This window comes from Oryzias latipes, chromosome 9 (genome assembly GCF_002234675.1).
Source record: "Oryzias latipes chromosome 9, ASM223467v1".
Taxonomy (NCBI): domain Eukaryota; kingdom Metazoa; phylum Chordata; class Actinopteri; order Beloniformes; family Adrianichthyidae; genus Oryzias; species Oryzias latipes.
In genome coordinates, this window is record NC_019867.2 from 21,236,249 (window position 1) to 21,372,932 (window position 136,684).

A 136,684-nucleotide genomic window follows, 5' to 3' on the forward strand; every position below is an offset into this window, starting at 1 on the left:
GGTAGGGAAACTGGCAGAGGTCTGCTGATTTGCCGACCCAGGAGTTGATGTGTGTCTGTTCCAACCTTGCCAGACTCTCATTGCTGCAGTAGTGAGAGCAACAGGTCTTGGGTTGTTCAGCGTTGCGACGAGGACCAGTGCGATCACAGAGGACTTGAAGATTCGAACTTGTTGAACTCATTAGAAAGGGAGCTGGTGATGGGGAGCCGCATGCCTCCCACTCATAGTGTCTATAATAATAAATGCTGAACTATTTTGAAGAAAAACAAAGAATGTGTATGTAGATGTGTGTCCAGGCTGTATGAGCAGACCGTATGGAGCATCTCTTAGGCTTTTTCTTCTCTAATTAAAGTTGTAAAGACAGCATAAGAGCTTACCTCATTAGGAATTTGAAGGTGGACACATTGATAAGTACAGCTTGGTACTCTCAGCTATACAGCTGAGTACTTCTTGTTTCAAAAAGTACTTGTCTTCTTGTACAACACTTGGTATTTTTTGTTGCAAATCTTTTGGGATTGTATCATATTTTCTGTCTTTTCTATCAAACGCACATACAGTAGAGTTGCCATTTTTAGCCCAGTTGACCTCAAATCAGTTACATTCAGTTTGTTTCATACCAGCTTAGTTTATGGGAATTGAATATGTTTCAAACTATTTTAGTTCAGTTAAAATTAGGTTAAATTTTGCATATTTATATACATACACATACGTTTTCAATTCAAATTGAGGTAATCTGAAGGTTGAAAAACTGTAAACAAAAAGCATCAAACAGAATGGAAAAAACTAATGTCATTAAAACAATACAAGTAAATAAGAATAATTTAGCATTTTTGTTTGGTTTTTCTGATTTATTCATATTTCTTAAATAACAACCTAAGTATCACTTTTAAATATCTATGATAAGAGAAATATGACAACTCCTTGGATTAGAACCCAATGTTGTGTGATTGGATTAGAAAAAAAAACATCCCAGCCAAAGTTTTCACTTCACTACTGAAAGATTCGGGTGATTTCATGTTTTTATGTAAACATTAAATGTGCTGTGGTGACTTGGAAAATGCAGTTTGACACTTAGTTTTTATGCTGTGCCATTCCCTGAGATTTCCCTGTCCAGCTGTAGATGAAAGCCTCCTTTTTATGAATATTTGAAGCAAACCACTCCTTTCATCTTCCCAATTTAGAGTTAGGGTACCCTTATGCAGCAGGTACATAAGGCGTTTCTGGCCCTTACTTCTATTTGTATGCTTCTTTTTCATGTGCAATATCTTTAACATTGTTTCAGAGATATATGTTCAGTTCCTTGTATTTTTTATGCTTTGACAGGATCTGGGGTTGGAAGGCACATCCCTGAATGACATCCTGTACAAAAACGCTGCCTTCCTAAATCTAGTGGACCCGATCTCACACGAACTTCTGGTCGGCTTAGCTCGAGAGATGCAGTGTCCGAAAAAGGTCAGTTATGACAACCACAAAAAAGTTTAAAAAAAATCTATTTAAATTTGATCCATTTAAAACATGTTTAGTTTGGGATCTAGTACAGATTGCAGAATTTTGTGAAAAAAATGATTCACAAAAAATGGAAGAACAAAATATCTCCAAAGCAAAAATGAGAATGTATCAACAGCTTATGTGGTGATGTTTGTAAAAGAGCAGTGACGGAGCTTCAGCAACATAGTTAATAAAGTGATTTAGCAGTGTCTACTTGTGACTGTGTTGAATCTCGCCTTCCCTGGCTGCTTCCTGCCCTCCACCCCCCTACATCCCATTATGTACTCGCATGTGATTAGATTTTCTTGCTCCAACAAGGAAACGAAATTGAGTTTTGCTCAGGACCAGATCTGGGTTTCAGTAGCACAATGAGACAATGTTTATTGTTCATATAAAACACATTAAAAGTTATGTTTGAGATTAATTAAAAAATGTTTTTAATCACTGATGTAAAGCACCCAAGCAGAAAAATTCACACTTAAAACTGTTGTGTGAAGAGTAGAGACATTGGCTCTTCTCTATGACTTATAGTGAATACTCTCTGTTTTCTTCTTCAGGACGCAGACATTATAAAGTCTGCTGATAAGATTTGTAGACAGTTGATCTACCACCTGACCCCTCATTCAAAGTGGCTGAGGCAGAGCATGTCCAGACGGAAATCCCAGGCCTGGTAAGTTCTTCTTTCCAGGTATCCTCTGTAATAAATTTGCAGCATAGAACAACAGAGAGCAGTGCTCAGCTCCCTGACAAGCATGAAAGATTTTCATCTTTGTAGCTGACATTGAAATAGGACAGAGCTGGCTGGGCGCATGCCTGACAAGAATGACACGGCAGCCCGAACTGTGAATAAATTTCCAGATTGTGTGTTTCTCACTTCTAAATCTTTAAAGAAAACACATAGTTTGACTTTTTTTGTAAATGAAAGAACAAAATAATTGAATTGTGCAAGGCATGCTTGCAGTTTTTATAGGAACAAAAAGATTTTCTGCACCTCCTTTTTTAACAGACAAATTATTATACGCTTGTTCTATCTAACTGGTTATTCTTTAGTTGAATAGACGCTAAAAACTCTGCACACTTCTCTGGAGATATATGAGGGAGTTGAGCTATCAGCACACAAAAGAAAAGGCTGAAACATTTGGCTCTGTCAGAATTAGACACTGAGCTGTCGACCTGCATGAATCAGGCTTTGTTATGCTTATAGTTAATTAGACAGAGAAGAGAAAGGATATGGAATCCATCAGGCATGCAGCATCTCAGAGACTCTGAAAGTGCATTAGACTAAAAAAAACCTGAAGACTTTACATACTCTGCATGTCGCTAGCTATAATCAAGTAATTAGGGAGGCTTTGTTGCTGGCTGAGTCAGCATAAATCATCAACATAAATTCACTTTAGCACAGAATATTAATACAAATATATACAGCATTTGTATACAGCACATTCCATGTGATATGGAGTAAGATAACTGTCAATAAGAAACATGCGTAAATGCAAAATCTCCGAGTTAGCTTAGCTGTTTTTGTTTTGTTATCCTCTTCTCTTAATATCATCATGACAGACATACACCTTTTTTTCCCACCACTTCTGGGTCTGAAACTATCTGCTTATGCATTGTTTACATGTTCAGCTGCTGTCGCCCCACCGACAAACTGCGGCCAGAGATCGCTGTATTATGATCTGTTTTATTCCATCTTCTACAGCGCTATGGCTATCAAGATAATTTCCCCATTATGGGATCAATAACATTCTAAAAAGATCTATTTTATTTTAGTAGAATAAATAAACTTCAATATGCATATGCAAACTTGAACAATCTATGGCTATGTCCGCATTCATTCACTAGTCACTACATAGTGCACTATGTAGTGGTTCGGCATTTTGCAGTGCTGTCCGAATCTACAATTCCAAAATCAAGTGTCCTATAAATTTTCTAGAAGTCTCTACAAAAAAACACTGTGCATCGATGCTCACTATATTGGCAAATATAGATCAGAATGCATTGCTTTTTAACAATTTTTGCAAAGAAGAGCTTTTCCTGGGGCAGCTGCCCCCCTTGCTCACCTGTAGCTCTGTCCCTGACTTTAGGCTAAACACAATAAATTTATCTAAACTCTTAAATGCTGTGGTTATACACATGTATATGCCCTGAGAAGTGAACCCAGGTTCCCCGTGTGACAGTCCTACACAAAACCAACTTCAAATCTTAATGTTGTTTTTGTGGATTTTGTTCTCTTTGTTACCAAGTGTCTTAAATTCTGCTCTTATCACTTTTGTAAAATCTTTCCGCTACTCTGAGTTTTTAATTGTTTTTTTTATTCCATCATACTCTAGCATTGGCTATGCCCACAGATTTCTGTAAACACAGTATGTAACACTTTTTTTAAAATGCCACATTCAACTATCCATCCACAGAACCTGCTCAATGCCTTTTGGAGTCACCGAGTTGCTGGAGCCTATCCCAGCTACTGTTTTGTAAACGTAGGGTACACTCTGGACAGGTTGCCAGTCTGTCGTAGGGCCAAAATGCCACACTGATTCTAAATGAGAACCTCTTCTATCCTGCTAATCTAATTTAGATTTTGATCTTTCTTTTTTAATTTTTACATGCCTAAATGCTTGACATTGAGTCTGGTGTAAGCCATGACTCAGACATGCTCTTGTTTCCTTTGTAAAGCTCAAGGTCAACCCTGAGGGCATAATCATCTCTTAATTTTCAGACAGTCGTCTCTGTTCCATTAACCTAATTTCCACTTTCTTTCCCTTTGTCCTTAAATAATCACAAGCAAATAAAATGTCTTTATCTCCCATTGGTTCAGCTGCAAAGATTACACTGTGTAATTTCATTGAATCATAGGAGAATCAAAACGGTTGTTACTAGACAAAAGAGATGCTATCAAATTTCACAAAAAAGGAGGTTAACAAAACATGAACTCTTGTAAAATTTGGGCGTCCACGAACAAAACTTTAACAAACTGCAGACATCAAAGCACCTGATTCAATCTGCCTTCCTGAGTTTTTTATTTCAATTAAGCTTCTTTATCTGTGTTTAAGTGAAACATGCAAACATCCCTACTTCTTAAGAGATCTGTATTTTTTATGCATGAATAATCTTGAAGGAGGGTAGGAAATTGTTTTAAATAGTGTTTCAGACAAACAGTTTTTTGTCATTTTAAAGGTCAGACAGGTTCAGACTATTTAAAATGAGAGACTTATGCATTGATAGCCACTACCAATGCAGTCTATCATGGTCATAAGAAGTTTTACGGAATATGACGATTTTGTCAAATATAAGTGATAATAATAACAGCAGTGATAATCATTTTTTTTTAAAAAGGACAGATTTTTTTTACAAATTATTTTTAGATAAAAAGTTTTTTCTCAGTCGCATTAGTAAACTTGATTGCTCATCAACTCAGCACCAGCCATTAAAAAAGCGGCACATCATTTTTTTTAGCAAAAAGTATACCTCAAAGCATCACAAGTGACAGGTACTGCATTGGATGTCACTGTAAGTTATAAAGCACCAGAGGATGCTTCAATTTACTGAGACACCACATCAACATTGCAGGTCATTTCAGGAACAGCCCTAGTTAAATGCACAACGTCCTCATGGGTGGGCAGAGATAGGCACAGGCAAATGGAACTGACTGAGAAAACAGGGTCAACAGAGAGTATAAATAATGTATTTATTCTCCTCTGAAATGTGAAGCAACTGTTGCTTCTGAGAAAGATCCCTTCTGTGCACTCTACTTTTAATATTTCCTGAAGGACTTTTAAAGAGATTCAAAGGCTTGCAATATAATAGACAGATGGCAGACTTGCACTTTATCCATTGTGCTATCCTAGGCACTTTAACATTGGGAGTTGGGTCATCCAGACCCACTAGACAGTGCTCTGAACCTTTTTTCTTCAATGATTTGTGATCTTCACTGGTGTCCATGGATTACATGAAATCTTTCCACCTTTATCCACCTTTGTCATGGTAGGGAGAACACGACAATGTAAGCGTGGGGTCATCTAAGATAGCACAAGGGTTAAACTGCATACTCCCAGGGAGAAAAAAATGCACATAGACCAAGAACAGTAGAACTAGAACAGCACAACACGTCTCTGTACAAATTACTTTCCTCAATTTGAACTTATTTTTGAAAATCTGACAAATAATGACAATTGTTTAAAGAAATTGAATGTGTAACTCACTGTATATGAGATATTGTTTGGACCATTTCCCTCTTAATCATTTCTTATGTAATTTGTTGTAATTGCCCGTTTTGCATCTCAGTGTATGGCCCAATTTAAAACTGAAAATTACCCCACTCTTACAAAAGTTGTTGCATGACCCATTCAACCACTGAAGGAGGATATAATCTCTAAAGGCGAGAGCTGACGAGGAGTTACACGGTCACTGCTTCAGGCTATTTTTGTCTGACTGAAGATTACCGGATCAAAGTGTCGAACACTTTCAGATGTCCGCATTACTAAAAGAAAACTTATGTATTTTAATGTTGCAAAATGTTTAATTTCCCCAATTAAACATTTTGCTGCCATTCTGAGTGATGTTTATATTCTGCGTGTTACCCAGAATAGTTCATATTCCTTGCAAGATGCTTTGTTTTCTCCAAGCGTGACATTGAGCATTATAATAAACAACCACACTTTGGTCTCATCTGTCTTGTTGAGGAAGTATTTATATTTATTCAGATGCATATTCAAACTTCAGTCCTGCTTCCATAGTCTGGTAAAATGGAAGATTGTTTTTTTCCAAACATGTACATGTTCAGGTTTTGCCTTTTGTTCTTCTCTTACAGTTTAAGATCTACAAATTCTCAGATCCAGCTGTTGTTTACTTTTTTGCTTTAATCCGAGGACATATTTGCTAGAATTACTACACCCGGGAAGACTCTCAGCATTATAAAGTACTTTCTAATTGGAGTTAAGTTTTACCACAGTTGGATCTTGAGCTGTAGTTTGCTTGGATGGTCCTTTACAATAAAAATATAAAAGTAGCATTCCCTCCGCCAATGTTTTTTTATGACGGTCAGTAGAGTAAATTATTAAACTGATGATCGTAGTAATGTCTTATTTTTGTTTTAAAATTCTTTTTTAGTTATTTTCTGATGCTGTATTTGTGTAAAAATAGGATATTTTGCAATCAGATAAATTAAGTTAAGATAAAAATATTTTCTTAGGATTGAAGCATCACATGTTGCGTATGAAAACTAACTCTAACAATAAAGTTTCTGTTAACTTGCGTTGTGTTCAAAGGAGTCATTGAAGTAACTTTTCTTTGCATGTTTCCCAACAGTCTCAAGACGACCCTACAGAAGAAACTGTCCAGTGACACTGTAGACTTGTCTGGAATCCCTCTGTCCCCTCGTGATGTCCGGCAAGTTGCTTTTTACCTCCAAAACAACAGAGACAGTGTGATGGCTGTGGACATCAGCTTTACAGACCTTCAGGATGAGAGCCTGAGGCTGCTCCTGCCGCTTCTGGCCTCGCTGCCCAAACTCAGCACCCTGGCTCTTAACGGTAACCGCCTCACGCTGGGTATTCTTAAAGATCTGACGGAGTTGCTCAAAGACCCCCAGAAATTCTCCAGTTTGGCGTGGATTGACCTGGGCAACAATGTGGACATTTTCACCATGCCTCAACCGCTTCTGGTCGCTCTACGCCGACGCTGCAGCCTGAAGAGCAGCCTCCCAACCATCTATGAGTACACAGAAGGTCAGCCCTACTGCTACCACATGGAGACTTCTATCGAGGAGCCCAGCCACTATGAGGAGGAAGAGGAAGAGGACGATGAGCTAGAGAATAAATTTGAGTTGGAGCCGTGGGGTTTGGGAGAAAAGCAACTCTCCAAAGACTTCACATTCCACTATTGTGAGAGGTGATGGAGTGTTTTTTTCTCTGGGCTTATCCGGCTGTGATTAAAATGTCTCACAGCACTCTCTTATGTCCTTCACCTTTACGACCTCACACCACGAGCCCAGTCACGAGGGAGACCAGTGCCCACATTGTAAACTTCTCGTCCTGACACAGCTACCAAGCTACTCCTAACCATCTCTGAGTTACCCACACAAGATAGTTACATTGCTGTGGATGGTGGACTTACTGTGTTGGTGCTCTTGGAAACAAGATGTGGTTTCATTGGAGGGTGGGCTGGAGAAGTTAGAGAACAAGCTTTCCCTCCCTCTGTTTCTCCCCCTCTGTTGTTCTTTCTCTGGGACAGTGGCAGCCGAGGAGCCAGTCTCAAGCAGATGTGATTTAGTTGGTCAGTTGAATCAGCAGCATCCCCGCGGCAGCTGAAGTGGGACTTGTGTTGGTCTGGAAACCGTGTTTCTGGGTTCTCTACTAGGGCTGAGGCTGTCTCTGGCAGGCAGGGCCTAGCTCTGCATTGTGTGTTCTCTGTTAATCTCTCAACAAAAGCTATGACACAAGTTCAACAGACTATACAGCCGACAACCCATCACGTGACACCTGGAAAACTGCTAGGTCGACTTTTTGCCTTTTCCCCCCCTTTCCAAATGTCCACTTGTGAATGCCCCAGCACCCCCTTGTGTCGTTGTAAACAAGGACACAAAACACCGCTCTGTTGTGTTTCCATTGGCTATTTTGTGAACTTTGGTGAACAAAGAAATCTTAGAAGAAAACAGGTAGGACTCATCAATGAATAGCTGTCAGTGTTTTTGTACTGGCCTAAGAGCCTGATATCCACCTTTGTAATTACTGAGCTGCTCTAATCACCACAGTGTTTCAGTGCATTTGTGAGACAACAGACAGATGTTAATCTGGGCTGCTGAGCTGTGCCCAAAATCCTACTGCTGTTTGTCTCCACACGTTTGTCGACCTTTCCATGTGTTATTGCAGTGGTCCTGACACACATCTGTGAGAGCTGGCTTTCTGTTATAGTCTGTCTGCAGTAGCAAAACACTCCAATGCACTTTAAAGCACTATTTTGTTCAAAATATTTAAATGGCTGAGATTTGCAAAAGCAGATTTTGAAAGTATACCTCCTCGAAGTGACATGATGACGTTATGACTGCTAAATGTAAGAAGGAACATGGACATTACCTAATATATAATAAATGTTTTCTTGCATTATACCTGTTTGTAACCGTCCAATTGCGTCTGTAATTGTCTTATTGCTGCGTGTTTTGTCTGTCATTTCTGTAATTGTAATGACTTTGAGTACTATGAAATCCAGCGGACCCCCTGCCCATGTAAGCCTGAGTGGTAGACAAAGAAGACGTGATGGATGAGAATTCACAAGAAACTAATTTGTTTATGAATTTTGCTCCCATGCGGAAGTAGCACCATTTACATGGAATGTGTTAGATGAATGTTTTTTTGAACTCTGCACACTTGTGTCCACTGGGTTTAAAGTTTTTGTTTTGTGTGTCAGTGTTGAACTTTTCCCTGCGTGTACTTGTCTCAAAATATGACTGCCAATAAAAGGACTGATCCAACCTGAGCTCTTTGCTTTTATTTCAGTTTTGACAAAAAGAGCCCACTGATCTGCCGAAATAGCGGTGTTATCAGGAAGAGCTGCAGCTTCACACAGGCACAAAGGCTGTATTTCTTTGCACAAATTGTCTCCAAAGACAGTCATAAAATGAAACCAGCTCAGACCGTGCTGTTTGGGATTAGTAGTTGGAGTGCTGCGCTTGTTTATGAACCACCGGTGGATCATCTATGCTGCAATGTGCTATCAGAGAAAAGCCTGAGCTGCCATCAGTTTGCCAGGGAAGGGTCGAGTGGTCGCATGAGCCCCTGCCCTTGATCCTCTCCTGGCAACCTTTTGCTCATGCTGCCAGACATGGTAATATGGCATTTGCAACAGGTGGTTCCTAGAAGGTCGGGGCACAGTGTGAGTGTCACACCCCTGTGGTCCAAATACCACGTGACAGGACAATGCAGCCCACCTCAAAAACACCAGGAAGTCAACTCCTGACCTTTTCTTTTCAGAACTGATTTAATCCTTCACATTGCCAAACAATATCAGTTTGCTCTACATCGCTGCTGGAACTGACAGCATTCAAAAACCAGTCATAAGAATGTATATAAATTCTCAGAATATGATTTATATTTGATTGTGATCACTCAACATTTTTTTAGGAAGTCACATACAACACTGGAGAGCACTGGTCTTCAGATTAAGTCCCAGCCTGTTGGGGAACCTTAATTCTAGGATAGAAATTTTGTTTTTGTCGCTAAAGCTAAAACAAAATTAAAGAAGTGTTTAGTTATGTTAAAATATAATTGTCTTAATAAATAACTATGAAGTTCACCAAGAATCTCTCCATTCCTATATCCTTGCACTTTTTACAGCATCCCATTAACTTTACTTGTTTTTCATGTTGTTTGTAGCTCCACCAACATTTTCACTGTTTGCTGTTCATCAGTCCCCATTTATCTCTCTATGATACTTCTGCTAAAGGTCTCTTTCTGGCATTCTTCTCTGAATCTATTCAAGATTGTTGGCAGTAACTCTACAAGATTATGTCACTTCCGATTACTACACTGACTGCCCCAATGTGCTTTGCATAGAGTTTTGCTGCCATTTCCTCCAGCTCCTCCAGATGAATACAGAAGCATTTCCAGGCCAGCCAAGAGACTTGTCCAGCGTGCCCAGGGTCTTCCCCAGGGTCTTCACTCGGTGAGACATTGCTAGAACACCTCCCCAGCAAGGTTTCCAAGAGGCATCTCGACCAGATGCACAAGCCACCTCAGCTGGCTCGTCTTGATGTGTAATATCAGCAGCTGCATGTATCCAAGACCTTGTTCTTTCAGTCATGACCCAGAACTCATGACTATAGGTGAATATTGGAACAAGATCGACAGATAAATTGAGAGCTTCTCTATCTGACTCAGTTCCCTCTTCTCCCTCTCCTGCCACAATAACATCAAACACCACAACAACTTCTCGATTTCATGCTCTGATTTTCCCTCACTTTTGAAAAAGACGCTAAGATCCTTAAGCACCACCTTGGACATGAGCTCTCTTTATCCCATTGAGAAACATGGCCTCAGACCAGGCGATACTGTCCCTCATCCGAGAGACTTCACGTTCAACTGTGAGCTAAATGTGAAGGGACTGATGGCCCACTTCACATGCTGAATGTCCTGGTTTGATGTTGCCAACAAAACAGCATCATCTGCAAGAAATGTCAATTTGTTTCCATGAAATACTTTATTTAAGGGAACAATGTATTCAGTACTAGTAGTTCATAGTACACTAAAGAAGAAATGGTGATGCCAGGCATGGAGGAATAGAGTCTTTCAGGTAGACTGTATGTGCTGGTGAGCATCAGCACGGGTGTTGTAACATAAAATCAACTTGGCCCTGAAAGGAAAAAACAAAAAATACACAAAAGACCACAAGGAGGCAGAACTGGGGGGTATTCCAGAAAGCAAGACTAAACTGCCCTGACTTTGACCCTGAACTGGCTGAAACCCGCCTGAACTTGCTTACTCTGGGTAAATATATATACAACTTATAAAACTCAAATGAATTGATTCAATTGGCAACAAGTGATTGAGTTAAATGTATTCAACCTAATTTCTTATGTCTATCCAACTCAATAGTTTTTTATACTACTCAAATGTACATATTTATCTAACTAAATGTCATATTACGGCAATTCAATTAAATGTTTTTCCATATTCAATCAATCAATCAAAACTTGATTTGTATAGCAGTTTAACATCCACCAGAGATCCAAAGTTCTGCACAGGTAAGATAAAATACAATTACAAGCAGAAAAAATAAAATATAACAGTAGCAGTAAAATAAACATTAATAAAAACACTAAAAGAGCTGGCCTAATTGTCATCTACTCTGGTGTTAAAAGTACGGTGGCCCTGAAGTGCAAAGCATTCAACAAATCACTCGATACAAAAACATTTTTAAGATCACAACAACAATTAAAAAAAAAAAAAATAAAGTTAAAAAGCAGTATTACATTTAGAAAACAAAAAAAAAATTCAGAAACCCAAACTTAAAAAAAAACATTAAAAAAAGAAAAAAAAAATCAGAAAACAAAATTAATTTCCAGGAAAAAAAAGAAATATTAAAAAATGAAAACATTTCAGAAAACAAAATTAATTTACAGAAAAAAAAATGAAATATTAAAAAATGAAAAACATTTCAGAAAAAAAATGAAATCTTCAAAAATGAAAAACATTTCCAAACCGGAAGAGGCAGGTACTATGGGACAACGCTGATTGGATGATGATTTTTGTCAATCAGTTGAACTGAAAAGTATTTTAAATGAAGCGATGCTGGATTTTATCGTCCAAACAACAATGTACTATAAAAATCCACGTATTTCCCATTTATATAAAAAAATAAAAATTGCAGCAAACTGTTAATGAACTTTTAAATTATTTCTTTAATATTTCGCCTGACACACGATCACCCGGAAGTAGTTTGTGAGCACTTTTACTTTGAACGCTGTGCGCTAATGTCTACGGCTGCGAGGTTCACGCTGTCAATCATCTTCAGGTAAGAATCAAGTCTGTGATCTTTTCTTTTGTCAGTCACATGTCTCTAAGGATGTTAATTTTAGGATATTAATTAAAGTGCTGCTTTGAAAAGATAATTTATTTTTATCTTGCGCATGCGCAAAAGGAACCCGATGAGACGAACCGTTTTCACATGATAGCCGTTCCCGTTTTCGGTGACAACATGAGAGAAAAAGCTCCGAGCCAGCCTGATTCTGTGATTTATACAGTAATTATATGGCATCAGTGTTGCTAAAAATCGACTTTAAGACTGAAATCAGTAAACAAGTTCTTATGGGAAATAATATTAAAGTGCATTGTATATTTTTGAACCATGCATGTACATATACTGACACTTAAAAATAAATTTTAAAAGTTTATAAAATACTTAATTGAATTAACATGTGATATTTCTGCAGGTGAAGTTACTCAAAGCGAAGTTCCAGAAAGGTTTGTGCTGCAGAAGAACAGATGGCAGCTCTACATGGGAATACAAGAAGACTAAAGTCATTCATATCATTGTGCAGTGTACAGGCAAGTCACCATGATTTATGTGCAATGTAATCAATAAATATTATTTTACCTTAATATCTAATTTTTTTTTTTAAGTTGCAGGTCCTTTAAAAAAAGTCTTTAACCTGCTGCATACGCCTGATTAGTTGTAAATGATGCAGTGGGGAGTGAAAAACGAAGCACAATTCCTGGCTTTAGCGTCGGGCTGATGATCTGGAAATCACATCTATGAGGAATCGCATCAAACACTTGTACAACTCCAAACAACTTAATGTTCCTTTAAGCAAAACTCCAGTTTAAAATGTTCATATTAGACTTGCTTCATTTAGGAGTTTTTCCATGTTTACCATTTTAGGTTTTAAAGCTTTATTAACAAAGTTGATGTTTGATTTTCAAAGCTGTTGTTTATAAATGTTTCTTTGTCAATGAAAAAACTGAATGCTGACGTGAGGATTGTAATAATGGATATAAAAATAAACAAATTTGTTTAATAGCAATGCAGTATATTTATTGAAAACTTAACATGAATACGTTATTCAGTAACAGAAACAAAGAAACAGTTGTGGATTTTCCTTTATGGGCTTCTTCATGCAGTCAATCAAATGTTACGTTTACATTCAGCATTTACTCAGCGTACCTGTCAGTCACATTTATTAGAGGAAAAAATGCATCTGGGAAAGTCTGTTTGTGCTTAACAACTATATCAAAAAGAGTCATGTCAGGGAAGGTTTGTCCACATTGCTGCTCAGCATCACATCCAGAGGAAGATGCACAGGTAAGGGACCCCAGTTCCTGCTCGTACATGCTTGCAGCTTCCTCTGCACTGGACTCCAGCTCCATTGAAATCCCTGACAGAAATAAATTAATTAAAAATCCCTGACAGAAAAACATCAGCTGCCGTTCATCTTTCATTCAGGAAAAAGTTGAGTTCATCAAAATGAGGAGAAAATGGGTTAAACCAGAAATTCATTAGGGAGGGGGTCAAAACACCAAACTCAGAATAAAATACATTATTTCAGTCTTATAAAAATACATTCTAAAACAATTTGGTATTCCTCCTCTGCCTGAAAGACTAAAATGGTTTTTTTTAAAGATTTTTTTTACCATACAGACTTTGCCACCTTTAGTTACACACCTGTACATGTCTGATGATGTGCACATCCAGTCATTTACTGTCATGTTTCTGTGCACTGACACACTCTAAAGTCACAGATCTTAATAGTGTGAATAAGAAGCATTCATAAATGTTATTCTGAGACACAAACTGCTGCAGTTTACCTGACAGCTTTGCTGGTTCACCTGTCTGAGAATCCTGCCCACGTGACCCCCTCTCCAGCTGATGAGGTAACCTGTCATTAACGTATGACTGAAGGATCTTGGATCTGTCTGTAAACACCCACCTAGAAATCACGTTTAACGCTGAATTTATTAGATCAAACAAATGTGCCTCCATACCTTATCTGTGGATGGCGGGACTGCATTTCCTGATGTGCGCCGTCTTTAACACCCGTTTCTTCGCAACTGCTGCTTCAGACAGAATCCTCCCACAGAAATTTCGAAACATTTGTAAACCTGGTTGGTGTTGACATTTCTGCGTGCGTTCTGTCATCACATCCGCTAAATATGCAAAGATTAAAGTTTAAGTTAACGTTTTATCGTCCTTTCCTTTCATTGTTTACCTGCGGAACGGACGTCAGCCACACAAACTACTTCCGGGTGACCGTTCTGCTTCATACGAAATATTCAAAAAATAATTTAAACCTTCATTATCTGTTTGCTGCATTTTTGATTTAATATATAAATGGGAAATACGTGGATTATTATGGTACATTGTTGTTTGGACGATTTTTAGTTCAAATGATTGACAAACATCATCATCCAATCAGCGTTGTCCCATAGTACCTGCTTCTTCCGGTTTGGAAATGTTTTTCATTTTTGAAGATTTCGTTTTGTTTTCTGGAAATTCATTCTGTGTTCTGAAATGTTTTTCATTTTTTTCTGAAATTTTTTCATTTTTTAATATTTCATTTTTTTCTGAAATGTTTTTCATTTTTTAATATTTCATTTTTTTCTGAAATTTTTTCATTTTTTAATATTTCTTTTTTTTTCGGGAAATTAATTTTGTTTTCTGAAATGTTTTCATTTTTTAATTTTTTTTTTTTTTTTTCTGGAAATGAATTTTGTTTTCTGAAATGTTTTTTTCTTTTTTCTTTTTTATGTTTTGGTTTCTGAAATTTTGTTTTGTTTTTCTAAAATGTAATACTGCTTTTTAAATAGTTGCTGTGATCTTAAAAATGTTTTTGTATCGAGTGATTTGTTAAATGGTTTGCACTTCAGGGCCACCGTATAAAAGCCAATGAAAAAAGATGAGTTTTTAGGAAAGATTTAAAATCATATAAGGACCTGGAAGACCTCACAGACACAGGGAGAGAATTCCAGAGTTTAGGGGCAGCCACCGAAAAGGCTCTGTCACCCTTAGTCACAAGTCGAGTTCTGGGAACCACCAGGAGCATCTGATCTGCGGATCGCAAAGCTCTACAAGGGTGATGGTGCTGCAGGAGCTCAGTGAGATAAACAGGTGCTAAACCATGTAAACACTTAAAAGTCAGAAGTAACATTTTAAAATCAATTCTAAAAGATACCACCAACCAGTGTAGAGAGCGTAGTATTGGAGTAATGTGATCACGCCATCTGGTCCCCGTTAGTACACGGGCAGCTGAATTTTGGACCAGCTGAAGAGGGCGTAGGAGGGACTGCTCCATTCCAGAATAAAGGGAATTACAGTAGTCCAGTCTAAAAGAATTAAGGCATGAACAACCCTTTCCAGGGTGTCATGTGGAAGATATGGCTTTACTGTGGTAATTAATCGGAGATGAAAAAAAGAAGACTGGTCTACTGCACAAACTTGTCGATCAAATTTAAAACTACTGTCTAAAATGACCCCAAGATTTCTGCTAGAAGACAGGTTAGAGTTCAATGATCCAATGGCGCTGCTGGATTCTGTCAGAAGATCAGTTTTCCCAAACAGAGGTAATTCGGTTTTCTTTTCATTTAACCCTAGTGCTATCCTAGGCACTTTAACGTTGGGAGTTGGGTCATCTAGATCCACTAGATAGTGCGCTGAACCTTTTTTCTTCAATGATTTGTGATCTTCACTGGTGTCCGTGGATTACATGAAATCTTTCAACTTTCATCCACCTTTGTCATGGTAGGAATAACACGTCAATGTAAGTGTGGGGTCATCTAAGATAGCACAAGGGTTACGCAGAGGAAATTTGAGTTCATCCAAGTTTTAACATCCTCTAAACACTTCTGTAGGTTCTCTACACACTAGGCCCCACCAGATTTTAATGGTAGATAAATCTGGATATCATCTGCATAACAGTGATAGGCCACATTATCCCTTGTGCTATCCTACGGGGTTAAGATGACCATTGACGAGTTATTCCTACCATGACAAAGGTGGATAAAGGTGGAAAGATTTCATTTAATCCATAGACACCAGTGAAGATCACAAATCATTGAAGAAAAAGGGGTCAGCGCACTGTCTAGTGGGTCTAGATGACCCAATTCCCAATGTTAAAGTGCCCAGGATAGCACAAGGGTTACGTGCTGTGCCTCTCACGCCAACAGACTGCTCTAATCGAGAAAGTAAAATATCATGGTCCACTGTGTCAAACGCTGCAGTGAGATCAAGAAGGATTAAAACGGCAGAAGCTCCAGAATCAACAATTAAAAGCAAATCGTTACATACTCTGAGTAGAGCTGTTTCCGTACTGTGACATGATCTAAAACCAGACTGGAATTTGTCAAAAATGCCACAAAGCTCTAAATGGTCCTGTAGCTGAAGATATACCACCTTCTCTGGGATTTTGAAAGAAAAGGCAGCTTTGATATTTGGCCTGAAGTTAGACAAAACAGTAGGATCCAAGCTGTTCTTTTTAAGAAGTGGTTGCACCACAGCATGTTTAAAAGCAGCTGGGACACTACCTAGAGAAAGAGGTAATTTATTGTAATTTATTGTACTTCTTGAACTCAAATATGTTTAAGTTAGAGGCTGCAGATTTTCTCATTTTTATAAAAATAAAATAAATGACACTTTGCAGATTTACAATAAATAAATTTAAATTAATTAGTATGGCTCTGACTGTAACTTCAGTTCTAACACCAGAATTATGCACTAAGGGTGCTAAATAACCTCATCATCCTCTCCCTCCCTCTCACTCATGGTGCAGAAAGAATTAAACATAACAGGGCAAAAAAACTCGGCAAAACACAGTAAAACAGCTACAACTAAACATATTTAGACAAAAACCTACACTTGTACCCAAATCTGTCCAGAGAGGCAAAGGGAATGGTATCCCACATTTTCTTGAGCTGCCGATCTAACAGCAGCACCAAAGTTACACCTACTTCATTGAATTAATTTGAATAAAAGTAAAATAAATTTCTGAAAACTACGTGTTATTTTTAAGTGGACTGAACTAAAAAATAATTATTTATCTTAACTGAAGCGAATAATTAAGTTAGATCAATGCAAAAAAGTTTATCTTTACAACATCCATACATGTCTTATTACCCTCTCATGGTGGGAAAAGTATTATCTGAGCTTCTTCATCCCCTAAATCAACTTCAAATGGACACGCCATGCTCCTTCACCTCTCTGAAAACACACTAACCTTCAACTAAACCTGCTCCAGACCAGGTTATGTTCAGAGCATAAGGTGCTATGGGAACTAAGCATACCCTTAAACATACCTCCATTTTTGGAACCGAAAGCTGAGGTTATCCGCTTCCTTAGCCTCAAACTTACCGTGGTAACTCACATAACCTGTTTTTTAATACCCCCCAGAAGCTCAGCTGTAGGCCGTCAAACTAACTGTCAAAGGTCTGTGAAGACTTCACCTAAGAGTAATATATGACAAAAAATATATATATATGTTATATATTTCAGTCAGGAAGCATTTCCATCCTTTTTAAATGCATAAGTTAGGGAAGTACTTTGTTCATTTGTTTTAATTTACATTGCAAAAACAAAAGTAGCCCAGTGAAAGACTGGCGACCTGTCCAGGATGTCCCTTGCCTTCGCCCAAAAGTGGCCATGATAGGCTCCGGAAGCCCAGTGACCCTGAAAGGGACAAAACGGTTTTAGAAGATGTATAAATGACTGAACAAAAAACACAAGTAAAGCCAGAAAACAAATGATTATCTCCCATTTGACGGGCCAGTTTCAAAAATGGTTATAATAATAAGTTGAATGACTTATATAAATTCTTTGATGTGAATATCTTGATTTGCTTTGTGATTGTTTATCTCTAATGAACCTTCCAAAAAGATGACAGACTGTCAGTTTCAAATAAGTGGACAAACCTAAAAATTCTGTCAAGGAGTCAAATACCAATTTCCTCCACTGTATAACAGCAATACATGTAGATACAAAGCAGGGTGGATTGTTTGAAAGAGTGCAGTAAGGCGTTGCAACTTCTCCTTGGTTTTGGTCGGGGAAAATAGAACTGAACTGTTATCTCTTTTCTTCCTGTTTTACCCCATTGTGACGCAGATTTCAAATGTGTGTGATACATTTTGACAATTTCAACTTGGAAGGAAGTCAAATGTCATTTAGTGTATTTTCTTGTTTCTGTTTGTCTTTGATGTTTAAAAAAACAAATGTTTAAGATTTTTGTCCTTTAAAGTTTTTAAAGTCTATTTAGTTTGTCATTTCTCTATGGAAGGATAAAAAAGGTCTGTCTTCTTATGAGTTAATGGGATGAGATGAGCTTTCCTGAATTTCATAGAACTCTGCAGCTCAGAGAGCTTAACATTTGGATTAAACATCTTTCTTTTTTTGTCCCACATGGTGAAAGTCTATTGCCAAATGGCTTGGTGTTTGGTTAGGTTCAATTTTTGATTTGGTTTATGTTCTTAATTCTTCTGTTCTATTCAGATTTTAAGGTCCAGCCTTTGACATTTTAGTCAAAAAGCCAACACTGCCCTCATCTGACACTTTAAAGGAACACCAAAGAGTGGACTTCTGTTTTTTTCTCAGGTACCAGAGGTTACCTCGCCTACAACATGTCTAGTCACTTAGGCTGTTACTATTGCCATGACAACATCACTTTTAAAATGAAATGATAAACATTTGTTATACTTGATGAAGGACTTGGATTTCCAGGATATTTTCCCCTAGAAACAACAAACCTTTTTTTTTACATTTTTAGTTTTCACATCGTTCTGGTGTGAAGACATCCACTGTATATTTTCTTCGGCTCATGTTCTTGTAAATGATTGATTTAATTGTCATCAAGATGGGAAAAATGGCAACTCAGGACGAAGGCGCATCATTTTATATACCATCATCTTCACCATTTCCAGTCATGCCAGCACACTGGAAATAGAAATTGCAGATATCTAGCCTGAAGGTGGGTGCTTTCCCTTTGGTCCACTTACTACTGTCATCTCTTCCAGAGAAACTCCAAGTTTGTCACTGCATCTTCGGGTGAGGGACACAAAACCTTTTCTTTATTTTATACTTTTATTGTTTATGTGAGTAAAAAATGTAGAGTTCCAATATTCTCAGTTTCTGTAACTATGGGCATGCTTACCTTTAGACATTTTTTTTATTAGTGACAAGAAGTGATGTATGTTTCATTTGCAGCCATTTTATAAATAACAAAACAGTTCTCACTTTGCGACAAAGAGGAAGAATGTATGATGCCAAATGAAACCAATTTATAGAGCTTGAAACATTCTTTTTGACCTGGATGCAATTACTATAACCAGAATCACCTACACAGAAAGATGGAGATGTTGAATGTTTGAAGTAATGAAATTAATGTTAAACATTACAAAATCAAACAAGGTAAAACATTCGATAAAGAGGAATTGCTTTATTGTATAAGGTCAAAAACTGTTTTAAAAAAGGTTGTATAAAATAGCTATTTGTTGATATTATCAATGTGAGTTCAGTTGGTGGAACCCTTCTGCACTGTTTTTTTCAGATATACAGTACAGACAAAAAGTTTAGACACACCTTCCCATTCATTTGAATGAGAAGGTGTGTCCAAACTTTTGGTCTGTACTGTACACATTCTGCAGTTTTTTCTTTGTTTTCACATTTCCAAAATTATTTTAGTGACAATCATCTTATTTGAGCTTAGTAACCATCTGGCTCTCCCTTTTTTCTGACATCAGACACAGCCAAGATGCAGCCATCCTCTTTCTCCACAGCGTTAACAACGTTGTAAAATCTTGTGGTCGTTGCAAGGCTGTGTCCCAGTGCTTTAAGACCCTCAATCACATCCTGAGGAGCAAAAAGAAGAAATAATTCAGATAGAGCAAAGGCATTACATTATGTTAACAAAAAAAAGCTTTTTACCTTGTCAAAATCAGGTTCAAACTTCACTGCATTTGTATTATCCACAAAAACCACAGACGTATTAATAGCGTCCTCAAGACTTTTTCCTAACCATAGATGGTTAATGAGAGCCTTGAAAACAAAAACATTGTTTTTTTCATATATTAATAAATGGTTGTTGTGATTTAAATCTGATAATCAACATCCAAAATATAGATATAAAGACAGCTTTTTTATTAGAATTGAAAGCTCTAAATCTTTTCTGCATTTAGAGTGACAACTATAGACACATACCGATGCCATTGCTGTCGTAATCATACTCCCACCAGATCCTCCAATCACTAGTGTCTTTGATTTAGACCTCAGCACAACGGGGGACATGGATGAGGGGGGACGCTCTCCTGTTAACAGAACTTCTAGTTGTGATTATGTGTTACAAGGTTAGTAATAAGAAGAGTTTAAATGTTAAAAAGTTGCCTCTTTTCTTCCTGCTCTTTTTCAGTTGGACAGTGAGACCAAAAAAAACTATGTTATTACCATCAAGTATCTAAAATAACTACATTCTAGTTTTTCTTAAAGAAGCTAAGACAAAAATTAAATGATGCTCATCAGATTACCAGGTAAGATACTGTCCGCTCTCCCGCAAAAGTCTTTCAACTCGTTATTCAGGATGATGCCTGTTTTTGGAGACACAACCATGGACCCAAAACTTTAAGAAGAAAAAACAAAGAAAAAGCATTTCAACATAAAGTCATTTCTCACACATGTAAGCTCACTACACATGCTGTTATAAAATAGTTTTGTTTGGAACGACTTTCTTCTTTATAAACATAATCTTTTTAAACCTCTTCAATCTTTTCATTCTGATACAAACACAACTACTTCTTTGTTTCATCTGTTATCGATTGGTATTGTTTTTTAATTCTCTCAGCTGTGAAGCAGATCTTTTGGGTCACTGACATGGTGTTTATGGTGCTGGTGACAGCAACGGCAGATCCATCTTCATGTAGCACCGACACATGCGTGGTGCCAATGCTGTCCAGGTGTGGAGTAACGTTGTAAAACTGGAGGTCATGCGTCTTGTCATCTGTGATCAAGCTTCGTATGTGGTCAGCAAAGCTTTCTTCTGTGAATTGCTTTGCCCTCTGTGAGAAATATAGAAACAAATAAGAAATTTTAAAGACCCACTCTGATGAAAATTGTGTTTTTGGTACAATGGGAATATTAACTGAAAACCCATGAAAACCATGAAAATCTTCAGAAAAAAAGAGAATAAAGAATCTGAATTCTTTGTGGCTCAAAAAATATAAATACTTCATAAAGAGTTGCGCAGTGCAGGAGATAGAAATGTGCAAATGTGGCAAAGAAGTTGACATTAGCAACAATGCTATGGGATTGTTCATAATTGTAATACAGGTCTGCCAAATGGGACACCACTTGGAAGATCACATGATTGAGACTTGTTTAAAACTTGTTGCAAGGCACAAAGGAAAGTATGGTACACCAATACAGCAGACACTGCAAGGGGGAACATGGCACAAATTACAATCATTAGGCTTAAATATTCTGGTACATAACCTTAAAAAAGGCTAAAATAAGAAAACAAACAAAAAGGATAATTTAGTCTGCTCCTACAGAATCGTCATCTATTCCAAGCAAGTTTTTTTTATGTGGAGTGGGCCAAAGAAGAAAACTAATAACCCAACAATTAAGCAAAACAAGAAAGTTGTAGAGCAACCACATGTATTGTCAAAGCGCAACTGCCAGTCTGTAAATCCTCAGCAAAAAACTTTTAGAATTTGTTGTGGCCCAAAACCCCTTTACTAGTCCAGCAAACTAAATCATCCCAGAGACCCACACTGTCAGTCAAAGGAAACTGGCATCTGTAGATCACTCAGCCGGCTTCCCATTTATGTTCTTGAGCTATGGAGAACAGTGACGCCTTCCATTAACCCTTGTGCTATCTTATGGGGTCCAGATGACCCCACTCCTAATGTTAAAGTGCCTTGGATAGCACAAGGGTTACAAAAGTAAGGTTGAAATTTCCTCAATTCGCTAGAACATCAACAGAAATACTAACTAACACGACAAAAATAAAATTAAAGTGTGTGGGTCTACAAAGATAAATGCATGTATGCATGTGTGCATGTATGTAGGAGACCTGTGCTGTAGATAGAGCAGAAAAATATTTATAGCCACAAGAAATCAAAATGTTCCCTTCTCTTTTTTAAAAATAACTAACAAATTCAGCTAAAATCTTGTGGCTGACAACAAAATACTTTAGAAGAGCTTTGCAGAACTAACCTTTTCCGAAGTGAACCTTGGATCTCGAATGTATTTCTTCAGTCCATTTGCAAACTTGAAAGATTCAATGTAACGATGATAAAATAGTGTCTTTTTTTCCCCAGTCAGACCTTCTGGATTTAACTGATAACCTACAAAGAAACACACATAGAAGCATAATACTTGAAAATACTAATCAGTTGAAGCAATTCCTTAAATTAAGCTTCATAATTTTGTTTCACATGTGTGACTGTGAGAAATGACAGCTCTGCCAATGGGAACCTCTCATGATGTTGAGGATGAGGGTGAGGAGGCTTCCTCCTGCAGGCGGTGGGGGGAAGTACATCTGATACTCCCACATAGACACATTCCAGGCGTCAGTCAAGGTAGCATTGTATGATGCCAGGTCCTGAAGCTCAAGTGTTCCTCCTGAGCAAAGCCAATGAAACAAATGCTGTCTGATCACCAAAAGCAAACTCAAACCTATTAATGGCTGCATAAATTAAGATTGAACTCTCTGAAAACTGTCTGACCATACCTGCTGCCTTCACATCCTGGACTAAATCTTTTGCTATTTTTCCAGTATAAAAGACATCTGCTCCTTGGTTTGCAATCATCTCCAGAGTGTCTGCCAGTTTTTCAAACTTTACAAAGTCTCCAGCTTTAAGAAAGTTATTGTTGTCGTCTGTAAATAATTTTCTTCAAAGCAGAAAAGAAATAAAAATGAACGAAAGATCAGTTTAAAATGCTATTGTAACATTTTTTGGAACATCTTGTTATTCTTTTGTCCATACCGTAAAGACTGGGTCTCATTTGAATTTGGGATTTGCTTAATGTATGAATGTAGGATATCAGAGATGGGCATTCCCTTTCTTGCCAGCTTGATGGTGGGCTGAAAGAGATCAGCCCAGGGCAACTTTCCATACAGCTTGTGAGCCGCTTCATATCCACGAATTTCTCCTGGAACTCCAATCCATTTTACACCTGATAAATGGAAATATGGAAAAAGATTAATTTTAGCTCATCACACATTTCCTTCATTCACTTCAGAAATCTCCTAAAGTCTAAAATAAGGTAGGTTCCTCTGACGATTGACCATAATATTTAATGCACATGTTAGTTCATAGAAAGAAACCAAATGTCAACACACATGCAAAGAGAATATGTGAGATCCAAAAAAACTAGTTTAAGTTCATTTGAACAGTATAGATAAATTGCATGATTTGCATTTCTTGAGATTTAGTTTTATTTTATATTTAACACTCGCTTTTAGGATTTTCTTCATTTTAAACATTTCTTCGTTCAAACGAACTAATATTTTAAAGGAACTATTTAATCAATTCGTGGGAACGATTTAATTATTCAGTGGGAACAAGTTATTATTTCGTGATAACAAAATAATAATTCATGGGACCGATTTGATTATTTTTTTACATGTCAGGTCACGGGCTTTGCATGCTGGAGCAGGATGTGGGACAAAGTTGTATTTAACAGGAAGTCATAGGCGCTTTTGTCATTAGTCAAAACAAATGTTATATTCCGGAAAACAGCATTGCTTACCATTTAAATTAAACAAAGTAATAAGTCAGTTAATATTTCGGTTAATAGACTTTTTTTTGGGGGGGGGGGGGGGGGGGGTATTTATTTGTAATTATAACATGAATCCAAAGCAATGCAATATTCTTCTAAAGAGTAAAGTCAGGATTAGTGGCCCCAACTGGGTTTAGAACAGAAAGGCTCTTTTAGTCTTGAAGGTTGCAGATCTCTGGATAAAAGAGAGGATTCTCCAGTCACCATGTGAGGTCAGAAGGTCAGCTTACTTTGGAAACCAGAATTTTGTTTTGAGGCACCAGTATTTCAGTAGAAGTTAGTGAACCTGTGTCAGGGCAAATTGTCACTGCCGAATTTTTCATGATAAGACATTGTTAATTTTTTTCTGGTAGGAAATCTGCACATCTGTGAATTCTACCGAGGTGAAGTTAGTTGGATAGTGGACATTCGGCAGACATTTGCTCTGGGAAGAATATAGGACTGGGGCTGAAATTTACACTAAAATAAACTAAGATAAAAAAAGCCTCAAAAACCTTAAACACTGATCTAAACTGCTGTTTCTGATAGTAGTTATTCTGGTTTACTATTTTGGAGCGATTTGGGCTGATTTGGTCCTATACCTTAAAAGCTATTGAAGAAAAACGCAAAACTTTACATACAAAAATTATAAAAATCAGAAAAAGATATATAATCTAATCTAGACTGCTGTCCCCGATAATGGTTGATTAGATTTACTATTTTAAAGTGATTTGGCTAATTTGGGTCCAATACCCTAGACGCTACTGAAGAAAAACGTAAAACTTTATGCACACAAAAATGAAAAAAAAACAGAAAAAGCCTTAAAAGCTAATCCAAACTGCTGTCCCCGATAACGTTTCATTAGTTTTACTATTCTAGGGTGATTTGGCGTAATTGGTCCAATAATTTAAAAGAAATTGAAGAAAACCGCGAAGATTTGTTGACGGTCCCTAAATTTGAACAGAGCTAATATCTGCCGGATGTCTAATTTCCAACTCACTTTACCTCAGTGTGAAATCTTTACAGCAGTCTGTCAGCTGACACAACAGAAAACAAGAAAAACATACAGAATGGGACAGACTCCTTTACAGGAAAACGTGAATTTTCCGGGCATTCCAGACTACCTGTCATGCTCTTCTCAGGACAGGACTTCAGCAAGTCAGATTTCCCTTTTGCAGGCGCTACCTCTCTGGAGTTGATGATTTTGACATCACCTTTAAAATGTCAAACATAATAACTTCAATTCCATGTGTGTGTAAGATTATGACAAAGAGAAAAGGAATACAACTGAGAAAATGTGAGTGTCTGCTACCAGAGCTGTCCATCACTGTGAATATGGAGCCCCCTCCAATCCCTGCACTGTGCGGATTCGCCAAAAAAGTGCACAGCAGCGCGGCAATAGCGGCATCTACCGCAGAGCCCCCTTTTTCAAGTATGCCCCTGAAACAATTCACGCAAGAGCAGACTCTCACTTATTACTGTTGTTACACTTGTTATTTTTCTTCAATAAGAAAAAATATTAATGAATATGGCTCCAGAGACTCAAACTCTGCTTTGACAGCTTTGCGTAACAGGCGCAATCATACGCAAACATGATGATGTGGGCGAGAGTGCACCTACCTTCCAATTTCCGAGCATATCTTTGAGTCTGTGGCGACTGCTGCTTTAAAGAAAGATACACTTGGACACCTGCGCCTTGCAAACACAGCTATACACACAATTATGGATATAAAGCTGATCAGAATCAGCGCGCAACAGAGATAAACCTTTGCTTTCGACCGCGCCATGGCTCGAACTAAACGCAATGGGTGTGCGTTTCCTCTGCGCACGAACTTCCCTGCAAAGTACTACAGCAATCCTGGAGAGGAGTGCTCAGGACGAGACATGATGAAGCAACACTTCAAGGGTTATATTACCAGGGGTTAGGATGTGGCTTCTTGCTCAGTTTTTTTCCAACGAACCTGACTGGAGAAACTAGATATGAACTCTTGAAATGTTTGGTTAACTAAACAAATTAAGCCTGCAGGGAAAGACAGCAGGTTGTTGTAGCCCAGATGCCTTGAAGGAGTGGAAGACCCGGAGAAACGAGTTTTTGCATCACACCTTATTTGTAGCAAGTGACAGTATTTTAAAAGTTATAATCGTTTCTGCCAGTGAAAGTGGATTGAGAGTTGTTTTTAAAATTAAAGAAATCTCTAAAGTAATCTTCACATTAAAGGTGAGGATTGCTGAAAAATAGTTCAATGTCAGTCATGTTGGTAACTTTGTTTGTTTGTTTTGTGGTGAAAAGGTGCTTCTAATAACCTTTAAATAAGTCCTTCCGCTTTTTAACTTGTTAATCTTTTAAGTTCAAAAGTACAGAGAGGAAACTCAGACTGATGTGTTGCAGAACATTTCCTCCTGAATAAAGCTCAATTCTGCTAGATGGTTTGACTTCTTAGTGATATAATTCTGGGGAACAAACAAAAACAAGTTAAACTAAGAAACTCAAAAAAATAACTGATACGATACAAGCAAATGCATTATTTGAGACCACAACTTTCAGCTAGTTCACCAACTATCTGGATATCATGACAAAGCAAGAGTGACTATAAATGAATGGTTTGAGAAAGCGTTTCCTGGTTGGCTATGTCACAATGAGAGACCAAATAAAGGCAGAGGATGCCAAAGTGTTCACTGCTGAAGCTTGACTATGGATGGAACAAAAAATATGACCTGAAACCATGCAGCTGTCAAAGAGAGACAATCCAGACTCCACAAGGAAGCCTTTAAAGGAAGGGTTGCAGGACATCAGTGTCACACAAACTGTGGTACAGACTGGATTGGAGGAATACTAGGAGCGCAAATGCAATCTGAAATATGATGATTAGAAATCAAAGATGTGTAAAACCCCGGTCATATTTTTTATACTTTTAACTTTATTCTCAGGTTAATTCCAGTTTAAAGTATGTACAGTGTGGGTCATGAAAATATATTTGATTTCCATAAAACTGTAAGAAATCAACCTGAAAATGTCCTCTTCTCTTTTCATGACAGATAAGTCTATAATTTGAAAGACAGAAAACAAGCTGGGTTTACGGTTAAATACTTGTTGATGGAACATTGAAGAAGCAAACAGATGTGGTGACAAACATTTGTTGTTGGACCTGAAATGGAAGAGAGTTTGTTTATCAAAAAACAGGATTAATTCCTAAAGTGTAACTAACTTAATACGTGTGGAGTTAAAAACAGAAACAAGTGTCGTTAAAGAAGGTGGGATCTTTTTTAGCGTTGTGTCTGCAGGCTGCAGATGAGTGTAGTGGTTGGCACTAGTTCAAGTAATTAAATTAAATTTGAAACTCTTCCTGTTCTTTCACTGTCTGGTTGTGATCAGTTTCAGTATGTTCACCTGTCTCACACTAATCACCAGCTCTCTCCAGCCTGCCTGAAAAAGAATTTTTACTAAAGTGCTTTTCTCTAAAATAATCTTCTGGATTGTGGATTTATTAGCTTTATAGAATGGACGTAATGCACGTGACCTGACCTCTATTCAGGGCAAAGTGAAAGAGACAAGGGGTGTGGCTTCAGCACCAAAACAACAAAAGCTGTTTTTCTCAGTGTGACAGTTCCTCCACTGCTGCTTTTCCTGACTTATAGTGTTCCCCTGTCTGCTGGAGGTTTTACTTGTAACAAAGTGACCCACCTTGTTTTCCTGCCACCAGTTTTACTTGACACTGAGCACAATTTCTGCCAATTTTTTCAGTGAAAACTACAAAAATAAAATGGGCTGCACGGTTGCGCAGTGGTTGGCACTTTTGTCTCTCAACAAGAAGGCCCCCTGTTTAAGTCCCGGCAGGGGGGCAGGAAACAGAACATCAGTGGGGGACCTTTCTGTGTGGAGTTTGCATGTTCTCCCCATGCATGCATGGGTAGGTGTGAATGTGAGAGTGCATGGGTGTGTGATTGTGGCCCTGGCACAGACTGGCGACCTGTCCAGGGTGTCCCCTGCCTTTGCCCGCTAGTGGCCGGGTTAGGCTCCGGCAGCTCCGTGACCCCTAAAGGGAAAAATAGAAGATGAATGAATGAACTACAAAAAAAAGTTTATTTTTACTAAAACTATTTATTTTTAATATTTGCCGGACTTTCACCACGAAGAACTTTAAAATTATCTAACATCAAAATTGTTCGATTTACATAAAACCAGAAAAGGCTATTATGTGGTTTTAAATACCAGGTTTTTAACAAGACTGAAGGTGAAAGTTGACTTCAAATGAAGTTTATTTTGCAAAACAATGCTATTCCTTTTGCCTCCTCTCTCCAGGGGTTTACCTCAATCACACCTGTGCATGCAGGTTTTTATTCTTTTAAGTAGGCTTTTTTGGTCTGGTGGAGGCATGTTGCAGGGTGGTTACTTGTGTAACAATAGGAACTATTGTTGTGTGTTTTGTTTCCAGTCGGACGTTGCACAGTCAGAATGAATGAGAGCATGCACCTGAGCTGCACTGTAAGAGTTTGACCTGCCTGAGTTAATCAAAAGTACTGCCCTGTTGGGTAGAATTGAAATATTCTGTGTTACGTTTCTTGGAAGAAAACCAGAATATAACATGGTGGCAGCGGCGGAGAATTATTTTTGAAAATACCAGCGCACTTGGAGTCGCGGGAAAGTCTGAGACCGGCATTGATAACGTGAAGCCATGGAAGGTCTGAAACCTCCACAGCCGCTCTGTTTTGAGTCCCGAAACCTTTCACGGATTTGGAAGACCTGAAGAGATGAATTCATCCTCTATGTGGATTTTATGGAGAGAAATTAGACTCAGTCGGATTTGTGCGTGCGTAATTTTTGATTTGTGCGTAAATTAGGATTTGTGTGTGCATATTCTTGCTTTGTGCGTGCGTCAATTAGGATTTGTGCATAAATTTGGATTTGTGCGTGATTTGTTACTCACATAATACGTTTTGTGTATAAGTTAAAAAAATATAAAATGAAAAAAATACAAAATGCAATTTACGTATGCACAAATTAAGATTACAACAGCTTGAAACTACTTACACACACACATCTTTAAAAACACGCACGAATCCCTTGTTACGCACACACGAAGCCAAAGTTACGCACGGATCTACCGTGAGACTGTTTGCTATGGAGTGATATTTCTGCCACCACGTTGCACACAAAACTTTCTAACTTTTTTGCTCAAAAATTGTTTTTTTTGCTTTCAAAAACTTTTTTTGCGTTTGCAAAACACATTTTTTTTTTTGCGTGCGTTGTGTCAAATCTCGCTTTTGTCTTATCTTTGATTTTGCTGACTACTTTGAGCGCGACTTAGCGTGATATGACTGCCACTGACATCGCCAAAAAGAAATTTGCAAGCGTTGTGTGTCATCTTACTTTTTTCCTATCTTTGCTGAGTTAAGTTTCGGTTTGACGTGACCAAGCTGCCATCAAACAGCTGATGATTGGTCCAGATTCTAACTAATCACATTGCCATATGAATCTAACATGGTGTCTGCTGCCGAGGCTCAGAGGCTGAACCAGCTCTTTTTACCCTCATTTATGTATTTTTGGATGAAGACGTTTTCATTTTTTTAAATATAATTTTAACAATAATTCATACTTTCTTTTTTTAGCATTAGTTCATTTTTATTAAGTAAAATAAAAATGACTTAATAAAAAGTCATTTTTAATTTTCAATTAGTAATTAAATTGGTCACGTCAAACTGAAACTTAACTCAGCAAAGATAGGAACAAGTGAGATGACACACAACGCTTGCAAATTTCTTTTTGGCGATGTCAGTGGCAGTCATATCACGCTAAGTCGCGCTCAAAGTAGTCAGCAAAATCAAACATAGGACAAAAGCGAGATTTGACACAACGCACGCAAAAAAATGTGTTTTGCAAACGCAAAAAACGTTTTTGAAAGCAAAAAAAAACAATTTTTGAGCAAAAAAGTTAGAAAGTTTTGTGTTCAACTTAGAAAGTTTTGTGTGCAACGTGGTGGCAAAAATATCACTCCATAGCAAACAGTCTCACGGTAGATCCGTGCGTAACTTTGGCTTCGTGTGTGTGTAACAAGGGATTCGTGCGTGTTTTTTAAAGATGTGTGTGTGTAAGTAGTTTCAAGCTGTTGTAATCTTAATTTGTGCATTCGTAAATTGCAATTTGTATTTTTTTCATTTTATATTTTTTTAACTTATACACAAAACGTATTATGTGAGTAACAGATCACGCACAAATCCAAATTTATGCACAAATCCTAATTTACACACGCACAAAGCAAGAATATGCATACACAAATCCTAATTTACCCACAAATCAAGAATTACGCACGCACAAATCCGACTGAGTCTAATTTGTCTCCATAGCGCGGGATGCATGGAAGATTGCAAACATAATTGAGAGGTTTGATGATCACTGTAGCCCAGGAACTAATGAGACAGTGGAACACTACAAGTTTTTCTCGAGGAACCAAGGTGGGGGTCAGTCAATCTACAGCTACGTCACGGAGTTGAAGCTGCTGACCAAATCCTGCAATTTCGGGACTTTAAGAGACTCTCTGATCAGAGATCGTATTGTGTTTGGAATTAACAATGCGCAAATGAGAGAAAGACTGCTGCGTGAGAAAAACATGACTCTCATCACATGGTTAGGAAGATATTTAAAAAAAAAAAAAATCTTTCCTTCAAACAGTTTTCTTATAAAATATTGAGCATCTATGATTGCAAATCACATGACAGAAATAAGGAGAAGTGCCCAGCTTATGGCAAGAAATGCAAAAAATGTGGCGAGGAGAACCATTTTGCAGTTAAGTGTAAAATGCGAGCAGAACATAGTAAAAAGAGATCAGTGCATAATGTGGCGGAATGCGACAGTGATGAATATGAAGAAATCCAATGTGTGACAGGATCAGAGGCAGAGCATGCAACAGACAGTAAAAAGGAAACAGAAACTAAACCTTTTGCTGGCATGCTCTTAGGCAAAGACATTGTAAAATTCCAAATAGATTGTGGTGCTACTTGCAATGTTATCCCAGTTAACTTACTGAATCCTGATACAAGACTGGAAGACACAAAGACACTTCTAGTCATGTACAACAAAAGCAAGCTCAGACCACTAGGAAAATGCAAACTGAATCTGAGAAACCCTCGGAACCAGAAGCTTTACAAGCTGGAGTTCCAAGTGGTGAATAAAGACTGCTCTGTGCCGCTGTTGGGCAAAAGAGCGAGTGAGGGCATGAAACTAAAGTCCATTATGAGAACATCATGGCAATAGACAGCATCGTCACACAACACAGAGTCCCTCAAAGGAGCAGTGGACATTAGAACAGATAAAGACTGAATATGCTGACGTGTTCACAGGAGATGGATGTCTGGACGGAGTTTACAAAGTTGAAATAGATAAGTCCGTCAAACCTGTGCAGCTACCAAAAAGACGTGTTCTTGTAGCAATGATGAAACAGCTGAAAGATGAACTACAAGATTTAGTGCACAGAGAAATAATCTCGCCTGTAGAGCGAAGCACAGACTGGATTAGCGGTATGGTGGTTGTCCAAAAATCAAATGGAAAACCAAGGGTTTGCATTGATCCAAGCCCCCTAAACAAAGAACTGAAGCGCAGCCATTTCCCTATGCCGACTATCGAAGATATTCTGCCGGATCTGTCCAAAGCTAAAGTTTTCACAGTGTGTGATGTCAAAAGTGGATTCTGGCATGTCAAACTGGAAGAAGAGTCCAGTTACCTGACAACATTTTCCACCCCATTTGGACGTTACCGCTGGCTCAGGATGCCAATGGGAATCAGTGCTGCACCAGAGATCTTTCAGAGGAAGTTGACACAGGCTCTGGAGAACCTACCTGGTCTGTACATAATCTCAGATGATATACTGATCACAGGCCAAGGGGAGACACAAGAGGCGGCTGAACATGATCATGATGACAAACTAAGACTGTTCTTAAACAGGTGCAGACAGTAGAACATCAAACTAAACGCAGAAAAATTGAAACTGCGTCAAAAAGAAGTTGCCTACATTGGACATCTTCTAACAGCTGATGGGTTGAAGATAGACCCTGAAAAATTGAGAGCCATCAATGAAATGCCACAACCTGCAGATGTCAAAGCAGTACAGAGGCTCTTATGAATGGTGAACTATTTAGCCAAGTTCTGCCCACATCTCTCTGACCAGTGTGAGGTGTTGAGAAAACTCACACATAAAGGCTGTGAATGGAGCTGGAACAAACAACACGAAGATGCATTTATAAAACTAAAGGAAATTTTTACTAATGCTCCTGTTCTGAAGTATTACAGCCCGGAGGAAGAACTCACGGTACAGTGTGATGCCTCAGACACAGGGTTGGGAGGAGCACTCGTGGATCTGCAGAGATATTATATGTTCTATGGTCTTCAAGGGAAAAGCAATCTCATTATGTGCAAAAAAGTCCCAAGTCCGTTGTAATGTATTGACTATGCTTGACATTTAAAATGCATTAAGTGCAAAATTCCTGGATTTGGGCCTCTCTTGCATGGGTTTAGCTTTATCCCATAGATGGTGTAGGAATTAAATTCACTACATTAACGTGGTTGTTGAGTGGTTTTAATCTCCCTTGGTGTAGCACACATCCAATTGAATGGTCAAACTGTAAATACAGAATGTTGAAAAAAAAAAACAATAATAATAATAATTCTTGGAAAAGATAAACAAATATATATATTAAACTGCTGTTAAACTGCTCCAAAATATTCCATTGTACAGACATAACCAATATTAAATTTTACATACACATTTTCAGTCATCTATAGCAAACTGACACAACTGACAAACTGTGAATACTGCGCTCAATCCACTCATCACTCAAAAAAAAAAACAGCAGATCTAACTCTTACCACGCTGGGGAGAGGATCACAAATTCTGATAAATGTTGCTGTTTCTTTAAATTTTTTTTTTCCTCCACTGCATCAAAACAAAGGCTAGAAGCTTTGAAAACTGCTCCCGCGGCAAATTCAAAATGGTGGCACCCACAACATCAACTTACAGTGGCTCTTAAATGCCAAAATAGGCAGGCGCCCAATAAACATTACTTGTAGCGGCCTCTAGCGGCCGTAACATCCCGGCCCCGATGAGCGATTGCGAAAGTAAATCGCTTATCCCTAGTTTCTACAATTCCCAAATGTATTAAAGAAGCAAATTTATAGTACTAAACAGGCAATTGCATGTGTTGCAGAATCAAATTTTAACAAGTGCTCATATATTCAAGTCTCCTTTGCATCAGTTCCTGAATCTTTGCTATGCGGTTGGCAACAAAGGTGGCAAAGCGTCGTTCTTGATTGTTAATGTAGTGAAGCACATTAGTGCTATCAGTCCAGAAGAAGGTTTGATCCACAGGAATTTCTAGATGGAGTTTGATATGCTGGTCCAGATCAGTTGCAGTGACAGCAGCGAGCAACTTCAGGCGCGGTATGGTGGTTGGGTTTAATGGGGCCAACCTAGCCTTGGACATGATGAGTGTGCACCTGTTGTTCACCCTGAGGTAGGATATAGCACCGTATGCAGCCTCTGAGGCATCAGAGAAGTGATGCAGCTGGACTTCTGAAGAATTGCCAGGCGTTGTTATTCTGAGGCATCTGGGAATAGTCAGAGCAGATAGGAGGGGTAGATCTGTCAACCACCTCCTCCACTGATCTGCAATGGCTTCTGGAAGTTGTGCATCCCAGTCCAACTTCTGACGACACAGCTCTTGGAAGAGCAATTTTGCTTTTAGTACGAAAGGACTTGCAAACCCCAAGGGGTCGTAGACGGAGCTGGTTGCGGACAGCAGACCTCTTTTTGTTGCTGGTCTGCTGATGGGTCTAGCATCAAAGGTGAAACAGTCCTGCTCCGCATTCCACAATACACCCAAGGTGCGCTCATAAGGTAAGTCGTCTTGATCAAGGTTGAGCTCGCACACAGACTTGGCCCATTCATCAGCTGGGATAAATTTCATCACCCTTTTAGAGTTGCTCAACCACTTAGTAAGCTTGAAGCCCCCGTTGGCAAGTAGTTGACGGAGTTCTGAGGCGAGTGCGATAGCCGCGTCCTCTGTGGGTAAGGACTTCAAGCAGTCTTCGACATAGAAGTTCCTCTTCACGGTTTGGACCGCATCATCCCCGTTGCTCCCTTGTTGTCTTCTCCAGCTCTTTGTAGGGCAAAGGCAGCAGCACTTGGACTCCATACACCCCCGAAAAGGTGAGCAGTCATGCGATATTGTTTGGGTGGTTTGTTTGGGTCATCATCTTGCCACCACAGGAACCGAAGTGCATCTCTTTGGTTTGGTGGTACTCTGACCTGGTAGAACATGCCTTCAATGTCGGCGTTCAGTGCAACAGGCTCTTGTCTGAACTTTAGAAGTACGCCCAGTAATTTATTAGTCAAGTCTGGGCCTTGATGTATGCGGTCGTTCAGAGAAGCTCCTTGATAGCGAGCAGCACAGTCATAGACTATGCGCACCTTGCCTGGTTTTTTAGGGTTTAGCACAGGATGGTGTGGCAAGTACCATATGGCTCCATCTACACCATCTTTATCTTTCACTTCCTCAGCATACCCTTTCTGCAAGGAGTCATTAATGCTCTGTTTGTACATCTGTTTCAGGTCTGGATCCTTAGTCAACCTTTTCCCTAATAGGTCCAGCCTGTGCTTGGCCATTTGGTAGTTGTTTGGTAGTTGAGGAGGATGCTGTTTGAAAGGTATGGGCAACACATAATGTCCATCTTCTTTGGTAACGTTCCTCTTCCAAAGTTCCAGAACTTCTCGATCAGAAGCTGATGGTAAGTCGCTATTTACATGAGCCAGATCATCAAGCTTCCAGAACTTTTCCACAACTTGCTGCAGAGCTGTCTCTGCTTGAGTGCAGTTAGCTGAAAAGTTATCTAGGACACCAGAGACTGGACCATTGAGAGTCCATCCGAGACCAGTCAAGGTTGCATAGGGCTCACCTGCCTCACCGCGTCAGACTTCACGTGGGGCCAGTATGTCAGGTTGGTCAAGCCCAATTAGCAGGTGAACCTCATTGGCTAAATCAATGTCCCCAGGACATATGTTTTCAGCGATGTCCTGTAGATGGGTAAACTGAGATATTTCCTCCACCGTGACCAGGTTGTTAAGGCTGATGTTCAGGCGGTCACGACTGAGAACACCCTTCAGCAGGTAAGATTCTCTGCGTTGATGGTCTTCCACCCGTAAATCCACAGACAGGGTGTCAACGTTGACATTCTTTGACTCCATAGTACTCAGTTTAATGTTCATCCTATGTGTCTCAAGCCGTAGTGCACGAATCAGCTGCTTGGAGCATAAGGTGGCATTTGCCCCATTATATAGAAGGGCGAAGGCGTTGATCGAGAAGTGGTTGTCTGGATCGGAGACCACGACTGGTAGAATGGGTAGAGCAACTTTCTGCCCATTAGGGTGGTTACGCTTCCTGGTAGCAGTGGCCTGGATCTCTGTTTGTTGGTTTGCAGTTGGTTCTTCTACACTGGCTGTAACAGGTGGGTTGTTGTTGGTTGTTGTGGTAGATTGGTTGTTGTTGGTTGTTGTCGCTACTATTGCAGAATGAAGCCAACTGTTATGCCTTTGTCCACACCCAGGCACCTTGCAAACCCATTTGCGGGTGCAGGTTTCTCTAGTATGCCCCGTCATGAAGCAGTTTTGGCAAAGTTTTTTCTGTCGCACCAGTGTCGGCCTGTCTTGTACTATCATGCCTCTGAAAGAGGAGCACTGGTTAAGGAAGTGTTCTCCGCTGCACTTGGGACATTTGAGGGTACCGCCTTTGGCCTTGGAGCTGGTGGCCTCTGACTCTGTGGCAAAGGACTGTGCCTTCATCGGCTTTGATGATGACTTGGATGATGTGCTGGTTGACATGCTGTGGGTGAGGAGAGATCCAAAGATGGGATCTGATCTCTTCTCAGCTTCCTCTTCAACAAGTTTAACAACATCATCCAGCCTTGGTAGGCGGCCCGATCTAGTGATCTCATAATTAACCGTCAGCCACTTCTTCTTGAGATCATATGGCAGTTTCTCTACAATTTGTAGCAGTGCACGCCCTCCATTTAATTCCTCCTCACACTTCATGGCTTTTAGTGTGTCTCTGCAGCTGCGGAGGGTGTCAGCGAAGCCTTGCAGCTGTGTGTTGTCCTTTATCGACTTGTAAGTCAGAACCTTGCCACTCCAGGCCTGGGAAATGGTGTATGGATTGCCGAATCGTTTCTTGAGCGTTGCCATGGCTTCAGTATAACCCACACTTGGCACAGGGTGATACAGACAGTGTCAGATGGCCTCCCTAGCTTGGCCGAAAATGTAGTGGTGGAGCCGAATAAGCTTTTCTTCATCTGGGACTGTGTCCTTATCGACCAGGGTGGTGAACAGTCGCATGAACTGCCAGTATTTCAGTGGCTCTCCATCAAACTTAATAATATCAGCAGGAGGTAGTCGCATTGTGTCAATATGTGCCTGGTGTTGTCGCCGTGACAACTCTAGCAGTTCGGCTACTGATGTTTCATTGTTGGCCGATGCCCCTAGTGGTGATGAAGGACCCAGGTTTCTTGTACTTGACTGCAGTTGCCTGCCAGACTGTAAATGCAGCTCACTGCGTAGTCGTTCCTCCTGCTCCACCATGAGCTTGTAGAATTCTTGCTTCTCATGTAGCCTGTGCTCACGGATCTCTTTGAGCTCAGCAAAGATCTGTTCTAGAAAAGGAGAGTCGCTGGTTGGTCGACTAGTTGATGCCTGCTCGGTCTCTTGGCCGTCATGGGTTTGTTGTCCCTCTTCATATATCCAGGTCATAGCTGCATGACGCAAGTCATGGATGTCACGTAATACAGCTGACAAATATCTGGATGAAGCATCTGTGTCGTCCTCATCTTCTAGGGTGCTGTGATATCGCATATGAGCTTCCTGGAACTTTGTTTCAGCCTCCGTAAGAGCGTGCAGCATGACCTCAGTTTCATTCAGCCGGTCTTGGATCATAAGTTCATTCACTTGGCTGATCAGGCGTGTGACAATCCCTTTTGCAGCCCCACGCTGTCGCTTGAGAGTCTGCTGCTCCTTGCCTTTTTCTTCTGACATCATGGCTTTCGCTTTGGCAGTAGTTGGGTTGATTCTCCCAGCGTGTTTGACTTTAATGTAGGAATTAAATTCACTACATTAACGTGGTTGTTGAGTGGTTTTAATCTCCCTTGGTGTAGCACACATCCAATTGAATGGTAAAACTGTAAAAACAGAATGTTGAAAAAAAACCAACAACAATAATAATAATAATTCTTGGAAAAGATAAACAAATATATATATTAAACTGCTGTTAAACTGCTCCAAAATTATGGAAGCGATTATGTAGCATAAATAAAAAGCAAAGTCAAAACCAGAAATGTTTTTTAATTTTCAAAATGAAGCTGCATTTTTTGACTCAAAAATAAAAAATAAAAAAGCAATCCACCAAAATGCTTTTTCATTTCTTTCCTCAACACAGCTTGTTCTGTCACTTAAATAAAATTAAAATGAAAATGGTATTTGACATTTCATTTTCAAGACGTTCTCTGGTAAATGTGTAGCATAATTCATTTAGAAATGTCTAATTTGACAATTAAAATGGATTAATAGAAATGCTTTTTAATTTTCAAAATGAAGCTGCATTTTTTGACTCAAAAATAAAATGAAAAAGCAATCCACCAAAATGCTTTTTCATTTCTTTCCTCAACACAGCTTGTTCTGTCACTTAAATAAAATTAAAATGAAAATGGTATTTGACATTTCATTTTCAAGACGTTCTCTGGTAAATGTGTACCAAAATTCATTTAGAAATGTCTAATTTGACAATTAAAATGGATTAACAGAAATGCTTTTTCATTTTCAAAATGTAGCTGCATTTTTTGACTCAAAATTAAAAAGAAAAAGCAATATTTCAAAATGCTTTTTCATTTTATACTTAAAACCGCTTATTCTGTGTCATTATTAAAACGAAAATGCAAAGAGGGGATTGCATTTGCATTTTAACATCCACCCTGCGCACCTTGTCGCAATATTCATTTCGAAAAAGCATTAGCAGAGGGGAGGCCGGGCGATGACGTCACTGCTTTCTCTGTGTGTCCGGCCGCTGAGCGACACACACGCACCAGGAGCAGACTGTGTTAGCGGCAGAGAAAACGGCTTTGAGTTGGTTGTGAACTTCTGATGAGTTTCCACAGCTTCTCAGGACTACATAGCAGCATGTCCGCCTTCTGCGGTCCTCCTCCGGACGCACCGCGGACAAGCTTTGTTCTGCGGACCGCCAGCTGCCTTCGCATAGCGGAGCGCAAAGCTCCAATCATGATCGCTGAAGGCGGAAATGCTGCTGCGATCTGAGAAACCATCATATGAATTTGTGTTTCCAGTGGTGTCCAGAACAAAATAAAGACTGATGTAATTCCCACATATTTACAAATTTATCTGCAGCTTCGCGCGGAATTTGCTGTTTGATGACAGCTGGAGCCCCATCAACAGATAGCAGATTTCACTGTGGTAAACGTTTGCTGCTTGGACCAAAAACACTCACTCAGCGCGAAGCTGCAGGAGACTATCTTCATAATGTGCTTTTATTACTGTCATGATTATTATTAAGGGCCTGCTCTGCTCGATCATATGTTTTTAAATCCGTGCGGTCAGACGACGCTGAAGTTGACTTGCGATTCACAGCTTCTGATTCACGAGGGCACTAAATGAACATTCTGCTGCATGTTTCACATTAAGATCACCTAAAACCGTGTCCTGTTCACAAACCTCTGGACCTGGACTGCTCAAACCTGGATCTTATTAATCAAACAGCAAATTCACCGCGAAGCTGCAAATAAATGTGTAAATATGTGGGAATTACATCAGTCTTTATTTTGTTCTGGACACCACTGGAAACACAAATTCATATGATGGTTTCTCAGATCGCAGCAGCATTTCCGCCTTCAGCGATCATGATTGGAGCTTTGCGCTCCGCTATGCGAAGGCAGCTGGCGGTCCGCAGAACAAAGCTTGTCCGCGGTGCGTCCGGAGGAGGACCGCAGAAGGCGGAAATGCTGCTATTTAGTCCTGAGAAGCTGTGGAAACTCATCAGAAGTTCACAACCAACTCAAAGCCGTTTTCTCTGCCGCTAACACAGTCTGCTCCTGGTGCGTGTGTGTCGCTCAGCGGCCGGACACACAGAGAAAGCAGTGACGTCATCGCCCCGCCTCCCCTCTGCTAATGCTTTTTCGAAATGAATATTGCGACAAGGTGCGCAGGGTGGATGTTAAAATGCAAATGCAATCCCCTCTTTGCATTTTCGTTTTAATAATGACACAGAATAAGAGGTTTTAAGTATAAAATGAAAAAGCATTTTGAAATATTGCTTTTTCTTTTTAATTTTGAGTCAAAAAATGCAGCTACATTTTGAAAATGAAAAAGCATTTCTGTTAATCCATTTTAATTGTCAAATTAGACATTTCTAAATGAATTTTGGTACACATTTACCATGGACCTTTTTTAAAATGAAATGTCAAATACCATTTTCATTATCATTTTAATTAAGTGACAGAATAATCTGTATTGAGGAAGGAAATGAAAAAGCATTTTGAAGTATTGCTTTTTATTTTTAATTTTGAGTCAAAAAATGCTGCTTCATTTTGAAAATTAAAAAGCATTTCTGGTTTTGACTTTGCTTTTTATTTATGCTACAGAATCGCTTCCATACAAAATATTTCATTGTACAGACATAACCAATATTAAATTTTACATACACATTTTCAGTCATCTATAGCAAACTGACACAACTGACAAACTGACAAACTGTGAATACTGCACTCAATCCACTCATCACTCAAAAAAAAAAAAAACCAGCAGATAGAACTCTTACCACGCTGGGGAGAGGATCACAAATTCTGATTAATGTTGCTGTTTCTTTAAAAAAAAAATGTTTCCCCCACTGCCATATAGGCAGGTGCCTAATAAATATTAATTATAGCGGCCTCTAGCGGCCGTAACAGATGGCAGCACTAGTTATCTAATATGGCAGCGCCCCTGTTAATTCAAGAAGGGCCCAAATCCAGAGACTTTAGTTTGCTAGTCCTCTGAAATTATGAAAGCGAGGTGCTTCATATTATAGTATTTGTAAGCTATACTGGTGCTAAATCTGGGTAAGGTATTAACCATTTTGTGTAGCCTACTCCATCACTGACGTCACGGCTGCAGTAAATGCATAGGGTTGTTTACTCAGTCTAGCTCAGGGGTCGGGAACCTATGGCTCGCGAGCCATATATGGCTCTTTTGATGGTCACATGTGGCTCGCAGACAAATCTTTAATTATAGTTTTTTTTTTTTCATTAGACCAGTCCTCGGGCGCGATGCGATGCCAGAGGCGCGCAGTAGTAGCAGTGCTTAGAGAGAGAAATCTGCGCCAGCGCTATCAGTTACTATTATCTATTAATTCACAGAGTTTGTACCAGCTGGAAACCTGTGAATTGACGTGCCTAAAACTGCGCGCTCCCGTCTCTGAGAAAGAGCGCGCAGATGCGGGGACGGGATGTGTGAGGGAGAAAGCAGGGGGGTGGGGCTGAGGTGTTGTGGGGACAGGCAGCAGGTGAATCGCGCAGGGATTGTAAAAACGTAAAACCCGTTGCCCGTCACTCACTGCAGCGTGTGAGTGTGTGTTTGACTCCAGATCTGCATGTGATCAGTCTGTCTCACATCTACAGAACATTCAGACCTACGATCACGTTTAAAGTCTCAACGCCTGCATGAAGCAGAAACTCACCACGTATCAACCAGACTAGACCATCAGCAAAACTACCACGAGAAATACTCACCATTTATTAGCAACAGCATAACAATGTTATTAAAAAGAATCCACAGACTTATTGTACTTTAAAAATGTTGAAATTAAATCAAATGCACACATTCACTTGTATATTTAGTTTTAAACAAATTGTCGCGGACTGAGTTGGATGGCTGTCGGGCCGCGTTAAAAGTTCTGGAGTTCATTGAACGCGTCAAGCAGAGATCTGATTGGCCCTCAGTTCTGTCGCTCAGCCTGTTGTTAGGTAGTTTGGACCAATGGGGTTCAGCTATGGGCCGAATAAGGGAAATGGGAGGGGCTGCAGCGGTAGCAGGGGAATATAAAGTTGGGAGAAGCGCACTCGTCTCGGCGGGAGAGATTCAGGAGTTGCTGAATTAATTGAACGGCGTTTGTTGCGGTCTGCAGTAATCGGAATAAAGAACTTTAAAAGAGGTTTAGTCTCCTTGCCTCAGTGTGAGAAAAGGACACTACATTATTGTATGGCTCTTTCGAAATTACATTTCAAAATATGTGGCATTTATGGCTCTCTTGGCCAAAAAGGTTCCCGACCCCTGGTCTAGCTAGTAGTTGGTAAATCTTCTCTTTTCTTAACTGCCCTGCAAATGGTGAAACTTTTCTGTATGGTTAGTCTCATAGTGGTGCTGAACGTTATATTCTTGGAGCACTGCAACCTGTTGATTATATACCAACCACACTGGTTTTACAATTGTCAATTTTCCTGGAAAGCTCTGAACTCCACTTCAACCATTTTTTCTTTTTGACAAATTTTTGGTAATTAGGGTGTCACTACTGATCCTTTTTATAGCAACGTAACAGCGGTGGGGATTACAGAGAACCAAACTGCATCTTACCCAGACACAGAGCTGTTAGGTTTCGCTTTTGGCACGTGCAAAGATATGCTTGCCGTTTCTCCTGTTTTGCTCTTCCTTTGCTCTCCCTAGTGGCGGAATTGCGCATTTTGGTTGTTTCTTTAAAAAATAACTCGCCACAGGAATGTAAGACAGAGTTTTAGTGCCAGTTTATGAAGAAACAATTTTTTTTTACTTTTAAGTTGTAAATTTACGAGAAAAAAAGTCATAACTGTTCAATTACGAGAAAGAAGTAGTGAATTTACGAGATTTAAAGTCGTAGATTTAAGAAAAAAAACTTGTAAATCTACAATAAAAAAGTCATACATTTACGTAAAAAAAACTCTACAGAGTACGATGGAGTTTTAGGGTCAGTTTACAAAAACAAATTTCATACAAACTGCTTTTCTAGGTGTGCACACACTGCAGCAGCACACTATGTCCGAATTCCGACCCTAATCCCTAACTGCAATAGTGCGGGACTATATAGTGAACTGGATTTTAAAAGCAATTCGGACACCATACTTTTTTTTTTTTTAACGGTAAAGTGAAAGTGTCATTGAAATGAGTGCAACCATTTATGAATCAACTGTGTTCTGATGATTAAAGCGTTAATATTTTATTGAAAAACTACATTTTCTTTTCAAAAATTGCTCAAACCCAATGTTTTGTGGTCTATATTCGCCAACCTAGTGTACATACACTGGTTTTTCGCAGAGACTTCTCGGAAATTTCTAAGGCACTCTATTTTGGAATTGTAGGTTGTGTCCGAATTCCTTAACTAGCGTGTTCGCCATTTTGTAGTGCTGTCCGGATCAACAATTCCAAATCGAAAATCACACCAGGATCATGTTATTGTAGAATGACAAGTGGCAATAGTTCGGTGGTTGAAAGAAGAACACTTTTATTAACACTCTCCACACACGCACCTTTATACTTGACTGCTGTAAATCACAGTGTCGTAAACCAACAGTTCTGAGCTGCATCATTCATTTTATTACATTTCCCCCTTTTTCAAAAGAAAACAAATAGTACAAAAAACATACTTCAGCATGTTTTACGTTGTAAAACATTTGTATAATATATTAAACATAAATTGAAATTGGATTTTCTAACAGAACCATTTAACTTTGAGAATAATGTCTATCTTTCTGCAAACATAGCACGTGGTAAAACAGTAGGTTCCGATACCCGAACGAATCAGTTTCAAGGAGCAATTAACCATCATCAATGAACTACATTCAAAATTCACATTTCAAACATTCATATAACTTAGACTCAGTCCATCTTTGTCTTCTGTCTTGTCTTCTTCTGTTTCTTCTCCCCCTTTTTTTTTCCCGAAAGAACCCCCCACCTCACCCAAAGGCCATATTGTGCACATTGCAGAGCATAGAGACTACAAGTCCAGTCTCTTGACAGGTTTGCTTATCTGTCCAGAATGTGTGTAGACAGTCATTGAAGCAGCTGCTAGAGAACTTGCAGCTGTGATGACCTGAGGTTGAATGGATAGATAGATAGATAGATAGATAGATAGATAGATAGATAGATAGATAGATAGATAGATAGATAGATAGATAGATAGATAGATAGATAGATAGATAGATAGATAGATAGATAGATAGATAGATAGATAGATAGATAGATAGATAGATAGATAGATAGATAGATAGATAGATAGATAGATAGATAGATAGATAGATAGATAGATAGATAGATAGATAGATAGATAGATAGATAGATAGATAGATAGATAGATAGATAGATAGATAGATAGATAGATAGATAGATGACTTTATTAATCCCACTATGGGGAAATTTCATTTATCTGTGGCAGCAAAAACGACATTCAGAAATAATCTATATATGTCAACATCAAAAAAAGGACATCAAAAATGACATTAGTATTAAATTATTAAAAATTATTATGAAAATTATTATGACAATTCTGATCAAAAATGACATTCGTATTAAATAAATAAATACATAAATATTAAATAAATGCAGCTGCAAAAGTTTAAAAAACGTGATCAACTGCAAAAACATGTGATCAACTGTAAATAAATAAAAAATTTTAATGCAAAAATAAGTAAGTGATAAAGTACACACCAAAACAAACAACCGTTCAGGAACAAAAAAAACAATTGAAAAACAGCAACAACTGCAACAAAAGTAAATTAATAAGTTAGTAAAAGAAAGAAAAACACCAGCGGGAAGGTGGAGTGTCACTTTAACACGGTGTTGTACAGTCTGATGGCTGTGGGGAGGAATGACCTGCGGTAGCGCTCCTTCTTGCACTGTGGGTGCAACAGTCTCGTACTGAAGGAGCTGGTCAGCGCTTCTACAGTTTCGTGCAGGGGGTGGGAGGGGTTATCCATGATTGATGTCAGCTTAACCAACATCCTCCTGTCCGCCACCTCCTCGATGGACTCAAGTGTGCAGCCCAGAACACAGCCGGCCCTCCTAACCAGTTTGTTGAGCCTCCTCCAGTCTCTGTCTGTACTGCCACCCGCCCAGCACACAACTCCATAGAGGACCACTGAGGCCATCACAGTGTCGTAAAAGGTCCTCAGCAGCTGTCTGCACACGCCGAACGACCTCAGTCTCCTTAGCAGGTGAAGGGGACTCTGGCCCCTCCTGTACAGTCCAGTCTGTTGTTCAGGTGAACACCCAGGTATTTAAATGTGTCCACAATCTCAATGTCGGAACCCTGGATTTTCACCGGTGAGTGTGGAGTAGGAGACCTCCTGAAGACAAGGACCAGCTCCTACGTCTTGCTGGTATTTAGCAGCAGGTGGTTAATTTCACACCAGGCAACAAAGTCAGAGATGACCCCCCTGTGCTCCTGCTCGTCCCCCCCGATACACAGCCCACATTGGCACTGTCATCTGAGAACTTTTGCAGGTGACAGTGGTGGGAGTCATAGGTGAAGTCCAATGTGTACAGGGTGAACAGGAATGGGTAGAGCACAGTCCCTTGAGGTGCCCCCGTGCTGCAGACCACCACATCCGACACACAGTCACGCAGCCTCACAAACTGTGGCCTGTCTGTGAGATAGCCGATGGTCCAAGCAGCCAAATGTTGGTCCACACCTGCAACCTCCAGCTTCCTCCTCAGCAGTGATGGCTGAATTGTGTTGAAAGCACTGGAGAAATCAAAAAACATGACTCTCACAGTGCTCCCTGGGGACTCCTGGTGAGACAGGGTCCGATGCTGCAGGTAGATGATGGCATCATCCACCCCGATGCCTGGTCGATATGCAAACTGCAGTGGGTCCAGTGCTGAGCTCACTTGGGTGCAGAGATGGCTAAGGATGATCCTCTCCATGGCCTTCATCAGGTGGGAAGTTAAAGCGACATGTCTGAATGGGGAGCTTAGAGGCAGAAGCACTGGCTGAAGGAACAGGTTCCACCTCAGACGGCTCAGGTGAAGTAGGAAGCGCAGCAGTGACAACATGCTGTGGGGTGTCGCTGCGGAGATGACGACAGCTACGGCGGAACACCACTCCCTGTGGCGTTTCCAAGAGGTATGATCTTAGAGTAATTTGCTCCTTCGAGACAACTGCTGGAGTTGACCAGTTCTTTTCCTGATCCAGCTTGGTAACAACAGTGTCCACTGAACGTAGAGCAGGGAGAGACTTAGTGCCATGAGGACGGTTGTAGTAGAAAGCTTGTTTGGTCTTCTCCGCTGCATCTCTTTGAAAAACAGCCTTTCTGTCAGGCCATTTTGTTTGGAGATTCTTCTCCAAGGTGAGAAGCGTTGTGCAAATCCTTCTCCCCATGAGGAGCTCTGCAGGGGTGACTCCTGTGCTGGAGCAGGGAGTTGACCGGTAGCACATGAGAGCAATGAGTGGATCCTCCTGCCTGACAATCTTCTTAGCGGTTTGCACTGCTCTCTCTGTAAGACCGTTTCCTTGAGGGTGGTGAGGACTTGATGTAAGGTTTCGGAAATCCATGTCTTGCGAATTCTCTGAATTCCGCACAGGAAAACTGAGGTCCATTGTCGCTCACCACTTCAACTGGAATCCCGAATCTGGCAAATGTGGCCTTCAGTCCCTGAATGACTTGAAAACTTGTGGTGGATGGCAGATGTTATATTTTCAGAAACAGGAGTAGTAGTCTGATACCACAAGGTAATTAATTTTGTTGTATTCGCAGAGATCCGGTCCAATTCTGTTCCAGGGACGATCTGGCAGAGGGGTATGAGGAGGAGATGAGAGTTCGTTTTGTTGAGTACGCTTCTGTTCCTGACAGGTCTGACATTGAATCAAGGTGTTCTTTAACTCTGCTGAAAGACCAGTCCACCAAACAGATGAATTAGCTCTCTCTCTGCATTTTGTGAGCCCTTGGTGTCCTGCGTGTATTTTCTTCAGGATCTATCCCCTTTCAGACTTAGGGATAACAATTCTGCAGCCAAGAACGAGAAGGCCATTGGTCTCCACCAGCTAATTTTTTACTTTCATGTAAGCTCGGACATTTACAGGAACTTTTTCTTTGTATTCTGGCCAGCCATTTCTAAGTTTGTAGCTTGCCGTCTTTGGCTGTAGCTGCTCTGATGCTGTCTATTTGACTCTGAGAGGCAGGAATGCTTTGTTCTACCGTGGCTACACAACACTCAATCTCACTTTGCATACCTGTGGGTTCTCTGGTACGTGCCGCAGCTATCTGGGTGCAGGGGAATCTGCCAGAACACGCTAGCAACATCCAGAGATGAAAACACCATGGTACCACTCAATTTAGACGTTATCTCATACGAAGTAGGTAGGATGTACCGCTCTCTTTTCACCGACTTGTTCAGTTTTGTTAGGTCGACACAGATCCGAGCCTTGCCCGTATGCTTCTTTAAGACTGGCACCATTGGAGCGCACCAGTCTGTCGGTTGTATTACACGTATAATGATGTTGTTTTGCTCCATCCTTAAAAGCTCCTATTTCAATTTCTGTAGCATGGGGATTGGTATGCGCCTTGCTGTGTGGACTGCGTGTGATAAGGCACCTTCTTTCAGTTCTATTTTAACTGGATCTGTTTTTAAAATACCATGGTCCCCAAAGGGCTGACTGCTGGCTATTTCTTTATTTGTGTGGGTTGCGATCTCATCTACTCTTCTTACGATGTTCATTTCTACAGACAGAGTAAGCTGAGCATTTTGTTGACTTTATGCCCATGCACAACATATATTTTTAATGAGTAGCTCTTGCCTGTGTAGCCTACTGCAGCATCAAAGCAACCGAGGCACGATGGTTCTTCTCCGGGACGGTCTAATGGGAGGTCAGGAGGCTGTAAAACATTTCATGTGTCAAGGTCTGAAATTTGTCCTCATTTATAATATTGCCATTTTCAGCCCCTGTGCCAATCTTAATTTGGTCAGTAACAGATTCAACTTGGAGCAACACAGTTCATGCTTCAGACTTGTTTCTTTTTGCATTGCATATTGAGCCGAGAAAGTAGGAGGTCTGCTCCCCTTTCTCTGCTTCAGTGACCTCATTCACTGACCTGCTGCTACAACATGCTCTGGCCCAATGCCCCATCTTGTGGCAGTTATGGCACTTAGCTTTTGAAGCTGGACATTTCTCATCTCCTCTGTTTGGCAATTTTCCACATCTTCCGCATTTCTTCACAGGCTCCCCCCATTTACTGTGTACGTTAGACTTACCTGGTTTATGCTGTTGTCTCCAGTTTCTGTTTTTTATTCCTGTGCCGCACCTCTTGAACCGTCGCCTTGCTTGTGCTTGTGCTCCTATCTCTTCCGCTTGCGTTACAGTCTGAACTGTAAGCACCAAAGTTAGATCCGACTTCAACTGTAGCCTGCATGAGAGCTCTTTATCCTGGATCCCCACCACGATCTGGTCACGGATGTGCTCCTCTCTGGCTGCTCTGAAGTTGAAGTGCTCAGACAGTTCATAAGAGTGCTCAGATAAAACTCTCTGCTTTCTCCCCTATCCGCTGCATGCGCTGGTGAAAACACGCTCTCTCGTGGATCAAAAATTGTCGTCGAACTTTGCTAGGACAACCTCGATTTTGTCTCTGTTGCCCTCATCTTTAAATGTAAACGACTTAAAAATATTCTCCGCTTCCTCGCCCATTGTGTAGATAAGGCAGTTCACCTGCAACGTCCTCTCATCTTTATTAAGTTTCGTGGCAATTCTGTATATCTCAAAGCGCTGTTTCCAGTCCAGCCATTCTGTCTGCTTGTCAAAGGGAAGTTGACAGGCGGATTAAATTTAGCCATTTTGCTCAGTTCTTTGTCTCCTTACTCCGTACTCTACATAGGTTCTGTCCGGGTAACTTCTGACACCATTTAAAATGAAATTGCACTGTCCCACAGTGTCGTAAACCAACAGTTCTGAGCTGCATCGCCGCTATACGACAGTTATAAGCGAAAATAAACGCTTATTTAAAAATATTACAAATTATAGAAATTACAAACTTAGAAAAAAATTAACTACCCCCAGAGTTGTCACGAATCAAATATGCAATCATTGCTGAAATAAAATGTTTAAGCATCAGGCATGAAAGGGGCTTATTTAAGGGAGTAAATGGAAAAATGCTCACTCTAGTTGCTGCCTGGTTGAGCACTCAAGAACAGCGGGAGCCGGATGTGTTGTTTTATTTTCAAAGTAAACACTTCAACAGCTTGTTCGCTGTCAGTAAATCTAAACATACTAATACGTGTATTAATCCAATTATTCTTATAAATAAGTATAATTTAAAACTGGGCAATAAATAATTTTGTTTGTGGTATTTTGTTAATGAATTAAATTCCCACAAGGTAAAGACTTTATTGTGAAAGGATAGATCGGAAACACTGGCTCGGAGATCCTAAATTGTTCAGATGACGCTGGTTGGCTTCTGTGACGGAGGTATACTATCTACCTCAGTATTTTCTGAACCCTGCACCACCACAGACAGGAGGTCTTTCCGTTTCTTCGTCGATAGGAGCGATTAGTATTGTTCTTTCCTCGTCATTTTGCGGTTACGACTTGAGCTGGCGAATTGTGACATCTGTCTATTGCAGTAGACAGTGCAGTCTTCGCCTGGAGAAACACCTGTGCGACTGCCTCTTCTCGCAGCTGGCCGCCGTCTTCAATGTTGAGTAGGTACGTATTTAAACATGCGCCAAACACCTTAAACGAGCACGCGACGTTTTTAGTTTTTTACTTAAAGATTTTGAACGCCACAGCCCACCCAGTATTTTGGTCACTTTATTTGGATGGCAGTTGGCCTAAACACAGCAGCTGTGGTGGTCGGAGGAGTGAAAACAAAAGAGTGGAGTGTTTTCGCCCCTTATGCTGATAAGACTGGATGTAGGGGAGGATCTATCAGAGCAGCGTTGCTGGACCATTTTTGGTTAGAGTTTTCGATCACACTTGACGCATTCCACTCTTCTCTTTGTGGCTGCCTGTCCATTAACATTATAATCACACTCTAGCCCCTTTTTCAATTTTAATGGGATGGACAAACCACACGTTTCCACCATCCTCCATCTGAGGATCTGTGAAACTCCTACTGAGAAACCCATAAAGGCCTGTTAAAAAATGTGGGTGGGTTTTTCCTCACTGTTTACATAACTCACAGCTTCAGCCAGTTGCTCACTGATGGTAGGTTTCATGAAATAGTGTGCTGAAAGCTGAGCCCGAAATTGTAGTGATGGAATGATGATGATGCCTCCATGATTGTATTGATTAGGGTTGTGTATTGGCAAGAGTCTCACGGTACGATACGCATTGGGACATTGTACCGTAAATGTTTTATTTTTTTAAAGAGTATGACTTAGAAAAAAACATGTAGTGTGATAAGGCAACATGACAGGGTGAAAGAGAGCACTTGATGTGGATAAGATGCTTTATTTCCATGACAGTCTGCACTGCAGCTGTTTTCTCACACGCGAAAGTAAACACGGATTTCACCTCTTATGCCTACAACCTTGGCCTTTTTTCAGAGCGTTGTATACATCAGTCTGATCCATCAAGTCGCTGAACTAGAATATATTACTGTTAGGTTCCGAAAAACTTTGGCCTGCTATGCTGACAGCATTTTGACTGAAGCTCCATGCATGAGCCACTATGCAGCTGCAATGCTTCACTCGTTCTTATCTGAGTCCGCTACAGATGGACGATGGTATCGTCCATCGTGATGGGTGACTGACCTCACGATGGAGAGACACCATCGTGATGCCACGCCCCCGCCACGCTGCGAGTCGACACTATAAGCCGCGATTACATATGCAAAATATCTTGATCGGATCAATGGTCGGATTAGAATTCAACCGTGTACATGGGCACAGAAAAATGTTTTCAAAATATAACAAACGTTCACATGGGGTCACACTTTCGGTCGGAACAAATCATTCGCGCATGCGCAGTAGTGTTTGAAATACAGGAAAAGGAAATGAGTTCTGCCGAGCGGCTATATACATAGAAATGTCAGCTCGGTAATATACAAGATGATCTTCTAAACGTGCTTTTCTTAATGTTATGGTTATTATGAAGCACCTGTTCGCTCATTATTTTATTTTTAATCCATGTGGTCAGTGCTTTCTCTGTTGAAGAACGGAGCCGGAAAGAAGCCAGGGTTAGCAGTATGCTAACACGGACTACAATATTAGCTTTGGATGGACATAAAATCCATGCGGGAAATTCTGCAATCTGCATCTTGGCTGCACGTAAATGTGTGGGAATAACATCAGCCTTTATTTTTTCGGGACATGACTGGAAACACAAATCTACGTGATTGTTTGAACGGTTTCTAAGGACTGAGCGACATTTCTGCTTGAAAAGCTCACACACTCTCTGCCCCAAACAAAGCCTCTGTGTGTGCTGGCGGTCCGAACTCTGCTAGGACACACATTTTTAGACCCGGTTCTCCTGAGTTCCGTAGCTCGTTCACCTAGAGCTGCGCGACGGATCGCAATCCTAAGTCTCCCACACATAGTGCACACGTAACAAAGCATCCCCCCTTCCCCTCAAACACAAAGCTGTAAGTCCGCGCTCCACTGGTACACTTGACTAATTCAGTGCAGGAGCGGACTACTTCTTTGAATTCAATTCAATTTTATTTGTATAGCCCAAATTCCCAACAACAGTCGTCTAGATGGGCTTCATATCGGTAATTGAAAAAGTGAAACATAAAATCAAAAGGATCATGAATACATAGAGTTCAATAGGAAAATACTAAAAGGAATGAACAAACTGACTAAGCTATACTGGAATCCCTGCCCTTAGACCCCCCTTCGCGGTAAGGAAAAACTCCTAAACAAAACAGATTCCGGAAAAAACGAAGGAACCTCAGGGGTGCCCACATGATGGAGGGATCCTCCCCCAGGACGGACAGGCGATTTACCAGAACTCTTAGAGAAGAATTAACTTATCTAACTCTACAACTACATATTTAAAGTCCAGCAGACAAGCTTCATCCAGCCAGAGTTGGGGGGACAGTCAGGGGCCAGAGATGAGCCAGAGGCAGGATCCACAGCCAGGTGTAGAAGCAGTAGTAGAGGCGAGCCAGAGACGAGGTACACGGTCAGGAACAGGAGCACGGATGAGCCAACTGGAATCTGGAAGCACTCCCACTCCCCATGAGGGGAGAGGGAAAAAGGGACAGTACATGAATCGCACTGCACAAAACAGAGGCATGGAGAACTAAATGATGAATAATGATCAAGAATAGAGAGAGGAAGGGTAGAAGTAGATGAAAAAATTAGGGCTGCAGCTATCGATTCTTTTTGCAATCGATTAATTTAGCACTTAATCGATCGATTAATCGAGTAATCAGATAAAACGATTTGTGTGTGTTTTTGAACAACCAAAACAAATAATGCATAACAAAAATGATGTGGCTGTAAAATGAACAAGCATTTGATTTTAAAGATCCGCTCTGATGCAAATGTTACTTTTGGTGTTTTTAAGTTGGTCTTGAGAAATGTCGCTGAGCTAGAACATTTTGTATGGGGGGGGACAGAAGACTTTGAAAGGGTGACACAACACCAAAATGGAAGGCCATTAAAAATAAAAGAATCAGAAAAACATATTTGATCATTATCATTGTTTATTTTTCGTGTAAAAATAATGCTTTTGTTATTTTTGCAATGCTTAAAGAAGCCTCGCGGTCCGCCGAAAGGCGAGCTACCGCCTGTCCCAGCCCCTGCCTCTCGGCGCCCCCCCAATGCTCTTAGCTGAGTGTCCCGCGGGGTCCGAAGCGTTTACTTTGAAAAAATTAAAGTGTTCACAGCAGGCCCGGTCGCCTGAATACCGCAGCTAGGGGCTCTCGCCGCCCGCCGAGGCGGCCTGCGCTGGTCGCGGCAGAGGGGGCGCGGAGCGGCTGACACCGCCCCTCGCTCGCTGCCGGTGGCACGCGCGGGTCCCGCGCCTAAGGCCTCGGGGTTCCAGCGGTCGCGCAGATGTCTTCTGTTCAGATGCTGTTGTGGTATGCCAGCTCTATTTTGCAGTAGAGACACTGCACCTTGTTCTCTTCTTTATTAAGTGTGTAATGATCCCACACTTTAGACAATTTCTGCAGTTTATTTATAGATCTATTCTCCGCCATCGCGCCAACTAAATTCAAAAGGTCCATGTGAATAAACGGTCCGTGTGACACAATCAAATCCCTGCGTTGCGCGTATAGTGCGCGTCATAGGAATTTAACGAGGCTTCGAGGCAGAGTTTTTGCCTCGAGGAATTTTTGTAATCGAGTAACTCGAGTAACTCGAGGAATCGTTTCAGCCCTAGAAAAAATAGGGCAGGACCCCAGTGCACCATAGCTACCCAAGCTTCAACTTCTAGCAGACTACTAAAGACAAATTGTTATTGTTATTAATTTTAATTGAACAAATTAACATTAAGTTAAATAATCTCTGAATACTAACTAGTCTGGCAATAAGCCTTTCCAAAGAGGAATGTTTTCAGTCTAACTTTGAATGTACAAACTGTGTCGGTCTCTCTTACATGAGCTGGGAGCTTATTCCATAAAACAGGGACTTGGTGGCTAAACGCTCTACCTCCAACCGTACTTTTATTAACTCTAGGAACCACAAGCAGTCCTGCATTTTGTGAGCGAAGTGTTCTTTGCTATTTTGTTCATTTTTTTTTTTTGTTAAAGTCACTTCCCTCAGTTAATACTGGATCATTGCGGATGAGTCATTAGTTGGGAAATAAAATAAAAATAAAGTAATAAAGTAAAATAACTAATACTATTTATATAATAATTATTATAACGAAAAATTAACACACACACACACACCCCGACGATATCGTCCATCCCGATGGTTTACTGCAAACATCAACTACAACTACAGCCAAAGACGGCAAGCTACAAACGTCAACTGCCAATTTAAGGGACATCGCCCAACTCTACTACAAAGCACCGCAATCCGCGTTTTTAAATGGTACTGGCAGGAACATGGAAACGAGTTTCGGTTCGGTATCCTTCCTAAGTAAAAACTAAGTAGTGCATGTCTCATAAAAACAAAAAAGCTGTTTCTCGCTGAGATCTTGTAGTTGTTTTGCGTGGTGTAGAGCTGTTCAAAGAGGCTCAGTGGGCAATGCTGCCAACTAGCGGGGTTTAAGTGGAAACAAGAGTCAGACGCTGAAGGACGCTCATGTTTGTTTGTTTGTTTGTTTTCCCTTTCGGCTTTTCCCATCAGGGGTCGCCACAGCGAACGAGTCGCATGGTAAACTTGGCAATGTTTTACGCCGGATGCCCTTCCTGACGCAACCCTCTCAAAGCAACCGGGCTTGGGACCAGCACAGAAGTAGAGAAGGGAACAGGCTCATAAATAATTAAATAAATATAGTTTTGACCAATTTTGAATCGATACAGGTATCGCCAAATGAAATATCGCGAGTAGTATTGACACATTACCCAAACTGTGTCGACACTGAATTGACACTGTTTTGCTCCCTCTCTAGTGATCCCTGCAGTGGGAATGGGCGATACTGGGAATTTGGCTATTGATCCGATACCAGGTAAAAACAGGGCTAGTATCACCGACAGATACAGATACTTTTTTCTTAAACTTTTTGAATATAGAATACTTTTGGAAATACACACATTTTTGTTAATTAATTGTATTATAAAACACAGGACATAGACTTTCCTCAAATAAAAATGTTTAAGGAATTTCAAAAATCTGAACTGAACATGCATCAAACATAGAATGTGTATACAGTATTAATAATAGCATACTACAATAATAATAATAATAAAGCAGTAACTTGTGCAAAATAAAATAAAGAAACACAATGTAACAAAAAACAGCACCATAAACATATATCTTTAAAATAAAGGACACAATAAAATAAGAGTCACTAGTTTAAAAAACGGTTAAAAAAATGTTTAAAGAAAAACCGTGAGTTAAGTTAAAGACCCATTGAATGGGTTTTCTTCATTTGATTAACCTATTTGTTGTGTTAGTCAAACCTTGCCTAAACAAAAATTCTTTGCAGTTGCGTGCAAATATGTGGCTCTTAAATGACTCTCTCTGCTGTCCGATGAAGAAGGGGATCACAGGGTGTGATCAGCAGTGGAGGGGGGTGCTGTTTACATGAACCCTCCCATGAACTCTGTGAGCAAATTCAAGCTTGTTACTGTACGTATAAATAAAAAACTGTGACGAAAGTATCAATCTCATCACGCTAGTATCAATACTTCACCTTGGTATCGGTACTCAGATCGATCCACCCATCTCTACCCTGCAGTAATTGTGAAGTCATTGCATGTAAATAAAATAGGAATTAATTAATAAAAGCTGTTAAAGCCTCACTTCAATAAAAATTGTGTTTTTTTTAACATGTTCTTGCAGCATTTTTCTCATTACAGATGACATATATAAAGAAATAAAAACAATAAAAAATGTGTTTTTGAGTATTCAAAAAGTGGTGAATCAGAAGCAGACAAAAATGCCAATTGAAAAAAATAGCTCTCTTAGCAGGAGAGCTTAGAACACCAGATGATGATTTTCCATCACATTTCAGAGATGCACGTTGACTTTATATACAACATCTCACTTTGTTGTGCCTCTTTCTCTTTTTTTCCAGGAAAAAGATAACCCCAAAGTGCGGTGCCTGTTTGCAGAACAAGGAAAGGAGCAGCATAAACACTGCACAGCCAGACATCATGCAAGGAGAAACCTTCCCACGATGCACAGTGCTGAAATGTTAAGTCTGGAGAGCGAGAGGGTCAGATCAAACAAGCAGACTGTTTACGTCAGAGGCTATCATAAGAGCTGCCTGACAAAAGACTCAGCATCAGCCTGTGTTGAGGTTAAGGTCCCTTTCAATCACAACCCAGACAAGACACGTTAACGGATCTGTCGTTTTTATCAGGTTCAGCAATCCTGAAAGAATTCGGCATGGAGTGGTCACTAGAGAGCATTAGAGAGATGGTTGCTGGAGGGATGCAGTCTGTGAGGGAATGTGAGATCTGTGCTCTTTCCATTGCCATGTGTGTTCTGCTGCTGTTTATGTGGTACTGCTACAGAGTGGGCCAAGAGCATGGCTCCAGCCCACTGCGTGGGAGGTATCTTGTGGGGCCTGGCCGGATTGGAGGGGTGGTGGGGGGTTTCATGAGCTCAGACTGCCGTAACAGGGAAAAAGGAAAGCGTGGATCAATGCTGGAGGAGCAGAATGGCTTTGCTTTTTGCCAGTCATCAGAGTGCTTTCGCTGTACCAGTGCCGGCGAGAGTCTGAACCAGAGGCTCTACCACAGTCTGCAGGAGTATGCCAAGCGCTATACCTGGTCAGGTATGGGCAGGGTTCACAAAGGAGTCCGTGACCAAGGCAGATACCTTAACAGCCGACCAACTATTCAGCGTCCCGAGGTCTTCTTCCTCCCCGATCTGCCGTCTGCTCCTTTCTTTTCCAGAGAAGTTCAAAGACATGATGTGGAGCTGTTGGAACAGAGCTTCCCGGCCCTTCTCGCTGAGTTTGAAAGCATCTACCACCAGCCTCCAGCTCGCGGTGGCTCCTCCCTCCCACCAGGGTGGAAAGCTAATAACACCCCTCGTGGGCAGTGGTGGACCTACTACCTGGTCAACCAAGGTACCCCTTTGGTCCTGAATGTCAGGAGATGTCCGCGGGCATGGCGGGTGCTGGGGCAGCTGCGCACCTTCATTGCCAACAACGTATTTGGAAACGCCTGCTTCTCCGTACTGACGCCTGGAGCTCTTATTACGGAGCACTATGGTCCCACAAATGTCAGGTTGCGCTGCCACCTGGGTAAGAGAATTAAATGAACCACAAATGAAGATGCTCAGTGAATTTAACCAAAACAACAGAAGGATTTCTAGAGTAATGCCTGAAATGCACCTTATGCTAACATGTGTTATTGCTTGAACTGCACCTGAGCTTTAGATATATTTCCATCTGTACTGAATTCACTGATAAAAGTTAGGATGTATCCAGACTGGAAAAATCGTTGTTCTGGACCCAGTCGACTTAATTTGCGTTTGGTCTGTATTCAGACTGCCATGAAGCGGACTTTCCTGTTTCAAACTAAAGCTGGTAGATAAAACCACATGACTAAAGATCTCTTCACTCATTCGTCAGGAATTATGACGGCGGAACGTAGCAACTAGAGGCAGAAAATATGGAAGTCTTGCGCTTTGCAGATCTTGTCGGGATAGTTCATTCAAACTTTATATTTCGCTCACAAATTATAAACGTCTGTATCAACGCCAGGCTCCACACTTTTTACTTGCTTTTTTGGTGCGGTGGAGGCATGCTTTAGGGTGGTTACTGGCAAGAACACGTCTAAGAACATTCACTGATAAGTATTTATGACTTAGATTAAAACATGTGAGAAAAAACAGTGAGAAGCAACGTGAGCAATTGGTATCAAGTTAAAAGTTTTAATGAGCCTGCATTCATCCCACTACATTTCAAGGAGTTGCTGTGTCTCATTGTCGTGGTGTAATGGCATTGTTTTAAGAGAATTCTGTTAAGGAACTACGAGGTAGTATTTAGGATGACATCACAGCAGCATTGGGCGTGCCACGAATCGAGACACAGAAAAGCGTGCAAGACTCGTTTTCAGCTGTATTAAAACAAAACGTTCCAAAAAGTAAGGAGTTGGACCCTAACGATTGATAACATGACAATCGTTGCCTTATATTTGTCCGCGGCTCATTAGTTGCTGCATTCTTACCCTGTTTATATCCCATGACAACTAGTTACGGTGGCCGTTTGGTTCAGTTGTTCCACTCCAGGAACGGATTGTATTCAGACCGAGGAATCTCAGAGCAAACCGAAGCTTAGTCTAATTGGAAACAAACCAAGACCACCTCGAAAGATGGGTCAGAGAGCAGTTATAGATCCCTGACCAGGGTCCACTTGGGTGTATTCATTCCAGATGTTATGAACCACAGCCACAATTTAATCAACTTGCTAGTTATGCAGGTCATTTGAGATGCATGTGTCTTGACCTGGAATGACCTAAAGATTGTTTTGAATCTTTTTCTGCTAGGTCTCAGAGTACCACCATCCTGCGAGCTTGTAGTCGGCGGAGAGCCACAGTGCTGGTCTGAGGGCAGCTGTCTGCTTTTTGACGACTCGTTTCTCCACAGAGCCTTTCATGAGGGTAAGATAGGATTAACATGTTATGGGGTTTGTTTCTGTTTTCTAAATGGAGTAGAATTGATTTGAAGCAGTGCAATAATATCCAGTGATATTGAAAATCAATCAGCAAAAGTCAGAATGTCATCCTATTTGAGTGATTAATGTTTCTGCTTTTTGTGGATGCAGGTAACCTGGAGGACGGCCCCAGAGTGGTCTTCATGGTGGATCTGTGGCATCCCAATGTAGCTGCTGCTGAGAGACAAGCCTTAGACTATATTTTCACTCCAGGCCATTTAGATGACAAAGAGGGAAAATGAGTGAAACAGGTGGCAATAAGGGAAGTGTGTAAGTCGGGGAGGAACTTTACTTAGTGGGTCCTGGTTGCGGAGTGTGAAACAGAAAGGGCTGGTACAGTGGGCGGGGCAGTTGTCCCACTGCGCTCATTGACCCATTTTGACGAGCTTCTACGTCCGTTCATGTGAAGCTGAAACTCTAAGCTCAGACCTGGATCGGATTCATTCTGCATTCTACAACCAAGACTTTCTTGTAGACCGGCTTTCACCTACACTGTGTACATATAGTCCAATTTAAACAATATTGAAGGGAAATAACTGAACATTGGGCCTCTTTTATCTACTGCAGTTTCCCATGTGTTGCAGTGTAAAACAAGTAAGGGTTAATGGCCAAGGACGCCATGGAAGCCTGAATCATCCGACGCAAGGCGGAGGATGGTTAATTCTGATAATGCACACTCCGAATTTTACCATGGTAACTTACAAAAGAAATAAATATTTAATTATTTTTTAGTACTATTCTTGGTATTTTTTCGGTTTGGATCGCTTTTTCACAAAAAGCAGACTATTTGTTACGTTGTGCGCCGCATTGTCACGTTTACATGACTAATCACCACGATAGGTTAAATAAAGCATCCGTTCAGGGAGAAAGTTCTTCTCTTGCCGCTTGTTTTTGTCCAGATAAAAAATCAAAAGTTTCTTTAAAAGAAGCCAGTTATGTAGAACATTTGAGCCATGCGACCAGAACTTCTTTTTAGGCGTTTTTTCACTGTGCATTATCACTTTTTAATGTTAACCCAGCAGCCAATCAGAGTCGAGAATTCACTCGCACCATGGTATGAGCCGTAATAATAAGGCACTTCTAAAATGCACAATCAAATTTCTTGGCAACAGGAATGTTGGGATATGCCCTGTCAGACTGTTACTATTATACATTCTGCTGATCTACTCACAAACTCAAATAATTAACAAAAAGAATCTGGCAGGAAACGGTCCCATGTCAAGGAGGGATTTTCTGCAGCTCTTTGCTGTATTTTTTATTCCTAACAGACATTATCTCATTTTCTAACTGTACACTACCACTGGGTGTTTTTTCAATTTTTTCTGGCTTTTTGTGTAACCTCCTGGATGAAGCTCGGTGTCAATCTGTGGTGCAAATTCTGGCTACCCGTACCTGTATGGGTCTAGAGGTGTTTTCATGCAGGAGTTGCTGGGATCACAACTGCGTTATCTAAGAGAAATACTCTTAGGCTCAATTGTGTGTGATATCAGTCAGGATAATGTGTTTATATGGAGTCACTGGCCACAGCCTTAGCTGCTGATTTTTAATAGTGACTTAAATATACAACCGTTCAATCACACGGGAGTAGTTCATTGCATTTGCTCATGTAGGCATGGTTAAGGCGACCTGTACCAGTCCAGACAAGTTTTGTTGTGTAGAAGAGTAATTTTAAGTCAATGTGAAACTATAGATTTACTGAGATTTTCTCGTTATGCTGGAGATTATACAAAATGTTTAGCTTTTTTAATTAACCTTTAGTTTTCTGGGGGCAAATCACTGGTATGAAGAATGTTTCTGACCAAATTCCACAGCAGAAGTCCACTGCTGTTGCCAGGTCTGTAAGATCAAGAGACAGACTAGAATTCACATCAATTTGCCAGAAAAAGACAAGACTGAAAAAAATATGGTCTGATTTATATCTGTTCTGTGACAAATAGAGAATAGAGCAGAAATGCGACATGATCGATATGAAAGTACCCTGTTGTACACAACAAAACTTTTTTTTTTTGCTTTGAACTTCAGAAGATTATCCATGTCGACATAATTAAAAGCACTGAGTTGCATCCATGGGACAAGCTAATTATTTTCCTCAATATTTGAGGTATAACAAAAATCATAACTGTGTAAAAAATTTCAAAGTTCCAGTTTAGTCTGACTGGAATTACTCTTTGGCTGCTTTAGATGACCTTCCTGTAGAATGTGTTTTTTTTCCTTCAACATTAAACTCAACCCTGTACGAGACAATCTTAGTACTCTTCCACCTTGTCTTCCTCTCCAACGCTGTTGGTTTCCACCCCCTTCTAATCCTTCTCCAGTTTTGCCATGTCCTCTCAGGCCTCAGAGAACTCCCCCACATACCAGTGCACCAAAGTCCTCATGGCGTACACTGAGTTCAAATATGTGGTCCAGGCAGGCCCAGGCCTCGGCAATGGTGATGATGTTGCTCAGCATGCAGATGGCTCTACAGTGGGGGGCTGGTATTTGATGTCCGCTTGAACCCTGTTGGACACTAGTCCACAAACTGGATTCTGCACCTGGCCTTGATGGTGGCAATGACAGAATTGACGTCTTAAGGCACCGTGTCTCCACGGTACAGGAGACAGCAGGCCATGTACTTGCTGTGGCGAAGATCGCACTTTACCATCTAATTGGCTGGTTTGCAGTAGGCATTTGTGATATCTGGCACTGTTAGCTGCTAATAGGATGCTTTCCCTGCAGAGATCACAGGGGCAGAGGCGGCCAGAGGGAAGTGGATCCAAGGGGTAAGGAACTGTGTTGGTCTGGAACTCCCTCAGGTCTACGTTTAAGGTGCCATCAAATCACAGGAAGGCAGTAATGGAGGACAAAATTTGCCCAATCTGCCAGTTCAGGTTGGTGTAGTTAGGATGATCAATGACCAGGTTCCTGCACTAGATGTTGTAGATGGCCTCGGCCACCATGAAAGCACAGTCGGACTGCTCTAGGGTGGTGTGGGCGGTCAGAATGGAGTTGTAGGGTTCCACCACCGCGGTGGACATCTGAGGAGCCGGATACATGGCAGTGAACAGGAAGACCCCCCATCAGCAGAGAGGTGAAGCTTGTACTGCAAGCATAGTTGGTCGCATCTTCTTTCCCAGTGATCAGATGCTCCGGGTGGAAGAGCTGCCGGAAGGTTCCTGTATAGACCTTATCGATGGCCACCGGCTCCAGTCTTACTAAAGAAAATGTTAAAGGAGTCAAACCCTGTCCAGCTGGATGACGTGTTCCAATTAGTTGAGCTTAAACCGTCCATTACCTATGTGGGCAGTGCACCAGCTTGGCCCACATGCATTGAAATACATTCACGCATATTTTCTTAAAGAACAGTTGGTCCTCTATCGTCCGAAGTTGAAGGATTGGGCTCCAATGGCTGTCTTTAGAATATGTTTTGACACTAGTCTTGTGCTGTTTTAATACTTAGGTTCAGAGATGCAATCTTATTGTAGTAATGAAACAGTGCTTAAAACATGTTGAATACTTTTTGTGTTGGATCATCTTTACTGGAAAATAATTTCCAATATACTACATATAAATGTATGTTCTTATTTTTTGAATTTCCATTAAGACAGTTAAGTTGTTTGAAGGGGAATTGGAAAGAATATGATGATATCAATTTATAGGTTTTCCTGTTTGAGATTAATGCAACAGGATTACTCAGTAGTCATTTATCAGACATAATCAGTCTTCAGCTTTTAAAAAAGGCAAACAACACTGCAAATAATTATGAAAGGGCTTACAAAATTAATAATTTAGGGTTTTGTGTTTTTTATGTTGTAATTTGAGTTTATGGTTTGAATCATTTCCATTTTTTTTTTCTTTGCACTCATTTTCATCAGAATTTGTTAATCTGGTAATCTGATAAATGAATGAATGGCTTGCCTGCTCACAGATGGTTAATGTTCTGTGAGTGATTGTATTGCTCATTATGTCTTACATAGAAACATTAGCTGTGGTTACATGTGCAAAATATCTTTGAGTGGATCAAAGATCAGATTAGAACTGAACTGTGTACATGGGCCCAGAAAAACTTTATCTGATTACAACAAACGTTTACACATGCCACACTTTCGGTTGGAACAAATCATTTTGACATGAGTAGTACTATCTAAAATACCGGAAATGGCCGTAGAAGAAAAAATAGCGAGTTCCGTTGTAAAGAAACAAAGCTGTGGCATAGAGCGAGATGATCTTCTAAACGTGCTTTTATTGTTGTTATAATTATTATTAAGTGCCTGTTCGCTCATAATTTTTTTAATCCGTGCGGCCAGTGCTTTATTCTTGCCTGAATGAACCCAGTAGAAGCAGGGTTAGAATTGTAGTTGTAGTTAAAATCTCTGGGGGCAATGCTGCAATGTACATCTTGGCTGCGCGTAGATATGTGGGAATAATATCAGCCTTTATTTTGTCAGGACATGAGTGGTAACACAAATTCACATGATTGTTTGCACGGTTTCTCAGTACTGCCATTTTCTCATTACTGCCATGAGCAACATTCTGCATACAAAGCCACTCCTCTGCTCGGAGACACAGTTCTCCCGGGAGACATGGTTCTCATGCGTGAGCAGCTCGCTCATGCAGGGCAGCCTGACAGACTGCTGTCCGATGCATCCTCCGGATGGCACACCTTAACAAAGCAACCTCCCCTGCCCGCAAACACAAAGAAACAAAGACATGCCTCGCTTGCGTGGAGCAGCCGGCCGGCCTCCTCTGTAGTGCCACACTATCTACGCACGACGTAAGAGCCAGAACAGTTGTGACCCACTATCGGGATAAACTGTTTACATGCACCATGATCGGATCAATAATTGGCATAACCCACATATCTCGATTAGAAATATTTTTTTTTTGACTCATGAGTCTGATCGGGGAAGAGTATTTTGAACGGCATGTTTACATGACCCATTTTTATTCTGATCAGGCATTTATTCCGATTACTTTGGTCCAGGTAACTGCAGCTATTGTTGAAGTAGTTAAAATGCAATAACTAAATTACTGTTTAAATTTCACTAACCTTATCTATATGATGAGTAAATTAAGACCAAAATGGTTAAGAGATGCAGGATACTTTAGAATTTAAATGTGATAAGTTTCAATTCAAGTGCTGAAATATTTTCTATCAGTTTTCGTGTTATAAAAGTAGAACAAAACCATCCCCCAGCTTATCACTAATGAGGATGAACAGATTTTATGCGTGTGGTTTAATAATTGAGGTCCAATGTCAGCCGTGGTCAGAATATTTAGCCATTGACTCTGACTCACAGGTGTTACAGTGAATTGTGCTCCACTCTGAAAACCAGTGCCATGGTTAAATGGTTTCTTGCACATCTGAAGTGCAAGCTGTAAGTGTGGGACTGAAGATCAAGACTTTTTTGGTAAACTTCTTGACTCTTGTAATTTAGTTGCATTTGATATCAGGTTTGTATTTTTGTAAATAACCCTAAAGTGAAGAAAAAGAAAAAACTGCTCTGACTGGTCTGAGATATTTTGAAATGATTGTCTTCAGTGCTTTAACTATTGTGTTGTCTTAATTTCTATCTCAAGTGATTGAAAACCACCAACTATGAACGTCTTTTCTGACACATCCAATCAGTATATTCTGTGAAATGTTTATGAAGTCCACTCTCTGTTGTTGTGTGATGCTTTTAATTCACCAAGTAATGTTTTGATTGCACTGTATCCATTACAAAAGCCACAAACCCTTTAGCAGCTCTTCAAGAAGGTACACACTGTCAGGAAGTAAAAATGAATCTTCTGCTGCTTTGGTTGTCTGATGCAATTCAAGATACCCATCCATTCAGTTCTAATGTTTACAAAAGGTGTGGTTCTCACACACTGTTTACAACAGCAGATAACACTGACGCACACGCAGAGCAGTCCACCAATAGCTGTTTAAAATTCCCAAAGTATTGGCTTCAGATGCGGTGGATGATGGGGGCAAGAATTTTGCTTGCATTTTGATTAAGAACTTGTTTTTCTTTTTTTCAAAACATTATGTGGATTTTGAATAGTATTTCTGTAAATTTAATAAACTGTCAAGTCTCCTATTTAGGCAATCTGTGTTGGAATTCTTTATTTCACATCACTGTTTTGAATCTTCAGTTCTATAGAATTTTCTAAAATGTGAACTGCTTTCTGTCGGTGAGCTGCCCAAGCAATAACGTTTTGAAAATGAAAACTAGAAAACAAATGTTGGCGGGATTTACAGTATAGAAAGAGTGTAACAATGAATCAATTACCATACGTTTTTTGCCCAATCTGGCAACACTGTAAACAGACACTGTGCTTGCATGAACTACTTAAGTAAATTCAAGCTCTTTAGTGTATGTATTGAAGGACCTCTGAATTGTACACACTTTTCTCCCAGCAGATGGCGCCCATCTTATTAGGAGTTTTCAATGAGAGTATATATCCTTGGATACCTTACCATGGAGTATGACTTAAGGCCTTATCATCCTCATTCCAAAATCTCACAAAAATGTACTTTATATTGTCAACTGGCGACTCATCCATCTGCCTCTTTAAAAATGATTACAAAATATTGGCGTCAATATTTGCATAACGGATTCAATCTGTTCTTCACTCTATGATACACGAATCACAATCTGGATTTTTACCCAACAGACACATCTCAAATAATATTCAATTTGTAATTGATTTACTCAATTATTCATATCTAATTGCAGATAACTCTTTCATGTTGTTTCTAGATTTTTTTCAAGGCTTTTGATGCAGTGGAACATGATTTTTATATCACTCTTTACAAAAATTTGGTTTTGGCAGCTACTTCTGCAAAGTCATAAAACCTCTCTACAACAACCCTACCTGTTCTATTAGGTTAATCTCAGAAATTTGATATTAAATGTGTAATTATATCGAGATGTCCTATATCTCCCATATCTGTTTCTTCTTGTAGCTCAGGATCTCTGCGATTATATTAAATCTAGTCCATTATAAGTTAAATGGCGTAAATGTTAAATGGCATATACTTACATAGCGCTTTTCTACCAACAAGGCCCAAAGCACTTCACAGTCACAGTCCCGTTCACCAGTGCATACACACTTTCACACACTGGTGCTTGCTCCGCTGCCGAACACAGGCGCCCGCCTACCACCAGAGGCAAGGTGGGGTTCATTGTCTTGCCCACGGACGCATCGACTCATGGGCGTGCAAAGCGGTATTCGAACCTGCAAGTTTACGATCGTGGGTCGACCGCTCTACCGCTGCACCACGATAGGGCGTGGTGCAGCAATGGAACAATGGATCGCTCATAGATCCATTGTTACTAGTCCGCTTGCAGATGATACAACTCTTTTATTTTAAAGACAGCTCACAAATTCAGTAGGCAATAGATGTGGTTAAACTTTTTCTCCAACGCTTTGGGTCTTAAATTAAATCTGAAAAAATGAACTTTGGCCATATTTGAACTTAGTATGAACATTGACCAATCAAATAAAGTGATGTGAATTCATTTCTCAATATTCCTGTAAAAACTGGCACCTATCTTGGTATAAAATAACTAAAAATGAAAATGATAATGATGACACTAATTTTCTTCCAATGAAAATGAAACAAAAGATTCAACCTTTGGCTCTTATAACAGATCTATCTATTAAAGGTAGAATTCTCCTTTCCAAGGCTGAAGGGCTCTCTAGAGTCACTTATGCAGCTCAATCTCTATATATCAGCAACTTAACCCTTGTGCTATCTTGGATAACCCTTCCCTTGCATTGACGTGTTCTCCCTAGCATGACAAAGGTGGATAAAGGAGGAAAGATTTCATGTAATCCATGGACACCAGTGAAGATCACAAATCATGGAAGAAAAAAGGTTCAGAGCACTGTCTAGTGGGTCTAGATGACCCAACTCCCAATGTTAAAGTGCCTAGGATAGCACAAGGGTTACGCAAAACTGTCCATAAAATATTATTTGACTTTGTCTGGAAAAATAACACACATTAGGAAATCTGTTCTGATGAATGACTACAGTAATGGTAGCCTGAACTTTCTGAATTTTAATACTTTAAATATCCCTTTTAAGGTTAAATTTTGAGTTTTTGAAACACCCAAACTCTTTACGGAATTTTATCCCCAACTCTCTCAGCTGGGTGGCCTGGACTTCCCACTGCTCTGCACCTGTAAGGCTGACAAAATGCCCATCAAACTCTTTAATAAAACCAAGACCTTAAGGTAATTATAACTATACATTTTGGGAACAATATGAAGAAACATTATTACACATATTTTGAACCTGTAAGCACACTTAACTGATTTGGAACAAGTTGTCAACTCCAAATATAATTTTCTATAACTGGGCATGCCACACCCATCATTAATGGCTGTGGCTACATACATATCTAAAGAGGGAGAACTGCATTGACTCATGGGCATGCTCTCCTCATTCTCCCTGGGGATTGATCACCTGTGATGGGGCCAAAATCCCACTAACGATTAGAAAAAAATCGTATTTTTTACAACGGTATTAGAGTTTGGTGTGATGGGTTAAAACACCTGGTAAAAGACAAAAGTTAAGTCGTTGCTTTCCCCTATAATTCAAAATCCTGATTTTCCTGCTGGTCTGGGCCCATCTGTGTTCTCCTCCTGGCGTAATTTAGGGATTAATGTATTCGGGGAATTAATTAAAGACAACACTGTTATGTCCTTTCAACAACATTTTTTTGCATATCTCCAACTGAGACATTTTATTTCTTCTCATCTTATGTACACCTCCGCTGTTAATGATGTAGAAAAGTCGTTGTTCACAAATCTGTCTAAATCTGTGATAGTGAACACTTCTCCTTTGCCAAGACAATCCATCCCACCTCGCAGGTGTGCCATATCAAGATGCTGATTAGACAGCATGATTATTGCACAGGTGTGCCTTAGACTGGCCACAAGAAAAGGCCACTCTGAAATCTTCAGTTTTGTTTTATTGAGGGGGTCAGGGGACTCAGACAACCAGTCAGTATCTGGTGTGACCACCATTTGCCTCATGAAGTGCGACACATCTCCTTTGCATAGAGTTGATCAGGTTGTCTATTGTGGCCTGTGAAATGTTGGTCCACTCTTCTTCAATGGCTGTGCGAAGTTGCTAGATATTGGCAGGAACTGGAACACGCTGTCGTATACGCGCATCCCAAACATGCTCAATGTGTGACATGTCCGGTGAGTATGCTGGCCATGCAAGAACTGGGATGTTTTCAGCTTCCAAGAATTGTGTACAGATCCTTGCAACATGGGGCCATGCATTATTATGCTGCAACATGAGGTGATGTTGTTGGATGTACGGCACAACAATGGGCCCCAGGATCTCGCCATGGTATCTCTGTGCATTCAAAATGCCATCAATGAAATGCACCTGTGTTCTTCGCCCATAACATATGCCTGCCCATACCATAACCCCACCACCACCATGGGCTACTCGATCCACAACATTGACATCAGAAAACCCCTGACCCACACAACGCCACACACGCTGTCTGCCATCTGCCCTGAACAGTGTAAACCGGGAGTCATCTGTGAAGAGAACACCTCTCCAACGTGCCAGACGCCATCGCATGTGAGCATTTGCCCACTCAAGTTACGACGACGAACTGGAGTGAGGTCGAGACCTCGATGAGGACGACGAGCATGCAGATGAGCTTCCCTGAGACGGTTTCTGACAGTTTGTGCAGAAATTCTGTGGTTATGCAAACCGATTGTTTCAGCAGCTGTCCGAGTGGCTGGTCTCAGATGATCTTGGAGGTGGACATGCTGGATGTGGAGGTCTTGGGCTGGTGTGGTTACACGTGGTCTGCGGTTGTGAGGCCGGTTAGATGTGCTGCCAAATTCTCGGAAACGCCTTTGGAGACGGCTTATGGTGGAGAAATGGAAATTTAATTCCCTAGCAACAGCTCTGGTGGACATTCCTGCCATCAGCATGCCAATTGCACGCTCCCTCAAAACTTGCGACATCTGTGGCATTATGCTGTGTGATACAACTGAAGATTTCAGAGTGGCCTTTTCTTGTGGCCAGTCTAAGGCACACCTGTGCAATAATCATGCTGTCTAATCAGCATCTTGATATGGCACACCTGCAAGGTGGGATGGATTGTCTTGGCAAAGGAGAAGTGCTCACTATCACAGATTTAGACAGATTTGTGAACAATATTTCAGAGAACTAGTTATTTTGTGTATGTGTAAAATGTTTCACTGAGTGTCTTTGAGTTCATACCATTAAAAAATGGGAGCAATAACAAAAGTGTTGCGTTTATATTTTTGGTCAGTATATATATATATATATATATTTATTTATTTTTATTTTTTTTTTCTTTTAATTATTTTACTTGTATGGCTGTCTCAAGTTGAAGGGCGGGGTGGGGTGGGGGAGTTGACATCTTTTTGATGCTTGATGCTTAAATTGTTCAAATTTTTTTGTGATCGAATTGTTCAAATTTTGAAAACAATAATAAAAAAAAAAGATCTCCAAAATGTAAGGAGTGCCCTATGTGCTGCCATAAAGTGTTGTTGTGTGACTTCGGTAAAGAGGACGTTGGTAAAGACAGAATGAGAACGATAAGGAGGGAAGTGCGGACGTGAAAGAAGACCCCCCATCCCGCCCAATAGTACAAAGATGCAGGTATATGTTTGATAGATATAGAAATGCCGCCTGCAAAGAGACACAACGATGAACCACAGTTTAAACTGCAGGCTATCAGCTACGCAGAGGAACGTGGGAATCAAGCAGCTGCGAAAGAATTCAAGATTAATGCCTTGGTTCGCAAGAGGAGGAAGCTGGAAAACGAACTTTGAAAGATCAAGAAGATACAGCTGAGTTTCCGTGGAAATAAGGCTAGGTTGGAAGATCAACTCAAGTGCAGCAACTTCTAGCAGATTAAAATGAAAAGCTGTCCATCTTCCGCTCCTTTTAATTTCGTTTTTTCTCCTTTTTTAAAACACACACTAGCATGCATGTTTTACCGTTATGTTTTAACATTAAATGCACAAAAAAACACCCATAACTTAAACTGCGCACTTTAATCCAGTGATATTGTATTGTAAGTAGAGGAGTAGAGGAGTGTGTTATTGGAAATAATATGGCTTAATTCTGTGTTTGTGTGTGTATGTCTTCAGTGTTTGATGTGGCTTTTTGACTATCACAGTCAAAAATTTCAGCTCTATGTGTTAAACTTGTTTGCCACCCCTGTTTTATAGGCTTTAATAGCATAAAAAACAGCTGATGTAAAGTGGATTAAAATGTTAATCAACGACCCAAGACCAAGGTAAGAAAGTGCAGCAGGTTTTTCTTGCTGTAAGTTTTTCTCATGTGAGAACTGTATTTGTGTATTCGTTAACGTTTCAATCCACTTTACATCCCCCATTATTATTCTATTTAAGCCTCTAAAAAATGAAAGTCCCGCCCCACTGCCATTTGACATGCAAATTTCGGCCAGTCAGATCAACCAGAAAGGTTACCGCCCCCAAGTGTCAAACACCCCCCCTGGACACCACCCCCAAGTGACAAAAACACCCCTTTAACACTGCACGCAAACCCAGTGAGTGCGCAGGATCGCCGCTCAGTTAGGATTGCAGTTGTTAAATGCGGGGTTGCTCGGTTAGCATTGCGCTTGCGCGGTTGTAAGGTTCGCTTACTCAGATCTTCAATCCACTTGCGCAGTTATCTTTGCGCTTGTTCAATTAATGACAGCCATGAAACGCCATAACAAGCAGGTCTGTCCCTTATATTCGTGAACAGATAATCTGCCTCTCAACAGTCTTGAAAGCTCCTGTATTCTATCTTTCGTTTGGCCATTTTTGTGGAGGGTGAAATTAATTTGCCCGATGTGACTGGAGCATGGCTGTCAGTATACAGTATGGTATGTACTGTGAGCCAGCTCTAATGCACATTTGATATGGTCTCGCAGGCCAATTATAATCACACTGGGCCTAAGTTTGACACATGTGATTTAACCCTTGTGCTATCTTAGATGACCCCACCCTTGCATTGACTTGTTCTCCCTGCCATGACAAAGGTGGATAAAAGTGGAAAGATTTCATGTAATCCATGGACACCAGTGAGGTTCACAAATCATTGAAGAAAAAAGGTTCAGCGCACTGTCCAGTGGGTCTACATGACCCAACTCCCAATGTTAAAGTGCCTAGGATAGCACAAGGGTTAAAGTAACCAATTAACCTTTGAAGCATGTTTTTGGATGGTGGAAGTCTCAAAACGGGGAGAAGATGCAAACTCCACACAGAAAGGTACCATATTAGTGTTCTGTTTCAGGTCCCCAAGCCGGGACATCACCATGACCTCTTTGGGAATCATGGGAAATCATGTCCCAGTAGCCAATGGGCTTAAAGCCCTGCTCCACTTAAAATTTGGATCAGCTTCACAGCGAAAACTTAAAAACTGAATTGAAACAGAAAACAGAACTGAAAAAGAAGAGGCAGAAATGAAAACAAAAGTTGAAAATACAAATAAACATATTTTGTTACAGTTTTGGGTTTGCATTTTTCTTTTTATTCAAGTTTTAAATTTACATATATGTTTTCAAATGAATATTAAGTTTAAATCTACAATATATATTTTTTTAATTCACTATTTTATTTTTCAAATTTTCAATAATTTAGGACAGGTACATTATGGTCTATGTTTTCATCCAAGTCCTGAATTATTAAAGCAAACAATGCAGGTTTTTATATTTTTTCATGGAAGAGTTTTCTCTCTGGAAAGCTTAAGGACACGCACAAATAGGACATTATTTTTTAGAAAATGAGAGCAAATCTTTAATAAATTGATGACCATTTATATTTCTGATTTAAATTCGGGAGTATGTTTGTGTTATGTCGTTCTTTCCTACGTCACAGTAACGGTGCCATAAAAGAAAAGGGGGAAAAAACACATTAATGAACAGGTGACGCGCTCTGCGGCTCCGCCGTCTGGCAGAGTGAATGAGATCCGGCGCAATGAGCACCTCCTTCCCGAAATCTGAATCCACGACCTCCCTCCTGAAGTCTGCGGCAAAAAAACCGACACACCACCCCGAGCGCGCGGCTGAAAGCCATAGGGGGCAATATCACCATCAACACCAGCATCGCCACCGTCCCGCCGAACTCCAAGGCAACGGGAGAACGGAAGAATCCTTCCACACGGCCGACGGTGACGTAAGTGCCCGCAGACCACTGTGCCACCCCTCTACGGTGGGCGCCTGCCAGGACGGCCACAACTCGACCACGCGGAGCGAGTGCAAATCACGTGCGTGTTCAAACCAAGTCCCCGATCCGCTGGCGGCGAACAGCGAGGCAGGCCAAGGTGAGGGGGAGCGCTGCAGGACCTCCAAACATCGCCACCATCGCCGCAGGAGGCACCACCGCGAGGACCGAGCTCCGGCTGAAGCGTCCGAACCGCAGCGTCCCAGCCGGGGCCACGCGCGCTCCCACCCGGTCCCGAGAGCACCCTCCCTGTCAGATAGCAATGACGACAGGGTCCCGCTGTGTGAGCCTAGGGCCCACAAGGGGAGCCGTCTGACCAAAGGCAGCAGTCCATCCACGTCTTCCTGCTCTCTTGTCCCGCAGTCCAACAGGTCGTCCCGCCGCGCACGGAGGCCGAGCCTGGTTTCATCTGCGTCTGATATCAATCTGAGAACCATCATCAGTTCACTCTTTGGTCAGGTGAGACTCCAAACAAAAACAAACCTTCGGCAGGGTTTAGCAGGATTTAGAAGATTGATATTTGAAATTAATTTGAGGAAGACAGTCTGGAAATCCCTGGCAAATCGTGACAGTGTTGGTGTCTTTTAGTACTCCAAGGGGTGGCTAGATATAAAACACATACAAGGCTTCAGTTTGATCTGAAAGCATCTAAAGCCTCCCATGCTTTGCTGTTTTGATCTTTGCTGTTGTTCTACCTGCCTATCAGACAAACAGCTCCCATCACCATTTTTTTCTCCTTATGTAATTTGTAAAATACTGCTTCCTCCTACAGACTGCACTCTATCAGGCAGCTTTCTTTTTGAAGTGGATGTAGGACAAGTTGGATGTTCCACTAGCAGAGAGGTGGAAGTCTGATGTGCAAATGTTTCTTTTGTTGAAAGCACGGGCTTCGTGCTTTGTTCATCTTCCTGCAACCCTCCATCAGGAACACTGCATCTATTGTGTTTTTGTGTTTGAAGATGATCAGTGATGCTGGAGGCTCTATTTTTGAGCTGAGGATCTATTTGAGTCCCCTTAAACCATTAGCATAATTTGGGTCTGGTGACGAAATTTTCTCTTTTACATCTTCCAGAGGTCAGATTTTATTTGCTTCCTTGTATGGTACTCACTTTTGAACAGGAAATGATTACCATGAGCTGAACAGGGAATCTTTCTGTCATTGATCAGTTCCGTCATGGAAACGCAGAATTAGTCCTTTGTGGGTTGAAAAGAAACTTCTTCTAGTACTGATAGTATAAAAGCCATCTCTGCAAATAGCCAGTGAGTCAGACTGTGAGCAGCTCTGCGAAAACATTACCGTGACCCCTAAAATGCTCTTTGATTACACACCCACTGTCAATGGTGAGGAGTTCAGTCATGGGCAAGAAATGGAAAGCTCCATTTGAGAGCAACATACACACAATACATTAAAAATTGATGCAATTTTTCTTCTATTTGCAACTACCTGTGCACACCTGCAGATGACACTGTCTCTGCAAATGTCAGTTGCTGCTTTGCTGCTTTGTGTGCTTGTGTTTGGTGCCACACAGTGTGTGCAGGTCAGAGTAACCTTGCCATTGCCTGTGAAGGACACACAAACAGCCACATGGTGAAAATGTGAAATTCTGCATCAAATGCGTATTGACAAAATGTTTTTTATAAGAAAAAAGCATCAGGTCCTAACATTTTTTTAGACCGGAGGAGGGTTTTTTTAATGGTCAAGGTCACCTCAATATGCGTGCAACCCAGACGGCCTCTCTGGTGGGAAGACTGGAGACAGTTTTGTCAATTTTTTTTTATATGCATACTTTGTGTAATTTGTGTTTTCTGTAGTTTGGCTGGTGTGTCAGCAGTGTGCAATATCTTTCAGACATCTCCTCTCCTTTAATAGGCATTATTCCGTTTCCTTCCTTGGTCCACATCCCTCCCTCGTCTGTTTTCTTCTCCTCTCTCCCTCACTCGATGGTGTCCCTACTGTTGCAACATTCATTTACCCCAGAAGCTCAGTGGACTAAAGTTCCAACATATTTGTCCTGCTTTAGATTTTATTAGAATCTTTGGTTTCATGGGTCTTGCTAAAAGTAGAGTTTGTCTTCCTCACAAAACCCAAACTGCAAACCTGGTGGAGAAAAATTCCTTATGGTCGTATTTAATGTCTTTTTTCTCCTTTGGAATGGGAAACTGCTTAGACTGGCCTCTGAGAGCGGTAAGATTTTAAAAAACAAACTTCACACCCTGAAATTTCCTAGACTTTAGCGCTTTTAAAGGTTAATTGTAACATATTACTTTCTTTGCTTTGGACTTAGGATGACTTAGGTCATTTTTGCGCAATTTTTGAAACTCCGTACAGCTAAAAAGATTCAATTCATGCTTCAGTTTGAGTAGATTTATTTTAGATTCAGGCCATGGTGTCATGAGTTTGTTGAGAAGGAAGTGTTACTTGTTCGTCTCTCCTGCTTTGAGATTCTTAAAGTCCTAATGTAGATGTGATATTGGATTTTGGCAAGCCTCGGCTGTTCAACAGGAGCCACTTACTAATGAGAGCTCAATGTCCTGTAGAAGAAAATGTGCCTGCAGTGAAAGTCTTAGCCTGCTCCCTACTGCTTTCATTCTACTTTTTCTGCTTCTGTTTACTCTTTGTCAGACAGTGTATAGGTGTGAGGTGCCAGTCTGTACAAGTGGCAAGTAAACTGTTATGAGCAATGGGTGGAAAGTTGGCAACATGCTGTTTTATAGATGTATTTAGGTGATTTTTCCACCATGTTTTCATGTAGATGACATTGTTTTCTTACATAGGCTCTTGTATAACACACAGATATATTGTGCATCGGGCTTTATTTATTAGGGTTTTTTTCCGTAAAATGTAAAAAAAGTGTACACCAACAACTTTTTTTCTCTGCCCACCCATTGGAAGATGGTCCAGGATGCTGAGAGGAGACTGAGGCTGGTGCTGTCATGTGCAGAGATTGCCCAGTCAGGGTATCTTGGGCCTTATCAGGACTCCATTGTTTCCATGACACAAAACTGCGTTCTCGTGAGCAACCTATTGGGACAAACCTGTGTCTTCCTGAGTAAAGGCATGGCAAAGTGCATGCAGGCTGTACGTAAGTCTGAACAAACACGGTTTTTATCTGTGTTCAAAAATAACCACAGTATTGTGATCATTATCCTGTCACATTAGATGAGTGCTCTCTACTTTTCAGGCGTATAAAAGCCCAGATTTAGACAGTCCACCTTTTACTTTGTCCCTCTGACTCTCATAAACACATAAACTATTATCACCACTGTTTTCTCAGATAAATATCCTTCAATTCTCCGCTTTTAGGAACCCACACACCAGTGACAACAAAGCTCTAAAGCAAGGTGCACACCTGCCATATATGGTCTAGTGTTTAAAAAGAAACTAATGGAGAGAAAACGACTGACAGATTTGTAACTACTTGAAAATTTGCTGACCATAAAGCTGTAACCTGCATAAATTGGCTTTGTACAAAGTCAGGAGTAAGAGCTCCTGTCTAAGCTTTTTATTCCAAAAAACTGTGATGTCACAAATAAATTAGGATATGATGTGATTGAGATTTTTTTCTCATCAAGGGTCAGAAACACTCACCCCGCTATTTCCATTCTTTGTGCAAATAAAAAGCAAATAGCCATCTAAAAAGCCTTTCAGGTCTGAATGCCAGAATCAAGTCATCATTAATAGAACATTTAGCCATCTGTTTTGCATTATGTCAGTTTTACACAGAATAAGCACAAAGAGCTCTTATGAGTCCTTGTTTTGTTGCGTTAGAACATAGGAAAAAACTTCCTATGTCTCGACGATGGCTTGAATATGTCTGTAAAACTGTCAGTGACTGCTGATGTGGGATGAGCTGGCAGGGATTGACTGACAGAAGAAGCGCTGATGGTCCTCTGCAAACGTTGGTTGTTTTGGGCGCATGCCGTTTCGGTCAGTGATTCTGTTCAGACGTCACCGCTTTGTGTTTAGACTTCTCTCTTCGTCTACTGTTAACCCCTGGTGGCTCTGGAGTGTGTCTGCCTCTTTCTGTCCTTTAAAGGTTGCATTCATTATAAACAAGAAGCAGAAAAAATGTATATGTAAGTGCTAGTGTTGTTCTGTCCTGCTTGATAGTGATCAGTATTTTCTTTAAGAGCACATCAATATGGGTGGTAGTTTTACCCAACTGTTATTTCGCTGCAGTTCATTAAAATGTGTAGATTTAGATTTGGGCACCACTTAAGTCAAGGGTTAAGGATAGCTTTCAGTGGAAAGCTTACATGAAGCTCATAAGCTTTTTCTAAAAGCTGACATTGAGTTTTTATACTGATCACTAATAGTATTTCTTTACAGGATAGAGAGCTGCGACCAGAAGAAATGGATGGTAAGATGCTCTTCACTTTAAACTCAATCCAATGTGTTTTGAAAATAATAAAGCAAAGTAAACACCATTTTAGAATAAATCCAGCTATAAATGAAGACATTTAATTCCTGCGTTGATATACATGCTATTTTTACAGAACTGCGAGATGCTTTCAAAGAGTTTGACAAAGACAAAGATGGTTTTATCAGCTGCAAAGATCTAGGAAACTGTATGAGGACCATGGGATACATGCCTACTGAAATGGAGCTGATAGAGCTGAGTCAACAGATAAACATGAACTGTAGGCATATCTTCATTTGACATTTACATGACTGTTTGGAGTAAATTATTTCAAGTTTGAAGTTTTATTATTTGTCTTTAGTGGGAGGTCATGTGGATTTTGACGATTTTGTGGAATTGATGGGTCCCAAACTCCTTGCTGAAACTGCCGACATGATTGGCATTAAGGAGTTGAAAGATGCTTTTCGAGAGGTAAGAGTTTAAATGCTGATTTTTGTTGTGTGTATTTTTTTATTCTTTATTTCTGTTGTGTGCTGTTCTTAGTTTGACACAAATGGAGATGGAGCCATAAGCACATCTGAGCTCCGAGATGCAATGAGGAAACTGTTGGGCCAGCAAGTAAGAACTGGGCCAAACTAAGACTTGATAGCTCAAAACCGCACGCATGTTTCCTGACCTCGTTCATTTGTTTGTTATGCAGGTTGGTCTAAAAGAAGTAGAGGACATCCTGAGGGACGTGGATTTGAACGGTGACGGACTTGTTGACTTTGAAGGTAAAACATCTTTCACAAAGCACTCGTCAAAGCGCACTGTCGAGTGTTGAGCAGCAGTATTTAATGCTCCTTATCTCTTCTTACAGAGTTCGTACGAATGATGTCTCGCTGAGATCATACAAATGATCAGCACTGAATGTGAAGCTATGTCCTTTTTGTCCTCCCGACCACATAGAAGCAGGGACATGCCGAAACCCTCTGAGCCATTTAGATCTAAACCACACTGGAATTAAAACTATTTGAAGCAAAGAATCACCTCACTCTTTCAATCAATAAGTGTTCTTCCAGAAAACAGAAGTCTCGTTTGAACTGAGGCGGAATTTGCTGTAGCATAGCTCATAATTGCCTAAAATATGTTTTTTTTTTTCTTTTTTGCACTTTAATTGTCACCAAATAAGTCTCCATCTGACTAGCTCATGTCCTGTCTCATCATGTGTGAAGCACCTCCAAATGTCGCCTTCGATGTTCAGTAACATCAGAATCAGACTCGATGCTGAAAGGATGTCAAACAATCAGCTCTGTTGAATGTTTCTGTAAGAATCCACTTCCTATGCATTGTATAAGAAGTTGTATGTACCTTTGCATAATATTGGTGCTCCACCAACACAGTCATGTGGTAGACTCAGATCTGTATGTAACTGTACGTTTTCACTGTGCAAGTCCAGTTAATCAAAACAGTCACTGTCTGAGATGCAGCAAAGATCTATTTTATATGCCTTGCATACAGTCAGGACCATATATATTTGGACAGAGACATTTTTTCTAATTTAGTTTCTGTACATTACCACAGTGAATTTTAAATAAAACAACTCAGATGCCATTGAAGTGCAGACTTTCAGCTTTTATTCCATGAGCTGAACAAAAAGATTGCATAAAAATGTGAAAAACTAAAGCATTTTTGAAATACAATCCTTTCATTTCATGGGCTCGTAAGTAATTGGACAAATGAAATAACTGAAAACAAAATGGTCATTACTAAGATTTGGTTGAAAGCCCTTGTTGGCAATGACAGCCTGAAGTCTTGAAGTCATGGACATCATCATATGCTGGGGTTTCTCTTTCTGGATGCTCTGCCAGGCCTTTACTGCAGCGGCTTTCAGTTGCTGTTTGTTTGTGGGCCTTTCTGTCTAAAGTTTAGTCTTCAACAAGTGAAATGCATGCTCAAATGGGTTAAAATCAAGTGACTGACTTGGCCATTCAAGAATATTCCACTTCTTTGCTTTAATAAACTCCTGAGTTGCTTTGGCTGTATGTTTTGGGTCGTTGTCCATCTGTATTATGAAACGCCGCCCAATCAGTTTGGCTGCATTCACCTGGATCTGCGCAGATGGTATGTCTCTGAACACCTCAGAATTCATTGCTTCTGTCCTGTGTCACATCATCAATAAACACTAGTGTACCAGTGCCACTAGCAGCCATGCACGCCCAGGCCATCACACTGCCTCCACAGTGTTTTACTGATACTGTAGTGTGCTTTGGATCATGAGCTTCTCCACGCTTTCTCCATACGTTTCTCTTGCCATCATTCTGGTAGAGGTTGATTTTGGTTTCATCTGTCCAAAGAATGTTTTCCAGAACTGTGCTGGCTTTTTTAGATGCTTTTTAGCAAAGTCCAATCTAGCTTTCCTATTCTTGAGGCTTATGAGTGGTTTGCATCTTGCAGTGTACCCTCTGTATCTACTTTCATGCAGTCTTCTTTTTATGGTAGACTTGGATATTGATACGCCTACCTCCTGGAGAGTGTTGTTCACTGGGTTGGCTGTTGTGAACAGGTTCCTCTTCACCATGGAAATGATTCTGCGATCATCCATTACTGTTGTCTTCCGTGGACGTCCAGGTTTTTTTGCGTTGCCGAGTTCACCAGTGCTTTCTTTCTCAGGATGTACCACACTGTTGATTTTGCCACTCCTAATACTGTAGCAATTTCTGGCATGTTTTTTTCCCGGTTTTCTCAGCTTAATAATGGCTCCTTTCACCTGCTTTGAGAGCTCCTTTGACCGCATGTTGTCTGTTCACAGCAAAATCTTCAAAATGCAAGCACAAGTCCTTTAACCCTTGTGTAACCCTTCACATTTTCACATTGGGAGTTGGGTCATCTAGGCCCACTAGACAGTGCGCTGAACCTTTTTTCTTCAATGATTTGTGAACCTCACTGGTGTCCATGGATTACATGAAATCTTTCCACCTTAATAAACTTTGTCATGGTAGGGAGAACACGTCAATGTAACGGTGGGGTTATCTAAGATAGCACAAGGGCTAATCAACTCCAGGCCTTTTATCTGTTTCACTCATAATGACATAACAAGGGAATTGCCCACACCTGCCCATGCAATAGCATGAAAGTCAATTGTCCAACTACTTACAAGTCCATGAAATGAAGGGATTGTGTTCAAAAAATGCTTTAGTTTTTCACATTTTTATGCAATCTTTTTGTTCAGCCCATGGAATAAAAGCTGAAAGTCTGCACTTCAATGGAATCTGAGTTGTTTTATTTAAAATTCACTGTGGTAATGTACAGAAACTAAATAAGAAAAAATGTGTCTCTGTCCAAATATTTATAGTCCTGACTGTATGTATTGTCTACTCATGTTTGTACGACAGTGGTACAATCAAAATACCTTATAAAATGTGCTGCTCTTCTAAAGTTAAAATAAAGAAAGCCAAGTGCTCATGCACCCAGAGAAGTAGCGGCTTGCAGCAATATGGACCATTTCTAGACTTTAAGTTTTTAAAGGCTCACATGTTTAAATTCAATAAAACTATTGGAGCTGTATTTTTTTAATGTCCCAGCATTTACTAGAATAGATTACATAAGTAAACTGTATTTGCAGTTGATCTAACTATGTTGTATTTGTACTGTATGTTACTATCATTGGGTTTGTAGGTGTGGTAATGTACCACACGTGTTATTATTTTGTATGCATGCCAAAGAATGACATTCATTGAACTTCGTATGCACATTTGTACTTTGGTCCAAAAAAATATTTCGCCATTGTAGACAAATAAAATATGTTTACATTTGAGCTTTATTTTACTGTTATGTTGGGGGACAAACTTTTGTGTTGTTAAAAGGACAATGTTAAGAAAGAACCTTCATACAATAATGATTTAACTGTAAGCAGTGGCAGTTCTAGCTTGAATTTTACCCTGAGAAAACTACTCCACATGGCTTACCCTCTGAAAAAGGTTTATTTGACGTAGCAAAGTTAGGTGGTACTTTATTTGATCTCAAGGATAAAACTGCGTCCAATTTTTATCAGTGATACTTAAAATCTTAAATATAAACTTAAAACTTAACAACAACAAAAACTTCCATCATTGAGAGCATTAAGGATTAAACATGGCTTGATCTTCCAGCATGACAATGATTCCAATCACATCATCTAGGTCAGTGGTCGCCAACCTTTTTCAGGCCCGGATCGGTTTCATCTCAGACAATATTTTCATGGACCTGTCTAGGAAAGTTTCTATTAAATGAAGTTTGTATTTAATATTTTTAAGATTCCGGATTATAAAAAAAACTGTTTTTCAAATGAAAAAGTTACAACAAGGAATTGTGTTTAAAAAACATCTGAAAACATTAGTAATTTTGTTTTTACAGATGACAAAGATTCAATAAAACAAAGTTGTTGATTTGTAGAAGTTGTTTCTGATTTGCAAACAATTCAATAAAAGCAACATTCGTGTTTTTTTTGTCCTAGAATATTATTATAACACTAAAACCCAACCAAATCTATGATCATCTTTCAAGGCAAAAAGATTAATCAATTTTTTTTTAAACATAAATCCTGACTAACTTTGTTTTTTTAACACAGAGGATCATTTGCTGTGCTGACGTTTTTTAACAGATACCTGCTTAATTCTGCCTTGCTGTAGGAAAAATTCATAAATGTTCTTTTTACAAGTTTTGCGGTTTTAACTTAGACTTTGTAATGAAAATTTTACCTTTAAAATCAAAGTGGATGCTAACAACCAGACACTAACTTTTAAGCTGCGTCTGACTTTAAGGTGTTATGGATAAATGAAGAAAAATGAAATGACACAACTGTCGTAAAACTAGTATTTTCTAAATACAATAACAAACATGTCTATGTCTGAAACTTTATTATCTGCGTTTGTGAAACATTCAGACATTAGTTGCTGCATATTAGGCAGAGCGAGGAGCATCTGATCAGTAAATCCTTATTTGGAGAAGGACTCCCATTTTTTTCTGTAAATAGTAGCTTTATTTTTCTTTGAACTCAAAGGCTGTTCTTCGGTTTCCTCACACTAACTCTTTCCAAATATGTTTTAGTGTTTCTACCAACTTTGCTGTCCACACAGCTACTTAAAGTCATGTCATGCATCGAGCCAGACGGATGAAGTAGAATCTGGCAGTTTTCCAAAATAAAACTTCCTTTAGTATCAGAAGATAAACGTAACAAAAATAATCGAAGTTGTATGCATCTTTTTTCTGTCAGCGGCCCTGTACCAAGTGGCCCACGGACCGGTACCAGTTCACAGCCCATGGGTTGGGGACCACTGATCTAGACAACAAAGTAGCTGCTAAGTAAAAAGCATTTCAAGGTTCAGCAGTAGCATAGCCAGTCTTTGGACCTCAATCCAGCAAAAAATCTGGAGGGAGTTGAAAGTCTGTGTTGCCACAAAGCATCAAAAAGCATCACAGCCCCTGAGAATATGTACATGGAAAAATGGACCAAAATATGGTACGGTGTGAGCAAGCCTGGTGAAGACCTACAAGAAACCTTTAACCTATACCATTGTCAACCAGGCTTACATCCCAACGTCTTAAGGTGAACTTTTGTTATTGATCAAATACTTATTTTCTGCACAATCTGTCACTGGTAGTTCATGTTCATGACTTCTATAAATAGTTTTTTCTCAAACTGTATTTGTGTTTTGTTTTTTAGTATTGCTGTTGAGTGTTCCTTCCATTGTGTTGGCATTCTGAGGGACTGCAGATGCTAAGTAATTTATTAGTGGGCAGTAGCTCGGGAGGTTGAGCAGGTTGGCCGAGGATCCCCCCTCCCCCCTTTCTTTACTCAAGAAAAGTGGAACTAGATGGGTCTTGATTTTCATCTTCTGGTTCGGACAACATATCAGATTTTAAGGACAGCTGCTAAGCGAATGAGGAAATAACACACACAAAAGAATTTTCCATCAGTGAAAATTAAACATGGCTGGATCATCCAGCATGACAATAATCCCAAACATATCAGTTCAGTTTCAATTTAACTAGAAGCAGAAACATGTTTTAAAGATGCCCAAAAGTGCTCTGAAAAAAGTACAGGAGTTTGACATCCAAAAATGTATTTTTTTCTGATTTTATACACCACGTCAATTAAAGTTTACCAGAATAACAACTTGACTGGTTAATCTGTAATTGCATTGTAGGTTGTGCACTCTAAATATACCTAAGAAAAATCATATATTTTTGCCCTAAAAGTAACAGCAGTTGAAGTAAAACTGCAGAGCATGAACATGTTAAAATTACTTTAATTAAAAGCCTCTCTACTGACAGGAGAAGAGTAGCTCTGTACATAACTTTGTGTTGGGTATCTTTCTCCTCTTATGCTTTTCTTTTGTTCCTAATTGAGAAATGTGATGGTTTAGCGCCTTCTTTCATATCTAAAATGAAATTGTTGCTCATATAAATTATAAAGCTCATCCTAATGCTTTTATACTTTTGCTTTTGCCCCCCTAAAAACTACGTCTGGCAGGATGCTGCCCTGGGTGATTGCCCACAATGCCAATCCCTTAATCCGCTTGACTGTAAATCTTGAAATGAAAGTGCCCTACCTGCAGCAGTGGAGTGATGGTATCTTTCTTTGAAAAATGTCAAATAGGAAACTATGCTGGCTTATTGTCTGGCCTTTGGCTTCCTGACCGTTAATCTGACAGATTATTCCGACATAAATGAATAAAATGGGGTTTCCTGTTTCCAGAAAATTTTATGAAGATACAATATTTATTTTAAAGACATGGAAACATTTAATCAAGAATATTTATTTATTACATGATAAAAATAATTTACAATAATGTAAAACAAAGAATAGTGAGGCAAACTAATATGAAAAGTCAAATTCACAAGCATATTTGTGGCATTTATTTATTTTTGAGAAGGTACATTTTTAAAACGGGTATCAAGAAAACACAAAAGATACAGGGTAGTATTATGAGTTTGTTTGTTTGTTTGTTTGATTTTATTGTATTACTGTGTTTTTTATTATTTGTCCCTTCCTTGCTGTTCTTGCACTGATGGCGATCCTTAAATCTCATAACTATGCACAATGACAATAAAGCAAATCTAATCTAATGTGTGAGAAGGTAATTTGATTATTATAGGTAAACAATTTCCCTCATGATTATTTATGTCAACCTGTGTCTGGAAAAAGCTTCTAGGAGCAATTTTAGTGTAAACTGGCAAAAATGTGCTTATAAAATCAAGCTGTCATCTACAGGGCCGTCGCCGTAGTAACTATCCAGTCATTTTCCAGCACAGCGTGCGCGTTGCGTTGGACCTCTCTGATTGGACAAGAAAAGGACTATACCAAACTGGAAAAGATTAGGGGGTCGTAGCGACTCCTTTGAGAACACGTGTAAGACGCTCTGGTTAAAATATGTTTCAACATCTTTAATAAATCGTAAATCTAGTGATAATATCATTGACACCGAAATAGTCTACAAATATTAAACATGATTTAATAATATATTTCTATCTATTGCAATGAAGGTTATCAAAACTATTGGAAAATAAGACCTATAATTTCGCCCCGCCTGCATCGGTGAATTGAGGATAAAAAAAAAAGTATATTTTCTTATCGAACGGTAATTTTTCATGCCAGTATGTTCAAATGAAAATTGTACTAAATAAAAACATTTTTAAAGTAACAGTAGAAAACACTAAAACTAAAACATTTTTTTCACAACAACCAGGAAGCATTAAATGGAGGATGTGATTCGACATTGTAGCTGTCAATCATCGGTCATTGTAAACGTCATGTTAGGTAGCACTTTAGCTAGCAAAAGAGCAAACGTTAAAATCGAGATTGAATGAATGTCAGTGATAGAGGCTGTGGCCAGCTGCCGCAGAAAGGAAAGTTGTTTTACTCAGTACTCCTTGTGTGTGACACTGACCCAAGCAGAAATACGACTGCTGCACACTGACAAAAAATAGGTTTAAATTGTTGTGGAAGGGAAAGGTAAGAGATACATCTGTAGCCGTCCACAGACACACACACCAAGAATTTCTGGTTAAGCAGGTACGTTAGCTAGATCATGGACTACAAAAGCGAAATCGTTAACTACTGCCAGTTCCTCTTTGTCTTCTGTTTTTCTGTGTAGAATTAGAATGTTTTGAATTAGTTCCGCTGGAGTCTGTAAAATATTTATTACTCATCTGTGTCAAAACTATCGTTACTACTGTTAACGTTAGCACACTGGCTAACTTTAAATATCATGTTTCATGTCACTTACATGCTGGCTAGCTCCTTTTGCTTGCTAATCCCGTGTTCTGTCAATTTCATTCGAAAGGGCTTCGTGTTGGTGTAAACCGACGCTGTCCTGTGAGTGTGTGTGTCGGAGCAGACTGCTGTAAGGTGCGAGAATGCAGCGGCTCACGGCACAGCTTGTCGCCGGTCTGGTCGCAGCGCTTCTGTCGCTGCTGACCAAGCACTGCGTGGCGAACGGCGGGGGCCCCAACCTCGCAGAGCGGGTTATCTGGGCTGTAAATGCCGGTGGTGAAGCACATGTAGACGTACATGGTATTCATTTTAAAAAGGACCCGTTGGAAGGAAAAGTTGGTAAAGGTGAGCATTGGTATTAATCAGTTATTATTTATTTTATTTTTTCATAAGCGTGGCTGGGCTTCAGCTGTCAATTGCAACGGTTGGTGTTGGCTAACTTGGAGTAACGTACGTTTCCAGCATAAACCTTTCCATGCATGTCTTCCGCAAGTGACTACAAACTAATGAGGAGTCAGCATTGAGGGCCGCAGCCCCGCCCCTCTTTGCATGTAAAGGAAGTAGGTGATATGATCAAACGGCAGTATTCATTCCTGGCCCAATTTATAAAACATCAATTATTTAAAGACCCACTGCAATGTAAATCGTGTTTTTAATATCTTCTTGTAACATTTTCTCATGATGGAGCACAGAAATAAAGAAAAATGGGCCTAAAATTAAATTTCTGAGTTAAATTTTTAAATTCAACTTGTAAATCAGGAGCAGACAAAAAAAAAAGCAGTTTAAAATAGCTTTGATGTTGTTGCTACAATCGGTAGGCCACAAGCTCCCTGCTCTGCTCCATTCTGATGCATCCACTTGCAGACGACCAGTTCCATGTACGTCTTTGTTTTCCTGGCCTGAGCTGGTATCTGGCTCAAAACTGCACAGCTGGACAGCTCCAATATTGCTCGTCATTTTTACAGCGCCGCCAATGTTAGGTTGGGGTTGTGAGTGGGTTTAAGCTAGCAGGAGAGTGTAAACAGATGGATGATGGGAAGTGGGGGCTTGCTTGCTCAGTGCCAACTGTCCCACCCCCAACCCGGAGGTTAATTTCTAAAGAACTACTTTTCCTCTGCAGAAACTATGTAAAAGAAAACAGACAGGTTTTTTACTTTGACTAAAAACGGCAAAATCATAATTCAAAGACCACTGGTAACACTTCTTTATAATGGATCAAAAGATGATTGGAGTGGATCTATAACCCAATGCTATATTTCGATGAATAGCTGTTTTTTGTGGTATCTATACGTTTTGAACAGCACTTGATGCTGTTTTCCTTCTATAGCATCTGATTATGGTGTACGCCTCCCAATACTACGCTCCAGTCCAGAGGACCAGATTCTGTACCAGACAGAGCGCTACAATGAGGACACTTTTGGTTATGACATTCCCATTCGTGAGGAAGGAAACTATATATTAGTCTTGAAATTTTCAGAGGTCTACTTTGCACAGTCGCAGCAAAAAGTAAGTTTAATTTCCTCTTAAAATGTAAATACTGTAAAAAGCACGTGATTCAAAACTATTCTTGTTCATTTGGCAAGGATGTGGGTTTTTTATTGATGTAGGAACTACAATTATATAAATGTAAACATTGTGAAAATGTGTCTCTAGGTGTTTGATGTTCGCCTAAACGGCCATGTGGTGGTAAAAGATCTGGACATCTTTGATCGAGTGGGTCACAGTACTGCTCATGATGAGATAGTGCCCTTCTCCATTAACCGAGGCAAACTGACCGTGCAAGGAGAGGTGTCCACTTTTAATGGCAAGCTCGCTGTGGAGTTTGTAAAGGTGAGTTTAGTTTAATATGCTGGTGTAAGACGCACTGTGCTTCTCATTTAATGATGAATCTTTGCTAATAACGTGGAGAGGTTGTTTAATACAACATCAGTGTAAAGTTTAGATGTTTACTTGTTTGTTGGTCTTACCGGAATAGGTTTTTGCTGAAAATCAATTTAAATTTAAAAAAAAAAAACTTCTGAAATGTGCTTACCGGAAAGGAAACATAATAAAATAATTTATTATTTTATTCTCATGTGTTTTTATTTATTTATATAATTTTAGAAATTTATGACTCTTTTTGCACAATTAAAAAAAGTTTTGTCACAGATCTGTTGAAAGTAATGTTTTTGTGTTACACTTTTGAACAGCAAACACGTTAAAAGGCTTATATCATGCTTTTCTTAAACCTTTCAAAGTAAACTATATCCATATGTATGATCATATATTACCTTTTGGCACACTGAGCTAATTTTCCTACCCGGAAGTAAGATCTCGATCTCTGAGGCACCGGCCTTCTCTCCGTCTGGGTGCTGCCTATTTCATGAAGTCAACCTAGAGTCGGCCTTAGCAGCATCTCTGCGTTTCGCTCACAAAAACAAACAATATCCAATTTTTTGCAAAGATGGATGTACATATTGTGCATATAAAATAAAAGAGTTTTTGCATATCACCACTAGCTCTGCGTAGAAAGTGGGTGTTTGTGTTAGCCTGGGGGTGGTGCTGACTGCACAGACTCTTCCTGGAAGGGGCTGTTCTCACTTTCATACTTATGAATGTGAGAACCCACTCATTTTTGCGGATTGGGAGCAGGTTTTTAGAGGAATGCTCAGGAATGCATGAATGGAGCAAATGACTGCTCTGGGTTTTTTTGTAAGGATTTAACATTGATATTAAAATTAAGTATTTATCCAAAAACACACTTCATAGGTTAATTGGCTGCTTAAAGTGTGCATAGGTGTGGATGGGAGGGATTGTGTGTCCTTTGACAGACTGGTGACCTGTCTAACGGATGGATGTATTTTTACCCCGTGCTTCAGACTGTTTCAGCACACCTAAATACATTTTTTTTTTTTTTTTTTTTTTTACAATTTTCAAGTTACTCTTTATGGGGGAAAAGTAAAATTCACATTTGTTTTTTTTTTGATAATTACCCTACATATATTTGTTAGCAATATATACAATAGGTTTGTGCAGCAACATCCTTTTTCTTTTTGTGACATCTGTTTTTTTAAGAGGTATATTTTACTGTTTCCTTTCCAGTTTTTAAAATCAATTCCAGCTCTACCACGTTGCACATGGTTCAAATTTAACCCTTGTGCTATCCTAATCACTTTAACGTGGGGAGTTGGGTCATCTAGATCCACTAGACAGTGCTCTAAACCTTTTTTCTTCAATGATTTGTGATCTTCACTGGTGTCCATGGATTACATGAAATCTTTCCACCTTCATCCACCTTTGTCATGGTAGGGAGAACACGTCAATGTAAGGGTGGGGTCATCTAAGATAGCACAAGTTTATATCTACAGGCTGAAGGACTTACTTTTAAGGTGAAAGCATAAAAAAGTCTAAATAAGTTGGATGAAGTAAAAGTTTTCTTGCATTAAATATGTGGATCTTAAGATGACACCAACTAATCTTTATAGACTCTGTTAACTCTGATTTGCTTCTTTTTTATTTTCAGGGTTATTATGACAACCCCAAGATTTGTGCTCTATATGTGATGAAAGGGACTCTAGGAGGTGAATTGGATTCATTGTTTCTGTGTAATTTTGGTGATGAAGAGCAATCAAACTCTGAATGATACATTTGAGTCTCAGTTTCTTAATGATTTTTAGCTAACTTAACCTGTTTTTTGTTTTTGTTTTTTTACCTGACAGATGTACCAAAACTCCAACCTCACCCTGGCTTGGAGAAGCATGATGAAGGTGAGGACGACGACGATGACGAAAGTGAAGGAGGTGAAGAGGGCGGCAAGAAGCCCGTCTTGTCTCGTTCCAAGAACAGGGTCCAATCAGGCCCCAGAACACCAAATCCTTACGCAGCTGACAACAGCAGCTTAATGTTTCCTATCCTTGTTGCTTTTGGGGTGTTCATCCCAACACTGTTCTGCCTATGTCGGCTGTGAGAATGAAAACAAACAAGCAGAGGGACAGAGAGAAATCGGGGCTTAATGGACACAAGACGATGAAGAGAAAAAGGGAGAAAGTGGGAAAGAAGTTGAGCTGACAACAGCAGCACAGGTAAAAACATACAAACAAGAGAGAGGTGAAGAAGGCTGGGGGCAAAAATTGGAACAGCAGAGGATAAAGAGACAAAAAGCCACTGCCAGGTGAAGTAAACGTTACCTCTGGAAGATGAGGAGACGCAGCAAGTGTGTGGCGTGAGATTCTGCGTCTGTTTCGCATCCACCTCTCTGCTGACCTTTTTTTTCTTCTTCTTTGTTTTTGAACAATGTTAGTCAATTTTACGCAGAGGTTGGGCAGGATTTATAGATCCCAGTCTTCGTGGATTAAAGCCACATTTCTGTAGCTCAGAGCTCAGAATTGATGGATATGAACTCAATTTTTTAACCCGGAGAGTTTTTTTACCGGGTGCCCTTCAGATTGAGCGCGGTGGTGTTAAATACAGGTTAAACTGAATAAAAGTCATCAAAGGTAATGGTAAACTCTTTTCCCATTTTACAGCTCCTTCCTTTTTTTTCACAATGTAGTTGGCCTTTTTATGGATGTGCCATCATTTATCTTCCATAAGAAGCTGAAAGCCCCAATTGTGCAACGGGCAGTATAAGCACTGCCCACATCTTCTCCTTTCCATAAACAAAGATTGGATTTATCTAGAAGAATTATCTTTGACATTCTTCCACCTAATAATTTAGGTTGAATAAAAAATGTTTAAAATGCTGTGTTTTTCCCTCAAAAGCTGGATACATTTTGAAAATCATGTTTAACCCTGATAGGCTTTAATATTAATAATTGGTGCTTTCTTTTTTTTATATTTTTTTTTACTCTTATTGCATGCCTGCCTTTTTTGTGTCACTAAAAGAATGCCTTTTTACTGTGTAAGAAATGGAGAACACAGTGGCCTCTTTATTTAAAAAAATGATTACAGATAAGGTTTTCTGAACTGGACAAAAGTAGTGATATAGGCTCTGTAGGAATTGATAAAAGCAATAGGTTAAAATGTATACATTTTTGGTATGTGAGATTTTTCCTTCAAAAAAGCTTTTGAGTTAAGAATGATTTCAACTACTGAGCCATAAACAGTTTCTCTATATGCAGAAAAGGCTAATTAAAAAAGCACAAAAATGAATTAAAGCTGAAAATTTTATTTACCAAATTTCATCAACTTTTGTTCAGTTCTTCAAATCTTTCAACCTTTTTAGTTCGGTTTTCTGACAACATTCATTTTGATTTTGAATCATTTGTAGCTGAATGGAAAGCAGTTTGTTATTCGCCTTTGGCTAAGTTTTTCTTCACTTTAGCGTTTGTCTGTGAAATTGCCTCCTTAAGTGCTTAGATCTTCTCCAACAAGGATGACTTTGCCTCCACCTGAAACCCTCCTTCACCTCACTAGTTCAGCTGTTCCGACTTGGATAAGAAAAAACAAAAATCCAGGAGCTGTGCGTCTTTCCTAACGAACTCTTTTTTTTTTTTATATACATTTTTTGTCATTCTCATAAACGGTTTACTTGATGTCTGCGATGAAATGTCTTTCTTTTGTACACATCAATTCATTTTGAACTCATGAGCACCTTTCTGTTTTTGGAAAAAAAAGTTTTGATTTTTAGCACCAAAGTCACCAGTCTGGCTTTTCTACACAGTTGCATGTGTATATACGGTACAGAAACACCATTTTTGTTGCATCAGTTGTCCTTCCATTTGTTTTGTGTCAAAGTTGATGTGTTAGATTTTTTTTTCTGAAGACTTGTGGCCTTTCTTTTTGGGGAGAACGTGAACATTTTTTTCAAATTTATTTTATTTTTATTTTTTTTACAGTCAGCCTCATAAACTGACTGATAAAGTCAAATAAATGAAATTGTGAGACTGAACTATGTGATCTTCCATTTTATGAAATATAACTTAAATTGGTGAGGGGCTGACCTGATGTTTTATAATTTGTACATTTTTTTTCTGCTCAGGATCTCTGTCTTTTAAACCGTGATATTTTATTAGTGTGACATTTTGCACTGCTTGATACATTTTAAACTGATTTTTTTTCTTTTGCTTTTTTCCTCGTCTTTGATGCCTTGATTTATTGACTAAATTGTGCTTTATCCTAATTGTTTGCCTTGACATTTTTCTTGGAGGTTTATAGTAAAGCAAGACTTTGTTTGTTTTTGATCCTGTCAAAGTTTTCATGGTTATTTATTCCACACATTTTGACTTTTGACGATATAAGATCAAGAATTTTAAATTTAAAAATCAAAACTTATTTACCTTGGCTGTTTCTTAATTTGACATTAAACAGGAAAAAATGCCTTCTTTTTTTTAAATCCATCCTGATTTGTCAGTTATGCTGCAGTGGGAACTCAAATATTTAAAGTGTGTTTGTGAGTGTGGGTGCTTGTTTTGGTCACTTAAGAACCAAAGAATTGTCCCCATTTCATCAAAGTGTTTTTACAGTGACCAACCATTGTTTTTGAGAGGCTTTTTTTCTATCATATAAAAAAAGAGGCTAATAAACACAATGAATGTCATGAGATTTGGTTAAAAATTATTAAAAGCAAATAAAAGCCAGTGAATCTGTTGTGTTTTTAATAGAAATGTATATATTTTTTTTCCTCTAAAAATTAATTCAAGGCCTATTTGAAGTGGGATGGTGGAACATCCAGGCAGCAAATCACACACTAAAAGAACCATGTCGGGTTTTGATTTATCCTGTCAAACTGTAGAGACATTTGTTGGATAAATCGTAGTTCTTCGGGAGCTTGAGGCAGCAGCCGGATTGGGAAAAAATTGTAAAACCTTTGATCTTCTGCATCACAAGTGGCATACTGCTGCAAAACGGGGACATGCTGATTAATACTGTCTTTTTAATAAATGTGCTATTTTATCATAAAATCTGTCTGCTGTTTTTATTATTTTGTTTCTTTTATCTTCATTCCTCTCTAAAGGTAAACAGAAACTGATGGAAGGTTATGAAATGTTTTGGTCAATTTGCTGACATTACAAAAGGTAAGATGTGGGATGCAAACTGATCTGGGGGGTATTCCAGAAAGCAGGTTATGCTAGCTCCCACGGTAAGTTTGAGGCTAATGAAGTTGATAACCTCAGCTTTCGGTTCCAGAAATGGAGGTATGTTTCAGGATATGTCAAGTTGCCATTGTAACTCATGCTCTGAACATAACCTGGTCTGGAGCAGGTTTAGTTGAAGGTTAGTTTGTTTTGAGAGAGGTGAAGCAGCATGGCGTGTCCATTTGAAGATGATTTAGTGGATGAAGAAGCTCAGATAATACTTTTTCCACCGTGAGAGGGTGATAACACCACATATGGATGTTGGAAAAGTTAACTTTTTTACATTGTTGATCTAACTTAATTATTTGCTTCAGTTAAGATCATTAAAAATCTTTTTTTAAGTCAGTTTAAAAATAACACGTAGTTTTCAGACAGTTATTTTATTTTCATTCAAATTAATTCAATTAAGTAGGTGTAACTTTGGTGCTGCTGTTAGATCGGCACCGAAGGGATTGTAGGAAACCATTCCCTTTGCTTGTCTGGACGGATTTGGTTTTAAGTGTGGGTTTTTGACCAAATGTGTTTAGTTGTTTAGCTGTTTTACTGTGTTTTACCGTGTTTTGCAGAGTTATTTTGTCCTACTTTGCTTTAGTCTCTGCACCATAAGGGAGAGGGAGGGAGAGGATGATGACTTTATATAGCACCCCTACATTGAACCCTGTTATAACAACGTTAGAAAATACCTAAAAGGATACATGTATTTTTTCATTCAACTCAGCAAAAAAATGAATGAATACAAAATGCGAATGTTTGTACTTTGTATATTATTTCGTTCTTTTTATTGTTATAAAAATGAGTATATCTGCCGGCTCAAACTTAGACATATGAGAGTTCAAGAATTATAATTTATTAAGATGGAAAAAATGTTAATTGAATTGGAGTAATATGACATTTAGTTAAATAAATATGTAAATTTGAGTTGTATAAACAATTAGAGTTTTATAGACGTAATAAATTAGGTTGAATAAATTTAACTGAAGTACTTGTTACCAATAGAAGTAATTTATTTAAGGATAAAAAAATTGGATAAGCTATATATATATATATATATATATATATATATATATATATATATATATATATGCGTCACAAGGAAAATGGAAAAAAGATCAGAAACTCGTGCGTTTACTTTGTCTGTTCTTCTACTACAAGCAGAAACTCTTTCTTTTGCTGATGCAGCAAACTTTTTTGATGGACGTATAATCTTCATACGCCGTCATTAATCTCAGACTCCGTCTCACTGAAGTGTAGCGCTCTCTTTTTTTCACCACGCGTTTCCATGGTGACTCCGGAAATCGGCGATCCATTGAGAATGTCTTCATGTACCTGCTGTGCACGTGCATTAACCCAGGGTTACCAAGTCGAGCGTAATTACGCCAACTCATATCCGGTCTTTTGGAACCGACATACCCAGAGTAAGCAAGTTCAGGCGGATTTCAGCCAGAGTTTAGGTTTAAAGTCAGGCTAGTTTAAACATGCTTCCTGGAATACCCCCCTGTTTGTTCCCTTAGTTGTTAGTTCTTGTTTTTTGCCCATTATCTGTTAAAATGCCCTTTAACCCTTGCGCTATCCTAGGCACTTTAACATTGGGAGTTGGGTCATCTAGACCCACTAAACAGTGTGCTGAACCATTTTTCTACAATGATTTGTGAACCTCACTGTTGTCCATGGATTACATGACATCTTTCCACCTTTATTCACCTTTGTCATGGTAGGAATAAGATGTCAATGTAAGGGTGGGGTCATTTAACCCTTGTGCTATCTTAGATGACCCCACCCTTACATTGACATCTTATTCCTACCATGACAAAGGTGGATAAAGGTGGAAAGATTTCATATAATCCATGGACACCAGTGAACATCACAAATCATTGAAGAAAAAAGGTTCAGCGCACTGTCTAGTGGGTGTAGATGACCCAACTTCCAATGTTAAAGTGCCTAGGATAGCACAAGGGTTACAAGTGGAAAACCAAAGTAAATGACATTTTTCTTACACGAAAAACCACACAAACTACTAAAATATTTACAATTGTTTTTATACATTTATGGCTTAAAAAAACATAAATAAATCATTGAAGTGCATACTTTTATGTTTGGGGACAAATGTCCATGAGGGGGGATATTTTAAATGTCTTATCTGTAGTACAGAACCATGAAAGGAGTGTGTGAGAGTTGAATGCTTCTTCTTCCACAGGGTACCCAAGAACCAGCCTTTCTGCAACCCAAGATCAAGCCCAGATCCAGAGCCGGTAGTGTGCTGGCAAGCCCTTCCCCCCACATTTCATCATGGGGGTCCCCCGGTGGATCCTCGCCGGAGAAGAGCATTGACTGTCGAATGTTTGTCAAGCTGGAGCCTCGTCCAGCACCACCTATCGACCTCTGCAGACTCTGGAAGAGGAAGAGGAGGTCCACCCTGAGCTCCACAGTGTCACCGCGTGACCCCACGCTATACCTGGAGGAGATGTTAGACAGCTGGCTTTACAACAAAACCCAGAGGACCACAGCAAACCTCGACACCAATCGCTTTAAAGCATTTTGAAGGGGTTTACCTGGTGGGGAGGTTGTGTTTGGACAAAAACTGAATCACTGGGAGGAAATCCACATTTTGATGAAGATGAAGGTGAAGGTGAAGCTCAGCTCTCATAACTGCCAGTGCCAAAATATCTCTTGTGAGGACAAACTCCACGACTGAATCTAAAGAGGAGGAAGAATGGAAGTTCAGCACACATCCTGATTTATGACATGATCAATTACAAAATGTGCCACTGGACAAGACTAATCTGCCAGCAGGCTCTCAGTTATAGTAAACAAGTTGAGACTCATTTGTATCCAGACTTCAGACTAAATTGGAACATTTTGAGTTTATAATATATATAAATATATAATGAATATAAAAAGTAAACCTAAAGTATAGTCTCATTTTTGTTATAGACTCAGCATAGTACATTTGAATAGAGCACTTTTTCTGAGGGTTGCGTTAAAGCTTAACCTAGAAATTCTACAAAAAGGCTGGCTTAAATCTTGTCTCATGCATCTCTCCCTTCATTTTGTGTCTGTTTAGTCTCAGCCATTGTGTCACTTTCATTCACAGAAACTTTCTCAAACTTGTCCTACTTTGTGTTTGTGGAGCTTCAAACTCCCAGAATTTTCCCAAATGGGGGTTGCTTTCAAAACCTGGGTCATTAATTCTTGAAATGATCCCAATATCATCAATACAGAGAAAATTTGCTAATTATCTGGTCTCTTACCTCCTCTCTTGCTGCCTTGGATGCCTCTGACGTCCCTGCAGATCACTCCGTCTTGACAACAACGATAGACCCGTCGGATAAAACTGAAAAGATTCTTTCCAGGAAAAACCAAAGCACTTGAGGTGCCCGGAGAGAACGGCCGCACACGAAGCTGCAGCAACGTGGCCAGAAGAGTTCCGGGAGCTTCCTGCGCGTTTTCCAGCCATGGCGCAGTCAGCTTTGCGCATCTCTCCCAGTGCGTGTCCGTGCGTAAAGCCAGATCAGAACCTGCTGCGTTTGAAGCCTGTGACAGAAATCCCAACGAGTCCACTGAGCGAGCGCATACTCCAGTGTCACTTGTCATGACAGAGATGAAAAATGAAGCAATCCAAATGCAGCGTGAGACAGTCATAGTGAGCGCCAGGATCCTGGATGATCCTCTTTCCAGCTCTCCAACGTTTTCCTTTGTAGCGTCTCGTCCGCGCTATATACCCCACTGACAAAGGGAACAACTTTACAATTTGAATCCTGTCCCTCCCCGCAGACCCTGCCCCTCACCGCTCCTTTTTACCCTCACGGCTTTCTCTTAATGCACGTACATAATTAGGCGCCCCGAAGCGCAGCGACCGCATCTATTCAGATTTAAACACTTAGCTAATGACTCTAATCACTCCTTATAAGAACCATCAAGAAGCTGCTTAAAAACACCACGCATGGCACATACTTAAACACCGAAGAAAAAAATCATTTAACTTCATATCAATGCGCACACGCACTCCAATGAGACACTTTGGAGGTGGAGACCACCAAGAGCTGTTCCCATAAAGAACAGTAATCAGAAAAAAGAAAACTTACAAGGGCATTTTTAAATTTGATTTTTTTTTCATTTAAAATAAGCTTCAACAAAACAAGCAACTGAAGCCGCAAACAAAAATGACACTCATGTTTGTAGATTAAATGTTCTTCATAAAATGGAAACTTACAACAACAAAGTTGAGGTTTTCTGCAGCAAAAAATCATCAGAATGTGCAGGAAAAATGCTTAAGTTTGATCTGAAATTTCAGGTTTAGTTTCTGACACATTAACATTTATGTTCTTATCTTGAAGTCATGGAATGTTTATGCAGAAAAAATGAGGTTATATTTGAGCTCAATATAGTAAATGTAAATGTTTTTGAGGAAAAACCAACTCTTTATAAATACTAAGTTCAGGCGTCCTGATACTGTGCAGTCAGAGCAGGTTCACTCCATGTTTCAACAGTCGATGTCGAGCTTTGCTCGGCAGTGAAAAAGCGCTGTCCTGGTGGTTTGGGATACCCGAGTTCCTCGGGGGTCCACCGAGCTGCTGGAAGAAAGTTTCCTGCGCCACGTTGCGGGTTCCATACACTGCAGTGCCAGCACTCCTGGATGAGGGAGGGGGAGAGTCACATGTCAAAAAGAGAGAACACAAGTAAACAGTTGGGATGTTGCTTAAACAGTAAAGAAAAAAAAAACATTTTTCAGGATGAGTGCAGTACAACAAAGTGACAAATATATCCCCACCCCCAACTAGACAAAAAGGGCTCCCCCTAAGACATCAGAGTTGGGCTGACCTGATAATAGCCTCCTGCAGAGTTTCTGTGCTACAGAAATGCGAGTGAAGCAGCGACGTGGCTCTGACAAAAGGATGCTCTAGGGCTCCAACCGCTCGGCCAGACACGTTGGCTGCAGAGGCACAAAATAACAGAGGACCATTAACCTGGACAGACTTGCCTGCTGCACAAAAGAATGTTGATCACAGTCTAAGTAATTATGCGTTAGCTAGCTCATTCAGAGACAAATATAAAGTACAACCTCCCCACAAACCAGATAAACCGGCAGATTTTCCTGATTTTATTTATTTTTGTGAAAAAGAAAGACTAGGCAGAACAGAGATGGAGATGAATAAAGTGACAGCAGGACCTTACTTGTTAGAGTGTTCTGAATGCAGTCATAGTGGGCAAATAAGTATTGTCCTGCAGGTTCTGGTGCTGCTGGGGAGATGGTATGCAGATGGGCTTCCAGTCCATTGAGTGAAGCCAGGCTGCTGTGATACTGATCATAAAGGAAATGCATTATAATGCAAATCTACAGAAAACACGGGAACAAAAACATAATGAAATGCTACTTTTCTCACCACTTCCTCAATAGAAGCCGTGTCATTCAAGAAATGAGGTTCTACTAGCAGAGCCAGCACCAAGCTGTTGACCCGGTGGACGTAGAGCGTCATGGCGATCAGAGAACTCTGCTCATTGCTCTCTAACGTATGAGGGTGAGGAAGAGTGAGGTGCTTCACCTCTGTCATGTGATCTTTAGTACTCCTGCAGCAGGCTTCATTATCTCCAGACACCGTCTTAACATTGGCAGAAGGTCCACTAAAGTCAAATTCTGTCTCGCAAGCTCCGTCACCTCCATTTAGATGGAGGTTTCCTTCACATGTGGAGCTTTCTTCACCTTCTATCTGGCTGACTCCTCTTGTGCTATCGTGAAAACTTTGATAGTAGAACTTGTGCAAAGTTTCCTCCTCAGCTTTATGGGAGTTTCTCCTCTGTGAGGAAGAAGGCCTCTGTGCCCGAGGTGAGCAGGTGGTTGAACCTGCAGCACTCTGTGTTGGAGTTGGGCTAAACACTGAATTATCCAACTCTGACCAATGAGGGTGGACGCTTAGCTTTTGAGAAGAGTGAGGGGAAGTTGGATCTGATGGCTCTGGCTCACTGGAGGGAGTGTCTGACAGTGTTCTGGAGAGGCGGCTCCTCCTTGGCAGAGCATCCTTTTGGGAAGAAGAGTGGGAGCTGAGGGTGGAAACATTTTTGAGACAGTCAGAAGTTTCTTCAAAGTCACTCAAGACACAATGAAAATTCTTTCAAGCGGAAAAAAAGTGAAGAAGTGAAGAGAGAACCTTGAATCTTTGTTGACAGGAGGAGACCGCAGGTGTTGCAGTTCAGGAGGAGTCAGAAACACACCTGTGGAGCTGACAGCACACCCAAATGAACCTGGTGCGCTTGTGCCGTTTGTCCTTTGGGCCTTCATACAAAATACAACATATATTGTATTTATTTTAGATAAAAGTTAGAAAATACAATTATAATGCAGTCCATTTGTATCTAAAGTTTTGATCAAACCAGGATTAACCTGTCCTACCAGTTAGAAAGAAGCTAAATTTACAAAAAAAGTCCAGGGCTGCAATTGGCGCCACCAGGTGTCACCTCAGTGGCCACCCCACAGCCATCCCACTAGCCACTAGCATCAGTTATGCATTTAATCCCAAATACCCAGCAATCCAGGTGACAAGTTGCTTTGACCACGTAACTCGGCCCCTCCCCCCTCCCCTCCCTGCTGTCTTCGCGGACGCAGACTGCTATAGCTCAAGACGTGCCGCTGGACGCAGAAAATGATTAAGACTTATTATTCTTTTTTTTTTAGCGAAAGGAGAGGGGTAATATTTGACTGTGCTTTTTAAGTGCCAAATGGTTATTCTAACAAGTGCTTTTCAATAATTTTTTTTGTACAACCCATTCACAGTCATTTGGGCTAAAGTGCATTTAGATGTGTTTATGGTTTATGTGAAGAAATAAAAAAAAAACACTGCAATGAAAATGTTAATTAACTTTTCAATTGCATTTAATCTTATTAAAAATAGTTCAAGAACGCAGGCCAAATGGTTGGCCCTCACGCAGTTTCACCACACTAAAGCGATTGACAGTTCGCATTAAAAAATTCTTTTATTGTCTAAATGTAAAATACTTTTGTTAAGTAAACCTTTGCTAGGAAGGTAATTTGTCAAAATACTAACAAAGCTATAAAGACAAAAAAGAGTTTATGGGGCTGGCAAATTAACAGTCCAAAATGGATAATTCCTTTGAAGACAGCTGGATGAAACTTTTATGTCCTACCTTGTTATACATTTCCCTCTCATGAACCATGACCTTCATCGTCAGTTCGGGAGACAGTTGTGTGCTAACAACTCTTAAAGGACAGAGATGATTCACATATTTCAGAACCAATCATAAAAAACATTCTGATAGAGATGCAAATATGAAAAATATCTTGTTACCTTCCTTTGAAGATAATGCAGCCTGCTAACACTAGAGGGCAGCGCTGACACGCCTGAAGGATGAGAGCAGCTTTGAGGAGGAGAAGCGGGTCCACCTGAGAACAGGAAGCATAATGTTAGGGTGTTTGTGTTTCTGTTTGTGCAGGGAAACATTCTCCATTTGCATAGAAAATTGACCAGTTTAAGTTTATCAACTAAATACATTTTCACAGCTATGCAGATGAGGCCCAGATCACATCTCCACCAAACCACACTCTGCTCACCCACCTGCCTCCATCACTAGCTGTCTTCACTCATTAAAATCCTGGTTCACCTCTAATTTCCTCAAACTAAAAAGCAATAAAACAGAACTTCTACTTGTGGGCACCACGTCCACTCTCAGTAAAATTAATCATTTCATAATTCCTTTTGATTACTCCCTAATTTTCCCCTCCCCTCATGTTAAGAGCCTCGACAGCACTCATTCCTTCACTTCTCACATCAACAACGTCACCTGGACTGCCTACTTCCACCTCCGGAACACCCCCGTCGTCGCTGAATGCAGGGCATTCACTCACTCTGCCCCACAACTCTGGAACTCCCAACCCCCTAACCTGCGGATTATGGACTCACTCCGTGAGTCATCTCCAGCCTCAAAACTCATCGTTTCAGACTAGCCTACTCATCCTGATTGTAGTGTATTTGTCTTTTTAAACTTTTAACCTAACATTTATGTTTTTTGAAATTTGTGCTTTTATCCCTGTTCGGTGACATTGAGTTCAGAGAAAGGCACCTACTAAAATTTACTACTATTATTATTATTAAACATTTAATGAGACAGGTAGGTTTAAGATTAAATACACCACAGATTAAATCACATATTCCTACTTTCTGCTGTTTAAATCTATTCTACAAACAAACACTATAATAAAGTATTTTTATGCTGCTAATATGAACACTACAATAGTGTTATATGTTTATAAAGACAAAAACAATGAAAAATTAAGAGCTGCAACGGACTGGTGACCTGTCCAAGGCGTAACTCGTTTTTGCGCAACAATAGCTGGGACAGGCTGTGGCAACCCCTTGACCCCAAATAACATTCAAACTACTTTAATTTCTTTTTAGGGGCAGGTTTCTATAAGCTATGGTTCTGCCTGTTCTATTTCAAACATGTTTTGTTTTACTGTTATGTTTTTGATGTTGTAGCTATTATTCTTAAACTACTAAGTTTGCATGACATTGACTGTATAATCATTTTAAACAATTGTTAAAACATATGTAATTTTAAGAATTGTTAATTGTATGTCATTATGATGCTTTTTTTGGTGCGTGCCCGATCACGGTTTGCCTTTTTCTTTTCTCAGAAATGTATTGCCTTATTTAAAATACTTTTCCATTTATCTATTTATACATGTTAACTAAACTAAAAAAAGGTATTAAAGGCTATAGAAAACCCTAAATCAAAGTTCTGAAGCAGTTCCGAAGGCTTGAAATGTTCCCACCTTGATTACCGTGGAGTCCCAACTTGTTCATAATTCAAAAAACAAATGCGACCTTGTGCAATCACACAATCAACCAATAGATCTCTCATAAATATATAAAAAGATCATGAAATTTGGAAAAGCTTGCACACACATTTTAAATTACCCATTATTTTATTAAATATATTTCATTTGTCTTTAAAAACCTGTTCATTATTTTAAAACAGCATTTTAAAATATTTATTTTTAATCATGTTGAATATTATTATAATTCTATGGCTTTTTTGGAAACTCAGATTTCAAAATCAATATTTTCTAAAGTAGCTTTGTTTTTATTTTACATTTCTGTTTTTCAGAATGACTTATTTATTTCATGATGGGCTTTTTCAGCAGAATGAGTCTGTCAATCAAACCACACAAGGCTGAGACTTTTTTGTGATTGGATACTCCTTTACTCAGACATATATAAAATAATGGGATGGGGATAATCAACAATATACAGCCGTTTTGTTTTTTCTTCCTACTGGACAGGTCCGGTAATATTTTCAAAATAAAAGATAGTTCAGACTCGTAATAAAATGAATACAGTATTCAATATTTCTTCAGCGGACGGGCCTGGTGGTTGGGGGTTGTACAAATTTTGGAGCATGCTGTTCATTTTATTCAAGGATTTTTTTCTGATAAGTACAGCAGCATTTCTGGAAAATGCACAGGTTTAATCCGAAAAAGTGGCTCGACTGCCGATAGGTCAGTAAATTCTGCAAACCACTGTATTTGAAGCTAAATGCAGCATGTCAGAGTTTATGTTCCTCCTAATATAAACTCTGATAAATCTGTCTTTTATCACAAACACTGACATCACAAGCCTGATGGCTCTGTGAGGGGAACGGACAACCGAAAAGACCTTTGATTCACAAGTAAAGCTCATTAAATGACATTTTCAGTTTTAAATAAGATGTAATTTTTGAGAGCAACTCACTCAAAAAGCTTTACAATGGGTAACTTTATGAATTATAATTTATAATTGCTACATATTTTTACATTACGTGTCTGAAAATTTACTTTGAGAATATACACTTTTTTTTATTTTCTATGTTTCAAAAACAACTTGATTCAAATGATTAACCAAGATGATAAGATTGAAAGAAACTTTGTCATCTGTTAGGGTTTTCAATAAAGCACAACGTTTCATGTCATTGGACACCATTTTTATCCCCATTCGCGTAAAAACTAAGTAAAATCTCCAAATTGCATTTGCAATAAAGTTGCAAAAATGGTCTGTTTGCACAATAAACCATTTGCTGGTTGCTTACACAACATTGCAGTGTGCACAGTGACAGTCATATCCTGACCTGTGTGAAGAAGCAGAATTGAACTCTAAGCAAAAGCAGAACTTTGTTGATATCCTGTACATACGTTAGTCAAATCCATGGTCCTCAAACAGCTGAAGATGTAGTGCAGCGGTGATTGTGCTGACAGCAGGTGTGACAGGAAGCAAGTCCACCTCGCTGCCAGAGTTTCCCGACTGTTAAGCTATTGGAAAAAACATGTACATATTTAATAACGATAAAATAATAGACAAAAAGCATTTATAAGTGTTTTTGCTTAACCCTTGTGTGGTGTTCATATTGTTGTTACTCAGCCAGTGTTCGTGGGTCTGGTGGACCCGTTGCATGTTGTGGTTTTTAATGCCTCACAATCAAACACTTTGATGTTAAAATACTCGACAGATGTTTACCTCATCCAATTACAATCAGTATATTTGGTTGATATTTGCCCTTTACCTTTGTTAGATCACATTCATAACTCATTATTTAAAACGTGATAAAGAAAATCAATTAAAATCAAGATATGAGTGGAAACAAATTTTCAAGTGAAGCAAGGGATTTCAAACCTCCGGCCTTTATTTATTTGAACACAGAAACTGAACCCATTCAGGTGCACAACACAAGCTGAACACATAGAGTAAACCTATTAGTCAAGACAACACATCAGCCCCATTGAACACATGGCCTTCTAGCCACTAGCCTGTACAACACATGGTCCTGGCTGCTGATGGCCTGGTCCTGTGGCTGGGTGCTGATGGCTTCGTTTTGGAACTGGCTGATGCTCAATCTGAATGGTAAATTGCAAATGGCATATACTTATATAGCGCCTTTCTTCCTACAAGAACAAAGCGCTTTACAGTCACAGACCCAGTCACACACACATTCACTCACTGGTGGCGGCTCCGCTGCCAAACACAGGTGCCCGCCTACCACCAGAGGCAAGGTGGGGTTCAGTGTCTTGCCCAAGGACACTTCGACTCATGGGCGTGCAAGGCGGGAATCGAACCTGCAATATTACGATCATGGGTCGACCGCCCTACCGCTGCACCACGGCTGCCCCAATCTAATCATCTTCTTCAGAGTCACTGTCAGACTCTGAATTTTCAGAAATGTGATCCTCTAATTCTGAAACCTCCTCTTCTGAATCGTCTCCCTCTACATCATCCTCAAAAACGTCTCTCTCTTCTAAAATCAATTCCAGGGCCCTCTGCGCAGAAAGTCTTTTGGCCATTTTGATCAGTTGTGATGAGAAACCACACTGGCAAAGCTATATTTATAGTGTCCCGCCTCCAATTTGTAGCAGATAAAGAGCGAGATATTAAAGATTCCCGCAAGAAAGTCAAATGGTCAAATGTGCGGGAGAACGGGAGCAAACAGAGTTGATGCTTGAATTATTCTAACAATGTTGCAACCTCGTGCGGGAACCGCAGGTGCAGAAACAGAACTCACATTTACAGTGAATCTTTCTCTCTCTGCCACTTTCTCTCTCTCTTTCTCACTGGTCACACACACACACATACACACCTACACACACCCACACACACACAGCAGGCCCAGACAGGTGGAGGACAGAGAGTAGGTACATAAAACATCAATTTCCACACTTCTATTAGCCCCGGGTCCAGTGGACCCGAACATCTTATATGTAATAGAAATGTGTTGGGGGGGTATACGGTGTGTGGTCATTAAAAATGTATTCTGATATCTGTTCTTCACAGAAAATGAGCCAAGGTCAGTGAGTCTGAGTTTGAAAAATTAATTAATTGTATCATTTTTCTTTTGAAAAAAAATGAAAACGGGTCCCACAGACCCGAACACCACATAAGGGTTAACTTGCAAGCATATAACCATTTAGCAATATGTCTAAGATTATAAGAAAGAAGAGAAACAACTTTTTGAATCTGAAATAACTGATAAAAGTAGACATTTTTTATGATTTTTTGACTTGATCTTGAGAATAATGAAGACTCTATGCATAGAACAAAAGAGCAGCAGGCTGCACCTCATAGCTCATGCGAACAGGGCCGTTATAGAAGCAGAAGAGGTTTATGAGCTGATGCAGGAGCTCGCAGACACTGACAGTGGGGGTATCCACCGAGCAGCCCAGAGCCTGAGGGAGACAAGAAAACTCAAAGTCAGAAAGACCCTTAGATTTTGCTACTGAACTGTCTGGAAGAGTCCTCACTCACCCAGAAAAAGTCATCCTTCATCCGTATAGCGAACTTGCAGCGTCGCAGCCTGAGAGTGCTCACCTGAGAGGAGGACAGCTCAGACACACAGCGGCCAACACCAGCCAGCTGACTGCAGAGCAAGTCCTGCTTATCTAAAGGAGTCTGTCAAGGGGAAAACAATGATAGAATCAGCTCTGAGGGGTTCACGATCACCATACACACTGCTTCCACAAGCAACTAAGTCCTGTGAAGCTCAGACCTCCTCAGGGTAGAAGTAACAGATTCCCTTTCTTGTAGGATCGTCTTCTCCTCTGACTTTGGATCCATCATAGAGGAAGAAATAATGACACCTGCAACATTAAAGCAAACTGAATATGTAAATTGACAATGATTTACCATGAACTCCTATGTTACAAACAGAAATGTTTAAGATCACAGCAGTAATGATCACTAATCCTGCAGAGTTTCTGAAGAAGATCAGAACCTCAGACAGACAGTCTCACCTTCTCGAGTCTGGCAGTATGAGTTCAGCCATGGGTTATTCTATCTATGTAAGCAGGTTATGGATAACAAAAAAAAAAACGAGTTACACCATTCAGACTCGGTCAGACCCTCCCGCGAACCATGGAATGATGGCGGCAGATCCACGTCAGGTCACGCAGCGGGACACGCGCCTTCGGACAACTAAATATTTGCATTCCGCAGCCGACATGAAAACATGGCACTAAGTTAAGAACCGATAGTGACACTGAAGGAATGCAGGCCAGTCACACGCAGTGGAAGTCATGTGAAAGTACGGCGAGCAAACAAGGACAAAATACTCTCGATTTCAGAAAATTTTTTGAGAACTCAACAATAACACACACTTTTCTCTGGAAAATAAAAGTTTTTATTTTATTTTATTATTTTTTTTTTGTACCTCTGTGGTTTAGTTCTTTGTTTACGTAATTTTGTTTGCCACAAAGACATGACGTCACTGTATTGCCTATTTTATGGGTTGGTTAAGATTTATATGAACAACATAAGTTGAATATTTATTGTGAGATAATGATGATCAGGAAATCGAGTGTCATAATTGAGCTAAAAATACTAATAATAAACAAGAAAAGCAACTTAAAATAATCTTAACAAATGATCACAAAAAATGATTGTACATGTTGATTTTAAAGTTTTATTCCTACTTTTTCTCTCGATTCTGTAAATAACTGGGTCAGAAAATGTCTGTCACATTGATACTGCATAAAACAGTCATTCCAGTGGAATAGTTTTGTAGATAATGAAAATTCAATGTAGTGTTAACCAGATCATTTATGTTTTTTTTTATCTGTTCTCCAACAATGGTAGTCTTGTCAGTCTCTATAAAATTGTTAATTAAATTAACTACATACACCCTTAAACATTCACATGTTCTCATATTTTCTCCAACATATGAGACTTAGTAGAACATGAAACCAAATTAACATTAAATTTAACATTTAAACAACCACAGTAGGTGGTAACTTTTTGTCTGATTTAGTAAGTAAAAGTGAGCATCTAAAATCAAAACATGTTTCAATTTCCAGTTTTAACAAAATAAATTCTGCTTTCCAAATGCTTGTGGGCCAATACTAGAAATTTTTTAACTGAAAAACTTTCTTTTTTAATTGTTATTTTTTGCAGACATCTTCTAGGAATGTCTAAAATGATTTAAATTACTCACACAAAATATGAATTATAAAGTGTGTGTTTCTGAGATCCAAGTTTCGTCCACAGTGCGCATGGAAGTGTGAGGCTTTCACGAATCACGTCTTCGTATTTCGATTAACCACGTCTGCATGTGCAAACTGTAAACGCCCATTAGCGGCTTCGATGAAGCAGGAAGTGTTTACTCTGGAGGAAAGCTTTCACGTTTTTCTTTTTTTTTTTTTTTTGTATTGAACAATTGCAACATACAAAACAAGAAAATACAACAATTATGCACATATAATGTACAATAGAATTCTGAATACAGAACAAACGTGTTACATTCTTTAAAAAATACTAATTAAATACAATTTCAAAATACGTATCACATCTTTACAGGGATCTTAAAACGACAGCTGTCCTGACAGTACTGCTGTATTAAATTAACTATTAGCTGAAAAAGCAAGTGGCATTTTGAAACAGAAATGTGAAAATTTATCAACAGAAGAGATAAGTTGGGAATTAAAAACCACTAATTCAACAAATCACTATAGCAATGATGGATTGACCACATAATTATATTACAGATACTCAACGGATGTTTCTGAATTTTCCCCACCTGTTAATCTTTCACGCAATGAAGCAAGGCGTTATAACAATGCAAAAAAACAAAATTGGATCCTTTAATCATAGACAATTGGCATGGAATTACATTATTGAATAATGACTATTATATTTACTGGCTCTGGTGTTAGCTAAAACACAAAAAAATGGATTACGTGCCATCATCCATGAGTCCCATAATGGTTCTATGCTTGGTCGGCACATTTCTGATAACATTAGACTTAGCGTTCGATCAATGACTTTTAAAGACTAATTGATTACTTTTCTTTAGTTACTGTATAAAATTGTAATTAAATTACTTTACTCATTCTTCAATTTAAAAAAGTGATTCTCTACTTGCTACTTTACATTTTTCCACTCACATTAAAATTCTCAAGGGACTAAAACTAGCACAAACAAGATACCTTTGTAAAATGCACAAAACAAAAACAGAGGCTACACAAGGGCAATCAGGCTTTTTAGCACCACCTTGTTAATTTGAACACACAAACATAAAAAATGTACATTTTTTAGTAGCCAACATAGCGGATAGACAGGTTGCTCGTTGACACCAAGGCAGTGGAAAGCAGTTCATCTCCAGGGGCCTGTTGCACAAAAGTAGAATTAAGACATCCGGGATAAATGACTGAGCTGAGCTCAATGAAGCCAAAACATGTGCTTCCAGGCTTAATTGGTTGCACAAAGACCAAGCCAGGATGAGCAGACACGGATTCATCAAGCCAGGGGCCTGTTTCAGAAAGGAGGTTAAGTGTAAACTCTGAGTGCGTTAACCCTGAAATCAGGGAAACCCTGGGTTTTCCGTTTCAGAATGGGATGTTTCTTAAACCAAAGAAAGCAGAGTAAGTCAAACCCGTTTCTGAAAGAGAGGTAATTTATACTCTGAGTCAGTGTCCATGGTTACTTATGCTGTGAACCTAACCTGGTCAGGAGCAGGTTTTATTCTCTAAACTCAAGGTTTCTGCCGGTCCCCTCCCCTTTTTAAAGACGAAGCGGTATTTTTTGCTTTAACCTTCATTGTCCAAACTTCCGTCACACAGAGACAAGTGACAAGAATGTCTTGTCCTTTTTTGGAGGACCCAATAGACGAGGAGGCTGCATTAATTCCTAGAGAATTACATTTACGTCGTGGGAGGATTTTGAGACCTAGACTCGATTTTTTGTCATTTCCCCATACGTTTTTGTTTGAGCGTTACCGTTTTTCGGTGCAGTCAATTACATATATACAATGAAAACAACATTAGGTATTGCTATGTAGATGTTTCATATGTCAAATATTGTCAACAAAGCCTACATCTATGACATGCTCAAATTTGACCTGATTGAATTATGTTTTTATACTTCATTTTTAGCTGCTGCCATGTTCTTTTAATTCCTGCAGGATTGCATCTACATGAAAATGAAATCAGGGACATTGAATTAGATTAATGTAACAATTACTTTTTGGAAACACAATTTCCTAGTACTGCTTACTTTCTTAATCCCATATAAACCTATACCACTCGATCAATACAAGGGTAGACAAAAGTTCACTTTTAAAAACACAATTCTGTAGCAGCCCATGCAGTGTCTCATGTTCATGCATTTACTACTGCAGTTACGGTAGTGGGACTGTAGGGGGCATGTGTTCTGCTGTGTAAGATTTATAATAAAGAGACATGTGGAGTGAACAGACGTGTGTGTCTGAGCGCCATAATTTCATTCACATCTACCGACACCGAACCCTGTGAGGCCGGCTACAATTGCATGTATTAATATTAAACTGACCAACGTTTGCAAGAGGGGAAGGTTAACAAAAAATTCCTCTAAACATTACCGACGTTAAATGCATTTTTCCCCCAGATTGGTTCTGTACACTATGCAGCATTTCCTGCAATTACACCAGGAATAACACTTCAAAAGTACACCTAAATTTCGCCATTTTTTATTTCACACCTTACGCTATTTAAAAAGTTATTACAACCAAAATTTTTATTGATTGATTTAAATGCAAACTTACGCATTAACTTGAGCAGCTACGTTTTCCCACGCTAACTGTCTCTGTTTTGCAGATGCAGCGGTGTTGCTTTTCTTCTGGAATATGTGCTCATTTTCACTGTAACTCTGCAGCAGCACGTCAAGTTCAGCTGGCGAAAAATAAGCAGACCTCTTTTTTTCACGGTTGCCATGGTGACTCGTGATATCTGCGCTCCATTGATAATGGCTTCTTATAGTCGCGGTGCGCACGCTTAACTCCGAATCAGTCCACTCAGAATTGATTGACCTAACTCCAATCAGCTTCTCTGAAACAGAAAACTCAGAGTTGTTAATCTCTCGATTGACCAACTCAGAGTTCAAGTTTAACCTCAGAGTTGGTTGAACCTCCTTTCTGAAACAGGCCCCAGGTGTAACCAATCCTGGATAGGTGCGCGCTCACGGCTCACTCAAATAGACCCTGCCACAGATCACAGATAAACTGATTTACCATGGCAACTAGAGCCGCGTACTTTTCCCTGTCGGAAGCACAAATCCTCATGGAGGCATACGAGGAGGTTAAAGATATAATTAAGAAGAAAGGCAACACCGCCAAAGTGATAAAGCACACTCAAAAAGAATTTAAATTAAATTTCCAGCCAATTAAGTTTACGAAAATGTAACTTGTCATTTCAACCAGAAAACTTTATGTTTGTAAATCTTACGTGAATGAATCGTGTCGATCGTACATAAAAATAATCCATTTAAAAGTTACTAATTTCAATCATGTTGATCCAATATGATACTATTAAATTGGATACATTATTAATTGCAAGGAATTGTGGGATTCCATTTTCTTTGTCTATCTGGGCAGATTGGGGTCTTTTTGTCCATGGGTTTTATTGTCTAGCTGTTTTACTCTGTTTTAACTAGTGATTTAAACTGATATGTTTATTTCTTTTCTGCACCATGAGTTAGAGTGTGGGAGAGGATGATGCTCCACCCCCTTGTGCGGTAAACTGTTCATGTAACATAAAACAGAAATCGCCTTATTTAAACTCCTGTCTTGTGATGTGGGACATTACTGCGTATTTCATGTCTCTGATGTGAAAATTAAAAGACCCGTTGGTTGAAACTTTGGAAAACCTTATCAATGTCAGATGTATAAATAAAATTAAAGCAAAAAATTAAGTTATATCAACATAAATTGTGTTAGGTAGTCATACAAATTTAAGTTGAATAAACTTAATTTAATGAGGTGTGACCAATTGAAGTGATTCAGTTAAGTTGGATCAACTTTTATCTTTTCAGAGTGAGCAACAATATTAATTTAAAGTTGGGTCCAACTGCAGTATTTAGATTGAATCAACTTAAATTTATTAGTTTGAACCTAAGTACATTAAGTAGGACCAATATGATTCATTTTTGTTCAAGTCACCCTATCTAATCATGTGGAAATCATTTCCATAATTTTCTTATGTTCATTCAAAGTGAACCTTTTTTTGAGTGTAATTTACCTGCTTTACTTTGTCCTTATTCAATAAAGGAACATAATGTTACACATTGTGTTTTAAATGGAATGTATATTATTTTATATGACAGAGTACTAGGGCCCACTAAGGAAAAAAGGATAAAGTCATAAATTTATGAGGCTGGTTCCTTCTGCAGAAAAGCAACATATTCTTTTTACAGTTTTGATAGTGATACTCCATATTCTGGCACATCAGCATGTCTTCGTTTATGAAACCATACTGAAGCACAATTTCACGAAATGCCCCACATCTGTCATTTTAACAACTGTCCTCCTTTAAAACAACTGGTTACAATATTATGACTTGTCATTTTTTCCCGTCTGTGGCCCTAATATTCTATTATTTTACATATAGCCTTATAGTCTATGGGAAACTGTAAATTATCTGATGATAGCAACATCATCTAAAACTAGTCTAGTTTTAGATATAACTAGTCTAGTTATATGTGATAACAATGTATAGTGAGCAGTGAAATAACTATTGGTTTCCAGTTGTGGCGACTGCTGACTGACATTAGGGATGAGATTAAATAGATCCTGGAATTTAGCCTGGTCTGGAGCAGGCTAGCTCCACAGAATAAATCTCCATGGTAATTTATACCATAACATATCCTCCTGCCCCCTATCCAGCTTTAGTGCAACCGGATTGGGGATCAATTGAGCCAGGATCACCAAGATATCCTGGCTTAATCCCTTATCCTACTTTTGTGCAACAGGCCCCAGGACATAAAATTAACTGAAATGTTATTGCCTTTGTTTTCAACAAAATGAAAATAAACAACATATCTCCAGTTGCCGAATGCCCCTACGAATGTCCATTTCCATATTTTCTGTCTTTTCATCTTACTTTGATCAATCTCCAACTCTGCATTAGCACACATGCGAAGTGTTTACACAAATTAATTTGTTTATTAGTCATCTATGGTTTCACTGCACCAAAATGTGACTAATGAAGTAATGAGGGTTTCTGTAGTCTAGTTATTGTGATTTAAATATTACAATTTGAACTGTAATTTGTGAACTTACTCCTTACTGACAAAAGTAATGAAATTACAGTAATTCGTTACCCCCAAATCTGGTACTGGACTTGATGGAATATGGTATATAGAAATGATCCCTGGAGATCCTGTAATTCTCTTTTTAGATTTTTAGAAAGCTTTTGACACAGTTAACCATCAATTTATTATCGACACCTCATCTTTTTCAAACATTTGTCAGTTTTTCATTAAAGCCTTTGAAATTCCCTACAATAATAGTGCTGTTCAACTTTGGCACTTCTAGTAGATTTAACATTAACAAAGGAGTCCAACAAGGATGTCCAGCCTCCCCCATATTGTTTTACTTGTTGGCCAAATGGAAAAGGAATTAAGTTACTTGATAAAGATTTTAACATTTTTCAACTTGCAAACAATACTACAATTTTTTAAGAGATATCAAAGGACCTCTGGGGGCTTTATCTGTAATAACTACGCTTTCAAGTGTTTCTGGATTAAAACCTAATTTAAAAAACTGTGAAATTTTACCTTTAAAATATGTACTGCTAATGACATTTGTGGTATTCCTGAGAAAGAAATCAGTTACATATTGAGGTATTAAAGTATAAAAGAACGTAAAGATGTGGATGGAAATCTTACCTGTTACTGAGTCTATCAAAAATAAGTTTAATGGCTGGTCAACCACCAGGGACTTATCAATACATTGTAGAGTTTAATTAACTGTTGTGCTATCAAAGGCACTTTAACATTGGGAGTGGGGTCATCTGTACCCCACAAGACAGTGCGCTGAACCTTTTTTCTTCAATTATTTGTGATCTTCACTGATGTCCATGGATTACATGAAATCCTCCTTACCTTTATCCACCTTTGTCATGGCAGGGAAAACACGTCAATGTTAGGGTGGGGTCATCTGGACCCACTAAGATAGCAGCACCAAGGTTAAGCAAAGCAGAAGAGATGTCTCAAGCTTCTTATTTTTTTGCGCCACTAGAGGTCATCAAAACTCAAAGTTCCAACTTGGATAAAATCTTGTTTAATTTTCTATGGAAAAACAAAACTCACAAACTCAGATTAACTGTTCTATATAACTCCTTATCTGATGAAGGATTAGGTGACCTTTAGCCTTTACTGACTTTAATCAGATTCTAAAAATTAGTTGGATTAAAAGATTTCTTAAGAATCCAAACAGTCTATGGACATTTTCCCCATAGTAATTCTTTGGTAAATTGTTCAATCTAAATTTCTCGCTGAAATTTTCATTTTTCGTTGGGAAGCTTCCAGTCAAATTGTCTCATTTTCATCAACAATCAACAAGTTCCAATATGCTAATAGAACTTGTTGATAATAATAAAATAATAATTGGAATTTGTTTGATTGGATTTATCTGCGCTTTTCAAGACACTCAAAGCGCTTACATTGTGTCCATTATTCATTCACTCCTCATTCATACTTGGTGATGGTAAGCTATGGTTGTAGCCACAGCTGCCCTGGGGCAGACTGACAGATGAATGTGTTGCCTTTATAAATATGTTATTAACAATAGAATCACATAATGTATTTTATACATACAGTACAGACCAAAAGTTTGGACACATCTTCTCATTCAAAGAGTTTTTTTTTATTTTCATAAATATAAAAATTGTAGATTCACACTGAAGGCTTCAAAACTGAATTAACACATTTGGAATTATATACATAACAAAAAAGTGTAAATCAACTGAAAATATGTCCTATTGTAGGTTCTTCATAGTAGCCACTTTTTGCTTTGATTACTGCTTTGTACACTCTTGGCATTCTCTTGATGAGCTTCAAGAGGTAGTCACCTGAAATGGTCTTCCAACAGTCTTGAAGGTGTTCCCAGAGATGCTTAGCACTTGTTGACCCTTTTGCCTTCACTCTGCGGTCCAGCTCACCCCAAACTATCTCAATTGGGTTCAGGTCCGATAACTGTGATGGTCAGGTCATCTGGCGCAGCACCCCATTGCTCTTATTCTTGGTCAAATAGTCCTTACACAGTCTGGAGGTGTGATGGAGTCATTGTCTTGTTGAAAAATACAAAATGCTACTAGATGCAAACTGGATGGAATAGCATGCTGCAGCAAGATGCTGTTGTAGCCATGCTGGTTCAGTATGCCTTCAATTTTGAATAAATCCCCAACAGTGTCACCAGCAAAGCACCCCCACACCATCACACCTCCTCCTCCATGTTTCATGGTGGGAACCAGACATGTAGAGTCCATCCATTCACCTTTTCTGCATCGCACAAAGACATGGTGGTTGGAACCAAAAATCTCAAATTTGGACTCATCAGACCAAAGCACAGATTTCCACTGGTCTAATGTTCATTCATTGTGTTCTTCAGCCCAAACAAGTCCCTTCTGCTTGTTGCCTTCTTTAGCAGTGGTTTCCTAGCAGATATTCTACCATGAAGGCCTGATTCACACAGTCTCTTTTTAACAGTTAATTTAGAGCTGTGTCTGCTGCTAGAACTCTGTGTGCCATTGACCTGGTCTCTAATCTGAGCTGCTGTTAACCTGCGATTTCTGAGGCTGGTGACTCAGATGAATTTATCCTCCGCAGCAGAGGTGACTCTTGGTCTTCCTTTCCTGAGCCAGTTTCTTTGTAGCGCTTGATGGTTTTTGTGACTGCAATTGGGGACACTTTCAAAGTTTTCCAAATTTTTTGGACTGACTGACATTCATTTCTGAAAGTACGGATGGCCACCTGTTTTTCTGTACTTCTCTGCTTTTTTCTTGCCACAATTCAAATTCTAACAGTCTATTCGGTAGGACTATCAGCTGTGTATCCACATGACTTCTCCACAACACAACTGGTGGTCCCAACCACATTTATAAGGCAAGAAATCCCACTTATTAAACCTGACAGGGCACACCTGTGAAGTGAAAAACATTTCAAGCTCATTAAGAGAATGCCAAGAGTGTGCAAAGTCAAAACGTGGCTTTAAAACCTGACCTTGATTTTAAGGTTTGATTTTGCAGGTTCACAACTACCTGGTGTTCTTGGGATGACACTTGCACTTGTCAGATAAAGGGATGGCACTCTTTGGATGTGCGTAGACTACTACCCATTAAATGCCAAGACCAGAAAGGATGCGTTCCCATTGTCCCATATTAAGGAATCTTTGGATTTGTTGACAGGTGCCCACTGGTTCACAACCATGGACTTGGCTAGTGGCTATAACCAGGTCCCAGTGGCAGAAGCCTAATGACATAAAACGGCCTTCTGCCCCCCTTTTGAATCGTTTGAATGTAATCGAATGCCATTTGGACTATGTAATGCTCCCAGCACCTTTCAAAGATGAATGCAAAGGATTTTTGGTGATCAACAAGGCCAGTCTTTGCTCCTCTACCTTCTTGATATAATGGTATTCTCTTCGACCATACCTCCACATCTAGAGAGGTTGGAGGTGGTGCTGGGGTGCCTTCAATCAAAAAGCTTGAAGGTGAAGCTATCCAAAGGTGCATTCTTCCAGTGAGAGGTGCATTCCCCACTGCTCGCTTTGTCACTATGGGGAGCAGAGCTTTCAGCTGCTCTGACCCCAGGCTCTGGAACTCACTACCTCCTGACCTCAGAAACATTGGCTCTTTCTCACAATTCACCAAGAAACTAAAAACTCACCTTTTCCAACTTGCCTATTTCCCTCCATAACTTGTTATTCCTGGCCTATTTTAAATGTTCATTTTATTGCTTTTATTTTTATTTTCACTTTTATGTACGGCGACCTTGGGTTCCTAGAAAGGCGCCTAACATTATTATTATTATTATTATTTTTACGTGGGTCATTTCTGACCGGCGTGTCTATACTGACCTGGCTAACTGGAACCCCCTAAGACAGCATTGGAGCTGCGTTCATTTTGGGGTTTGCCAGTTACTATCGACGATTTATGGAGGGTTATGCCAAGCTTGCTGACTTGCTTATTTATTATACTTATTTACTTCTGGGTTTTTCTTAAACTATTTTGTTTAACCACTTTTTAACCTGAATGTAATATAAATTTATGTCTACTTTTAATTCTGTCTTCAACTCTAACATTGCACAGACTGTGCCTTGGCATTAGTGTTTCCTTGTGCCAAAATCCCAAGGTGGCATTGTTAAATAAGTCTGAAGGTTCTCAGACGAATCCCTATTGCCACTATAACACCATGGTCAGTCAGTGGTGCAGCAGAAATTAAACTCTGTAATTTAAGATGTGACTAGTCTGGTAACCAACCAGTGATTGATCGTAGATTTCAGAAAAACTTTTCAAAAACTGTATTTGGGTGACTATATTTGGTGGGAAATTTGTCTAAGAAATCATGAAATCACCACCAACTATGATATTGAGTATTTATTTTGAAGTTCTTCTAAGTCCAACTGAGTGAAGTCCTCTTACTAAAAAGTTTTAATGAAACCGATTTAAAAATGTATTTGGCCTCCTCAGAAAAATTAAAAATATAAAATCGCACAATATCCAAAACATTCAAACTACTAAAAGCTTTTAAATTAATTTATAATTTGTAAACCCATATCCGTAATTCCTCGATTTTTAACCTTTTTTTGTTATTTCATCATGTTTTTTTTTTATTATGGGTCGACTACGTAGTAAAAAGGTATTGTTAAACTTTTTTATATTGTGATTTTTGCTGTACTTGAAGATATATGTATATAAGTACGCCTATACTACAATTTGTTTATTGTATTGTAATTTTGTCATTTAAAAAACTGCGTTCATTCCCAAGCAGCCACGCTTCTGTGTGGCTCACTGGCAGGACATCCAGACCTTAGTGAGGACTGAGAGCAAGCGTGGGCAGTTTCAATTCCCTACGAGAATTATAAATTGTATACAACTGTGGGCTTCTTCTATCCTCTGGAAAGTTTTAATATAATTTTAATAGACATTACATAAAGAAACACTTTCCTGTGGAAAATCCGCCTATAATCTATCAATAAAGGCATAAAAAGCCACAATATCTGGGAATATTTTCCTTAATGTTTCACACACAGCAAGCCCTCAGCTAAGTGAACATTTTCTTCTTTTGTTTTTAATGTTTTCAAGCAAACTTTGTTGGGTTTTAGTTATAAAACTACATGATTCCAATACATTTCCAATAATATAATAATTTTTCAGTCATAGCTAATATAAAATATCAAATGAAACTAAAAATTCCAAATTATTTAATAGCTGCAACAACAAAAATCCTCCAAAAATCATGTTTCCCATATTCATGAGTCAAATAAATAAAACAACAAATAGAAACACAATTTTGGTTGAACTGATATATTTACAACTTCATTCAAATAAATTACAAGCATTAATACCTAAATACAATGTGAAATAAATACAGTTTAAAAAACAAAACAAAAAACAAGTGCTTCTAGTTAGAAAATATATTTCCAATTCTTTTGGGACCATTTAACACCTGTGTTCCTTCCTACCCCTTTCGTTAAAGTTAAGCAACAGGAAATAAGGTCTCCACAATGTTTCTAGTCTTCTCTGCACAAATTAACAAGCCAGTGGTTTTACTAAGCAACAAAAACTAATTTAAAATCCACACTAAAAAGTCAATAAAGTTCAGTGAGTGAATGCAGGCATGCTGCATGTCTACATGTATGTTCATTGCTCATGGATATTTTTGTGTTGAAATGCATCCAAACTGCAGCTTCCATTATCCATCCATTCCTGAGGTTTTCTGTTAGTGCTCCCTGCTTGGCACAGTTGGAAGAAAAGTACATTATTTTAACATTTCAGAATGTGTCCTATCTTTTCATTTTTTGTTTCTCTTAAAAGTCATCAAATACTTTTCTGGACCAGGATGAAAGGCATATGAAAATGTGTCTCCATGGGAACAACCTGACCGCATCACATGAGGCTGCACAACACTGTGCAGCATTCAAGACCCATCCTGGGGAAAATCTTGTTTTTGGTGTGTTTAACATCTTTTTTTATATGATGGAGGACTTATGTAAAGAAAGTTAAGCTTAACATTTCATTTCTGAGTTTTTTTAATTATTTTTTTTATCAAATCGGAAATCAGGGGGAGACAAAAATGCTGTATTTGTTGCACTGGTAATGTCACGTTGGGGTTGTGAGAGGCTGTGAGCTAGCATGAGAACACGCAAACAGACGAGTGATAGGAAGTGGGGGAAGGTTTGCCCCTTAACCATCAGTCCCACCCACAACTTAGAGGCAAATTTCTTTTGAACTCCTGCTGCTCTGCAGAAATGATGTCCAAGAAAACTATGCAGTCTTATTGATTTTGGCTAAAATGGCACAATCATAATTAAAAGACTACTGGGAACTCTTTTACAAGAGGTCCAAAAGATGATAGGTGATTTTGTTGCTGTCTGGCCTGATGTTAAAATGTATTCTTTATTATTGTGGATGGACTTTAAAAAAGCGGTTTCACTGTCACATGAGCTGTTTGTCAAGTAACTGAATTTCTTTTTCCAGCTTCCTCATTTTAAGTGCTCTGTATGCCATTTCCTGGTCCCGGTTATCCATTTCCTTTTTGAGATAGGAGCAGTAAAGAGTCTTTAGGTCTTCTGTCTGCTTCTGAGAAAATTATAACGAACAAAAACACGTTTTAGCATGTTAAGTTAAATAATCATTTTCAAAAACATGTTTTTGGATTAATAATCATTAGTATCATTAGCAAAGCTCTGTGCTGACTCACACATGTCATCTCATGGCTGCTGCCCCCACTTGTAGCTCCTTCAGAGTTCCCTTCCTCCTGGAAGCTGCTGTGGTGCACTTCCTAAGAAAAGCAAGCTGTATGATTTGAAGGAATATCTTTGAAGAATTTCCATCTGCAGGTGCTCACCCCATTAAGATGAGTCTCACTGATGTCCGTGTCATCCCCACTCAAGCTCTCTGGTTCAGTCTTGGCTACAGGCAGGAGGAGGACCGGATGGCCAGACACTTTAATCATAGAGGGAGGACACAATGAAGCTATGGTGTAAAGTTGAGAGGATTTACTTTTCAAAGAAACTAAAATGAAGCTACCACTCATGAAAGAGCTGTCAGATCCACTCATGGGGCAGATGCAGGCCCCCCCAGGCAGGACTTCTACTCTGAATGCACTGTCCCTGTGATGCAGCACGTCCTCCTCAGCAGAGGTCAGAGAGGGTGTGACCGAAACCCCCTCAGCCCTCATCACCTCTGCGATCTTTCTTTTTGCTGCATCAGGACAGATTTAAACATTGTAAATCCGAAAAAATAATTGAATGTAAGATGAATAAATTTGATTTAGAAGTGTTCTTTGATTCTGTGGTTTCCAGATTCAAATACCTGTCTGGACAATGTTCTTGTGTTTGACTTTGACTTGTTGCCATGTCCTTTCATATCCACTATCTGAAGCTCTGGGAAGAGTAAATGCATTATCACTGCACTCATCCTGGCTACATTAGCCAACTACTTAATCTGTTAAAATACAGTGGTGGACAAAATTGTTGGTACCCCTCAGTTAAAAAAAGAAAGTCCACAATGCTCACTGAAATGACTTGAAACATTCAAAAGTAACAATAAATTAAAATGTATTGAAAATTAAATAATCAAAATCAGCCATTACTTTTGAGTTGTTAACAGAATTATAAAAAAAAAAAAAAAAACCTAATGAAATAGGGCTGGACAAAAATGATTGTACCTCCATAAAAGACTGAGAACTAATTGCCCGGGGGGTCATAATGATCTCAGGTATGTCCTTTAATTGACATCACAGCTGTTTTCAAACCCATAATCAGTCAGTCTGCCTATTTAAAGGGAGGTGGCCTGGCCTGGTCAGACGGCGGTTGCAATTGAAAAGATCGGAATCAGGACGGCATACCCAAGTGGCCTGGGTCGCATTTGAAAAGATTGGATCTGTGTCGTTCAGACTGTCATGAAAAGATCGGAATTGGGTCGCATTGGGGCAAAAAAATCGGAATTGGGTCGTTTCAGCCTGCAGTGTGAACCTAGACAAATAGTCACATTGCTGTTTGGTGAAAAGGTGTGTAACAACAGAAAGCCAAGGAGAGAATTGTCCCAGGACATTAGAAACAAAGTTGTAGAAAAACATCGTAAAGGTAAAGGCTATAAAACCATCTCTAAGCAGCTTGAAGTTCCAGTGACGGCAGTGGCACATATTATTCAGAAGTTTAAGACCCACGAGACAGTAGCCAACATCGCTGGACGTGGCCGGAAGAGGAGAATTGATGACAAATTGAGGAGACGGATAGTTGGAACTGTATCCAAAGAGCCCAGAACAACCTCCAAAGACATTAAAGGTGAACTCCTAGATCAAGGTACATCAGTGTCAGATCGCACCATTCATCGTTGTTTGAGCCAGAGTGAACTTCAGGGGAGACGACCAAGGAGGACACCACTGTTGAAAGGAAATCAGAAAAAAAGCCAGACTGGAATTTGTAAAAAATGAGACAAAACTGGAGCTTTTTGGTAAGGCACATCAGCTCTATGCTCGTAGACTCAAAAATGAAGCATACAATGAAAAGAACACTGTCCCTACCGTGAAACATGGAGGAGGCTCAGTTATGTTTTGGGGCTGCTTTGCTGCATCTGGCACAGGGTGTCTTGAAGTTGTGCAAGGTCAAATGGAATCTCAAGATTATCAAGGCATTTTGGATAGAAATGTGTTGCCTACTGTCAGAAAGCTTGGTCTCAGTCGCAGGTCTTCCAACAGGACAACGATCCAAAACACAAAGCCAAAAACACCCAAGAACGGCTAAGAGAAAAGCGTTGGACTATTCTGAAGTGGCCTTCTATGAGCCCAGATCTGAATCCCATTGAACATCTGTGGAAGGAGCTGAAACATGCCATGTGGAGAAGACAAATGGAGACAACTGGAGCAGTTTGCTCATGAGGAGTGGGCCAAAATACATGTGGACAAGTGCAGAAGGCTCATTGACAAATACAGAAGCAGTTTAATAGCAGTGACTGCCTCAAAAGGTTGTGCAACAAAATAGTCAGTTATGGGTACCATCATTTTTGTCCAGCCCTATTTCATTTTTTTTTTATAATTCTGTTAATCAACAACTCAAAAGTAATGGCTGATTTTGATTATTTAATTTTCAATACATTTTAATTTATTGTTACTTTTAAACGTTTCAAGTCATTTCAGTGAGAATTGTGGACTTTCTTTAACTGAGGGGTACCAACAATTTTGTCCACCACTGTAAATAGCCCTAATCTGAGTCCGGATTATGAAAAGTTTTCATCAATATATTTTGTAGGATTTCTTTATTTCAAAGAAAAATTAAGAATTGAACTCGTAGATTTGCGAATATACAGATGTTTTTTCTCAAATGCAGCAATCTCCATGTCACAGGTATTCTTACGCATTTATTTTATCAGCGATTCTCTGCCAGGCTTCCTCCCTGAGTTTGGAGGCGCTGGTGGTGTTGGATTTAGCTGTGAGGATCTCTCGCTCTTCTTCATACAACTTCAGAATAAGTTCCTGTTCTTTGGAGCTGAAGAAGTGCGCCCTCTCCTGTTTTTTAATCATCTGGAAGTCTACACACAAAAACCAAAACAAAGGAGCCCACAGTAAAGTGAAGGATGTGCCATCGTAGTGATTTCGGTTGTTTTTATTTTCGTATTTTCCCACATTTTCTCACCTCTGTCCGAGTTCATCATCATCATGATCTCGCTCTCGGTGTTCGATTGCTCTCCCCTTACGCGGCTGAGCGGCCGCGCGCAGTTATCCGAGATGTTAGAATGCTAGATTCAGAAATCGAATCGTAACTCACGTCCTAGTGTAGTTGATGACGCCGGAGTGTGAGCTCCCACTGGCATGTCGCACCGAAAAGTCCTCTGAGAGGCGGGAACGGGGCACAGATAAGCAGCGACATCAGGCAATAAAGCGACAGGCTTTGTTAACCCAGGATTTTCTAATTCGGTTTAAGGCGCGTTCACGTGAAAGGGGTGGAGTCTGGAACAAAGAGGGAGTGACGTGTCCCGTGGTAGCATCATAGTCGTGTATCTGAAAACAAATAAACCATTACCATACGGATTAAGGTTTAAGCCTGTTTCTACCTTCATATGCCGTGTCACCTTTGATCATTCTGCTTTTACATTGATCCCCTGCTGCTTAATGCTGTTCAGAGAAATCACCGTTTAGAAAAACCCATTAATTACTTGAATTGTAATATATCAATGTAACTTCTGTATTTATTCTCTGACTTATCAAAATAAGCAGTGAAATAAAAAAATATCTAAAGTGACAATTGTGGCACATATTGATTTTAGAAGTGAGCTTCCAGCCTCAGTTTCCTTCATTTTAGAACGTGTTAATGTGTGCTTAGAATGTTACAGAATTGATAACCTGAGGCCTATGTGGCTGCAAGACCAAAGTCAATTGAGTTTTTTCATGTGCCTTTTTGTGCTTTAAACAAATAAATATTGGTGGTGTTATAGTATAAGATTTTGTCAACATGTCCTGGATAAATCATTTATTGTGCCATTATTCACATTTCACCATAATTGTAATACATATTTGGCATTGTAATGCTCTTAACTGTACTGTACCCATTCTAAACTAATCCAGAAAACAGCAATATAACCCACTGCTCGTTCCTAATCTGCCCTGGGTGGACCTAGTTCTAATCAATTTATCACAGTAAATTAAATGAATTATATTAGGCTCCATGACACTTCTAGCTAAGTGGAAAGTTTTTCCCCTGCTACAAATTCAAGTGGAGGTTAGTTATTCTATGGCTTTTACTGGGAAAGGAAAAAGCTGGTTGGGTTTGGGGCCACAGCTGGTACCAGTACTTTTATTTTACCAAAGTGACATTTATTGGTCATTCTGGGACTTTAGACTGTGCAAAGTGATGTATAAGCATCCCTGGCTCCTTGTAAGAAGTGCAACCTCCACATCTAAGCAAAGTAAGAGTGTGACCACATGTTATCCATCCAACATCTCTACAAGGACAAGATTAAAAATAACGTTTTTTTTCTAATTTTACTTTTTTTAACCAGCATGATTCCGCATCACCCTATAGACAAAAGTGCAGCAGAAAACTTGTTAATTTAACACCAATGTCCAGGTTCTTTGACATCATTTTCCTTCCTCATCTAACATCTAAAACCTGAAGTGTAATAAATAGAAAACAAAACACACAACTAAGATAACAATATTTTATTTATGCTAGTTCAATTGTAGCTGACATTTTGTTTTTAATGGTCCACAAAAGTGGAATTATTATTTTGTTTTTTTGGTGCTCCGTGCTGAAAGCACAGAGGTAAAAGCAACAAAAGCATGACAAAGAGTAAACTGTAAATAGGAGTATGGTCCTCTAACAGTTGCCGACAAAGGACTTGAGTGACTTTATGAAGGTTTACTCGTCATGTCCTTCGTAACCATCAGGAAGAGCGTTCACATGTGGGTTGTGGAAAAGGCTTTTGTTGCCATCTCCCCAGGGAAAACGCTAAACAAAAGAACCATGACAAGATTAAACCAATATTGAGATTGCTTCTGTAAATGTGCCGATTGCTGTGAATTGGTCAGACCTTTGAACGAATGCGAAGATGGGAATATGGAACAAATTCTGGTTGTGTATGTTCATGGTGTTGCTCCTTTAAGAAGGTGTTTAACATGCACACGGCGACACCAGGCAGAGCAACGATGAAAGTCAGGATCTTCCATGTTTTGGCTGTAGAAGAATGAAATCATTTAGCCTGTTGAACCTCAAAAAAATGAAATCAACTAACATTTGGAAATAGGACAGCAAAAATCTTTATCCAACCATTAATAAATAGATAAATGAAAAATTCTTAATTTTTATTATTTTAAATCCAAACATTTTACTCATAGAAAACAGTTTAAGTCATTAATATCATGTTCAGAATAGCTCAAAAAGACTCATTTTAACTTTATTTTTTTTGTATTTGTACAGCAAACCAAGGAACCTAAAAGCAACAGAATTCAATGTTCAAATATTCAACAATAAGAAAAAAATTTATTGTTCACACATGATCACTATCTTAAGTGGAGAGACAAATCACACAAACAAGGTTCCTACTTTCTTTTACACTTATGTCTAATGGTTTAAGAGTTGTCGCCAAAATAATGAACAAAAAGAAGTCTTCCATGTTGGCCCTATCGTATCTTTTCTAAATAATTTCTTGCAGCAGTTTAAACTTGTAACAGCAAAAACTAATTTTTCAGTCACCTTTATTCCGACAACAAATTACGCTAATGCTAACAGGACAAGCTAGCAGTAGCTTAGCAAGGTCACTTTCAGTACAAATTGGATTTCTTCTTCCTGTAAATACATAAGACACTAAGAATGACACAGATGAAAGTTTAACATTTACCTGAATGCTCCCCTCCCTCAGCAGCAGCAGCAGCGAGCTGACGCCGAGTTTGGTTCAAAGAAGACCGCAGCAGCACCTTGGAGAAGCGCCCGAGAGTCGCCATTTTCGTTTCTGACTTCCCCATTTCTTTTTCTTCCTGCTTTTCTGGGTAACCACAGATCAACATCTTCATCCATAGCGCTCTCTAGCGTTCAGGCTGTGCACTAACAAGGCTAAAAACGTTGCATTGAAAAGCCCAATGCATGCACAAGCAACTCTTGATTTTATTTATTTATTTTTATTTATTTAACCTTACTTTGTCCAGACAAAACAGATTACGAAAAAAAAATCCGCTGTGGCCTGGCAAAATGCAAGACCATTTGAGATCATTAGTGAAAAAGATCATACTGTTGAAACGACAATAAATAAATGTTAAAAAACAAACAAAAAATTTGGTAAAATGTAAAGAGCAAATAGTACAGTTGGATTTCTATAAAACTTCACAAAAAAGATTTTATAGACTGTGAGTTTCATGTTTCTTGTTCTTTTCCTTTCAGCTTCCTCCATCCACTGTCTTCTGCATACTCCACCTCAGACAAAATTTTTATGGACCAGTCCGAACGGGGAAAAAGTTTGAGTTTGATTTTTTTAAAGCTTCCGGTTTCTGAAAAACCTATCTTCCAAATAAAAATGCTACAAGTGGTTTAGTTTTTTTTTTTTAAACCGGAAAACATTAGTCGATTTTTTTTTTTCAGATGACAAAGATTAAATGTACGACGGAGTATTAGGGCCACCAAAAAAAAGTAAAATTACGACATTTTATCTCGTAATTTTACTCGTAAAAATTCATAGATTAACAAGGAGAAAACACCAAAGTTGTCCGTTTATCGAAGCATCGCTTGAAGATGAAAGATGTGGAGCCATTTGTGAAGCTTTATTTCCAGGTTTATTATCGGTTTTAAACAAAGAGATTCTGAACCTTTGGCGACTCAAAATCAGATTATTGTCAGTGGAGCCGGTTTTCCGGGGTTCAGTGTCAGTAAAGCGGAGTTTCATATGTAAAAGGAGCTCAGAGACACGTTTGGGTGCAGAGGATCGTTGCAGCTTTTATTCTCCTTTTCATTCACAAACCCTGAAGTTCATCTGTCACCTTACGTCATGAACCTGTCATCAGATCCGAACACCAATGCGGAAGTAAACGTCCCGTTATATCATCAAACAACAAAGATGAATGAAAATAGTCTATTATATTAGCATTAGAACGTTGAAAATGCCAAAAAAGTGATCCTCCTCCTCAGACGGACGCGTCACACAATTGTAGAGATCTTGTTTTTGGTGGAGGAAGAAAGGATTCAAGTGACCGCGGTCAAGTGAGCCGACATCCGCGGAAGTGCGGTCTCGCTAGCCGTCACTAACTTTCTGCATGCGCGTTTACATCATAGTTTACGGTGCACACCGCCAGCGAGCTGAAAAGACGGTATAAAGCGCTAATATCACCCATGTCACAGTTACTCATTATCAAATAACATGTACTGTGCTCAGAAATCAATGAGAGACATTGCAGCTCTATATTGTCATTTGATGTACAGATTTATTCATTTATATTGCATGTCTGACCATTCTATAATGAACTACCAAGAATAAAGTGTTTGTTTGAAATATATGCATTAAGTCAGATTCTAAAAGTGAGTTTGAACACTAACAAGAGTGTTTTGTGTGTTGTTGAGCATGGCATGGAATGGAATGAAACAGTATAACTGCAAGTTTGAAGAAGATTTACTGTATAAAATTAGAGATATTATCATTATAGTCTCATTCAGGCCTCCTCATTCATAGTCAGAGTGTAACATGGACACCCCCCAAAATGCCACTTTATTGAAAGATTACACAAAAGTTTCACTGGATTATTGTTGGTAACGATCTTAACTAATATCACAGCAAGTTTGAAGAAGATTTACTGTATAAAATTAGAGCTATTGTCATTATAGTCTCATTCAGGCTGTCTCATTGAGCCAGCATATAACATGGAAACCACCCAAAATACCACTTTATTAAAAGATTACACAAAAATTCAAGTGGATTATTGTTAGTTATGATATTCATGATCATCTCAGCAAGTTTGAAGAATATTGACTGGAGAAAATTAGAGAATTTCAAGTTTTAGTTCTCCTAAGCCAGTGTTTTTCAACCTTTTTTGAGCCACGGCACACTTTAACCTTGACAAAAATCCCGCGGCACACCAGCATCCAAAAAAAAAACAGAAATTCATGGTCTGTATTGATCGACAGCCCCCCCCCCCCCCCCCCCCGCCCGCCCGCCCGCAATCTCACGTGCATTTTTGTGATAATTGTGGCCGGAAAAGCAGGAAGTTGCGGCTGTTTTTTCTAAGAGATGAAATGAAAGTTAAATTAGAAAATTTAGAAACTGTTTGTTTGTTGTGGTTTCAAGGCGTTTCTCAAGGACAACTCATTGTGACACTGGCCCTTTAAGCCAATGCATCATGGGAGATGTAGTGTGAAAACTGCCGAAAACTTGCAGAAAGACTCGCGTCTCTGAGCTTCATTGTATTGTTCACTTGTTCCACGGTCTGACAACGGACTCTGTGGAAAGCTACACCGCTAAAGAAGAGCTTTAGCTGGTATTTTTGTTAGAACTGAGTGACTTTATCAGCAGAATTAAGAACAAGGAAGTGAAGACTTTAACCACTTCTGATTGGTCAGACTGATGACATGTGATTAAGACTTCAAGAATGATTGGTGGAGACAGTTAAAGGGGCGGGACCTTTCCGCAAACTGTCATAGCTGCAGGTAAATCGCGGTAACATCATTCTTATCAAAATGTCTTTAATAGAATTAAATAAACACAAAGAAAAAAGTAATTTTAAGATCTTTTATATTCCTAACTACTCAGTGTTTTATCAGGGCCAGTTTGGATGAACAAAGAGCTGATTTCCTGGAGATGGGAAATGTTTTTAGATCAGTTAATGATTAATGAGGGCAATTTCCCACGGCACACTTTACCATCTCCCACGGCACACTAGTGTGCCGCGGCACACTGGTTGAAAAACACTGTCCTAAGCATCCTGCCTTTATAGTTAAAGAAGAACATTTGATCCACCCAAAATGCCACTTTTTCCAAAGGTGATGTAAAACTTCCACTGGATTATTGTTGGTGATGATGTTCACTAACATCACAGCAAGTTTGAAGTAGATTGACTGGAGAAAATTAGAGAAATTGATCTAATAGACCGATCCAGGCCTCTTCATTCATAGTCAGAGTGTAACATGTAAACTATCTAAAATGCTACTTTATTAAAAGGTGACGCTAAAATTTCACTGGATTATTGTTGGTGATGATGTTCATGTTCATCACAGCAAGTTTGAAGAAGATTTACTGCAGAAAAATACTCTAACCATGTATTTACTTAATATAGAGGTTTATAAACATTTTATACTATGAAAAAGGAGGCCTGAATTGGTCTATTATGTAAATATCTTTACTTTTCTACAGTCATTCTTCTTCAAACTTGCTGTGATGATGATGATGGACACCATTACTAACAATAATCTAGTGAACGTTTAGCGTCACCTTTGAAAAAAGGGGTATTTTGTAAGGTTTAAATATTACACTGTGAATGTGAATTGGTCTATAACTTGACTTTCTCTAATTTTCTCCAGTCAAATTTGTTCAAACTTGCCGTGATGTTAATGAACGACACTTACAACAATAATATGTTAAATGTTTGGCGTCACCTTTGTAACAAATTTTATTTTGAAAGGTCATAAGTAATACTATGACTGTAAAGGCAGCATGCATAAGTGTACTATAACTTTGATTTCTCTAATTTTATACAGTAAATATTCTTCAAACTTGCTGTGATATTAGTTAAGATCCTTACCAACAATAATCCAGTGAAACTTTTGTGTAATCTTTTAATAAAGTGGCATTTTGGGTGGTTTCCATGTTACACTCTGACTATGAATGAGGAGGCCTGAATGAGACTATAATGATAATATCTCTAATTTTATACAGTAAATCTTCTTCAAACTTGATGTGATATTAGTGAACATAATTAACAACAATATTCCATTGAAAGTTTTGTGTAACCTTTTTATAAAGTGGCATTTTGGGTGGTTTCCATGTTACACTATGACCATGAATGAGGAGGCCTGAATGAGACTATAATGATAATATCTCTAATTTTATACAGTAAATCTTCTTCAAACTTGCTGTGATATTAGTTAAGATCCTTAACAACAATAATCCAGTGAAACTTTTGTGTAATCTTTCAATAAAGTGGCATTTTGGGTGGTTTCCATGTTATATGCTGACTGTGAATGAGGAGGCCTGAATGAGACTATAATGACAATATCTGTAATTTTATACAGTAAATCTTCTTCAAACCTGCTGTGATATTAGTGAACATCATTAACAACAATATTCCATTGAAAGTTTTGTGTAATCTTTTAATAAAGTGGCATTTTGGGTGGTTTCCATGTTACACTGACTATGAATGAGGAGGCCTGAATGGGACTATAATGACAATATCTCTAATTTTATACAGTAAATCTTTTTCAAACTTGCTGTGATATTAGTTAAGATGCTAACCAACAATAATCCAGTGAAACTTTTGTGTAATCTTTTAATAAAGTGGCATTTTGGGTGGTTTCCATGTTATATGCTGACTGAATAAGGAGGCCTGAATGAGACTATAATGACAATATCTCTAATTTTATACAGTAAATCTTCTTCAAACTTGCTGTGATATTAGTTAAGATGCTAACCAACAATATTCCATTGAAAGTTTTGTGTAATCTTTTAATAAAGTGGCATTTTGGGTGGTTTCCATGTTATATGCTGTCTCAATGAGACAGCCTGAATGAGACTATAATGACAATATCTCTAATTTTATACAGTAAATCTTCTTCAAACTTGCTGTTATATTAGTTAAGATCCTTACCAACAATAATCCAGTGAAACTTTTGTGTAATCTTTTAATAAAGTGGCATTTTGGGTGGTTTCCATGTTACACTCTGACTATGAATGAGACAGCCCGAATGAGACTATAATGGCAATATCTCTAATTTTATACAGTAAATCTTCTTCAAACTTTCTGTGATATTAGTTAAGATCGTTACCAACAATATTCCATTGAAAGTTTTGTGTAATCTTAGACAGAAGCCACTTTAGAATGAATTGACATGACTGGACCAGATGTGGCATTTTACGTGGAGAATCTTTATCTCTGTTTCAGTCCATTCCATGCCATGCTCAACAACACACAAAACACTCTTGTTAGTGTTCAAACTCACTTTTAGAATCTGACTCAATGCATATATTTCAAACAAACACTTTATTTTTGGTAGTTCATTATAGAATGGTCAGACATGCAATATAAATGAATAAATCTGTACATCAAATGACAATATAGAGCTGCAATGTCTCTCATTGATTTCTGAACACAGTACATGTTATTTGATAATGAGTAACTGTGACATGGGTGATATTAGCGCTTTATACCGTCTTTTCAGCTCGCTGGCGGTGTGCACCGTAAACTATGATGTAAACGCGCATGCAGAAAGTTAGTGACGGCTAGCGAGACCGCACTTCCGCAGATGTTGGCTCACTTGACCGCGGTTTCAAGTGGAAAACTGCAGGGACACCGATGGCTTCATCGGGCTGCAGGGATCCTGCAAACCAACCATCAATAAATAAAACTTTAATAAATTGTAAATCAAACAAATGAGTTTCCAGATATTTGGAACGTTCACCTGCTGCTCTGTATGCACACTTGCACTTAATATCGTAAATTTACGATTTTTTTTCTCATAAATTTACGACTTAAAATCTTGTAAAATTACGAGTTTTTTCTCATAAATTTAGGAGATCAAATACGACGGAGTATTAGGGCCACCAAAAAAAAAAAAAAAAAATTAGAACCACCAAAAAAAGAAAAGTAATTTATCGTAATTTTATACGAGATTTTATCTCGTAAATTTAGGAGATAAAAACTCGTAAATTTAGGAGAAAAAAACTCGTAATTTTAGGAGATTACAGTGGAAGTGAGCATGCAGAGCAGCAGGTGAACGCCGTGCAGCAGCAGAGCAGACCGACTAAACTTTGTTGAACAGGTGAGCTGAATGTTTATTGATAACGTTCCAAATGTCTGGAAGGTCATTTGTTTGATTTACGATTCATTAAAGTTTTATTTATTGATGGTTGGTTTGCAGGATCTCTGCAGCCCGATGAAGCCGTCGTCGGTGTCCCTGCAGCTGTTCGCTTGAATCCTTTCTTCCTCCACCAAAGACAAGACTCTACGTCTGTGTGACGCTTCCGTCACACAAAAGGAGGAGCACTTTTTTTTGGCATTTTCAACGTTCCAAAGCTAATATAAAACACTATTTTCATTCCTCTTTATTGTTTTATGCTGAAACGGGACATTTCATCTGCAGGAGGGGGCGTTTGTAACACTGTTTACTTCCGCATTGGTGTTGGGATGACAGGTTCATGACGTAATGAGACAAATGAACTTCAGAAAATGTGAATGAAAAGGAGAATAAAGGCTGCAGCGATTGTCTACACCCAAACATGTCTCTGAGCTCCTTATTTTACATATTAAACTCCGCTTTACTGACACTGAACCCCGGAAAGACTGCTACACGGAAACTAATCTGATTTTGAGTCGCCAAAAGGTTCAGAATCTCTTTGTTTTAAACCTATAATAATCCGGAAATGAAGCTTCACAAAAGGCTCCACATACTTCATCTTCAAGCTAGGCTCCAATAAACGGACAACTTCGGTGTTTTTTCCTTAATCTACGACTTTTTTCTCTTAAATTTATGAGATTTTAAGTCGTAAATTTATGAGATAAAAAGTCGTAAATTTACGAGTTTTTATCTCCTAAATTTACGAGATAAAATCTCGTAATTTTACTTTTTTTTTTTTTGGTGGCTCTAATTTTTTTTTTTTGGTGGCCCTAATACTCCGTCGTATAAATGAAACAAAGATGCTGATCTGTAGAAGTTGTTTCTGATTTGTAAATGATTTTATAAAAGCAACGTTAGTTTATTTTATTTTTTTTCATGGAACACTATTATAAAACGTGAAACTCAACCCTTACTCAGACCATCTTTCAGGGCAAAGAGACTGATCATATTTTGTTTTTACTTAAATGCTGGTTGTGTATTTTTTTACACAGAGGAACATTTTCTGTGCTGGAGTTTCTTAACTAATACCTGCCTAATTCAGCCTTGCTGTTGGAAAATTCATTAATGTCCTCTTCACAAGTTTCCACTTTATTTGATTGAATCTTAATTCTCTGTAAAATGTTTGCTGCTTGTTTAAACAAACCTTGTGATGAAGATTTTCCCTTTAACGTCAAAGTGGATGCTAACAACCGGACGCTAACTTTAGCCGCATCCAACTTTTAATGGTGGAGAAATAAAGCAAAATGAAATGACACAACTGTCGTAAAACTAGTATTTTCTAAATATAATAATAAACACGCATCCACTGTGTCTGAAATGTTATTATTTGCAAGTGTGAAACATTCAAGTCAGTCGCTGCATCTTCAGCAAAGCGGTTACATTTTGAGATAGCAGCTTTATTTTTCTTTGAAGTCTTTCTTTTCTTCGGGTTCCTCCCTGGCTCCCCAAAGAAACTGTCCATATATGTTTAATTGTTTGGCTTTTATCAGCTTTTTAGCTTTGGGCTACTAACTTAGCGGTCCAAGTGGCTGCTCAAAGTCATGTGACGCTCCAAGACAAACGGATGTGCTGAACACACAGACTCTAGACTCAGCATCCTAGTATTAGTATATTCACCATCTCTCCTCCGGACATGTCCATACCATCTCACTCTGGCCTCTCTGACTTTATCTCCAAAACCTCTGACATGCGCTCTCCCTTCGATCTACACATTCCTGAATCCATCCTGGTCACTCCCAAAGAGAACCTCAGCATCTTCATCTCTGCTACCTCCAGCTCTGCCTCCTGTCTTTTCCTCCGGACCACTGTCTTTAGGTTGAATAACATGGCTGGTCTCACCACATTTTTGTAAACCTTTCCTTTCATTTGAGCTGAAACTCTCCTATCACATATCCCATCTGACACTTTTCTCCATCCATTCCAACCTGCCTGCACTCACTTCTTCACTTCTTTTACACTCTATCCATTACTCTGAACTGTTGACCCTAGATACTTTAAATTCTCCACCTTCTTTATCTCTTCTTTCTGTAGCTTCACTCCATTTTGACGTGGCTAACCTTCATTTCTCTCTAGCTTCTCCTCCACCTGTTCCCTGCTCTCACTACAATATCATCTGCAAACATCATAGTCCTTCCAAACCTCCTTCCATCAGCAAGGGCTTTGAAGATGAAACATGGCTGGGTCTTTCACCGTGACAATGATCCCAAACACACTGATCGATGAGAAGCATTTCAAGATCCTGGAGTGGCCTAGCCAGTCTCCAGATCTCAACCCCATAGAAAATCTTTGGAGGGAGTTGAAAGTCCGTGTTGGCCAGCGACAACCTTAAAACATCATTCGTCTAGAGGAGATCTGAATGGAGGAAAAATACCAGCAACAGTTTGTGAAAACCTTGTGAAGACTTACAGAAAAAGTTTGACTGCTGTCATTGCAAACAAAGGGCATATAACAAACTATAGAGTTGAACTTTTGTTACTGACCAAATACTTATTTTCCACCAAAATGTACAAAGAAATTCTTGGAAAATCGTACAATGTGATTCTCTAGATTATTCTTCTCATTTTGTCTCTCATAGTTGAGGTATACCTATAAGGAAAATTGCAGACCTCTCACCTGTTTTTGAGTAAGAGAACTGGCACAATTGGTGGCTGACTAAAAACCTTTTTGCCCCACTATATATTCAATTCATTTCTGAAACAAATTGTAACAAACCAAGAACTGTTTGGAGCTGTGAGAAATTAGGTGCCGCTGTTTGAAATTAATGTGTAGCAACATTTTTTAACCTTTACAAAAAAAAATCTTTGAATAGCCAGATGTTTGCTGCAAAAAACTGCAATTGTCAATTACAGTGGTGATGTAAACGCTGGAAGAGACTGGTGGGAAAGAAACATTTGAAAAATTGAATCCTTTCTTGTCAGCAGCTTTGCAAAGACATTCATTTCTATCAAATTTAAAAGATTTAACAATTTTAACATTTTATTGAAGATGCAGTGGACTTAAAAAAGTATATCCCCAATGGTAAAATTGACTGTTCTTTTAAAATCACATTTGAATTGTTCCGATTTCCAACCAGCTTGACTTCTTTTCACAAATTTGGACAAATAAGACTGGGAAGAAAAAGGGAAAAACGTTTTTGTGATTAAGAATTATTTATTGACAAGTATGACTTAAAATAGTTTGTATGAAAAACAGTCTTGCAAGTGTCTAAAATCAGGCATACAAGTTAGTCCAGTTTCAATAAAAGAAAATCAACAGCTGTTCATTTCAACCCTTTTCAAAATAAAAGGCTGAGTGGTGCCACTGAAGTCTATATTGGCTTGTAAAGGAGAGTGGTCACATACTTCTTCTTGTATCGGTGAGTTGCGCTGAGAACCATCACGCCATCCTGAAACAAACATAGCAACATGAGAGCTGCATTTAAGCCTGGTCTGAAAAAACAACAAAAGCATGAATTGATAGTCTGTTGATTGTATCAAGATAAGCACCTTTGAGTTCCTACTTCACTTATATATATATAAAAAAAAACACACATTTAACTACTTGACATTAGTAGTTTAAAAATATTCCCACATTCATCGCAGCAAAGGGCATGCACATGATGCCACAGGTTGATTGGTGCCATTTTGGCTGGATGTCTTATGAAGAGTTGAAGGGAACTCTAAAAAATATGGTTAATTCCTCTAAAGCTGCTGGATGTCGTGGTACTTGTGATGATAAAATGGAGTCAGCCAAAACTGTGGGTCCTAAGAGGCAAAAAACAGTGAATTCAAACTATTAAATGCAAAAGCCGGCATACTGAAATCTGTGGATCTGCAGTAAATGCTCATCAGCAGAAAGTGGGTCAGGTTATCAGCTGATTGTGTGAATCTTCAAAGCATTCACACAATCATTGAGATTCTCCTGCTGCTTTTTGTACGTTTTTCAGCTATTTCAGCAATCTTGGTCTCAAAACCTTCAGCTCGTTCAGGGCATTAGTGCTTGTAATCTTGGTAGTCATAAACTATACAGTATTTAAAATATTTGGAAAAATTTGCCCCATAGGAAATGAAAGAAAAATTCTTCAAATCCTTCAAAAATGTGCACTTGAAACGTATAAACTTCTGCTTACTTTTAGCTATCGACACCATTCAAACTTTAAAATCTTGAGGGAAGATTGATCAATTTACATGTATTCAGCTTTTCAAAATAACTTGTGTTTTTTATGCAAATATAGTTTACAGTTTGTGCAAATTTTAGGTCATTTCAAATACCCGACTGTTCAAAATCTGCCTGCTGCTTCTCACACCAAATCATGTTTTTCACTTGGGATTGTGAGAACATACTTAAACCTATAGACATGAAACTTTCACACGTTGTAGACCAAAGCATTGTGATTTTCACAATGGTTAGGATAAGTGAAACAGTTTTGAAGATATGAACATTTGTTTGGAGGTTGTGAAAGTCACAACTCATCCAGAGTGTCACAAAACAGGCAGATGGCTGGTTCCGATTGAAGTTTGTTACCTCAGCTAAAAATCCACAAAGCTAAATCAGGGTCAGGCAGGCAGGTATGGAAGCATACTGTATGTGTCTCATATTTGTGGTGCAGCGGTAAAGCGGTCGACCTCTGATCGGAAGAATGCAGATTCATTTCCCGTCGAAGTGTCCCTGGGCAAGACACTGAACCCCACCTTACCTCTGATGGAATGTGGCGCCAGTGTTGGCAGGGGAGCCGCCACCAGCGTGTGGATTGGTTTGTGACTGTAAAGCGCTTTGGGCCTTTGAGGAAGGTAGAAAGCGCTATACAAGTAAACACCATTTACCGGAAATGCTTTTTAATTTTTACAATAAAGCTGCATTCATTGACTCAAAAATAAAATTAAAAATCAGTTCGCCAAATGGCCTTTACTTTTTATTCTTCATTTAATTAAAATGATAAAGAAAATGGTATTTAACATTTCATTTTCAAAAAGTTCTCTTGTAAATGTGTAGCAAAATTGAATAAGAAATATCTAATATGACAATTAAAATGGATTAACAGAAATGCTTTTTCATTTTGGCACTGGAAAAAAGAGGGACGACGCAATAATATAAGAGTGGGGACCAAGAGGTTGGGAAATTTTGTCAGAAGCTATAGATTGCTTAAGCTTACAATGTGGAATAAAGTTTTATTCAAAAAAAGCACATGAGCAAGCAGCCGCTGTGACTGGAAGTAGCGGAAGTGCTAGGTCCAGTAGCTGCTCCCCAAATCCCTCTGCCGCCCCATTCGAAAGCGAGTCATGTGACGGCTTCATGGCGACTGTTCACGCGCCTGCCCCTGAAGGAGAATGGACGTTTTAACTGGGCTTTAACTTAAAGAAAAAAACAGACAAAAGGTCGGATAATATAAACACATGATTTATTTTGATGTCTATATTCATTGCTGTCAAATTATTTCCTCCATCCATCTTCTAACCCGCTTAATCCCTGCAGGGGTTACGGGAGTCTTGCTGTCACAGGCAACATACTGTGAAACTTTTCGTAACTCCAACTGGGAAGGTAATCCCAACAAGAATTGTGCACATATGTGAGAACGCCAGGTCGTTTGCTGGTAGGGCCAACAATGCAGAAGAAGAGTGAGCACGGATTTCTTCGCCCCACCTACCTCCTGGAACTGCTGACCGGAATTGAATTATGCAACACTTTTCATGCAGCGGATGTGAAATCAAAAATGCAATCCCCTTTTTGCATAATCGCTTTAATTATGTCACAAAATTAGCGGTCTTAAGGTAAAAAAATGAAAAAGCATTTTGGAGGATTGATTTTTTTTTTTGAGTCAATTGATGCAGTTACATTGTGGAAATGAAAGAGCCTTTCTGTTAATCCATTTTAATTGTCAGATTAGATATTTCTAATTGAATTTTACTATACATTTACTAGAGAACTTTTTGAAAATGAAATGTCAAATACCATTTTCTTTAGCATTTTTATTAAGTGACAGAATAAGCGGTGTTGAAGAAGAAGAAAATAATCTATTTGATGTTTCATTTTATTTTTGAGTCAATGAACGCAGCTTTATTGCAAAAATGAAAAAAGCATGGGAGTATATACTTTTATTTCGAAATGAGACAAATTTGCTTCCATTTTACTTGCTTCTTTATATACACGAATATTGTGTGTTGTAATTACGACTGCAAGCGGAACCGGCACGCACCACCATATAAGGACATGGAAGTGCTGAAGGCTGTTTATGCTTTTTGTCTGTGCTGAATTGCTTATCGAACAGAAAAGAAACATCTGTCCTTCACACCTGGAACTGTTGGTCTCTTAATCTTGTGCTTGTACGGATAGACACAGAGCTATTGTAGGACTTGATTCACACATGTTATTCCGTTGGATAGTAAAACTGCCTGCCGTGGGGTTTTGAGCTCAGATCAGAAGCAGAGCACTTTTTTGCAGATCAACCTGGCTCTCCCATTGCAAAGGTTTGAAACTTTATGCAGTGTGTGATTTTTTTCTTTTCCCACAGCTCATTAGGTTTTTAGTGTCCTTAACCATCTGAACCTAAGAAGGCCTTACGCCAACAGACAGATGGACGGAGAGACAGATAGATAGGATAGATTAAGCTTACAATGTGGAATAAAGTTTTATTCCAAAAAGCGCATGATCAAGCGGCCGCTGTGACTGGAAGTAGCAGAAGTGCTAGGTGCAGTAGCTGCTACAGACAGGTAGGTTGATCTTTTGTTCATGTTTTTAAAGGAAGGCTCAAAACCTACCTTTTAAATCTTGCTTTTAATTGAAATTTAGGAATTTATTGGATATTTTTATTTTCCCTTTTTTTCAATTTGATATGTATATGTGTATATAGCTATTTTTTAAATCAATCTATTTATTCATTTTAATGTATTTACTCACTTTTACCATTTTATATGTCTACTAAGGTTTATTTCTGTACTTATTTTCCTTTTAATTTATTTTATCTTTTATTTTACTCCTTTGACATTTTAGCTGTAATTCCAGTTTTCCTCCACATCGCTGCAACGGGATCTCTCAGGTCTGGCTCTTTGTCTAGATCTGGGGGATCCTGTCTGTGGTAGTGGACTCTGTGAACCTGGGTTGGGTGTCACCGAGGTGGACATGTCCTCAAAACTTAGTTTCCTCAACCTCAGTACAAAGCCAGGTTTTTTTACATTGCATCTTTTTGTCTTTTATCACAGCGAGTGAGTATATGTGTGTGTGTGTGTGGGGTGGGGGGTTTGGCATTGTGCCGGTTTTTAATTACATATTTGTTTGTCTTGTCCTTTGTTTTTAAATTTCATCTTGTAAAACACGTTGTATGCCTTGTGTTTTAAAGGTGCTATACAAATAAACTTTGATTTGATTTGATCTTTTGATGCTTGTCATCTCAAAAGTAGCTGGCATGCCAAAAAAGTGTGGGCATCCCTGAACTAATCTAATGCAGCTGTGGACTCTGTGGCGGTTTATGATATGGGCGATATGGGCCGTTGCTCAGGGTGGAATTTTCCAAGGGGCCGACGAGGGAAAATAATCATTCAGTTTTTCATTTCTATATTTTAGAAATGCTACAATGAAGGAGGCAGGGTGACGGAATAAGAAATACTTTGAGTTTTTATTTTGAAATGCATAACGTTTTACATCGCACCAGGGTGATCATCCTCTCCCCTCCCCACACTCATGGTGCAAAAAAAGAAGAAGTAAGAACAACAGGATGAAATAACTAAGGGTGAAACAACATAAAACAGCCACATAAAAGGGCACATGGGCAAAAGAAAAACCTGTGCTCAACCCCCTTTCGACCAGAGCAGGCAAAGGGATTGTATCCCACAATTCCCTGCTTTACCAGCTCCGACAGCAGACCCAGCGTGCACGTGACCGCCCCTACCATATGAATAGCTAAGCACGTCCATCATTGTCATCTGAAGGTTTCATTTTAAATGTTACACTGAGCCCTCTGCTGCACGACACTGAAACATGCGCCCACACTAGAGGGCTGCATTGGGATCGGGTCCCGCGGGACCCAACCCAAATCTCGCGGGATTGGGCGGTTTGGATTGTGCTGCGGGCGGGAGCGGGCGGCAAAAAATAAACCCCGCGGGATCAGTGCTGGCATGAATATCTCATGAATATATATTAGCGGATTACGTTAGGCTGTGTGGCTGTTGGATTCTTATGTACTGAAGCTCCGTGAAGGCACCAGGTAGAGACGCCCAATGGGCTCTGTCATGTAACCTGATGTTGGGGGTGCGCCCCGCCCCGCCTCTTACTAAGAGTGCGCTTCAGGCCGTCTGTCTGCGCGCGCACACACGGACACTTTTAACCGAACAGGATTTGTGAAAATATATTTAATATTTAAGTTGCACATTACACAAGAGGAATGCATCAAAAGATGAGGCTGGAGGAGGGACATGAATCTCTTTAGTAATATCAATAAAAATACGTGTTTTTTTCCTGCGGGACGGGGGACGATACAAAATCAATGCATCTCTATTACTGTGCGGGACTGAATTCTCTGAGTTTTGCGGGTGCGGGCGGGAGTGGACATACATATTGCGGGAGCGGGCGGGAGTGTAACGCATACGTTGCGGGAGCGGGCGGGATTGGTCAAAAATTCAGCGGGCGCGGGCGGGAGCGGGATGAAGAAAATAGTCCCGCGCAGGGCTCTAGCCCACACCTCTTTGCGTCACTCTTTGGAACACAAGTCCAAAAATTCGAGAGGGGTCGCAATTCCCGGTGGCTGAGTAAATCACACACAAACACAGGTAATTGGAAGTCTTTTTCAGGCTATCATCTCTAGCTCAAACTACCTTCATATCAAATTACGGACAGCATTCACCATGAATGTATTTGTAAAACCCAATTCCAATCTATCAATCATACTAAGAAGTATTGGCTATTAGCCAAGCTGATGTGCTAAGCGGTAGTTGGTGTCAGAATATGCTAACTTGTTTGTTTTCGTGAGCACAATAAAATGAAAAGGACAAAACCATCCGGTGCTCAATTTAGAAAAAATAAGAAAGAAGACCAAGAGAAACTTTTTACTGGCATTACTTAAACCTAAGACAACTTTATTAAACATGCACAATAATATTTGAAGAGTAGTTAGGCTAAGGCTTTTGTTAGCCAAAACTTTTAGTTAATCCAAACTGAATTTGTGCAATAAATTCAGCTAATTAAATACAATTTTATATTCACTCATATCTAACCAATCACTAAACTCGTGCTTTTATTAAAATAGCTTAATACGACATGATGATTTGCTTTCAAATTATTTAGATATTTGTAATTACATATATTCAGTACTATGTCTCTTATTCTCAGTATTATTAGAATTATTTTGTGGTGGTTCCTCAGCT

General features: G+C 39.3%; 10 protein-coding genes and 1 pseudogene across 18 annotated transcripts in view; 4 read left to right on the plus strand and 7 right to left on the minus strand.

Annotated features, from left to right (window-relative positions):
• Nucleotides 1-8,961, plus strand: part of LOC101164235 (leucine-rich repeat-containing protein 75B) — a 15,145-nt gene extending 6,184 nt beyond the window's left edge. Inside the window, exons 2-4 of the mRNA XM_004072547.4 lie at nucleotides 1,324-1,452; nucleotides 2,046-2,158; nucleotides 6,796-8,961. Of these exons, the coding sequence (XP_004072595.2) occupies nucleotides 1,324-1,452; nucleotides 2,046-2,158; nucleotides 6,796-7,381 (828 nt within the window). The 3' untranslated portion in view covers nucleotides 7,382-8,961. The remainder of the gene's footprint in view (nucleotides 1-1,323; nucleotides 1,453-2,045; nucleotides 2,159-6,795) is intronic.
• Nucleotides 8,962-19,044: 10,083 nt separating this feature from the next.
• ggtl1b (gamma-glutamyl transferase-like 1b) lies at nucleotides 19,045-26,567 on the minus strand. Of its 2 annotated transcripts, NM_001252247.1 has the most exon segments (13): nucleotides 19,660-19,806; nucleotides 19,882-19,992; nucleotides 20,155-20,261; nucleotides 20,478-20,569; nucleotides 20,821-21,005; nucleotides 22,165-22,295; nucleotides 22,426-22,470; nucleotides 22,507-22,572; nucleotides 22,682-22,842; nucleotides 22,938-23,127; nucleotides 24,837-24,926; nucleotides 25,025-25,152; nucleotides 25,333-25,499. In NM_001252247.1, coding segments are annotated over 13 exon segments (1,620 nt in total).
• A 6,349-nt stretch (nucleotides 26,568-32,916) lies between these two features.
• Nucleotides 32,917-34,364, minus strand: LOC111947899. Its single transcript, XM_023958530.1, has 2 exons — nucleotides 34,008-34,364; nucleotides 32,917-33,858 (listed from the first exon to the last, which is right to left on the minus strand). Exons 1-2 carry the CDS (start codon nucleotides 34,362-34,364, stop codon nucleotides 32,917-32,919), a joined length of 1,299 nt encoding a protein of 432 aa, XP_023814298.1.
• A 13,803-nt stretch (nucleotides 34,365-48,167) lies between these two features.
• Nucleotides 48,168-63,044, plus strand: asphd2 (aspartate beta-hydroxylase domain containing 2). Of its 5 annotated transcripts, none has more exons than XM_004072548.3 (5): nucleotides 48,168-48,447; nucleotides 53,254-53,310; nucleotides 54,382-55,560; nucleotides 56,807-56,920; nucleotides 57,085-63,044. In XM_004072548.3, exons 3-5 carry the CDS (start codon nucleotides 54,696-54,698, stop codon nucleotides 57,213-57,215), a joined length of 1,110 nt encoding a protein of 369 aa, XP_004072596.1. In that variant the 5' UTR covers nucleotides 48,168-48,447; nucleotides 53,254-53,310; nucleotides 54,382-54,695; the 3' UTR covers nucleotides 57,216-63,044. The 5 variants fall into 5 exon arrangements, with proteins under 5 accessions (XP_004072596.1, XP_020561807.1, XP_011477757.1 ...); XM_020706148.1 differs by having other exon boundaries at nucleotides 48,168-48,443; XM_020706147.2 differs by lacking the exon at nucleotides 48,168-48,447 and adding an exon at nucleotides 53,144-53,164.
• Nucleotides 59,220-60,301, minus strand: LOC110015637 (annotated as a pseudogene).
• A 6,600-nt stretch (nucleotides 63,045-69,644) lies between the features above and the next one.
• On the plus strand, nucleotides 69,645-75,565 carry cabp1 (calcium binding protein 1). 2 transcript variants are annotated; one of them, XM_004072736.4, is made up of 7 exons: nucleotides 69,645-70,641; nucleotides 74,513-74,543; nucleotides 74,680-74,823; nucleotides 74,905-75,014; nucleotides 75,087-75,161; nucleotides 75,244-75,316; nucleotides 75,403-75,565. In XM_004072736.4, the coding sequence occupies exons 1-7, from the start codon at nucleotides 69,922-69,924 to the stop codon at nucleotides 75,426-75,428; spliced, it is 1,179 nt and encodes a 392-aa protein (XP_004072784.2). In that variant the 5' UTR covers nucleotides 69,645-69,921; the 3' UTR covers nucleotides 75,429-75,565. The 2 variants fall into 2 exon arrangements, with proteins under 2 accessions (XP_004072784.2, XP_020561809.1); XM_020706150.2 differs by lacking the exon at nucleotides 69,645-70,641 and adding an exon at nucleotides 70,667-73,261.
• A 6,754-nt stretch (nucleotides 75,566-82,319) lies between these two features.
• mlec (malectin) lies at nucleotides 82,320-89,660 on the plus strand. Of its 2 annotated transcripts, none has more exons than XM_004072549.4 (6): nucleotides 82,320-82,518; nucleotides 82,850-83,124; nucleotides 84,107-84,285; nucleotides 84,433-84,609; nucleotides 86,282-86,339; nucleotides 86,478-89,660. In XM_004072549.4, exons 2-6 carry the CDS (start codon nucleotides 82,923-82,925, stop codon nucleotides 86,723-86,725), a joined length of 864 nt encoding a protein of 287 aa, XP_004072597.1. In that variant the 5' UTR covers nucleotides 82,320-82,518; nucleotides 82,850-82,922; the 3' UTR covers nucleotides 86,726-89,660. The 2 variants fall into 2 exon arrangements, with proteins under 2 accessions (XP_004072597.1, XP_011477761.1); XM_011479459.3 differs by having other exon boundaries at nucleotides 82,321-82,578.
• Nucleotides 89,661-91,854: 2,194 nt separating this feature from the next.
• On the minus strand, nucleotides 91,855-93,805 carry LOC101170276. Its single transcript, XM_023958660.1, has 3 exons — nucleotides 93,083-93,805; nucleotides 92,384-92,528; nucleotides 91,855-92,286 (listed from the first exon to the last, which is right to left on the minus strand). The coding sequence occupies exons 1-3, from the start codon at nucleotides 93,471-93,473 to the stop codon at nucleotides 91,968-91,970; spliced, it is 855 nt and encodes a 284-aa protein (XP_023814428.1). The 5' UTR covers nucleotides 93,474-93,805; the 3' UTR covers nucleotides 91,855-91,967.
• A 118-nt stretch (nucleotides 93,806-93,923) lies between these two features.
• Nucleotides 93,924-102,884, minus strand: hps4 (HPS4, biogenesis of lysosomal organelles complex 3 subunit 2). Its single transcript, XM_011479460.3, has 12 exons — nucleotides 102,598-102,884; nucleotides 102,354-102,444; nucleotides 102,113-102,256; nucleotides 101,926-102,033; nucleotides 100,012-100,128; nucleotides 97,133-97,227; nucleotides 96,972-97,044; nucleotides 95,978-96,102; nucleotides 95,216-95,870; nucleotides 95,007-95,133; nucleotides 94,653-94,764; nucleotides 93,924-94,463 (listed from the first exon to the last, which is right to left on the minus strand). Exons 1-12 carry the CDS (start codon nucleotides 102,627-102,629, stop codon nucleotides 94,292-94,294), a joined length of 1,851 nt encoding a protein of 616 aa, XP_011477762.1. The 5' UTR covers nucleotides 102,630-102,884; the 3' UTR covers nucleotides 93,924-94,291.
• An 11,235-nt stretch (nucleotides 102,885-114,119) lies between these two features.
• On the minus strand, nucleotides 114,120-121,333 carry LOC101170766. Of its 2 annotated transcripts, none has more exons than XM_020706153.2 (9): nucleotides 121,168-121,333; nucleotides 120,361-120,503; nucleotides 118,467-120,278; nucleotides 118,188-118,362; nucleotides 116,146-116,216; nucleotides 115,861-116,034; nucleotides 115,679-115,776; nucleotides 115,532-115,612; nucleotides 114,120-115,407 (listed from the first exon to the last, which is right to left on the minus strand). In XM_020706153.2, the coding sequence occupies exons 3-9, from the start codon at nucleotides 118,489-118,491 to the stop codon at nucleotides 115,267-115,269; spliced, it is 765 nt and encodes a 254-aa protein (XP_020561812.1). In that variant the 5' UTR covers nucleotides 118,492-120,278; nucleotides 120,361-120,503; nucleotides 121,168-121,333; the 3' UTR covers nucleotides 114,120-115,266. The 2 variants fall into 2 exon arrangements, with proteins under 2 accessions (XP_020561812.1, XP_020561811.1); XM_020706152.2 differs by having other exon boundaries at nucleotides 114,120-115,410.
• A 9,149-nt stretch (nucleotides 121,334-130,482) lies between these two features.
• LOC101165238 (5'-AMP-activated protein kinase subunit beta-1) overlaps nucleotides 130,483-136,684 on the minus strand; it is a 13,688-nt gene continuing 7,486 nt past the window's right edge. The window contains exon 7 of the mRNA XM_004072551.4: nucleotides 130,483-130,737. Coding sequence (XP_004072599.1) covers nucleotides 130,660-130,737 — 78 coding nt within the window. The 3' untranslated portion in view covers nucleotides 130,483-130,659. The remainder of the gene's footprint in view (nucleotides 130,738-136,684) is intronic.

Bases quoted from the DNA above. Each gene is read 5' to 3' on its own strand.
- LOC101170766 (XM_020706152.2), bottom strand. From the start codon at position 118,491: ATGATGATGATGAACTCGGACAGAG. The intron at 116,035-116,145 runs GTATTTGAATCT...GTCCTGATGCAG, and splicing joins CAAGAACATTGTCCAGACAG to CAAAAAGAAAGATCGCAGAG. The intron at 115,777-115,860 runs GTAGCTTCATTT...CTATGATTAAAG, and splicing joins TGACAGCTCTTTCATGAGTG to TGTCTGGCCATCCGGTCCTC.
- mlec (XM_004072549.4), top strand. From the start codon at position 82,923: ATGCAGCGGCTCACGGCACAGCTTGTCGCCGGTCTGGTCGCAGCGCTT. The intron at 83,125-84,106 runs GTGAGCATTGGT...TTCCTTCTATAG, and splicing joins GGAAGGAAAAGTTGGTAAAG to CATCTGATTATGGTGTACGC. The intron at 86,340-86,477 runs GTGAATTGGATT...TTTACCTGACAG, and splicing joins GATGAAAGGGACTCTAGGAG to ATGTACCAAAACTCCAACCT.
- ggtl1b (XM_011479087.3), bottom strand. From the start codon at position 25,499: ATGGCGCGGTCGAAAGCAAAGGTTTATCTCTGTTGCGCGCTGATTCTG. The intron at 21,006-22,164 runs GTTAGTTCTGCA...TATTTCTCACAG, and splicing joins CAAGGTTCACTTCGGAAAAG to AGGGCAAAGCAATTCACAGA. The intron at 20,262-20,477 runs GTAATCTGATGA...TTCTGTTAACAG, and splicing joins AGCGGACAGTATCTTACCTG to GAGAGCGTCCCCCCTCATCC.
- asphd2 (XM_004072548.3), top strand. From the start codon at position 54,696: ATGGAGTGGTCACTAGAGAGCATTAGAGAGATGGTTGCTGGAGGGATG. The intron at 55,561-56,806 runs GTAAGAGAATTA...TTTTTCTGCTAG, and splicing joins CAGGTTGCGCTGCCACCTGG to GTCTCAGAGTACCACCATCC. The intron at 56,921-57,084 runs GTAAGATAGGAT...TTGTGGATGCAG, and splicing joins CCACAGAGCCTTTCATGAGG to GTAACCTGGAGGACGGCCCC.
- LOC101170276 (XM_023958660.1), bottom strand. From the start codon at position 93,473: ATGACTGTCTCACGCTGCATTTGGATTGCTTCATTTTTCATCTCTGTC. The intron at 92,529-93,082 runs GTAAGAGACCAG...CCTCCTCTTTAG, and splicing joins CCAAGGCAGCAAGAGAGGAG to ATTCAGTCGTGGAGTTTGTC. The intron at 92,287-92,383 runs GTAAACCCCTTC...CATCTCCTCCAG, and splicing joins AAACACAACCTCCCCACCAG to GTATAGCGTGGGGTCACGCG.
- cabp1 (XM_004072736.4), top strand. From the start codon at position 69,922: ATGAGATCCGGCGCAATGAGCACCTCCTTCCCGAAATCTGAATCCACG. The intron at 74,824-74,904 runs GTAGGCATATCT...ATTTGTCTTTAG, and splicing joins TCAACAGATAAACATGAACT to TGGGAGGTCATGTGGATTTT. The intron at 75,162-75,243 runs GTAAGAACTGGG...TTTGTTATGCAG, and splicing joins GGAAACTGTTGGGCCAGCAA to GTTGGTCTAAAAGAAGTAGA.
- hps4 (XM_011479460.3), bottom strand. From the start codon at position 102,629: ATGGCTGAACTCATACTGCCAGACTCGAGAAG. The intron at 100,129-101,925 runs GTGCAGCCTGCT...TTTTTCCAATAG, and splicing joins CTGTTCGCATGAGCTATGAG to CTTAACAGTCGGGAAACTCT. The intron at 95,134-95,215 runs GTGAGAAAAGTA...CTTTATGATCAG, and splicing joins CGGCTTCTATTGAGGAAGTG to TATCACAGCAGCCTGGCTTC.
- LOC111947899 (XM_023958530.1), bottom strand. From the start codon at position 34,364: ATGGCCAAGCACAGGCTGGACCTATTAGGGAAAAGGTTGACTAAGGAT. The intron at 33,859-34,007 runs GTCAGAGTACCA...TGCCCTACAAAG, and splicing joins TTGAAGGCATGTTCTACCAG to AGCTGGAGAAGACAACAAGG.